Source organism: Oenanthe melanoleuca, chromosome 5 (assembly GCF_029582105.1).
Source record: "Oenanthe melanoleuca isolate GR-GAL-2019-014 chromosome 5, OMel1.0, whole genome shotgun sequence".
Lineage (NCBI taxonomy): Eukaryota > Metazoa > Chordata > Aves > Passeriformes > Muscicapidae > Oenanthe > Oenanthe melanoleuca.
Window position 1 is genome coordinate 970,380 of NC_079339.1, and position 119,675 is coordinate 1,090,054.

Consider the following 119,675-nt stretch of genomic DNA (forward strand, 5'->3'; position numbering starts at 1 on the left):
ACTGTGTACCCTCCGTCCCAGGCAGCCCCTCCAGCCATCTCCACCGCTGGCCTTTTTGCCCACGCCGAACAGAAGCGATGCTGTGAGCAGCTCCGGCGTGGAGTGACGGCGCTGGGAGGCGATGCAGCATCAATGGCAGGGGCACGGTGCCAGCAGCACAGCCGCGCCCCGAGCCAGGGCCGGCCGAGGCTCGGAGGGTGACACGGCACCGAGCCGCACGCACAGGCCGGGGGGGACGCGGCGCTGCAGAGGAGCCCAGAGGAGCCGAGCCTGCGGGCGGCAGGGTGGTCACACACCGCCGCTGTCCAGCCCCGAGCCCGGCACGGCAGGAAGGAGACGAGGCCCGGGCCAGGCTGAGGCAGCGCCGCCATGACCTTCACACCTCGCCGCGTGACGTCACGGCCGCGGCTGACGTCACGCGGCGGTGACGCAGAGGTTCGGGCGAGCCCCGGCAGCGGGGCGGGGAGCGGGCGGGGCGGCGGCGCGGCAAGCGCGGGCGAGGCTGAGGGCGAGGCTGAGGGCGAGGCCGAGCCCTCGCCTCCACCCCGGGCACACCCGCCTCGAACCCTCGCCGACCCCGCCGCCACATCCGGGTCCCGGCGGCGCCCCCTCGCCGCCCCTCAGCCCCGCCCCCGGGCGGGGGGCGGGCCCGGGCCCCGCAGCCGCGCTCCCGATTGGCCGGCGCCGCGGGGCCGCGCGGGGATTCGCCGGCGCTCGGGGGGGCGGGCGTTGCCCGCTCGGCGGGCGCCCATTGGGCGAGGCGGGCGCGGAGCCGCGCTCCCGTTGGCGGGCTGGCGCGTCCGGTGCGGGGCCGGGGGAGGGTGCCATTGGCTGGAAAGTAGGTTAGTGGTGCGCCGTCGGGTGGCAAGCCAGGCGGAAAGTAGGTCAGGGACGGGGGCTGCCTGCGCCGGGCGTGCGGCGCTGCCGGGGGGCCGCGACCCCCGCCCGCCCTCCCTTCGGCCGGGCGCGGCGCGGCCAGGGGCGCGCGGAGCCGCGGTGAGCGCCAGGGGCGGCGGGCGGGGGGCGCTGAGGGGCCGGGGGGGGAGCGCGGCCCCGGCGGAGCCGCCGCCCCCGGGGGCCGCGGGAGCCCCGGGAGGGGCCGGGGGGCGGCGGAGGAGGGGGGCCCGGGCCGGGAGATGGCGGCGGTGCGGGACCCCCCGGCGGCGGTGTCGGGGGGGGGCCCGGAGCGGTGTGGCGGCAGCGGGGGGACGGGGCTGGCAGGCGGGCAGAGCCGGGCCGGGGTCCCGCGGAGGGCACGGCGCGCTGTGTGGGTGTCCCCGGGGACGGGGAGGCTCGGGCGGCTCTCCCACAGCGGGGTCTCCTGCGGCCGGGGAGGCCCCGGTGCCGGCGGGAGGCCGGCGGTGCCCGGGGATTCCCCGGGTGTGCGGCCGTGGCCGGTGCCACCTGCGGGCAGGTGCCAGCCCCGCCGGGCGAGCATCCCGGCCGTGCTTCCCTGGGGATCCCCTAATCCCCAGCAGCTGTCCCTGTGTCCTGTCGGACACCTCGGTGTGCCTTTGCTATTCCTGTTATCGGGCAAGGAAGGTTTTCCTCCGGCGGCACGACGGGAACAGCGAGGTTTCAAGGTGTTCACCGATCGGGAATGCCAAGGTGGCTTCCCGATTTTGCGCTTGAGGAGGCAAGGGAATCACTTTGCATTTTTAATTGCTGAGGTTTCTGTTACTCCAGTGCCTCGATTCTAGCAGTTTTGGGAAGATTTTCGTACTCGGAAAAACAGCGGTGAAGGAACAAGTGGGTGTGTTTTCTTGCCTTGGAAGCAAATATGCCTGCTGGAATTTTGAAGTATTTCCTTAGTATGTGAGGTAGAAAGGGTCAGCTGTGGAGAATGATCTAATCTCTTTTCAAAATTTAGTCTTTTAAGTAGATTTTTTTTTTTTTTTTAAATTTTGGAGCTTCAACATTCAAAATACTGCATTTCTTTTTTTAACGTGCTCATATTAAATGTGTATCCTTTCTTTTTAAATGTGAGTGACTGGCAATACACAGGCTGCAGCTAAGTCTGTAAGGGAAAAAAGAGTTTTTGTTCCAACTTTTAATTCTGAATAACTGTCTCTGTAAACAGTCTTGCAGAAGGCTGAGGTTAAACTCTGCCCTCTTCAGAAAGTATGTTTTGTATCCTCCAGGAATATGCAAATGTAAATAACTCTTTGAAGCATCAGGAACTACAGACCTCTCTCTGGTTACTCTAAACCACAGCTGCTTATTAAGGAGAAAGGCTTTACTCCTCCTGGCTTCTGGGGGTTTGTGCTTCTCATGACCATTCGTGGGTTTTTAATCCCTGCTTGTAGAAATTGAGTGTGTAAAATAATCCACAGCCACAGCATTTCATTGGGGTTTTATACTATTTTCTCCCATATTCTCTTCCACACTGTGCATTCCCATTGACTCTGTGGTGTGCAGGGCTGTGAATGATCGAGCTCTAAAAGAAGTTCCTTAGGAGAGCAGACCCACAGAAAAAGTGAAGAAAACTGCTTGGTTTGTGTTTTAGGAAATTCAGGTGGCTGGAGCTGGGATTCCACAGAGCCAGAGCTGGAATTAGGGCCTGCTGCCACATCCCTGACACCACGTGCTCAGAGAGACCTGCTGTGTTGGGGGACCCTTCCTAGAGATGTTTGTAGGGTGACTTTAAAGGAGATTTCTTTTTCTCCTTCAGATACCTGCTCTCAAGGAGTCTTCTGGGCAGCCAGGAATGAAAACAGAGAGCGTTCATTGGATTTATTTGGTGGAGCTTAAGAGTTTGCAGACAGTTCTTTGATGCTGTGCAAGGCTGATGGCAGAGCTGAGATCTATGAGAGGTGAGGAAGGCAGGTTTTCCAAGGGAATTGATATCAAGGATAGTGGAAATACTGGGAGACATGCAGGTTATTTAGTTTATATGAGTACAGAAGTACTGTTTTCATGGTCAAATATAATATTTTAAGCTGTTTTCAGCATGGGGCCCCTTGCCTGTGGTGTTATACTTTGACAAGATCTACAGGAAAACCTGAAGAAATGCATTGTTGTTAAGTGAAACAAAGTAAATTTGGTGTATTTTCTGTTTCAGTTCTGTAACCTGCATGTTTTTCATTCTTAACCTTTACCATCACTTTTGTCCATAGTTCTGTTTCTAAAAAAAGGGCAGAAAAGTAGTAAAAGGCAGCTGCCTGTATCAAGTGTTAGGAAGTTCTCTGAAGTTAGTTGTCTTCAATAAAAGCTGTATAAAGGCATATCATATGCAAATGACTGCAAAGAGAAGCCCAAAATAAATACATATTTTTAATCTTGTATAGCTTTTTGGTTCTCACTAAGTTTACAGAATGCAATATTTAAGCTTTCTCTATTTACTTTGATACATTAAACATGTTTTGAAACTTTAATTTTTGGCTGTCATCATATTTTGAGAGCTTCAGCCTGAAGTAATTGATTTTGGTAAATGCAGTAGCTGACTAGATGATGCTGGCTGGAACTCAGTTACCAGCTATTGCAATGTGGTTATTGAGAGTTCTGCTTGATCAACCCACAGAAGTTACAGTCTGTGTTTTGGAGGTGCTTGAAGATGCAAATGAGGTGGTTGATGGCAAAGAGCTTTCAGTGTGGTTCTTTCATAGATTTGGGCAGTAGGTTGATGATGGGTAGAGCAAAGCAAGGGAGTGCTGTGCCTGTGAGGGATATGTATCTGTATGGATGTGATGGTCTTGCACAGAAGTAGGAAAGATCAAATCCAGACTGATGCTCAGCTGTTACATAGTTGAAACTCAAGATATTGAAGCAGAAAAATGATGCATTTAAAAAATCAGAAGGCTTTTCTCCCTAAGAGTTGGTGTATTGAGTTATTTAGGAAGCCTATTTAAGTGTTGAGGATTTTTTTTGTGTGAGGAAGAAATCTCAGTTGTGATTATCCAGTTGGTTTTATTTGTATTTAATGACTCTGAACATTGTCAGATAACCTGTGATGTGTATTAAATTGAGCTGCACATTGAATGGGATGGGTATTGAGGTAACTCACAGCCATTAACTGCATATTACACCTGCCTTTTTTACCTCAATTTGTTGGAAAAATGCAGTAAGGCTACTTATCCAAGGCCCAGACTTCATCTCCTTGGAAACCTGATCTTTCACCAGATGTTGAGAAATGTAATTTCTTTTTTAATCCATTCTGCAGAAGAATGCAGATCAAAACAGCATCTTCAGGCTTTGTTAGTCTGGAATATCCATTACCTAAAAAAACAGTCTGACATTTCAGTCTTTGCCCCAAAGAAGACTGATAGTTTATGTTGTTTGGTATTATTTCAGATTTATTGTAGCTGATGCTCAAGTTCCTGGTTTGTAGCTTAATTTGATTCAAGTACTGGCTGATATTGGGTTCTTCATGTATGAAGTACAGGATTGTTTGAGGACCCATGCCTGCAAGGATTTCTCTTTCTTCTCTCCCTGTTCAGGTCACACTTTCTACTTTGCAGTGCAAAAGGATATTTCTTAGGCAGCACACTGAGAATTTGTAACCTTTTCAGTCTGCTGCCATTTGAGAAGCTGTTATTCAATGTCTGCTGTGTCAGATGCACTTCTGGGTCAGCTGCTGATGTCAGAGCAGCTTGTGGCCCTGTGCTGGAGTTGTGCTGGACTTTACTAGGTTGGCCTTGTGCAGGAATGGTGCCAGAAGGCTGCTTGGAGAGCAGGAGGTCTCCTTGGCAGCAGTTTGGAGGGGAGAACTAACAAGCCACCTTTCCTGGGGCACAAGGTGTTGTGTTCTCTGCTGACTGCAAGGGGCCCATTCATGGCCCAAGCAGCTGAGGCTGATGGTTGTAGTTTTTGGGGTGATTTTTGGCTGGATTTTCCTTGCACAGGAAGTTTAGTGGCACCTGGGAAGGGCAGCACACACATGGTTAAATCCTTCACAGTTCTTCCCTGTGTGGCTGGGGTGGAAATCCATCTTCTCATGAGCAGTTGCTGTAGCAATGGGAAGGATGTTTGGTGATTCCTAAGCACCATGTCTCTGAAATCTTTCCTAGGAAGGCATTTTATGGCAATTCCTAGGTGCTCATTCAGTTGCAGCCTTCTGCCTTAATTCCCTTCTGTGTCAGCTAAAAATTAAGTGAATGGAATCCATGTGTTTTAAAGATTGGATGTATTCTTGATACAGGACTGCTCAGAAAGCTAAAGTTCTTATTATCCATTTGGGATTGATGTAGGTTTTGAAGGGTGAATGAAATAAGACTGCCAGAGAACTCAGAAACTATTATTATTATTATTACAGATCTCAAGTTCTTTTTATCCTGGAAATGTCATTAAAGTGCTTTGCTTTTTACAATTTGCCTTACCAAAATGTACAAAATCAAAAAGACTGGTAGAAATTAAGTATTGCTGTACTGCAGAATATTTATCAGGTGAAGTGAGAAGGAAAAGTTACTTCCTAGAAAAAACAGAAGAAAATAAAGCTAATAAACTTTTATTTTAACTTTTCTCTATCTTTTTTTTTTTTAATAAGAATGTTTTTTTCTGTCTTTAAAGCTGTTATTTTATACTTTCCTTGAACTGGTTTGGTTGGGTTTTCTTTTCCTTAACTTGTTATGAATGGATTTCTTTGTCTGTGGGTTCTTCTTGGAGTGTTACGAAATTTAGGACTTCTGTTCCAATTTGAAGCAAAATGATCTATTAAAATATCAAAACTTTCATCCTTTATGTTGTGCATATGCATCATAGTTGTTGAGAGTGGCAGAAAATTTGCTTTGGTTTGAGTTCTACTGATACTATTTTTTCTCTTTCACTCAAGGACCTCTGATAATTGTATTTTAAATCTCCTTGCATTTTGGGCTTTGTGCTTCACTTTGGCTACTGGCTTATTAGTTTTCATATAACCTTGGAAAATAATATTTATTTTGCATATAGACTTGAATGGCCTGGTCATTTTTCAGGGAGAGAATCTATGCTCTAGGATAGATTGCAAAAAAATCATGTTTGTTTTGGAGGTTTATGTTTTTTTAACCTTGTCTTGACCATGATGAGGTTTCCAGTTTGAAGTTCTAGAATTGTTGACTAAGAAACAAGAGGCCCATTTATTCCTCTGTTCAAAGCTTTCCCAATGTGCTTTGTTGCCAAGGGATTTCATGTAATCTTGGCATTTGCATTTGCAAATTGGTTTGTTATTGATGAAATCAATTCAGTGAGCTAATGGAAAAAGTCAGTATCAACACTGTGCTCTCAACATACTGAAGAATATTTTTATGTTATAGTCAGGATATGGCTCAAATTCAGAAATCCAGAAATTTACATGTGTTTATGAAGGCTCTGATACCTGGAATAGCTTTTTTCCTTATCAATTTGATAAAGCCCCAGAATATTAGGCAAATTTGCTGCTCTAGAATACCATTTTACTGTTGTTTTACTCTATACCAAATTTACTATGGCTTGGAAATTTCTATTACAAATAGTGATGTTTTCCTCCTGCTCTCATAGAGTTTCTTCTTTCTTTTCTAATTTAAAATTTATTGTCACTGCGATGACCAAACCAGCCTCTGAATATTGTAGTTTATTTTGAAAACCTGTCAAGTCAGGTTCAGTGACTTCTTAGAGGGACTTGTCACTTAAAACATTAGAATTGCTGGAAGTGTGCTGTAATTAAAGAACAATCTGTTCAAAATGTTGGTAAATGCTTTCTATGCAGTTTGGGTCCAAATTCTAGAAATACTTGAAGTTATTTGTATCTGAGAAATACAAGGCCAGCAACTGGATATTCCTATTTTAAATAGAAAGATCTAAGAGTTTATGCTAGTTTGGGTTCATGTGGGATTTTCTGTTTCACTCCTGTTAGAAATTTTAGGATGTTTATGTAATTTTTCTCTTTCTGAGACATGTGCAACTTGGTCAGCTTGTCTGTCCAGGAAACAGTCTGAAGAAAGATGGGCATTTCCCTATTACAGCATTTAAAAATCTAGTTCAGTCTGTTTAAGATATCCCAGCTGGCAATAATGAGATCTCAATTACTGTACTTGGCATTATTTGTTGAATGAGGTAATTCCTGTCCTCATTTATCTGCCTTGACCATGAGGCTCTTCCATAGCAAATGCCTGCTTTATTTTCTTAGCTGGAGTGGCTCTTCATTTGTCTTACTCTAATGCTTTTGTCATTATCAAGAATAAGATGACGAGGGGAAAAAAAGGCCCATCAGGGGAAAAGATTACTGCAGTCAGCTATTGGAGAAACTGTTTCTCTATTCCCATTCCTGGTGGAGATTATCAACTCACCATTTTAGAGCAAATTTTAACAGTTGGATACAGCTGATGCCATTGTGCAACTTTTCTGTGAGTGTTCCTCCCAAGAATTCTGGTCTGACTGATGGATTTTTTGAGGAGCACGTGGGAAACCTGCCACTGTTCAGGGCAGGATCATCAGGGCTCTGATGATCAAAAAATCCTGGTTGGGTTTACAATGACACAGGAGTCCTTTGCATCATCTGTGGACAGCTGGATGAGTTTGGACAGCAGTTTTGATGCTATTTGAACTGGGTTGCCATGGACAGTGCAGCCTCCATCAGTTCTCCAACCCCTTCCTGGCTGAGAATTTCCATCCACATCTCCTGTCCCTCTGCTCCCTGCTGGCATTTGTGTTTGGGCAAAGATCCAGCCCTGGGGAATCTGCTGGGTCTCAAAGCTGAGTGTTTGACCCAGAAGAATGATTTGAGATTGCTGATGCCGTACAACTTGTGGCTTCATAAACATTTCTGTTTTTGTGGCTTAGGAAACAGCTCAAAGTGGGTATTCCTGAAGGAGAGGTGGGAGAGGCTGGAAGTGTGAAGAGTGCTGTTTGAAATGTGTTACACTGCAGCCTTCATGTGGAAGAAGAGGCTTTGTGACAGAGTATTTTTGGATTAAGCTGTGTTGGGTCATTTCTTTCATAAATCTACGTAAAAATTTGATTAAAAAATCTGCTTTGGCACTGAAACCCAGAAAAAAAGGCAGCTTTTTACTTTCATCTATACATCCGAGCTTTTATGGTGCCGTTTTTGAAGGATTCTCTTTTATAACAAGGAAGAGTCAGTCAGGCAGACCTCTGCCTCTTTTCCCTTTCCCCTTGCTGGCCTGTGTGCCTCTGGGTTTCTAGATGAACAAATATAGAAGTGTTTCAGATACCCAAATCTCTCAGGAGCCCATTCACCACCATCACCTGACTTTGCCAGAGCTGAACACTTACGTGTCCAAGTTGTTGTCAAACTGATAATTTATGTAAAACTGGCAGAGACCCAGCCATGCCTCCAGTTAAACATGCCAGGAAGTCTGGAGGAAATTGAATATAGGAAAGAGACTGAGGGGAAGAAGATTTTTTCCCCAAGACAATACATGGTTTGAACTCCATTAATTGTTCACACCTCTGTCTTTGAGGAGGGGACATGTCTGTTTAAAAAAAAAATAAAAAAATATATTGAATTGCTGTTTAAGAATGATTCTCAAACTTTGCTTAGATTTCATCTTGCTGCCAGTTGGTTTAAATATTCTGTTTTCAAGAAGCAAAGCTTTCTAAAACCCACCCAGGCTTCCATTTAGAGAAATATTGGCACTGTAGTTTGTTTTTGATGTTCTTATCAAATAGCTGTTCAGGAGAATTGTGTTCATAAAAAACTTTCTAAGACTGTAATGTGTCCTTATCAAAGAGATTTACTAAGAAATTTGAGCTTTATTTGGAGTATAAATGGAACATAAGACAAAGTTTAACTCAGCAGATAACAGGAGAATCCATGCCTTCTACTTAAGGTGAATTTTTTTCCTAGAGCATAAGAACACTAATAAAGACCAAGTAGTTGCACATCTTGGGAAGAAGCAGAACCAAAAAATCTTCCATGTAGCAAAAAGGGGAGCAAATTGGTATCTTATTACAGACCCAAGTAGTGTTGTAGCATACTGGTGATCATTATTCAACATTTTAAGATTTTTAAAGTTCCTTTAAGTGCTTAAATTAGGATTGCAGAGCTCTTGCTGCTTTTTAGACAAAATGAACGTGCCTTTTAGAACAGGATTTGCTCAGGCAAGCGCTCAAGCCTCCATGGATTCATTCACTTGTGTAATCTACTTTCTGTGGCACACATTTCATTTCATGCATACTTCTTTTTTGAAACAAATATTTGGTTGCTCATCCCACTTGTCCTCTAGTTTTAGGATATTTCTGTGGTTTGCTAGTTTCCTGTAGCCCCAAACACACTGGGATGATGGTGTCTCTTGACAAACCTGGAAAAGTACTGGTTTCTGTTATTTATCAATGAAACCTATTTCTTCCATTTTTCTGTTTAATTTTGTTCGGTGACTTTGGGAAACCTGGTAACTGGAGTCTTAGCTGGCCTCTGACTTTATTTACAGACACTGAAGAATTCACCCTGTGTGTTTTCTGTCCTTCAGTCTCAGCTCTGTGAGCTCTTTGTTTGCTGGTTTGTGCGCGCGTTTCGTGGCGGTGACGATGCTTTGGAGCAATGCTGTGTTGGCAGCCAGGTCACAGAATAATGTTGGTGCAGGTTCTCAGGTTTGCCTGGAGGAGTGGCTGGCAAGTGGATTTCAAAGACTTTCAGGAAGCAGCAAAAGAAACTTCCCTGCCCTTCCAACTCCTGGAAGAATCTTGATGCACTAGCTTAAAGGAGAAGCATTAGGGATAAGTACAGCTAACTTTGGTTGCCCTTTCCAGTAAACCTCGTTGTATTTTGCAGTGAAGGGTTAGCTTTTCACCTCCAAATACAAGCCAGCATATATCCCCTTTAACTCCTCCCTATGACAGAATTTGGCCAAGTCTTTGTTTGGCAGCAGCGGGTGAGTTTGTCCTCAGTCATTGCTCACGGTGTACTTCTGTAATTTCCACACATCCTTCCAGAAGTGTACTCATCCCAATCATTTCCACATGTGGGTTTGTCCTGGTTTTCCACCCTTCAAAGGGCTGGTCACTTAGTTTTCCTGGTGGCTCCTTGTGTTGATATTCTACTTTTATCTTCATAGTTTGCACATTCCCACTGCTCAGGCATTGGTCATCTCAATGCAGTTAGGATTTGGTGGTTCCATGTGCCATCCCAACACTGAGCAATGTTTATTAAACCTAGCTGGAGTAACATTCATCCAGGTTCTTTCTTGACTGTGCTGTTGTGGATGGGAGATGGATTTCACTTGAATGTTGATGAAACAGCCTTCTGGAAAAGGAGCAGATTTATCCAAAGCAGCAGCAGCAGCTCACAAACAAAATAAATACATTTCAGAGTGTTTCTTGAATCTTCTGTGACCCTGGGGACTTTGTAGGGTTACTTGTGCTGTAATCTCCCTTTGAGAGTTGACCTGTGTGTTCCCACATTCAGGTGTGTGTTTGCAAGGGAAGTTAAATGAACACTCACTGGTGAGCTCATCGTCTCTCTCCTCCATTGTACAGTGCTGGTATATGATTTCTGAATCACCTTACTGTCATCTACTCAGACTTTTGGCTTTTTTAAAAACTACTCTTTACAGGATTAGGTTGAGTCTATTTTGGATCTCTGAACAGTTCCCTGTGGGGTTAGTTAAGCACTGGTGCTGTGTGGGAGTACCCAGCTGAATGCTAGAGCCAGGAGGTTAAAAGCTCTTGCAGTTAGAAAGGGTTAAAAGGTTAGATTTTCATCTTGTCAACTAATGAAATGGTGTGAATTCTGTCACCTGAATCTCCCAAAGAGGAGTGTGTGCTGCACTGTAAAAATCCACTTAGTCCTGTATTAAATAAACTATTGAACTGATTCATAGTCACTGTGTGTGAGCTGAGCAAGGATTAGTCAGTAGTGTTGATTCTGGCAATTTCCACTTGGCTTGCTTGAGAAATACATGTGCCCTTTCTAACTAGCAGCCAAGTCCTGTTTCTGTATGTCACACTTCCAAGAGGAAGTGGCTGAGGGTGGAAGGACTTTATTGACTGGCAGTTCCCAGGGCAACATTAGAGAGGTGCACAAAACAATCTGTGCCTTGGTAAACAAGGATATCAAGCTGGTCTCAAAGGTAGGTTGATCTGTGTAGGATGTTGATTATGTCATGACTTTAATACTTTCCTGGCCTTGATAAAGCATGAATAGAAAACTGAAAGGAATGAACTGTTTAGCAAACATAAATTGAGAGTGTCAGATGAAAGGAACACAGCCAAACTTACTTAAAGGAGGAAACAGCAATTCACTGGATTAATCCTTCTGTCAATGAGCTGATAACATTATCTGGTAGGTGAAACTGAAATGAGGGTTAATAGCAGATGGGTGCCTTAGTGAAATTCAGGCTAGAAAAGTTGGAAGTTAGCAACCAGAAGAACTAAGCTTTGGAACAGAAAAGGTGGGAGGCAGGTGAGGGATTCTTACAACACATCAATTCTTCCAGGATATCTTTGTAAAGTAAACTTTGACCTGAATTACAGCATTATCAGTGTGCCTTATAAAACAGTCGATGAGGTTACCTCCAGTTGCAGCAGAGAGAGCAGGACACATGATTGTACAAGGGAACAGATATGAATGAATGTGGTATCAGTGTTGAGATAAAACTTGCCTGCTTATCTGTACTCTGTGTTTGAGCAGAAGGAAGTGCAAGGACATACAGCTTTTACCAGGCTGGGAAGGACAGGGAGGGCCAGAGAGTCTTGGAGCAGAGAGAAGGGGACTACAGAGACTCTTGCAGCAAAACAAGTCAAAAGGTTAAAAATACTTCAGGGGCTTCTCATGTTGTTATGCTCTAAAGCATACATAAAATGTAATACCCATGAGTTTTGTTCAGCAAAATTAAAATTAAAACTTTGGTCAGTGATCTTAATAATTAAATGGGTCAAAATATAACATTTCTTTATTTTGGAATAAGAATATCAAGTTTTAATACCAGTGATTTGCTATAAGGTGAAAATTTCAAGCACTGGTAGGGAAGGATAAGAAAGTGGGACAGAAACCTGAGGAGCTGATATTCATATTTAGGAAAGCAAAGATGGAGTGATTTAACAAGAAGATGATGAAAGTGCCTTTACATTTGTCAGCTAAGTTACTTAGGGTAAATATTTTGTGTTTAGTCAGTTACTTCAGAATTTAGAGAATATAAATTTAAGCTTGTACCTTTAGGGACAACAGATAAATTCAATGCATGTGGAAAAGGAGACAGAACCTTTCAAGAGAGCTGAAGGGACTTTAACAGATAAAAAAGCATTTCAGTTGAAAACCAGATGAGGGACTGAGGAAAACACACATACAAAAAGTGTGTTTCTCTATTAAAGTCAGGGCACAATGGTGCATGAGACTGAAGTGAACATTTCTGAAAAGCAGGACTCTAAAAAAAGCCAGAACTCTGTGTCTATTGTGTAGTACACGATCCTCTGAAATAATGTGATTCTTTTCTGCTCTAAGCACATTTATCTGGTTGGGTTTTTCCTTGTGTGTAATCAAAGGTCAAAGGTTGGGCTTGGAGTTCTTGGAGTTCTTTTCCAACCTTAATGATTCTGTGATCAGTAACAGTTTGCCTCTTTTAGTGTCTCTTTGGCCTCTGGAAAAGAGAATTGAGAGCTGTACTTAATGATAGGGAAAATCTGGAGAGATCTGAGGTGAGTGGGGCAGTGTGTGCGGACTGCAGTGCTTGGCAAGGTGAGGTTTGGGCCTGCCATGCTGGTGTTTGTTTTGGGTGGTTTGTGCCTGCTGGCTTTTATGGGGTTCCTTGCTCTGTTTCTGGGTACTGCAGAGGAGTTCAGCTGTTCAAACTGGATTTGGAATTCCACTTGTGAAAGCAGACACTGAGCATATAAACCTGGCTTCCCATGTAAGACTGGTTTCTTTCTGATAAGTGGAGCTTTACAAACTGCTTTGCTAAACTCTGATGTTACTGATTCAGTTCAGATGTTCCACCTGGTGCTCAGTGCTGGTAGGGTGATAATTGCAGGTGAGTTAACTTCAAACAGAGTTGACCTGGAAAGGTTTTTTAAGGACATTGTATATTTCACACTTTCCCTTCTATATCATACTTGTAAATAGAAGTTTCTGTGAATACATAGAAATGGCGATAAAGTTCTTTTACACATAAGAGATGAAGGCAAGAGAGCCCATTGTGTGCCATAAAGAAGACCCAGGTGCTGCAGAGTCTCCAGCAGGGCTGTGAGTTGCTCCTGATGAAGAGTAGGATTAGGGCCCATAGTTATTTTCAGCCTAGGGACTCACAGGCCACATGTGGTGGTAACTCTCAGCAGAATCCCTTTCCATGAGCTGCTCCTGCCTCTCTGTGCAAGCCACATGAGCTTCTAGGCCTCCTGTTCCCTGGCAGAGGGTTTCCACAGCCTTCCACCTCATGGGAGGTGTTGTGAGCCTTCCAGCCAAACTTGCTTTGATGTCCCCATGACATTGGATGGGTTTGTAGATCTTGGTCCTGCCAGTTTTCTAAGCTGAAGAGGACCAGTTTGTTTCATTGTTCCTTAAGCAGAATTCATTGCCTCTATTGTTCTACTCAGTGAAAGTAGAAAGTTTTCCATTTTCTAATAAATGTAATAGCTGTGGATTTGTTGGATGATGTCCAAGCCATCCTCTGTTCAGGAACTGTAAATTATTATGAGCATTTGTAAGTGGTAACTAAGGGACTGCATTATTAATATTTGGCACTTGCAGAAATAAAATAATCTAAACCTACTTAAGCTTTTTTGAGGAGGAATTTGAACTGTCTAGTGATCCTTCCTAGGTCCACTGGGATCAGACTGCGTGGGTCATGGAATGTTCTCTTTTAGAATTAAAACAATGGGTTGGAGAAACTTCTGCTTGCAACTGGTAGTCAGATGTCCCTTTGCTCTGTGTTGCATCCCTTCTTGATTAGGAGGGGAAGGAGGTTGTGTGGATGGGTCTCTGAGTCAAGGACAGGAAATAATTTTTTAAAAAATCATGCATGCAGCATTCAGTTTTATGAAGAGTCCTTTTTTGGAGTGGGTGGCTGTGGTTTGTTGTGTTGGGTTTTTTTCTGAACAGGTTTTCTTCCTCAGTTGCCCATGTTTGGTCTCACCAGGACTTTTTATCTCTTGGGGTTTTTTTTAATGTGTGTTTCTATTACACTCTGTTCTTCCCCACTTGCTTTTCCATTATTTTTAATTTTTGTAGTGGTCGAGATGTCTGCATAGCAGTAAGGATTCCATTAAGTGAGCTGCTGGTATTCCCTGATCATTCCTCTGCCTTTATAAAGGCTGGCATGGTTTGGGAACATGAGTCTTTGTTCCAAATTCAGCAGCAATTTTAAAACTTCTTCAGTTTCAGTTGTAATGTAAAAGTACACATTCAAACTTGACTGCTGTTAAATTAGAAATCACAGGTTTAAAAGCCTGTCTGGAAAATGCAAGTCTGTGGCTTGTATTCAGCTGTATCTCTGGCTGCTGAATGTCACAGGTTTGGAAATTTGGTGGTTCTCAACATCAGTGTGAATGTACAGAGGCACAAAAAAGGAATATGATCAGCCATTTCTCTACAGGGCTGTCCTATTGCTGTAGGCCTTTCTCAAGAAAATAAAAGCTTGTACTCCCACTGCAGCAGTGACTGCAGAGTGGATGGAAATACTCCTCTACTGTGTCTGTACATTCATAACTTGTCATTCACAGAAGAGCAGAGAAAATGTCACACTGCAGATGTGCATCAGTGGAAAGGTTTCAGCACACCTTGTCTTGCTCAAACCAAGGAGGGATTTCCATGTTGGAAGCAAGTCCTGTGGGAGTGCTGAAAATATCTTGAAAGTGCAGGAAGGCTGTAACAGGGATATTTTAACTGCTTGCTGTAGTTGGATGGGACATTTCTTCCCATCCCCTTCTCTGCCACATCTCTCCCTGCTTTGAGCTGATTCTGGGTATCTTCTGACCTTTCAGATTTCTGTCTCCCCAGAAGGCAATAACTTCTCTCAAGTTATTGTTCAGCCTGATGAATTCAACACACTGTACAGGCAGGCTCTGGGGACTTGATAAAAGTCTCTGCTGGAGTACTGGAAGGGAAATGTGGGGAAGAGTGGCAAGTGAAGGAAGTAAAGCCATCCCTTTGGCACTAAGGTGTTCTGTCAGCTCTTCTGTGAAACTTTGCTGTGAGATTTTCAACAGTATCTTGTGCTTATCCTGAGACAGACAAATACAGCTTTCTCCAAGCCATAATTCTGATGGTTTTTCACTAAATTATCACTTGATTTGCTCTACCAAGTCTTACTTTGAATGCTGTAATTACAAAGCCTCAAAACCAAAACTATTCAAAATGCTGGCTTTAGTGAGGTTCACATTGTAGAGTGTTTGAGGCTCACCTTAACATATGTCACATTGCACAGAAATCCCAGTTTATCCAAGGAAGAGAGAAGGAAGCATAAAAAGTAGCTAGTGCTGCACTAGAAGCCAAGAGCATTCACTTAAGTGTTGAGTGTATGGTGCAATGAGACATCTAACTTTCCCTTTAATGGCCTGCTGAAGGACTTTGGGCTGTCACTGCCCTGCCATCCCTTGCCTGGCTCTGTAGCAGCCCTTAGCACTGCTTTGGCTGGACAGGGAGTTGTCACTACAGCAATTCTGCTCCTAATGTGCTGTGTCAATATTAGAGCTGGCCCGGGGGCCTTGGGAGCTTGCCCTACTTCTCAGTGTTCTCTGTGGCTGTGCTTGCACTGCTTTGTGTGGCTCTCTTGGAAGGGCAGAGTGTGGGATAATGCCCCAGTGTGAGCTGCCATGGCTCAGAAAGGCAGCCCTTCTCAGCAGCAAATCCCTCCTTTAAAAACCTGCATTTTGGCCATGGGTGGTGGAGTTACTCTGAAGCATTGACCCAGACTGAAAATGACTGAAAATGTCTTTTTTTGATGTGTGTTTCTTTAGGTGTTTTCCATAAAACAATTTAGCAAGGGCTGAATTGTTGCAGTGTCAGGGTTTTACTAGTTAAATTTGGATTTACCTGGCAAATAGTGTGACTTGAGCTTATTTATGTCAGTGTTTGTTGTTGCTCCACCAGCAGAGGGACTCCAGGTGCACATGGAGGTTGTTTGCAGGTGCATGTGGGGAGAGGTTTTCTGAAAACTAGGAGTCTGTCAATTTTAGAGTTGTAAATTTCTGTTTCCACACAAACTTTAATGTATACAGTAGCTATGCCATCATTGTAAATTATCTGGATTTTTTTTTTTTTTTTTTTTACCTGATTCCTACTTGTACACTTAACCAAAAAGCTGTGATGCCCTCTTATCCAAAAAAGCACTGGTAGTGCAGGGGAGCAAAAATTGAGCCTCTAAGATAGTCTGAAAGAAGAAATAGGGATGTTCACATGGATGTGATGCATTTGTGTTTGACAGCTGATTTTGTGTGATGTAAAAAGAGCTTGTAAGAAACCAGTGGGGAAAAAATGAGCCTGTTAAGGATATGTGAGCTGGAGGAGCCAGAGTGAGGAATACCCCAGCTTGGTTCCAGGCAGGGTAAGAGTTTCTTCCTTTTCCCAGGGCTTACTTTGGGATGGAAGGCAAAGTGACAGCCCTGTTGGCTTTGCTTTGTCAGGCTGGCAGAGTGCTGAGAGCAGGGGTGACTTCTTCCAGCCAGAGATGAAATCCAGCAGGACCAGAGGGAATATGCAAAAACTGGAAATGAAAGTATCAGCTATAAATAGAACCACCTGCCTTTGCTCCTTCTGGTGATATTTTTACCCTCTTGTTCCAATGCTTTGTTCCCTGAAGATATGAAGTATTTAGCTGCAGTTTGGCAATAGATCTCTGAATGAAAGGTCTTGCACATGCCAAATGTGTTTGGGTTTGTTGTAGCAATAATATGACTGGGAAACAGCTCTGTGCATTATCTCTGAAAGTATTTGGACTAGGTGGTTCAACTCTAAAGAAACAAGGATTTTCATCTTAATAGATGCACTTCAGGGGCTAAAAGAAATGAGTAGTGGTTCAGCCTATTCAGCTGAAAAATGGCTAACTTCCCACAATGCATAAACTTTAAAAGTCAAGTGAGAAAATATTACTTGGGTGGTATTATTTGTGCCATGGCTTGAATGTATTGTCTGGTTTGGATGCCTACAATGCAGCAGTAAGAGGAGGGAAGAAAATGAGGCCCTGACAAAAGCCCAGAAGGACTTGGTGGCTGGAAGCTGGAGTAACTAATGGAGTACTAAGATAGTGCTGTGCCAGTGAGAGGAGTGACTGGAGTTAAAGCTTGTGCTCACTTGAAGTGTTAAAGACAAGAGATCCTGTTACAAGAGGTATTAAAGTACAAGCAGTAGTTCTGAGCTTGAGGAAGAAGCCCTGGAAGGGGTTCCATGGTGTGCCAAGATCACAGGGTAAAATTCTGCTTTTGACATAAATGAGGAAGTGTTTTGCTAGACTGCAGTTTCATTTAAAAGACACATTTCTTTGAACTTCCGAGAGGATTTTGCCTCCCTGCCACTAAAAGACAACTTTTGAGATTATGAACTACAGGAAGAATATTTGCTGGGTTGTGAGGATCCACGAGCTTCACTGAGCTGCAGTAAGGAAATTAAATTTACCCAGATCATATCACAGTCAAAATAATACTTGCAGGGTACAGTTGGACTTTATCATCTCTAGATTAAAAGATGTGCATTTACCAACATGAAACTTAATTGTTCTGTTTGGCTAATTGAAGTCTTTAAGTCCTGTATCTAAAACATCTGTCTGCTGTAAACTGGTGCTCATATTTAGGATCTGGATGAGCTCTTGAAATAAAAAGCTGCACCTTTGGACTGCAAGTGCAGAAAGGAGGCATTTCCAGCTGTGAGTTAGAGGCACTGATTGTAAATTCCCACTGCACATTTGTATGACATGGGGAGTGAGTTGAGTAGCTTACCTACTTGTTATCTTGTGTGCTTCTCCTGCTCCAGAAACGTCACTCCAGGTTGTGTACAGTCCTCTTACAGAGAAATTTCTAATCTCCTATAAAGTCTGGCTTTGAAGTCAACTCTACAGTGCCTCTTCTGTTGTTGACAGTTCAGAAGTAATGTGTACAACTTGGGAGACTTCACAGAGCCGCTGCCTCCTCAGCTGAGAAGGTTTTTGTTGTTTTGTGGGTTTGGGTGTGTGCTTCTGATCAAAGCATGCTGGAAGTACATGAGCTGTTAAAGAATTGACTCTGATTAGGTTTTTTCCTTGAAGCCTGTTAATGTTGGATAATTGATTTACCTGCATGGTAGGAGGGATTTTCCTGTCTTTCACACACCCTGCTCTGCCTCCCACCCTCTCCAAATCCCTTGGCTGGTTTCGGGTTGGGGAGCAAGGACTGCATTCAGTGGTTGTGAACAGTATGTACCTCACATAGAGGCTGGACCTGGCCTGGAAACCCAGAGTTTAGATGGTACTAATTGAGGGAGTAGATTTCTTTTGTTGTGCCTGGGCTTGTTTCTTTTAACTCTGTCATTACTAAAAGAACAATAGATTTTGATGTCAAGTGAGTAGATTGAAATAACTGGCCCAAAGGACTCAAAAGCTTCTGTTGTCTGCTCATTCTCCCTAGTCATGAAAATACAATACCTTGTTTCTTCTCACACATACATAAAATCTTCTGAAGGATGGGAATAAATTAATATTAAATATCACATCTCCTAACACGGATTTTGTGAACCTACTTTGCCAACATTTAACATTAGTGGACCTTATTTGTAATGTTACTTTGTTCCATAATTTATATTACAGAAATTCTGGGGTGCTGTGCTGAACAACATTTCTGAAGCATTGTTTTAAAATGTGTTGGCTTGGATGTCTTGGATTTAAATAATTAAAGCACTTCTGACATTGGGCTCAGTCCTTTTCCTACAAGCAGCTGGATTTGTCAGGATGACTGCTTTTCATTCCATTTTATGGAATAATAGCTGTATCCCTTTCCAGTGAAATCAGTTTGGATGTTTTGGAACAGCAGGACCTGTTGAAATCCAAAGGAGTGTGCTGATTGAGAGTGGATCTTTCATTGATAGCTAGAGCTGGGTGTAATTCTTAGTGTAACTTTTTTTACTCTTTGTAGGAGATCAGCTGTTAGCTCACAGATGTTGTGTGGCAGCTACACTTTTTTGGTAAAACTCCTTAATGTCTCCCTGTTGACATTTGAGGTGAAATATGAACGTGTGTTCCTAGAATATCCGTGGTGATCTCAGTGTGTCTGTGAAATGTCACTCTGTAAAATAAGGCACCCAGCAGCACACAGAGTTTGCAGAGCTCTGAGGCAGAATTCAGTGGTTGCTGCTCTCAGTGGAGACACCTGAAGTGCTGGTTCAGTCTCATTCTGTGTGCTGGGGCTGAGTTCAGCAATTCCTGCAGCATTGGGAGTTATACCCACTGTATGGGCATATATATGCCATATATACAGTATGTGAGGACCAGTACTTGGTTCCAGTGGCCCTGTAGAGAGGCTACAGTTTGTTTCATGTGTAGAGGTGTCATAAATCCCTTCCAGCCTGGCCTTCCTTTGTTTTCCCTGTGGAAGCAGTTTCTTGGAACCTGAGGAGTGCATGTGCTGGCAGATTGATTATTGAAGCAGGCCAAATTCCTTTGGTAACAGCAGCGTGTTAGTACTGATTTCCAAGAGTGTGCATCACCACCTTTTCACAAGGGCTTGATTAGTTCCCTTGTGATGTTTCCTTTTGATGGCTGCCCAGAATGAGATATGCAAACAGGGCAGCATAAGCTCACTTCAAAGAATGAGTGCTCAAAGAGTCTAATCTTGGCTGACGAGAAGCTTATACTAGATCAAGCTTTCAGTAATGGTTGCAAACTAGCAAGCTTTGTTGAAACACTCTTGCAGCTGGGATTCAGTGGGTAGGTAGAGAGGCAGACACTCCTGAGATGTGAGGGGAAATGGAATCTCCTGTGGCTGATATGTGGGTGCTGGTTCTGATGGTGTCTCCAGAGGCTGTTCTGTAGAATTGTAAGCTAGACCTTGAGCTCTGTCACTACAGGTATATCCCAATCCCCTCCTGTTAAAGAGGGAAATACTTCATCCATAGCACAGCTGGCCTAAACAGGTTTGATTCCTGGGAGTGACATGGGTTGGCTTTGGTTTTGATCCATTTTCCCTTTTCTGCTTTGAAGGTTATCCATACTTCTATCCATAAATCCTTCTTGTGTGACTACACCATCTTGAAACACACATTTATCTGCTTCACTGAGAGAAGAGCATGAGCTAGGATTTTTGGAGGTTGTTTAATTCTACTGGGTTCTCTTTCCAGAACCAGCCTGTCTTCCTTTCCTTCCATGCTGTCTGAAACTTTATACTTAGAGCTGCAGACAAATGCAAACCTGGGGGGCATCTCTGAGACACCATGAATGTGATAGCAAGCAGGGGGATTGCTACAGACCAGAGAAAAGGGTCACCAAAAGTCTTATAAAGAACCTTCAGAAGTCAGCAAAGGGAAATGTCAAGTACCTGGAAAGGAAAAGCCCAATGTCTCAGTGCAGATTAGGGACTGAACAGCTTGAAAAGAGCTTGGCAGAAAAGATATTGATGGTTCAAGAAAGAGCCTCCTGGATTGTGTCAGGAGTTGTGCTGCCAGCAGGCTGAGGGAAGTGATCCTTCCCATTTTCTGAGTGCTGCTGAGACACTTCTGGGTTCTGGGTCTAGTTTTGAGCTTCCCCATGCAAGTGACTCTTGATTTTGAGGCAGAGACAGAGAAGAAAGACAACAAGAAGTCCTTTGTTAAAGTAGCTGGAACTAAAGATTGCATGTGCTTTCCCTCATAAAGGGGACCAAGATCCCTCTTGATCTTCAGGTCTCAGTGTTCTGTGATAAAATTTATTGTTCTGTGTCTCCATCACTGCTGTGAGAGTCTGGAGAGCTGTGATGAGGTGATGCCATGATGTGACTTGCTCTGCCTTTTCTCAGAGACCCTACTGATGAACAGGTGTTTTTGGTGTGGGACTGTACCTGGACAGATTGATCTACTGAGAAACTGCACATGGAGTTTTTCTTCTGTTTATTGGAGACTTTCTCCCTTCCATGCCAAAATTGTTTGTCTTGTGGCTTTGTGGCTGGTTAAAATTCATGGGCTGCTTCCCTCCAGCCTGCTGCTTTTTCCTTAGGAAAGCTGTTGGAAGAGAGGGTCTCTTGGGCAGCTGAGGGCTGTGCCTCTGCCTTCCCCCTGCCCTGTTATGAGGAGCTGCAGCTGTATGGTCAGGGTCCAAACATGAGCAGCTGATGTCTGGAGGAGTTCCAAACCTCAGATGTGAATCACAGGCTGCCAGGGGCTGGTGGACATGCTGAGGACTCTGGTAAAAGGGTGACCTCAACAGACAAACCAGGGTGAAATCCCTTCTTTGCACCAGAGAGTGTGGTGAGATGCATCTGCATGTGAGAGCAAGCCACAGGGCTTTTTGTCTTCTAGGAGTGCTGAGTATTTGCAAATGGTGTTAGGGAGCCATTAAAACCAAACACTACCAATATATTGGGAAGGTAGGAGGTATTCTGACTTAAGTATTCCTTAAGTGCTGAGGGCAAAGGAAGCTATCCTCCTTTACTTCAAAGATCTTTCTGTGATTCCTATGGAGTATTCCATAATAAAGGTTCTGTGATTCCTATGGAGTATTCCATAATAAAGGTTCTGATGTAGGAGCTGCTGCTTATGATGCCCTAAGTTTTAGCTTTCATATTTTCCAGATTCTGTACTGCATTAGTACATAACTCTGAACTTCATATAAAGTATTAGCAAATTCTCTTCAGTCAGACAAAACAATCCTTTTCCAGCCCCAGAACCAAGGACACCACTGCAGCTTCAGCCCCAAAAAGTGCAACCAGCAGGGAATTGAGGAGAGAATCTAGGAGGATGGGACTGCAGACCCTGGAGCTGGAATTAGACAATTAACCCCAATGTGGAAATTGACTAAAACTTATAAATCAGTGTGAAAATTTGTGACTGGTTGTCCATCTTGGATGTAGCCCTGGCCAGGCTCTTGCACTGCTCAAGGTGAATCCTTTGAAGGTTTTTAATAAATCTCTACTTTATTCCTTTAACTATCCAGCCTCTGTTCCAGGTAAGCCTCTTTGGGCATCAGTTACTTGCAGCACTGAGCCCATGGATGCTGCCCTGCATCTTGAAATCATCCCAGGGATACTTGGAGTCCTTGTGCTGCTGAGCTGGAACCTCCATCACCGAGGGGAAGTGTGTCAGGAGCCTCCAGCAGCAGCACTCTGCTGCTAGGGGAGATAAATAACCTCTTTTTCTGTTCTGCACCAGCTTGTGCTGTGACACAGCTCCAGCAGTAGAATACTGCTGTGAAGGGAAGTAGATGATTTCCTTTCTGGAGCTGTTTTTGGTTCAGTCATTACCCATAGGGACAGTGAGTATCTTTTCAATGACTTCTTCAGGAAACCACACCAGGGTTTTCCTCTCTCATTGCGAAATTGTGCTTTTGAGACACGAGGCACTCGTGATTCATGAAGTTATGAATTGCATTTCTTTCAGCATAAATCTGTTGGACAGGGCTGCCTCTTGCCTGGGGGGAGCCAGAGCTGATGGGGCTGTGTAAAGAGGTCCTGACTCTGGGTGGATGCTTGGCTCCTGGAGCTGACCTACTTTAGCAGTGGCCTTGATTTGCTCAGAGGTGTTTGTGTACTCGTGATCAGCTTTGCTGCATGATTAAGCTGGTCACGTGGCATCTCACTTTTTTTTTTTCCCTAAGGGGTGAACAGTAAGATTTCTTTTTGCTGTCTCATTAGCCTTGTTTCAGGGGATCAGAGAAGGATGGAGTGCAAGGAAGGGGAATCCCAAGGAGGTAGTCCCACACAGGCTGCAGAGACAAACTGTCATGGATACAGTGACAAAATATCATTTGATTCTCCTCTGCAGGAGAATTCAATCAGGAAATAGACTCCCTAGCATTTTTTTCAAGTAGGTCCTTAGAGTACTTTGGCATCAGGTTTGGTGTCATAAATGGAAGACTTGAACTTTGCTTATATGTATGGGTAACTTTTGTGTTCTTCCTCAGAGAGAGTTTTTTTTTTAGTCATTGAACATCCAGCAGATGGAGGCTGGAAAGACAGAAAATATTCAATTTCCTAGAATTTTAAGAAAGCCTTGTGAAAAGACATTTCTCTGAACTGTTCACTATTTAGTGGGGCATGCTGATTTTTGCTCTGATCATTGAGTTGACATCTTCTTAACTTTAAAACTCATTTCAAGAGACATGCATGGTTCTTAACTCCTGTAATGCTAAAATGTAGGACTCTGATTGTTAGGACTGAATGAGCATTTGGGACATGGTAGAAAGAGGGCTGACTGAAAAATAAATTGAGACTTCTGCTCCTTATGTATTTTTTTCTGCTTAAAATAGCTGCTTTGAAACTATCAAATATAAACAGGTATAAAATAGCACAGCTGGATGGATACTTGATTTCAAGATTTTTTTTTCTATAAAACTGATATGAAATATGTTTTCTGAGATGAACAACAATTTATTTTTTGCATTAGTGCATGGTGGCTTGTGCAGAGTGCTGGTTCTGAAGCTAAAATGCTGACAGTTGCAGGCATTCTTAAAGGGGGAGGACTGTAGCAAACTTACAAACCCCTTTTTCCTCCACCCCCTTTTTTCTTTGTTCATTCCAGCTCAACCTCATCCACCACAGTAACACCATCTAGTCTGTCACTGTTGGGCTGCTGGGGTGAGAGAGACAAAGCAGACAGCTGGGAAAAGGCTGGCACAGGGAGACAGAGCCTGACCTACAAATAACTGTGGTCAGATTCAATGGCATTTCATCATTTGACTTAAATTTGTACTGATTTAGCTTTGGCCAGTTCTGCTGCCAGCTAAATGTGCCTCTACCAGTGCTTCCACACTTTCTCAAAAGTGGAAAAGAGCTTGGTTGGGTTATTTGTTCTTTGGTGAAGGACCACAGAAGAGTTGGATGAGATGGACAATGGGCCCTCAGCAACAGTGCCAGGACCAGGAAGGACCAGGAAGTTAGATAATTTAAGCTTGTGAAATTCTGAATTTGCTATTCTGGCAGAGCTGAAGAAAATAATAACAAGCAACTTTAGATTTTTTTTTTTTTGGCTAATAACTCATGGCATGTTCACATACATGCTTCAGCAGAATTTGTTATGGTGTGATCATGTTGACAGGATGTTTGGCTTGTAAACTTCAGGGAGCTGCTTGTTCTATGTACTTGGGAGGTTCTGCTGCTGTCACAGGTTGGGAAAGGCAGCCAGGATGCTCACAGGTGCATCAGCCAGAGAACTGTGTGTCCAATAGACTTTGGAAGTTTGCTTGCGGGAGGAAAATGTAGAAGAGTTTTTAAATCTTCCATAGTAAGTTTTGCTGAAAAACTTGTTTTGTGGCAGCAGTTTGGAAGGGAAGAGCATCCACATGTTTGTAGTGTGGTTGGGAGACACATTTGAGTGCTTGAGTTGTAGTATGGGATGTGGATTTTGTGTATGTCTTGAAGCCTGCAGAATAAAACCATGTTTAACCCCTGTCCTTCCAAGATGCCAACTGGAGTGGAAAACTGAACAGTAAGCCAAGCCCAAACATAGGACCACCCTTGGAGTCAGTCAGGAGCAAAGGGTGAGCCTGTCCTTTGCTCTGTGACAGCAATTTCACCCATTCTGGCAGCATCTGACAGCAGATTGCTCATGATTGTCATGATGTGACCACTGTGAGCAGAGGGGGTTTGTGCAAAGACCACAGGATGGTTAAAAAGGCCCAAAAGGAGGTGGTGCCAGAGATTCCTTCTGGCAAAAGTTTGGTCCTTTGGAGATGCACATATCCACATCTAACCCTTTGGATGGATGGATAAAGCTTCTGCACTTTGTAAGGAAATGAATATTTGATGCCTGAGTTGGGAACATCTGTTGCTTTTGGAAACTGTGACTAAAACAATTGTTTTTAAGGTGTTTTTTAAGCTTGCTGGTTTTCCTCCCATTCAGGTTTTTGAAAGTATTTGACCAACAGAACATGAGGCATGGAAGAGTTGTAAGGTTATCAGCTGCTTTGGGCTGAGCATCATCATCTTTGCCCAAGTGGATTTAGGCTTCCAAGGCAGGCCTTCAGGTAAAAACTCTTCTCTTTCACACTTCTCACAGGAACTTCTCACAGGGTTTCTCCCAACAGTGTAATTGTTTGCAGTCTAGAGGATTAAATAGTGAAGATTTGAATTATTTGCAGTCTAGAGGATTAAAAAGCCAATTAGATTAATTTGTACCTTTAACTAGACTTCTTAGACCACCATTGGGTTATAATATCTTTATTTGTGGAGTCTGCTGTTGAGAGATGTTTATTTCTGTGGAAATGTTCTGAATTCAGTGGAAATCAAACCTCAAAAGTTTGTGAATTCTAATGTGATCTTCAAATGGAGAAACACTAAAACAAGTGTTCCCTGTCAGAAATATTCCTGTTAGGTAGAAGCAATTGGCTGGCCAGGTAACATGAGTAAACCTGGTTTAGTTCAAGATCATTCTGACAAATTTAAAAACAATTGTGTTACATAATGTGTTTTGAGAGTGGTCATGGTAACTGGAAAAGGAGAAATAAATTACCTGTTATTTTTACAGCAAGAGGAAAGAATAGAAACTGACTGCTGAAGTTTTTTAAGAGTGCTAAGTTTGAGAACTTTTTTGGTTAAAAATATGTAAGTGTCTGCTTATATTAATGCAGTGTTGTTTTGGTTGGGGGGTTGTTTTTTATTTCTTCCCTAATGTTAGACAGTCCAATGGCAGACCAAAGGATGGACATATCTTCTACAATTAGTGACTTTATGTCACCAGACCCTGCTGACTTGATCTCCAGTTCCCTTAGCACTTCAGGAATGGACTGTAATAGGAAAAGAAAGGGAAGCTCAACTGATTATCAGTAAGTTGGATTTCTCTTGATTTAGCACTGCTAAAAGGAGGTGGCAACACAAAAATACAGTAGGGAAGAATATAGAAATATTTATAACAGTTTTTAAATAACCTGTTCTTTACAATATGCTTTAAAGGTTTTAATAAAAGAAGAAAGCTACTATGCACTAAGAGGCAAGTTCATTATTTAATAATAATAATGATAATAAAAATAAAGCTGCCATCTCAATGCAGCCAGAATTGAGGGATATCACATGGGGTAAGGCTGAGGAGAAAAACTTCTGGGTGGTGTGGGAGTGGAATTAGTGTTGATGAAAGGTACAGTGTGAAGGTTGATTATATTGACTGTTTACATAGGAAACACAATTTCTAACCAACAGAAGGGGAAGATAAATTTATTGAAAAGTGGAAGCAAAACTAGAAGTAGTTCCTTTTCTTCACCTATTTTTTGCCTATTTAGTCACTTCCTATCAGTGTGCTGCCCCTTTGCCTGGTGAAGCTGTTTTGGTCTCCCATTTGAATATGAATCTGTGTAGTCTCTGGATTGAGGTATTAGAGCTCTCTTTCTTTTAACCAGCTGGTTTAATCTTGTAGTGGTTCTCAACTGTAGAAGGAAATCCCACCAACTCTGCTTTAGAGCAGTGAAGGGCACAGCAGAGTTTGCCAGACTCCCAGACCTGTAATGTCTCCTGCACTAGGAGCACCAAGAGCAGCCTGCTTAACTGCAAGTGCCTGTGCAAGCCTCCTCTGCATTGTAACTTCACAAAGTGTGGCTGCAGGGGAGCTTGTGAGTGGCCACATCCATTATTCATCCAGCCACAGAGTCCATTTTTATGTAACTTAGCACAGGTTTTATTGCTGGGAGCCTTTGGATTGTTGGCAGCTGTTTTTACCAGGAGGGGCAGAATTTTTAATTCATGCTGAACATCACAATTAAGAATTAGATTCTTTGTAGGATAACTTATGCATGAAACTTTACCTCCCTGGGCTGCCTTTAGTCTCCCTGAAAAGCACATGTGTCCCTCTAGTTAAATTGACTACAAAATTGAGTGAACAGCCTCAATCCTACCAACTTCCTCTTCTCTAGAAAGGTTTTCTCCATTTTTATTTCTCTGGCTAGGAAGCATCACTCAAGTCCTCTATTCCAAAACACAGCATGTTCTTGTAAGGTATAATTCTGCCCTTTAGATGTTGTGTGCATTTTTTAAAATGTGTGGAAACTGTTTCCTTGAATCCTTAGTAAAATAAGTTTACTTATTTTGTGGTCATATATTACATACCACTACTTACTGTGTAGTCATACCACAGTTCATTTTGTGTTGCAAAGCAAATGGTGGCTACTAAGTGTTCCTCTTGGAAAGCAGAACTTAAGGTGACTGCCTTGAATCCCTCCTTAGATGTGTATGTGTTGGAAAATGTTCAGAAATGCTACTGTTCAACTTCTGCTACCTGTTAATGATTTTATTGCATAAATTATCCAAGTGCCAGTGAAGCCAAGGAACAAGGGAGGCAGAAGCAGTGTTTTAGGGTGCTCCTTTGTTCACCTCTTGACTGGAAACAAGAGGAGTCATCAGCTGCACTTTCAGCTCTCCACAACAGCTTTTCTAGTTCTTTTTGCTGCAACCCCTCCAGGAAAATTCCTGCCCAGCTTCTTGCTGTCACTTCAGCAAGGGCTGGTCCAATGCTGTTGTCCAAGACTCCATGCACAGGACTATGAACAGGAAATTTCTTTTCTTGGGAGTAATGTTTTTAATTGAAATATTACATGATAAGAAAACAAACTGCTACCCTGATGCATTAGTAACTTACCTTGTACCTCTTCTAGATCTTGCTTTCTGGGGGTTTTTACTCATAAACATCCCAGAGCTAAAGGTAAATTACAATGTAAAGCTAAATTAAATGTAAATTACAATGGCTGATAAATTGTGAGCATCAGGAGTCAGTGGCTAAGACAGTAACTCAGGTGTGCAGATCAGGAGATGAAGAAAACATTTAGCATTATTATTATTATTTTGTTTAAAAACTGATCACAAAGATAATTGATCTAAGAATGCAGTGAATAATACATGAAGGGCTGCCATGTTTGTTTTTAGGAGGGCTTGTGTCCAGTGTTGAACAGGAATGACTAGGATATTATTGGCTGAGATGAGAAGACATTTTCATAAGGCTCTTATAAAACACAGCCTCTTATGGTAAAGCTCAGTGGTATTTCAGGTCACTTTGCAGTCCTGAAGTGATGCCAGCAGTTAGTTTGCATATAGAAATTGTGTTTAATTTCCTCATGATACAATAAAGTCTGTATAATGTTCAGCTTGGGACTTGAGACTAAAGCAAAATGTACATCTGTCCTGCTGGGCAAGAATCAAAAACTCAGAAACTTGGGATACTTTATTTTTATTTTTATGTTTTATTTCTGGCCTTAGAGTCCTCTGAAATCCCATTTAACTAACCACAAGGACAACATGCATAAAGCACAGATCTTTCCTTTCTGAAGATGAAACAATATCTCAATGATTTGCATAACATAATTTAGGTTAGTTATTTTATTAGTTTTTCATGTTAAGTGTAATGAACTATGCTCTCTTATTCTTAAAAAGCAGAATTATTCTTTCAGAAAGTAGATTAATTTGAACAAGCTTGTTTCTTTAGAAAATGCTCACTGCTATTGTCCTGTTTTCATTGTGCTTTTCATTTCAAATAGAATATGAATTAGCTTGAGAATTTCAGCAGAAAATGTAAGACATTGTTCTTATTTCCTATATATGGTGTACTTTATTTTTCTTTCTTTTCAGGCTCGATGGCTTTCCTTTTGAGTAAGTATACATATTTTAGTAATTGGTTTCACTTGAAAAAAGATGCCCAGTGGTTTTTCCCTTTTGCTTCCATAGACTTTAAATTTTCAGGTAGAAATTAAACCAGAATGAGCAGGCATAGGAATGTCCACATAAGCACAGTTGTACAGATTTACATAAATAAAAACATTCTCTTCCTAATTATTTTATCTAAAATATATGTGTAGTCATGGGCATTTAGCTTTTTTTACCAAGTACAGCTGTGAACACTTAGACTCTCCTGCTTAGCTGTGCACTTGTGGCTACAATATTAAATGCAATAAGGGGGATTATTTCTATTCTTCATGCCTCTCTCCTTATTTCTTTTCTTCATGGTGAAACAAAAGCACACCATATATCTACACTGAAAGTTGTTATTTCCAGTGTGCTTGATTAATTTCACACAGACTTTTATTCTCTCCATGCACTTGGCCATCTCCAGTGGTGTGTTAATTTAGGTTATTACCATTTTGTACCCCAAAATCAATTACTGTAAGGCAAACTGAGCTATGGAACATACAGACATCTGCACAAAGTTGTTTTTTTTTCCCCTTCCTCTAGTTAACTGAAAAACATTTTTGTAACAGATGATATCTTTGAACTGCAGCATGTTTTGCTGTCAAACACATCAAACTGTGCCATTTAGTGAGTTCTGAAGGAGACACTACTAATTTAAGAAAATGTTTTAATGTTACAAAAACCACACAGCTTCCTTAGTCCTTCCAGGTTGTTGTTTTTATGCTCCTTTTTCTGTATTTATGATTTAGATATGGCAGGAATACTTGATTCTGACTTTATGGTAGTTGGATAACAGACTGCCAGTCCTGCTGAATTTGTGATGTGTTGCTTTGTTCTGTTTCTGCAGGGAAGGTATGGATACAGATAAAGATGACCAACATGGAAGGTACTGTTGATACAGTCACTGAAATCTCAGTTCCACAGTTCTGACACAGGATCCTGACTGTGGATGCCTGTTCTCAGTGTCACTGTGCTCCCAAATTGTTGTTTTGCTGGGATGAAGGAATAATCTAAACCATCTTAGTTTAAATAACATAGAACAGACAAGCTAGAACACCCCCATGTCTGAGGCACAATGTTATATATTTGATATTTGCTGTAGAAAGGTTAAATAAACATTCAAATTAAAAAAAAAAACTGATCTTAATGAGGATTAGTAGGATGTGAGATGCAGTAAAAGAGTTGGGTTGAGTGCTTTCAGTGCTGTAACTTTTTGATGTTATTTTTCAACAGATTGGAGTATGCAGACCAACAAGGCAGGATAAAAAATGCAAGGTAATGTTCTAAACAAATATATTTTAAATAATTGTCTCTTGTGTTTTGCCATCTATGAATTATTTGTGTATGTTTCTTCTGAAAAGAACTTTTTCTAGCTTGGACCTTCCTTTAGTTTTCCATATCTTTGCAATGTTCACATTTTTCATTAAGTTTGCATGAGTGAAACAACTAATTTGGTGAGTAACTTGGTTTTAGTCACTTCATTGCTGTTGAAATGGAAGCCAGATATGTTTCTGGTAATGTTATATTCTTCATCTTCTTTCAGACTTGATAGTGGGTTGTGAAAGTGTTAGCAGTGAATCTTAATATGGGAAATTATTAACTTTACCAACATTGGTGTGTTTTCTGGCAAACCAGAAGCTTGTGCTGCAACCTTTCCTGTTGCTTATAACAATTCTTCACCCAGATAAATTAACATCAAATGTCTGAAGGATGTCTGCTGTCCTTTCCACAAGGATGGCAGGGTAGCTTACTTACCTTCAGGAGCTTTTGGACATTGTTCCACGTGCTTCACACTGCCCTGCTCTGTGTGTGGGTCACTAATTTGACTCTCCTCTGCCTTTATGAAGGGAATAGAATGAGAAGAATGACTCCTTAATAAATAGCTGCCTCATTTGTTGGCAGTTTTGGGGTTTTGGCATTATAAGATGATGTCATTGTAATGCTGGGTTTTATCTTAGGCTTGGAATGAGAGAATTGATTGGTAAGTTCCTAATTGTGTGTGCAGGGAGGCTCACAGTCAGACTGAGAAGAGGTGCAGGGACAAGATGAACAGTTTCATTGTTCCATGTGTTACACACTGTGTGTGTATGTGCAGGGAGGCTCATAGTCAGACTGAGAAGAGGCGCAGGGACAAGATGAACAGTTTCACTGTTTCCCTGTGTCTCACCCTGCCCTGTACTCTCTCTCTCTGCAGGGAGGCTCACAGTCAGACTGAGAAGAGGCACAGGGACAAGATGAACAGTTTCACTGTTTCCCATGTCTCACCCTGCCCTGTACTCTCTCTCTCTCTGCAGGGAGGCTCACAGTCAGATCGAGAAGAGGCGCAGGGACAAGATGAACAGTTTCACTGTTTCCCTGTGTCTCACCCTGCCCTGTACTCTCTCTCTCTCTCTCTCTGCAGGGAGGCTCACAGTCAGATCGAGAAGAGGCACAGGCACAAGATGAACAGTTTCACTGTTTCCCATGTCTCACCCTGCCCTGTACTCTCTCTCTCTCTGCAGGGAGGCTCACAGTCAGATCGAGAAGAGGCACAGGCACAAGATGAACAGTTTCACTGTTTCCCATGTCTCACCCTGCCCTGTACTCTCTCTCTCTGCAGGGAGGCTCACAGTCAGATCGAGAAGAGGCGCAGGGACAAGATGAACAGTTTCATAGACGAGCTGGCCTCGCTGGTGCCCACGTGCAATGCCATGTCCCGCAAGCTGGACAAGCTCACTGTGCTCAGGATGGCTGTCCAGCACATGAAAACACTTCGTGGTGAGTTGGCTGTGATGCCTTAAGTTTCAGCTTTTGTATTTTCCAGGTTCTGCACTGCATTGGTGTGTGACTCTGAACTTTATAGAAAGTGTTAGTAAGTTCTCCTCACAGCTCAGTCACACAAAACAATCCTTTTCCAGCTCCAGAAACAAGGAGCAGCTTCAGGCCCAAAAGTGCAAACAGCAGGGAATTGAGGAGAGATCTGTTGAACCTGGAGCTGGAATTGGGCAATGAACCCCAACATGGAAATGGACCAAAACTTATAACAGTGTGAAACTTGTGTCTCAGGGTCCATCTTGGGTGTAGCCACAGCCAGGCTCTTGTACTGCCCAAGGTGAATTCTAGGAAGGGTTTTTAATAAATCCCTCTTTATTCCTTTACCTGTGTCCAGCCTCTATTCCAGGTCAGGCTCTTTAGGTATCACTTGGGGTGCAGGGGCATTCCAAGTGTCATTTCCCCAAAGCCACCCTTTTTCTCTCCCCATTTTTTTTTTTTTTTTTTGCCAAAAAGGAGTAATTTCATTCATTTTGGGAGGACTTCTCCCCTTTTCTTAGCATCTGATTCTCAGTGTTCATTCACAACTTACTAGTTCATGGTCCAGTAAATACCCTGATGTTACTGGGGGAACTTGGGGATGAGAAAAGAATAATTTTCCATCATGTGACCTATTGATCACTGCTGCCAGATTCCACAGCACCAAGGCAGCTGGGGAGAGGGAACAAAGGGCTGAAGGGCAGTGCACAGTTAATTCTGGTGCAGTACTGAGCCCTGCTCTAAGCAGGCAATGCACCAAGTTGTTGGATAGAGAGGCTACATTTTAGGTATGATATTCCCACAGGACTTCTGAGGTTTTGTGTTTGTACCTTTAGCTCTGTGTGAAAGAATAGAGATTGCTTTGAAAACTGAATTTTGGTCTTTTTGACCAGTTCCTGTTGCAAGCACTTGAAGGGAAACATGCAGGTTTGGAAGAGTTGAGGTTGTGAGAAATTGCTGTGTGTTCCTAAAGCTTCAAATGAGTGAATCAATGCTTAGGTACAATTGGTGCTGATGTTTAAAGCTTTAAGCCTTCAAGAAATGAACCACTGAGGAAAAAAAAGGAATGTAGCTAATGGTAAGAAAGACCCTGGTGATTGTTCTCATTTCTAGGAGAGCATTCAGTCATATTTAACCTCGTGGTTTTGAAAGGCTTAACTTTCCTGCCACTGTCACTTGAAAAGGTTAATATTTCATAACACTTCAGTGGTTACTAATTTGACTCTCCTCTGCCTTTATGAAGGGAATAGAATGAGAAGAATGACTCCTTAATAAATAGCTGCCTCATTTGCTGCCAGTTTTGGGGTTTTGGCATTGTAAGATGATGTCATTGTAATGCTGGGTTTTATCTTAGGCTTGGAATGAGAGAATTGATTTGTGAATTCCTAAGTATCACTTCTTTACATGAACTTGTCATATTTTACTGAGTTATAAGGAGAAGAAATAGTTTTAATGCTTTTATTCTTTAATATCTTATTTTTGTAGTTTCTAATTCTGAGACTAGGCCATAAATCAAGGACAAGCTTTGGGTTCAAAAATATGTCAAGGAATACTTTTATATCTCAGAGACATTTAATTTGCATTTCTACCTAATGCAGTACTTATGTCTTAGCAAAAAAAAGCTTCATCCTTTAAGTTAATACCAAAAAAAGTTCATTTTAAAGAACTCCTGCAATGAACAGCAGTCAAGAAGGAGCCAAAGGAGAATTGCTCATTAAGTGTGTAATGGTGGTGATATGGGAATTGTTTGTTTGTTTTCTTTAGGTGCTACAAACCCATATACAGAAGCAAACTACAAGCCTGCTTTTCTATCAGATGATGAATTAAAACATCTTATTCTCAGGGTATGTTCCAACTTTTAATTAAGTGATATTAATATCTGTGACTGTAGCTCTCCCAGAGCACACCAGCAGTATTTTTCTGCCTTGTATCTCAGCTTAAAAATGTTTTGATTATGGAGGAGAATTAAGAAATCTGGAGACTGCTTCACAAAGTCAGTGAGTTTAATGAGGACTAGCATTTCTTAATTTAAGCAGAAGGATTGAAGAGGGCAATTTAGATGGAGCTATCAGAATCTTCAGTTATTACCTGTATAAACCAAATCACACATTGTTTTCTTGCAGACTTGCTGCCCTGGGTTACCTTGCCATAATTTTCAGTGTACAATGATACCATGAACACCTTTTTATTGAGGTCACTGATGTAACATGACTTAGCATGTTCAGCTGCCTGCTGTTACACTGATTTTATCATGTGGAGAGCTTATCTCATTAGTCACTGGCTAAGCTCTTCTAGTGGCTGTGTAATTGTTGAAGCCCTGCAGTGTCCAGATGCAGAATTTAATTTCTGCAGCATTGTGACTCTGAAGATACATAGCTGGGGCCTATTCCTGCATGCTTGTGTGTGACTGAAAGGCAGTACTTTGCAAATAGTTGCCTCCAGGAACAGAAATACATATCCAGGTTATGGTTGGTTTCTAAAAGAGGAGCTTTTTTAAGTACAGTTAAAATAAGATTTTAATTTGAAGGCATTATTAAACATAATCATAATATTATTGGACAAGACATGGGTTCTTTCTTCTCATAAAAGTTATTTTACATTCTGGGCACAATGCCCAGAATGATGCCAAAAATGTTTGTAGATGCAAAAAACCCCCTTCATTGTAATTTCACATTTTTCCTGTTGACTCAATTACCTCTAAATGTTAAGACAGCTCTCCTAGTGTAGAAATTCTACTGCACACAAAGTGTTTTTAAAGGTTATAACAATGCAATGAGGATGTATAACTTGGGATTTGACTTTTCCCCTCCCCCCCTCAATTAGGCAGCAGATGGATTTCTTTTTGTTGTGGGCTGTGACAGAGGGAAGATACTGTTTGTTTCAGAATCTGTCTTCAAGATCCTCAACTACAGTCAGGTATTTTTTTCCATTTTAAGTACATCAGGTCTTAAAAGATTTGAGAGCTTTTTGATGGTTGTGCTTTTTTTCTGAGGGGTAGGTATGAGAGGAGTCTGTCCTGAAAGCTGAGAGGTCTTGCAAAGAGAGAGCTTTTTCTCTCCCATGTCATTAGAGAAGATTGTTTTCTGGTTTCCATTCAAAGCAAGGAGGGGAAAAGGAACAAAATTTAATTCACTAATTGATGCATTCTGCTCAAGGATTTACCCTCAGGCTTGCAGAAGCATTACCTAATTGGGAGTGTAAGCAAATACTGAAACATTAGTCTGGGCTTCCTCAAGTAGCTTCACATGGATTTTCCAACTTAGTTTTCTTTCTATCTGTTCTGATTTTGCTTGCATGCTTACTGATGGAAACTGGAAAGCAGATATACCAAAGCCAGATTTTTCATATATGCTCAACATAAGGTTTTACTTGGAACATACATTGTGTAAATAATCTTCATTTTTTCTGTCATCTGCACTCCTCATCAAATTTAAAACCTGTATTAACTTCAAAAATCTTTCTTGGCCAGCCTTTAGTTAGGTATATACTAAATACCTATTCATATATAAATAATGGAAGAGAACATTTGCAGTTAGGATTTTTTTCATTCAAATGTGTGGTAGAAGAAATAAGACTGAGTAGAAACCAGAATATTTGGTGGAGGGGAGTTGATCATGCCAGTTCTGCAAAACTCTTACTGAAAAAAAGATTACAGAAGTTACTGTGTAAGGTAGTCATAACTTCCATACACAGACAAAAACCTTCCATCAAATCACAGAATCATAAAATAGTTTGTTTGGAAGGAACTCTTTAAAGGTCATCCAGTCCAAACCCCCTGCAGTGGGGCTGGGTCTGGATGTTTGATATTCCTTGGTTACACCTGTGTGTGAAAGCATTGTTCATACTGGATGCTAAAATGAAAAAAATACACTGAGCCATTATTTTACTTTTTGACTGAATGTTCAATCTCTACAGAATGATTTGATTGGTCAAAGTTTATTTGATTATCTCCATCCTAAAGACATTGCCAAAGTGAAGGAGCAGCTCTCCTCTTCTGACACCGCGCCACGAGAGAGACTCATAGATGCAAAAAGTGAGTGCTACCACCTTTGGGGAAAATATCATCTGGGGCTCTGCCTTGTGCCTGAAGTGGGGGATGCCATCTGGGTTGTCTCATGCCAAGGAAGTTGTAGCTTAAAGACAGGAAGAAACAAAAAAAAAAAAAAAAGTGAAACAGGTACAACAGGAAGCTGTTGGGTTTGGCAAGCATTGTGGCACAGAGGCATTGCTGGAACTGGCTTCACCTGTGAGGTGTCCTCTCTCTTCCAGGCATCAAAGCTTGAACTTTCTCCATTAGAACAAAGGAAGCATTTGTTCTAATCCCTCATTCTAAATGGTCAGAATACACTCAGTGTTATCTTGGTAATCCTTAGCTGTCAGCCAAGATAGAGGATTCATTTTATTTATCTGCTTACTTATTGCTTACTGCCATCAATGACCCAGCTTTTCTCTCAGGTTTTTAACTTTGGAATCATTTTCTGCCATGTCTCTTAGCTCTGCTCCACTCTGGTATTTTAAAGTAGTTCTGTATCTCTGCTGCTCTGGGGCTGAGTGGGTGTTTAATTCCCTCTCATAACAGGAGTTAAGTGGAAGGTGGTCTCTTACAACTGCAGATTTCCAGGTTATTAAGTTCTCATGCTTGTCAGGAGCAGGAATCTCCTGGATCTCAGCTCACAGAAGCCACCAGCTCAACTTCAGGACATGAAGCTGAGAGAGATCATTTGAGGGCAGGGAGCCTGGAGCCTTCAGCACAATCAGCTGAAGTTTTTTCTGGCTCCTGGTTTCATCAGTTGTCAAGCATGAATATCCAGTGCTGCCTCCTGGTTTTTTGGTTTTTTTTGTTTTTTTTTTCTCTTTGTATGCCTCTGACAAAGTTAGGGCAAAAATAAATACTATGAATTACAGTCTTCCCATCTGCTATGATAGACGGATTGGTAGAATTTCAAGAGCTCATACTGGTGAAGAGTATGAGGATGTGTGCACGTATTTATTTTTGTCTTGGCATGAGTAACTCAGCACAGCTTGTACTCACACCACGGTGCAGCAGCTTGGAGGCCATGTGGCACAGGGCAGCCTGACCTCCTGCAGATCACCTCACTCCAGTGCAATTGTAAGGGAGACACTTCCCACTAAAATGCTGGAATTGCTGTCTTCCTCCTGATGTTAAAGCACCACAAGGCCTGAGAAGTTTTGTTCATGTTGACAGCTGCTTGGTTTTACATGTCCCCATGCAGACATGGTTGGAGTGCATGGCAGGCTGTGGGATTTAAATCCTCCATCAGCCCTTGGATCACTGGCCTTGCTGATACCTGTGCTCCTGATGCATGCCATGGAAGCATTCCTTGTTTTCCTGGAGCCCTGGAAGGGAAACACACCAGAGGATAGATGTGTTTTGGTTGGTTTTCCCCCAGAAAAGAATCCCCTGTGAGAATATGAGAAAGGTCAGGATTTATTGTTAGGGCATGTCTGTGTGCACTTACTTCTGCAAGGCAAGAGAGACTTCTGAGACATAACTGGAGCTCTTGGGGATTTGCAGTTCCTGTGTGAGTCCCTGCTACCTTTTTTCCTCCTTCTGTCCCTGGAGTGTCATTGGGGCTCTCCTGCTCTATGTGCACACGTGTTTTCTGGGAGGGTGTTGTGATAGAAAAGTGCCAGTCTGAAGGGTGTGGAGCCTCCTGAGTGACTGTGTATGGAATTGTGCTCTGGCTGTGGAAATATTTTTAATCACTTCAGAGGAGCTGCAGTGTTTATCACAGGCCCTGTGTGGATTTATCCAATCCCTTGCTGCTCTTGGCGCTCAGCACCCGGTGCTCTGGAGCTCTAACAGCACAAAGCAGGGTCAGAACCTCCCACACATCAGCACCTCAAACCCAGGAGGGGTGAAGCACTGTGGGGTGGGGTTTGTGGGGCAGTTCCCTGTGCCATTCCCCTGAGCCTCCCTGGTGTTTGCACAGCTGGGCTCCCTGTCAAGACGGACATCACGCCCGGGCCCTCGCGCCTCTGCTCCGGAGCGCGCCGCTCCTTCTTCTGCAGGATGAAGTGCAACAGGCCCTCTGTCAAAGTAGAGGACAAGGATTTCCCTTCAACCTGCTCAAAGAAGAAAGGTAACCATCATGCTTTTATTACCTAGGCTCTCAGGATTTATTTCTATACTGCTCGTTTGCAGTGGTTAAATTTTGTATGTTTATTGATGTTATTAAGATTCTGAGCTATGTCTAAGTCTGTTACTTCTTCAAACTCCCGCTTGCCCCATCTAGTATCTCTTACACACCTCTATTAGCATTTAAAGCCAAATTCTCTGCTCTGTTTTCTTGAAACTTTCAGGCAGTTTGTGCCAGCAGTTCTGAGGGGTTGTTGCATCATCTTCACACATGGGTCAGATTTCAGTTTAAAACATGGTCAAGGCATTCAGTCTTGACCACCTGGACAGTGTCTCCAGTAAAGGGGAGTTGTTCCTTGTTCTCTGCTCCATTTGCCCAGTGATGTGTGGATGGATATCCATCTTAAAATAAGTGTAATTCTAAGTTCATCTGTGGGTTTGGTACGTTCTGAGTGCTGGAAACATATTATTTCTACACCTGGAATATGTGCTGGTAGCATTAGCAGTGTTGGTAGTATTTTCTCCTCTGCAGGCTATTATTCTGGGCATGTTGGAATATATATTTAGCCCAAATGTGAAGGTTTCTTCTTTAAGTTTTGTGAATAACACATTTGGTGTTAGTTAAAGTGTAAATGCAAACAGCAAGAGAACAGAGGCAATTTTGGTGTATTCTTTGGCTGTGGCAGCTGCCCCCACTCCCCATGAGGTTCAGGCTCAGCTTCAGCCTTGCATCCTGCTTTTGTGCTCACTGTATGTTCTGCCAAACATGGGTTTTGTAGGAGCCTCAGGTCAAGATGAAAGAGGCATTTTATTTATTAATCTACTAATTTCTTCATACATTCCTTTGGGTTATTGGCTTCCTTTGAAATAATAAAATGTGATGCAATTTCTGCTCAAAATTACCAAGAGCAACCTTGGTCTGAGCTGTGTGATGTTTCAGCATAAACAGTGGTTTTGCCAAGATAAATTGTTTATTGGATTATCTGAGATTAGCTGCATTACAGCAGGAGTGCTGAAAAACCCTTTAGAATCACAGAGTCATTAAGGCTGGAGAAGGTTTCCAAGGGCATTGAGTCCCAGCCTTTGACCAAACATCCCCCTGTCAACCAGACTGTGGCACCGGTGCTGTGTCACTTGTTGAGCATCTTCAGGGATGGGGACTTCAGCACCTCCCTGGGCAGCCCCTTCCAGTGCTGGACAATCCTTTCAGTGAGGAAATTACTCCTGATGTGCAGCTTGAGGCTGTGTCCTCTCATCCTGTCACTGTTTCCTGGGAGAAGAGGCTGATTCTCCCTGGCTCCCTCCTCCTGTCAGACTGTTCTAGAGAATGGTGAGCTCTCTCCTGAGCCTCCTTTAGTCCAGGCTCCTTTAGTCCAGGCTCTCCTTCACAGAATCACAGACTGGATTGGAAGAGACCTTTAAGATCAGAGTCCAATCCAGCCCTAACACCTCAACTAGACCATGGCACTGAGTGCCACATCCAGGGTTTTTTTAAACACATCCCTGGGCAGACAATTCCAGTACTTTATCACCCTTTCAGTGAAAAACTTATTCCTAATATCCAAGCTAATTTTCCCTTGGCACAGCTTAAGACTTGTCCTCTCATTCTGTCAGTGCTGCCTAGAGAAAGAATCCAACCCCCAACTGACCACAACCACCTTTCAGGGAGTTGTAGAGAGTGAGAAGGTCACCCCTGAGTCTCCTTTTCTCCAGGGTAAACAACCCCAGCTCCCTCAGCTTCATGGGTCTTGTTCCAAGCCCCTTACCAGCCTTAGTGAAGAATATCCCAAATTTCCTGGCTCTCCACTCCTGTCAGGCAGCTCTGGAGAGTGATGGGGTCTCCATAGTGAAGAATATCCCAAATTTCCTGGCTCCCCCTTCCTGCAGTGCTGTTCTAGAGGGAGATGGGGTCTTCATAGTGAAGAATATCCCAAATTTCCTGGCTCCCTTCTTGTGTCAGGCAGTTCTAGAGAGTGATGTGATCTCCTTAGTGAAGAGTATCCCAAATTTCCTGCTCCCCTCTCCTGTCAGGCAGCTCTGGAGAGTGATGGGGTCTCCTTAGTGAAGAGAATCCCAAATTTCCTGGCTCCCTTCTTGTGTCAGGCAGTTCTACAGAGTGATGTGATCTCCTTAGTGAAGAGTATCCCAAATTTCCTGGCTCCCCTCTCCTGTCAGGCAGCTCTAGAGAGTGATGGGATCTCCATAGTGAAGAATATCCCAAATTTCCTGGCTCCCCACTCCTGTCAGGCAGCTCTAGAGAGTGATGGGGTCTCCTTAGTGAAGAATATCCCAGATTTCCTGCACAAGAGAGGAGGTGCATTCTGAGCAGAGCTGAGTTTTTGTTCTCCAGAGCTGTATCCACGACCTAACCGCTTTCTTGCGTTTTGTTACTTTGTTTTCTCTGTCTGGTTTCCACAGCAGACCGCAAAAGCTTTTGCACTATCCATAGCACGGGCTACTTAAAGAGCTGGCCTCCCACGAAGATGGGGCTGGATGAGGACAACGAGCCGGACAACGAGGGCTGCAACCTGAGCTGCCTGGTGGCCATCGGGAGGCTGCACCCGCACGTGGTGCCGCAGCCGGCCAACGGCGAGATCCGCGTCAAGCCCACCGAGTACGTGTCCCGCCACGCCATCGACGGCAAGTTCGTCTTCGTGGACCAGAGGTGGGAGCTCCCCTGCTGGCAGAGCACACAGCCCACCTGCTGGGCTCTGGCATCCTCATTCCTTTGTGTTTCTATGGATTTGTACACGTACAGCAGGGTGGGAATGCTGCAGCTGCTGTTTCCTTCCGTCGCGGTTGGGATGGATGGGGTTTGGCAGGAAGGGCTCACAGATATGTGGGTTTAACAGAAAGGTCTTTGAATGTAGAATCTGAAGGAATAGAAATGATAGCAAGTTTTGATAAAAGAAAAGAATTGCTGAGCCAATCTTACTGGATAGCTAAGAAGGCAAAGGCTGTATTAGTTAGCAAAGGCTTTTATGGCTCAGAGCAAAGGATAAACCCACCTCAGCAAAAGATGTTTTTACCAAACAAAAGGATTCCACAGGCAAGCAAGAAAGCCAATGTTGCAAGGAAAAGAAAGATCTCAGAATTTTCCACTGCAAGAAAACTGGAAAATAACTTCTAGCTTAGACTGTAACCTACTGACTTTTGGTGATTGGAGAATAGTAACATGAATATGGTAATGATAGTAGCTAGGTTACACTGTAGGTAATAGTAAAGGTATTGATTGGTTGTTTTGTGCTAGGATGCTCAGCAAAGAAAAGTATAGAATGCATTGTAACCAGAACTAGACAAGCCTACAGCTGAGCTTAACTGTAGGCCAGGCTCTGTCACCCATGACCTGTGAATTGCTGTATCCTCTGGATACAATAAACAGCATTTTAAATAATAAATAAATTGCTGTATTATCTGGACATAATAAACAGCATCTTGAGAGCCAACTGGAGTCCTGCACCCTCTACACGTCACAATCATCAGTCTCAGAACCAAGCAAGGGAGATGGAAACAGCTTCAGCTGCCAGCACAGTGTAGTGGTTTTGGTTCACCAGTTTGAATTTTTTTGGCTGTGAGGTAGGATTAGAAGGAAGGCAAAGCAGGCTTAACTTTAAATGACACAAAGAGAAACTTTATTACTAGAAACTATGAGAAAAAAAATAACTTGGAAAAAAAACTTCAGACCACTTTTCCTTCCCCTATATACTTCTTTTCTTTCACACTGAAAACATACAGAAAGCACCTCAGTCAGTTTACCATTTTTAAAATAGTCTTTCACCAATTTACTTGGAAGAGGAGACTTCCCTCTTCAGTTTATGGAGATTTCTCCACAAGAAAAAGTTTTCTCGTGGCTCCAATGTCACAGTGATCAGCAGCCTGGGAGAATAGAATTCTGATCACTATGTAAAAACCCTTTTCTCAACTCAGTTTTCCCATACCCATTATTGAGGACCATATCAACTTATGAGGCACACTTTAAGGATTATAACAGTTTAAAAAAAAGCAAACAAAGTTCTCTTTGTCACAAAGTCTTTTAACAACTTTCTAGCCAATAACATAATATTAAAAGCTGGCAAGTGTTTGTTCAGGCCAATTAATAAAGCTACATGTGCATCTTGCTTTGAACAATGCTTGCTTGGAATAGCTTAAAACAATGGATAAACTTCATTATTAAGCTTACATATTTCTACTCTCTTGCTTAAATATTTTCCTGAGGTCTGTCTCTACACAGCTCACAGCTCTATTGTTTCTTGTGCTTGCATCTTTAGCATTCTTGCATTTCTCCATCCTGAGATTTGCTTTCACACAGTTTTCTGAGAGTTCTATACCTTTTCTATGTCCTGCACTTACTCTTTACAATTTTTAAAAGTTTAAAGCAATTTTCTTTATATACTTTCTCATTACATTGGTTAAGTGCATATTCAAACATATTCAAACATTTCTGGGAGTTTACATGTTCTGGGAATTCTTCTGCTTGGTTTTTAACATTTGGCTTGTCTTCAAGCCATCCTGTAGTTGAAATCAATATATTTTATTTCTTCTTGAGGCTCTGTTCTGTTTGATTGACACTTCCTGATAACTACAGAGTCAGTAATAATTTTTTTTATTGGTGTCCTGGTTTTATTCAATGCTACCTTATTCACATAGTATATTCTACAAGTACATTAAAAATCACCATTAACTATTTCACAAAACTGAGTTATTCTTACCATTGCCAATTAGTTAGAAAAGCATTAACTACTTCTGCAACAGTTAATACACAGCACATAGTCTTTATTTCAGTATTTTGCAAGAGCCTAAACTAAAATATATTTATCACACTAAAATACATGAACTACACTGGGCCAGGGTGTTGGCCACAAAAGTTGACAAATTATATCAAAAGCAGTTAAAAGTGATTACAAATCATACTATATCAAAATAATTTGCAGAAGTCTATATATACTAGCAAAAGCCAATAACTACATAGTTATTTTTACACCCCTAACAGCTTCCTCCACAGGTCACTGTTCAGCACTGCCTTGTGGCCAGCTTTTCTTGCAGCAGTGTAGATACCACTGGGAAAAGTGAAATTGCTGCCCCTTTTTAGCTTTTTTTACTGCAAGCTGGGTTGGCTTTTGAGGTGGAGCTCAAAGCTTTTACTACACATTTATTCAACATGACTGATTAAATTTTAAAAAATCCCCCTTAGACTTCCAAAAAACATGGCAGAATAACACCAGGATCATTTCTGCCAATTCATTAGGGGTGTTATGTATGTGTGTAATCTTCAGAAGAAGATATTTTGAAACTGGACCCAAATTGGTCCCTCTGTTACTTGAAACCTTTTGCAAACAGCACACAGTTAGAGGCTGGGTTAGCTTTGCTAGCATGTGCACTTACATAACTGTTTAGTGGGACACATTTTGCTGGGTTAATGCTTCTGCCTGTGCCCCTTTGTGTCTGAGAGAAGGAAAGCTTTTCCTGAGGGTTATCTCTGGGAAATGCTTTGAGAACTTGTTCCCATGTGGTATCTGCTTTCAAACATCAATTTACTATCTAAGGGCTAATTCTTTCCTTTTCCAAAAGAAATGGAATTGAATTTTCTTCAGCAGCAGGCACATATGACCTGATTCTTCCTTGCAAATGAATCATGGGGGGAGAAGCAGGAGGTTGAAGGATGGTAATGGAGAGGTTGTGCTGGGTTGCTTGGTTCCCTTCCTTCTCCAGAGGGATTGGGGCTGTTCCAGTTTCCCTGTGGCTTTGGCTCAGCTGCTTGAGACACAGAAAAGCCCAAACTCCCAACTCTGACAGAACCTGCCTGCTGGAATTGCTTCCAGGGGAGACTGAGCTGATCTGTGGTGCCCTTTGAGAGGAACTAGAGGATAATCATGGGAGGAAGTGCAGTACAGAGAATATATATTTATTTTTTTATGTTACCTATCTGTTTTGGGGGGGTTGGGTTTGTGGGTTTTGGTTAGGCTGGGTGTTTCTGGCTTTAATTTGATAGAAAGCTTTTGAAAATACCAACTCCTTAGTGCTGGGAGCTGAGGGAGCATTCCTAGCTTTCTGTTGCTCAGAAAATACCATTCTGTCTTGTTCATAGACAAGTTTTATTTTCAAAACATCAGACAGATTCCCCTGATGTGTAGTTTTGAGGCATTTCTAGAATAATGAGGCTCAGAAAATACTGACCCATTAGATTTAAACACATATGGTTTTGTTGAATTGCTTTCCAGCTGTTCTTTACAGTCCCTGGGATGTCTGTGCTACTTCAAAAGGCTCTTTGAAAGGGAATTTATTTAGAAGAAAGCCTCATCTGTAGCCTGAAGTTGACATCCAGTGATCTCCTGGAGAATATTTAGGCACCTGTAAATCTTGAAAACAATTTATTTCCAAGTCAGGTTGTTTTATTCATATAGACTTGCACTGTTCATTTATCATCTGTCCAGGGAAGAAACTTTTCCTAAACTCCCTGTGAGCCTTTCTGTCCTCATGGACTGCAGGGTCCCTGGAGAAGCACAGCTATGGATTAGGTTCTGGATTGCCAATTAGCCAGGGAACTGCTGAACAACTCACTGCTGCAATGGCAGCCACACCAAGCAGAGTTTTCAAGAGAATAATCTCTCCTCTTATTTGTTCAGTACTTTGAATTGGTCTGCAGGGTGAATTTGAGGGTAAAATTCCCTGCATGGAAATCCTACAGATTTTGTGCTTCAGCTTTATTCTGTCTGTTCTTATCCATAATTATTAATATGTACTAATTTCTACATTTTATGATGTTTAATTTGGGCTTTTTTGAGGGTTTGTTCCTTATTGCCCTTCATGTTTTATTTGCATTGGAGAAGTATGGAATTGTGACACTTATTTCAGTTTCTTCAAGGAACTGTCACTTATCCCTCAGTAATTTTCTTCTAAGAGATGTACAAAATCCAAGTTGAGTTTGGTGAGGTGCTGTTCTGAGTTCTCCAAACCTTTGATGTCTGTTTTGCAGTGGCACTTCATGCAGAAAGCTTCGTGTTATCCTGTGGCTGCTACAAGGCAGCTTTTTTCAGGCTTAAATTCCCCAAATTGCAGCAAATCTTCAAAGCTGTTTAGCATGTCTTACATCCCCTCTGGTGGGTCAGATGTAATACCTGAGGGCTCTGGGTGTTAAGTACTTTTTTAATTACCTGAGAATTAAAAACAGTATTCTTAAGGAATTTTTTTAACTTTCTAAGCTGGAAATTCCTTTCTGCATTACTTGAGCTGTACCCAGCCTCGGTGTGAGCTTTAGGAATCTCTGACTAATACTTCAACTTGAAAAGATTGATTTCTTTTTTTTTTTTTTCTTTATCTTCTTCCTCTCCCACCTTTCCCCAGGGCAACAGCCATCCTGGCATACTTACCCCAGGAACTTCTAGGTACTTCATGTTATGAATATTTTCATCAAGATGATATAGCACATCTTGCAGAATGTCACAGGCAAGGTAAGGTTATTAATAATTCAGGGAAGAAATTTTGTTCTGAATATCAGGAGCAGCTGTTGTGTTTTAAGGAAACCAAACAGACTTGCAAAGATTTGGGTGTTGCTGTTTGCAAGTGGTTTAGTCAAGAGCATTGTGCTGCATGTGCCAAACACTGATTAGCTTGGACTTGCATGGGTTTGTTGGGAATATTTGAGATTCAGTATGGATGAGGGAGGAATAGCATTTTTCTTGAGGGATGTGGGGAGGAATTAACTGGGTTTTCCCTGTCAGGGGCTCTATTTATGTATGTAGGTATGTATACATGACTTGCTTTCTGCCTGTCTTCAGTTTTGCAGACAAGAGAAAAAATTACAACTAACTGCTACAAGTTTAAAATAAAAGATGGCTCTTTCATTACGTTGAGGAGTCGCTGGTTCAGTTTCATGAACCCTTGGACCAAAGAAGTAGAATACATTGTCTCCACAAACACAGTTGTTTGGTAAGTGCTTTTCCCTCAGCAAGTGCCTGGGAATTCCCATTGCTTTGCCCTTTTTGACCTAAATATGTGCACACCCTTTGTAAGATAAAAGGTGTCTTCTCCAGGTAACAGCATGAGGAGAGGGGGTTTAGTTTAACAATTGCAGTGATTTAATTTGCAGAAAATAGAAATACTGTCTTTCTTTGGGAAAAGCTGGGATTTGGGTTTGTAGGAGCTTAGGGACGTGCATTTCTTTGCTTCAGCAGATATTTCCCCCCCTTTTTCTGTCTCTGGAGGTGACTTCTCAGCAGAATAATTGCAGTAGAGGAGTTCTGTGCTGAGGGAGGCTGTTGGGGTCCTGCAGTGCTTTGAGGTGGAACAGGGTGGCTGATTTCTCTTGTTTACCCAGCCCTGGTGTCAGTCACAGGGGTGACACACACACTGCTGGAACTCTGCCTGCATGGCTTGGGTTTTAATCACTGGTAGTGTTTTCTACCTGTCAGCTTTTCTCTCACTGGTTTTTCTGACCCTTGCCCTCCACAGCACCACAGTCCTGGAGAGTGGGGACGGGGCCTTTCCCCAGCTGGCAGCATCCCCACACAGCATGGACAGCGTGCTCCAGGCTGGAGAAGGTAACCCTGTCTGTGCTCAGGGAGGCCCTGGGGGCAGCTCATCCCCCTGCACACATCTGCTGCCCTTCTGCACCCAGACTGCTTCCTACCCTCAGGAAAATAAGGTTTAGCTTTGGCTCTGAGCCACACCTGCTGAGGGTTGCTGTTGGTGAATGTGCATTTCCACAAGCAGGCAATTATCCATTCTGGATAAGCAGTGCTGAGGCCTCTCCTGCCCTCTGTGTGGGCTTTTCTCTGCTTGCAGTATGTCAGGCTTCTTCCTGACAGCCTCCCAAGTGCTGTGCAAGTGTGAAATCACATTGCAGGAGCAGCTCCTAGCTGGTCAGACCTCCCTTCTCTCCCCACTTTTAGATTCCTGAATTACCTGCAGGGGCTTTATCTGCAGGCATCAGGTTATCCCATATTGAATGGAACATGCACTGGCAAGTTCCCCACAAAAAGCAGAGAAGAAATGTGTTTGGAGAAGAGCCTGCTTGGGCACAGAGTGGGGCAGGTCTGACAAGGCCATTCTGCACCAGCTCTGGACAAGAGGTAGCACCAGGTGCTGAATTCTGGAAGAGAACTGCCAGGTTCTAAAAGAGTTGGGGTCTGTTCTGTCCCTGCTGGCACAGAGGGATGTCTGAGACCCAGCACAGCTCAGTGCAAGCCAGAGCTTTTCATCCATTTGAAGGCACTCACCAGTTGGTGGGGCTGTCCATGAATCCAGTTCAGAAGGTCCTGCAGCTGCTCAGAGCCTAAACACAATTTCACTGTGGAGAAGGTTTGTAAACTTTTCTTCTGACCTTAAAATTTCTGCTCATTTCAGGTGGCCCCAAAAGGACCCATCCCACTGTGCCTGGAATTCCAGGTGGAACAAGAGCTGGGGCAGGTAAAATAGGGAGGATGATTGCTGAAGAAATCATGGAGATTCACAGGTGAGAGAAAATGGTGTGAAGTTGTTTTATTACTGTTCTTTAGGAGCAGTTAAATTTCCTTAACTTCTTCTGAAAGAACAATTTATTCAAGCTGCATAAGGAATGATCCAACTGTATTTCTCAGACAGCTCCAGATTCCTGTTCAGCAGTCAGCCCCCACAGGGAAAATATGAGGTTACAGTTTGCTCTTGCAAGAGGCTGATAGTGGCATTTTTTTCTGCAGTGGTGATGATGATGGCCTGTTTACCAGAATCAGGAGTTTAAAAGAGCAGCTACCTACAAACAAATCCATTCCAGACTGTTCCTTTCCCAGTGACTTGAGGCTGTGAGTGGCACAACCTCCAAATGCCAAAGCTATTGAGTGTGTGCCAAAACAGCCATGTTTGTTTTCATGCAGTCCATTCACTCAGATGCTTTTGGAGCTGTTAGATGTGCATGATGAGCTTGTGCAGCTCCCCTGCAGCTCTTGGAGCAAGGACACAATGCTGGCAGTGAGGATGTGGGGCTGGGTCAGGCACAGGGTCACCAAGGCACTCTGGGGATCCACAGCTGCTTCTCTGTTCTCACCTGTGACAGCAGCTGCTTTCAGTGGCTGCCACTTCATTCCTGATGGCTAAAAATCCCTGTTCCTCACAGATTTCCTCTTGGGAGCTGTGTTCCCCTTCCTGTAGAAGGGGTCTGACCCAGCAGGTGTTGGTGGTAGCAATTTAAGCAGACTGAGCTGCACTCCAGAAACACATTCAGTCTGTTTCCCAGTTTTGTTCCTGCTACAGGCAGGAGACTCCCTCCATCCTCACTTCAGGCAGCAGCAGACCTATCCCTAAGGCCTCATTCCTCTCTGTAGGAATAGGAAAAAGGGGAAAAAGAAGAAAAACATGGCTGAGCCAATACTTTGGAGCATAACCATCCCTTTTAGTAGCTGTCAAGCATTTAATTAGCCCAAGTGAGTGTAGTAGTGCAGTTCCCACCCGTGTTTGCATGTCAGTTCGGACCCTGGGTTAGTTCCAGTCCTTTTTCAGCAGCTGTTACTATTTTCCAAAGCTGCCTTCTGTTCAGCTTCCCCAGGGGAGCTCTGCCAAGGAGAAGATTCCCATTTCCATTGCTTTTCTCTGTAACTACCCCTCCTCCCTTCAGTCTGGAGATTTGTTGGTTCTACAGTCAATACATTATTCATTATTAACAATGTTTGATCAGGCTGTGGAAAATGGAAGTGAACAATGCAGCTTTGAGCAGTTAAAAACAATCCAGTGTCCAGTGGGCTTCTGCAGCAGGGACTCACTGGAGGAGGCTGGGTTTCTGTGAGTGAGGCAGCTGGAACTCAGCTGGTGGAAATTGAGTGGAATACTCAAAAATGAAGCTTTCCTTAGCAGCCAGGACCTTTTCCTTCTGACTCTGTGAAGGCTGTTCAGGATAAAAACAGGGAAGAGGCAAAGCTTGCAGCCCAAGCAGGCTGGATTTACACAGCTGGTCTGGCTGCTGTGAGAATGGGAGATTACAAAAACGAAGCTCATGCTTTTAGCATTTTAAATGAAGTCAGCATTTAAAACTCCCAAGTCCTCTGAGTGGCTTGTAAATCCCTGCCCTGTTTTGTGCATGTTTTAGGATAAGAGGATCATCACCTTCCAGCTGTGGCTCCAGTCCCCTGAACATCACCAGCACGCCCCCGCCCGACACATCCTCGCCAGGAGGGAAGAAGGTGAGAGGAGCTTCCCCCGGGCTGGGGGCAGCCAGGCAGGGGGTTGTGCTCAGGGAGCAGCTCCTGGCTGGAAAGGGAGAGAGCCAGAGCCCTGCCCTGCCCTGCTCACAGCCCCTGAAGGGCAGAGCAGCAGGTCCCAACCACCAGCAGCGTTTGACACTCCCCCTGCCCTTCAGGTTGTATTTTTTCAGCAGAGCTGCAGGGAGCAGCTCTCCTCATCAGTCTCCACCCTGCAGAAACTCTCTGCCACCCCGTGCTGGTGAAGGCTGGGAGTGCTGGCACTGGAGTAGTGGCTGAATCCCAGCAGTGTTCCCGTGCTGCTGGAGCACAAAGCAGGACAATTCTGTGCTTGCCTGGGCACGGGCAGGTTATTTTTAAGTCAACACTGTGCACCTGCCTTGCTCTGAGATTGCTTGAGTAGCACTCAGGTGCCATTACCAGCACTGAGCCACCTGAACTCTTGTCCTGGCTGCTTCCAGCAATCTCTAAATGCCCGTGGAAGTTTTATCCAAAGCAAGAACAACATTTGTCCAGATCCTTGTGCACTGCTTCAGGCTTACTTAACCTTTCTTTCTCAGAAATGATGACTTGCTTGTAAGAGTTGCTTGTACTGGAACAGACAGTAAATATTTCTGTCTATTCTCAGCTCTCTTTGTTCCTGAAATAAAACTCCAAGTTGGAACAGAGTTACAATTCTAGTGATAGTTGTTCTTTCTTCTTCTGCCCTGCAGTATTCAACATGATAATACAGAACAGGGGCTGCTGGCATGGCATAAAGGAAAATTCAGGTGCAGGGTTGGGTGTTTTCAGCATCCTCTTGGTATTTATCCTTATTTAAAAGATTGTTTGTTATGAACCACAGGGTTATTTTGGGAAGTCCATCTACCCTATATTAAAAATTCCAGTGTAGGACACTTTAAGACTTGATGCACCATTTCATGCTGCTTTAGAGCCTCTGTTTTTGTCTTTCAAGATCTTGAATGGTGGCACTCCAGACATTTCTTCAGCTGGGCTGCTGTCGGGACAAATCCAGGATAATTCTGGGTACCCCTATTCCGACAGCTCCTCTATCCTGGGTAAGTGAAGTCCCACCTGAACACCCTCACTCCCAGCTGGACACTGCAGATGGTTGGTTTTAGCAGAACTTGCTTTTTGCAGCTGAGGCACAAAGCCCAGAGAGGCACCTGGCAGCCTGTTTTGTAAACTTACCTGTAAGAGCCTTGAGGGATGGCAGCTCCAGGGGCTCTTTAAAATGCTGTTTATTGTATCCTAATGATGCAGCAGTTCACAGGCTCTGGGTGACAGGAGCCCAGCCCACAGCCTGACAGCCACAGCTGTGGGTTCATCTGAAAGTTTCTTCTAGTTCTGCTTACAATGCATTATACACTTTTCATAACAGAGCATCTTAAAACTTGACAACCAATCATCACCTTTACTATTACCTGTAGCCTATCATAACCACTAACATTATCATATTCATGTCAGTATATTCCAGTCACAAAAGTCAGTATGTTACAGTTTAAGCTAGTTGTTTTTCAGTTTTTTTGCAGTGGAAAATTCTAAGATCTTTTCTCTACTTGCACCATTGGCATTTTTGTTTGTCTGTAAAAATCCTTTTGCTTGGTAAAAACATCTTTTGTTTAAGGTAGAGCAAAGGATAAATCTAAGTCAGAAAAGCCCCTTCCAACTTAGTTGCTCTTTGCCTTCTTATTTACCCAGTAAAACTCGCTCAGCAAGTTTTGATATAGAATTGCTATCATTTCTATACCTTCTTCAGATTCTCTCTGTTGTACATACATGTCTGTGAGACCTTCCTGTAACTCCTTATCCTTCCCAGCACTTAGCTTTGCCTAAGGAAAGGGAAGCCTCTGTTCCCTCGCTGAGTGAGTGTGCAGTAGCTCAGGTGTGTGTGCAGTGTGGCACTGCAGCCTGGCTGAGCTGAGCTGTGCTCCCCCTGCAGGGGAGAACTCCCACATCGGCATGGACATGATCGACACGGAGCAGGGCTCCAGCAGCCCCAGCAATGACGAGGCAGCCATGGCAGTCATCATGAGCCTGCTGGAGGCCGACGCGGGGCTGGGCGGCCCCGTGGACTTCAGCGACCTGCCCTGGCCCTTGTAAATCCAAGTGCATTTACTGGTGCAGCCTGTGAAACTCGTGGGACTGAGAGGCTTTTATGTGGGAACTTCATAAAAGCTGTGTCAGAACGCAACTCATCCTCCCATGTGTAACTTCAGACAAAGTGGAATAACCTGCTACAGTGTTCTGTGTTGATTTGGTTAGCTGTGTATAGCTTGCAATACTTGTATATTTTGGATTCTGTTGTTTGAAATTTTTTTTTTAAATCACTGTGCAACTCACTGGCATCAGTGGTAGCTTTTATATGCAAATGACCATTTCAGATGTATGGTGTGTTTTTACACTGCAAAACAGTCCCCATGTGGATATTTCTTATACTAATTGTACCATAAAGCTGTTTATTCTTTCTTGTAAGAATCCTTTACTATAAATATTGTTAAAGTGTAATGTATTAGACAGTTAAATATTTTTAAAATAAATGTTTCCCTTGTTCTAAGATGGAGCATTTACTTTGATAAATAAATTTGATAAAACCCTGCTGAAGGTGCATGCTAGAAGCACTTGGTATTTATCATTTCTTTAGCCCTGGGGGAAAAGGGAGGAAAGCCAGTGCCTTACCCACACTTACACGACTTTGGCATGACAGCAAATTCCCAGAGAAGCTGTTGTTGCTCACTCCTAGATCCAGGTTTATCCTGGGAAAAGCACAACAGGCAGGTGCATTGAAATAGGCTGATTATCTTGAATACATACTTGTTTTTCACTTAATATTAACCATCCTTCCCCTGAGGAAAGAAAAGCGACAACTCGCAAAATTCGTAACTCACAGCTAATTCAAGCCCATTAAAATAATGGAAACTTTATTTGCATGAAAAACTTGTTTACAATCATTAATAAATGAAGAATGAACCATTTGCATTTTCCTATTTCGTGACACTTATGAAAAATGTATTAAATAAATATTTGTGAACAGCTTAAGGTAAGGCAAAATTTAGGATAAAGCCCCTGTCCGTTGTTCACAATTTTTGAACATGGCTCACGCTGCAAACGAGTGAAAAAATTCACTAAAGAACTCGAACAAGATGTTACATGGGTCATTGAATCACATCCTCAATCCAAAAACCCAGGAGTAAATAGTTTTGTGCTCAACCATATACAATAACTTTAAAAGGGTCAATCTATTCAGAGCAAAACTATGTACAGTTAATACCTTTGATAGAAGCACTTTGTTAGTATTGTGCAATACATTTATAAAAAATGGCTTCAAATTCCACTTCTCAACCATTTGTAAAGTGCTACTATCAATTCCCACTCAGCTTCCGGGGCCGTGGAGCGGGGCCAGGCCAGCTCAGGAGTCACCAACGTCACACACCTACTGGCAAACACAGACACGAACGTCAGCGAGCCCAGCCCGGAGCCGCGCTCTCCCGGAGGCCCCTGCGGCATCCTCGGGAGCGGGACACAGAGAGGAGGTGGCACTGCAGGGGCAGGGGCTGAGAGCAGCCTCCCAGGGAGCATGCTGGAGCGGGGCGCCGTCACAGCGGGGGGTTCTGGCCCTCGGCCTCGGGCTCGCTGCTGCCGGGGGCCGGGTGCATGGGCAGGATGTCCAGCTCGTCCACCTGCGGCGTGGGGTGCAGCGCCACCAGCTGGTCCTGCGGGATGTCGGCCGCCGCCGCCGCCAGGTTGGTGATGGATTTGCTCTTCACGCACTGGAAGTCCACGTGCCGGCTCTTGCCCTCCTCCTTCTCCCACGACATGCGGATGAACGGCCGCTGCACGTAGTTATAGATCACCTCGGGCCGCCCGCCCGGCCGCTTCTTCACCTTCTCCTTGTACGTGGGGTACCCTGCAAGGGCAGGAGCACAGTCAGCAGGGCTTGTACACAGCACAGCCCCAGGAGCACTGAGTGTGCACAGCACAGCCCCAGGAGCACTGAGTGTGCACAGCACAGCTCCATCAGCAGTGACTGTGCACAGCACAGCCCCAGGAGCACTGAGTGTGCACAGCACAGCCCCAGGAGCACCGACTGTACACAGCACAGCTCCATCAGCAGTGACTGTACACAGCACAGCTCCATCAGCAGTGCCAGTGCAGATGGTTTTGCTGTGTTGGGTCACCTCTCCCCCCTGCCCCACAATAATGTCCATTTTACATTGCTACAGGGTCACAGTTCAGTGCCACAGCTGCTCCTTGACAAACCAAAAAGTGCCATCAGAAATAATCTGGTTTTAGTCAGCATTACAGGCAGAGCCAGTTCTTGTTTAGCTAAAAGGCTCCCACCTTGTTCAGCTGAAATCAGTTATTTTGGAGCTCACCAGTTACAAGCATTTGCTTTTTCTTGGCAAATTACAAATGTAACTATGACAACTTGGTGAGTGAATGATAGAAATCCTGCTAATTATAAAGGCTGGATTCTAAAATATCTGGGTCAACAATCAGAAGAAATATGTAATGCAAAGAAACCCAGTTCTTACATTCACGATAAAAATCAGATTACTCAGTGAGATTTTACAGAGCAGCCTCCTAACTTATATGATGTTTATTTCAGATCAGGGTTTCTTTGCACTTCACTGATCCACTGGATAGTTTTGTACTTCCTGAAAGAAAATGTTTGCCTGCCACTTAACGTGACATTTTTCATTTCACACCCTGGAAAGGATACCAGGCCAAGAACACAAGATCCAAACTGTTACTCCAGACAAAGCACAGAGATTTTGTGTGGAAACCAGAAGGCAAAGGGCATGAGATGCAAGTCATGCAGGCAGCAGGAAGCACCTAAGCTGTGTGCACAGAGCCCAGCAGCCAGACACAACGTGCACACCAGTCTGGAGCCCATCATCAGCTTTTCTGTTGACTGCTGGTACCAACCATTCCCCCTCTGGCCCTTCTGTCACCCAGCCCCAGCAGGAAAGACAACACCAACCTTGCTTTTCCAGCCACAGAGAGAACCATCAACCACAAGGACCCTGCAGAAACTCTCCCAAAGAGGCAGAGCACAAGCACTGCTTCCCTTACCTTCGATGCCCAGCCGGATCTTCTTGAGCCCCCTTTCCTTCAGAACTGATTTGGCCACGTCTCTGTTTTCAATGTATTTGAAGAATCTATACAACTTTGTGCTGTAAATAACTAAAAACACATTTTAATGAGAAAAAAAATCCCTGTATTCAAATATTAACCTTCTAGCCTTAAAACACAAAAGTTTATCTTTTCCACTGTTTTGCTTTACTCCAGTATTTTTATTTCAGAAGAGGGGGAGAAACTCAAGAACTCAGAGAAAAGGAGTTGAAGATAACTGGGGAAGGGATTGGGTGCACATCTTGCAGGGAAGTACAGTCCATTTACAGGTGCTTAAACTCATCATCCACACAACTGCAATACTTCAAAAATATTAACTCTTGCTTTCTTTCTCAAAAAAAACTCTAGTTGTTCTCCCACAGCTAACTTGACTCCTACGCATTTCTCTCCTCAAGCTCTTTCTGAAGAAGTATTTTCTTCCCCCTCACTGGCTGACAATACCTCAATAATAAAAATTAGCTTCTCCTTTAATTACATTTGAACATAACAAGCAACATATGCATCTGTGAAACAAAATATTAAGCAGAACTACCCAAACTAAGAGGTTTATTTCTGTACAACAACTTTAAATCAGCATGTTCACTTGCTACCTCCACCACAGTGTGGCTTGATGGGAAGAATGAGGATAAACTTACTTTGTGAATACTCCTCTCCCATTTGGGGGGGATACTCTTCATCCCAGTCAACAACATCATCATCTGTCAGCACAACGATGTGGCACTCCCTCTCCCCACTTTGAGCACTGGCTACCATTAATGGCAGAATCATTTCTTCCAGGTAAAACTCAAACTGCTTGCGAGCACCATCATTTGACAACTCGTGCATGAGAGCACCTAGAAGAAAATTTTAAGCATAGGCACATTTGAGAGCTTGGTAAAGAGATGAAGGCAGCAATAAGAAAGAGAAGATCTGTGTATCTTGTAGCATTACTGCAGACAGGTGTAAAGACACTTAGTCTGTGAGCTTATGTAAGTCCAGGCCTTGTTTGAATATTTACCAGCCTGCCCTGCAGATATTAACAAGGTGTTGGGCAGAGGAGGGACTTTGAGACCTCCTTTATGTTTTACTGCTGCTAAACATTAGGTAATTGTGCAAGGCTGCTCTTGGTTTTCCTAAAAGAAACATCATTTAAGCCAGTTGCTGGGAGAGCAGAGCACACAACCCACATTTCATAAGCAGGAGCTTAAAGCCAAAGCTCCTCAAAGCCCTCAGGGCAGGAGCTGCTAAATCCCTGCAAGGACAGAGAGCTGGGGCGTGTGGCAGGGTGGGTGGCCTGCTGGGGAAGGCACTGGGGTCCTGTGCAGCATTCCCAGCAGGAATGCCAGGGGCTGGCCCTGCCCTGCACACACAGAGCACAGCAGCCAGAGGCACAGGCCAAGGCCCAGGGGTGAAGGAGCTGGAGAGAACAGCACGTGATGGGAACCCTGGAGCAGCCCATTCCACCAGCAAAGCTGTGCTACTGCCAGCAGGGAGACAGCCTCCTTCTCCTAGGCAAGGAGCTGAAAAATTATCTGCAAAAAAGGTACCACTGAACGTTACTGTATCTGTACTGAAAATGCAATCACAGAGCTAAGTATCCCACAGGGTGGCCACAGCACGGAATCAGATGCTGAAATATCAGACATTACTTTTCAAAGAACATAAATCCATTGGTTTTAGGGCTTTATTACATAAGAGATAAAAAGAGATGGATTTTATTCATGTAGTGCCAGCCATCTTCTTTATCTCAATAAAGGACACGATTTAGAATTAACACACACGCACTTAAGTCAATTTGTATCATTCAAGTTATTTTAATAAACTCTGTACTTACTCAGATCTCTGCATTTTATAGTACTATACTCAAAGGAGATACAGAGATAGTCACATGCTTCTCTCAGCTCAGGAATAGATATCCCATCAGGACAGCGTATCACCCCAGTCTTGTAGTAATCCTGCAGGATGCACCAAGAAAAAACACAATGCACAACATCCACCAACAGAAACATTTCACCATGTCATTCATGATACCTTCTCCACAAAGAAAGCCCCCAATGTTAAACTTTATGGATCTTCCTGTCCTCAAATTTATCCCTTTTCAGAGATGCATTCAGAGTAGTGAGTTCTGGTTAAAATTATTATTTAAGTGACAATTATTAATACTGATAATTTTGCTGTCTTTTATCTATATTTCACTGGGCTTTTCCCATTCCAAGGCTGCTGACAAAGCAGTCCAGCAGCTCTGCTTTCTTGTGTGGGTATTAAATAAGGGGCCATTTCCATCTCAGACTGAAGTGTGCTTTACTCCTGTTAGCTGGAGGAAGTTCACTTCCAGTATTCTGCATTATCTAACTGCAGCTCTAAAAGGGTGGAATACATCTGAATTTGGTGAACTAAATGCAAAGGAAAAGGTGGACTGATTGCTGGCAGCAGTCATTTTTGGTTTCTTTCATGTGTATTTTCTCTCTCCCTGACTGGCACATGTTCATGTCCATGAAAATGGGGTTCATATCAAGCATTTTCCCCCCTCTACTAAACAATATAAAGAGCAATATTTATGCCATCCACAAAATCTAGATATGCAAGCTGGGTTAAACCAAGAAGTTTTACTTCTGAACAGTGCTTGCCCTAACAGTATTTGCCCCTAAGAACTCACCAGAATAGCACGAAACACAGTGGAGCCAATTCCTTCAGCAACTTCATACTCTCCTTTCTCATTGGGTCGTGTAAAGTTGTGTTCTCTGCCTGATCCAAACATCCTGCTCAAGAATTAAAGGAACTTGGGTTAGAATTCCTTACTACGGTTTTCTTGTTTGCAAATAGGAAAAATAAAATGCAAGAAATTGTACAGAAAGTGCAGGGGAGAAGCAGTGCATTCTGTTCAGCTGGGATTATGTTTTTCACTTCATGATCTGCCGTGTCTTTTCTGACCACTCTTTGAGAAATAATATTTAGAAAAAGGCAGTCTCACAGGATACAGGCTTAAGGCAAATGATACATTCTTATTATAGTTACTTTTACCTCCCAAGCTGCTCCTGCTCAGTGTCCTGCAGCCTGACATTGAGGGAAAGTGGGTTTATAAATAACCCGGTGTTAGAGCACTATTTCCGTATCTCTATTAACCGACTTTTCAATTAGCAGAAGATAAAATAAGCTTGTTCCTTGAACCAATCCCAAAGGGAGAATAACTCAGCATCACACATGCACAAAAAATCCATTGCATTAGGCAGCACCATTTACTCTGAAACTGGGCATGGAAAAGGAAAATATTTCATTGCTTTATTTCAGCTGATATGCTTCCAGTCTGCCTGGATATTTACATGTATGCATGGACTGTATAATATACAAGTGCTTTAAATCAATTATTTAATTCTATTGATTCCTACTTCCATTTATTTCCTTGACAGCTTAGACAGAGAAGCATTTCTTGCCTTCTCAGTGACTCACCCCACTTTTCACAAAATAGAGATCCGAGGTACTATTTATCCCACACTGAGGTGATTTAAACATAGCAGAAATTGTTTAATCACATTTATTATCTGTGCTGTGGCACAGAGATTTATATAGGTGTATTTTAAATATGATTACATCCTTGTGTGCTGAGAAATAGCTCTTTTTTAATGAAAAACTCAAATCAAAAATGACACAGACAAGCCTTTCTTTTCTTTCTTGATGCAAGATTTTAAGTGCTGCCCTCTGAATCTGGATAAGGCAAAACCAAACAGAATTTGAGCAAGTCAAGTATTAAATCTTTTCCCACCAAGCAAACATGTTAAATATGTTGCTCATTATAGTTTCTACAGAAAACATTACACACATATTGCAGCTTGCATTCAAATGTTGATCATTTAGAGCATTCAGCCTCTCTGCTGAGTGGCTCAGGGCTGTTATAGTGATTATTTGACATTTCAGAAGATAAATGGGCTGAGCTTGAACATTGCCATGGTAGGCCCACAAAGCAAATTCCTTCAAGGTTTTCCTCCTTGCTGTCTGAAAGGGACTGCTTACGTTCACTATGCCACTTTGTTTATGAAGCACTTAGCTTTAAAAACGAGGAAGAATGAGGCAGACTGAAGACAGAAGCAATGCCCAGGAACACAGAAAGAAATGGGAACACTATGAAATGGTAATTTATTTATCAGCTGTCTTCTCTGGGTAAGAGACATCTCTTGGCTTCCCTGCCAAAACCAGAGAACTTGCATTTGATTTTTACTTAAAGACATTTGCAAACTGGTAATATTAAACAGTAGCAAGATCAGCTGCAGCAACGTGAGTCCAACAGCTATTTAAACAGTTTAAATACCCACAATGGATTTATAGCTTTCTATAACAGCTGGGGACTAAGGAAAAAAACCCAAACCAAACAAGATACAAACCTGCCCAACATTGTGTTAGGCTGTGCAGTGAAGATGGAGGGATCCACAACAAATCTGGTGTTGTCCACGATGAGCGTTACTCGCTCGGAGGTTCTGACGTTCCGAGCTCCCTCTTTGCCATTTTCATACACAAACACCATTTCCCCACCAGCCTTGCAGCTGCCATCTGAGCTGGACTGGCTGCTGTTCCTGCTGCTGGTGCCCATGCTGACAACTGAACCATTGGGGGATGTCTTCTGGGGCCGGGGGCTGCTGGGCCGGGATGAACTGTGATCCTTCTCGCGGTCTTCAGCGGCGATGACGCCGAAGGAGAAAAAACAGAAAATTAATTTAGAGATCTACCTGAGTTCTACACAGTTTGTGTCCTTCCAGACACAAAGCACAACAATTTGAGAAGTTAAGTACAAATTATCTTGGCTAAATCTATTCTGGTTAAAGAAACCTTCAAAAACAACTGCCCATTTATGAGATTCTGAAGTCTGCATCACCTAAACATCAAATCCACCTCACCTTCCTAAAAATTCTTTACAAAGAAAAATTACTACTCTAGTACTGAGAAAGGAACTCAACATAATACAGAAGCTATTGCATCACAGTTGGTGCTACAGCTCAAAGAAACAAACCATGTTTTGTCACTTTAAAAAAATCCCTATTTCCTCTATTTCCAAATACAGTAAAGGGGAAGTATTCGGTCAATTATCTTTGAAAAAATTAGATTGTGCTTGTGATTTGAACTAAATAAGAGCATCATGCAGGAATAGACACTGCAGACTGAAAAAGAAGTTGCAGCCTATTCAGGAAGGGTATTCCCAGTCCAGGGCACATGCAAGAAATCTGTATATTGTGCCACCAACGAGTAACACTTTTTGTTGTATTCCTTGAACAAAACAGTACTCAAATTTAGAGAACTTTAATCCTGAAATGCAGAGATCTGCACACACCAGAGTGATACTGTCTTGTTGGTGAAGTGACATTCCTGATGCACGGAGTGAGCTGAGATTCTGCTCGTTCGTGGGACGAGTCACGAGATCTGTCGCTGGATCTGCGCCTGTCCCTCGACCTCTCGTGTCCACCGCTCGCACCGTGGAGACTCATTTTGCTGTAGTCTATTCCTTTAGCAACACGGGATGAGGTGCTGGGAACAGAAATAAGAGACATGTTCAGCAGTTTGAAATTTCAGAGGCACTACACACCTAAATTTTCAAGGCATTCACACTCCACAGACATGTTGTTCCACGATTAGGATTATCCAGCTCCGTTTGCTTTGTTGTACTCACGTTTGTATTTAAAAACAATTAATTACTTGGAACATTAAACAGACAGCAGGAATTACCTGTTAGCTGCTGTGTGATTTACAGAGACAGCACCTGATCAGCTGAGCCTGCCTGTGAAGATGCATTCACACAAATCTCTTCAAGAATGGGTAGGTCAAACACAAATCAGCATTTTATTTTGATTCTTACTGTTATATTAAATGTTCTGATCAAAGAATGAAATTAGAGGTTAGGGGTCATTTTTTTCCCAAGGCAACCTGTTTTGGCAAAACCTTCTCAGACCACAGGCTGACTTTGCACTTTTCCTGCAACTTGGCTACTTTTGCAAAGGGCAGTCTCAAATGAGGGGATCTATCAAGACACACCAGCCAAAAGTTTGTTTCTGCACATTCTGTTTGGAATTTTCACTTATTCTTAAAAAGAACAATAGTAAGCCATCACAACCCAGGCAGCAAGTATGAACTATACTATCAAAGCCACAACTTAGCAGACTGTCAGTAACAAGTAGGATATTTGTTCCAAATTTAATGTAATGGTTTAAGATGTTTTAGACTGTGATTAAGTTACATTACTCAATTTAAGATATCAATTACATTTTGCAATTATTAAATCAACCAACAAAACTAGTCACTTTTGAGATCCACAACTCTCAGAAACTATCTAAAAATTAAAAATCAACTTGCAATAGCTATTGTTGAATTCACCAAAAATCCTTGTATCTTCTCATTATACTCTTTTAAAGAGACAAATTTATGTCTGGACAGCAGAGACATGTCTGTGTCCTTGCACTCCACTGGAATTCCTAAAGCAGCTGTTTATCTTTCAAGTGTGAGACAACAGTCCTTATCTATAGGTTTAACTGAAGAAATTCTCAAAGCCTCAGGTAGTGGATAACCCAAACAGAAACCTGCACAGCTACAAGATCTGACAGACAAAGCAGAGTGCTGATTTCCCAGAGGAACCCCAATGCCCCATTTGCTGGCAGCCTGCAGATCCCATAACTCCTACCAGGAGACCTGAAACCATGACTGCAGGGATGCTGTAGAACACACAGAGGTAACAATGATGGCCTGGCTAAGACAAGCACAACAAATACAAAAGCATTCACTGGACAAGTAGGTTGAGCAGTGTCCTCTTTTTAGGTTGCTTATAAGTAGGGACAGAAAAAAAAAAAAAAAAAAAAAAAAAATCAAGGCTTTCCATTAGCATGAGAGGTTGCAGTTTCAGGTTTCAGTGATTGACAGGAAGAGGAGCTTAAGTGAGAACACAAAGGCCGTGACAGATGAGTGCTCAGCACAAGGCAAGGAGTCAGAAATGTGCCTCTCACTAAGGCACAGAGCTTCTCCCCACCCTGCCTGAATGAGGGCAGGATCTCCTGTCCACAAAGCACGAGTTTGGTGCAGAGGGAATCTACTGCAATCCTCTTTCCTGCCAAGCTTGAAATATGCTGCAGCAAGAAATGCATCTTTGGGATGTGGAGTCAGCCAAAGGTCTATTGAACAAGAGAGAAGAACTGCAAACCTTGCTTCTGGCTGAAAACACTCAGATTTACAGTCCAAGAATAATGATCCCAGCACTTCCATTAAAAGGAAATTTCCTCAGGACTTCCAATGCAGTTCTGAAGGTATTAAGATTTATAACATTTCAGCATGGCTAACATATCTCCTTGCTTGTTTTACCTCTCTATTTACCTCTCTATTTCACTTTGTTTTCAAAGTGAAATGTGCAAAAGTTTGCAAGAGTGAGATCTGCAAACCTCAAAAAAAAAAAAACCCTAAACAAAACAACAATTTAGGAAAAACCTCTGCACCTTTCCTTTGAGACAGATACATACATACAAAATATAACCATTTTAAAAGATAAAAACCACACCTATAAATTATTAGAAACATGGATTACAGTCTCAAATTCAAGACCAAAGTCTAGCCCCAGTTTAAACACAACAATATTCATTACTACTACAGCTAAACTTCCAAAAAATGGTGATTTTTTTTTTTGTTGTTTGTTTTTTAAAGAAGTTCTGTATCTCATCCATGCATTTATATTTGCATGCTCTGGTATAATCAAGGGTGCCTCAAAAAGGGGTGTGTATGTGTGGAGTACTCAAACACCTACATAGCAATCTGGTGACAAAACATCTCTAAATCCCAATAAAGCCTCATGTGATCAGGCCTCTGTTGAAGCACAGCTTTGATCCTAGACCTGATAGCATTTCCAGCCATGCTGTGAGAAAACAGAGTTTTGCAGGTGTCACATTTTATAGTATCAAAATGCATGACTCACTGTTTCTCAGGCACTAAAGAGCTCTATTTGCTTTAAATAAGGGAAACACACTAGAAAATGAAACTGAACCACTGTAATGGGATGCAGGCTTATCACACATTTTGGCAGAGCAAACACGAATTCCCCTTTAATAGAGAAGGCAATTAAAATGTGATTCTTAATCCAGAGAAGCATCTAAAGCCACATTAGCCTCCAAGCAGTGATTCAGAGTTCCCAGTGAAGCAGGGCAAACCCTGGTGAATAATCTCTTTGCAGGAGCTGATAAGAACAGGTGCTACAGGAAGCCACACTGACTCAGCTGGCACCACGCTTCCTCCTGAGCCTGCCCCAAGGAAGGGCCATGGCAGGCACAGCTTACCTCCAAGTGGCAACTGGGGCTACTTCTGCTTTGGTGCCAGCAGCCAGCAAGCCTGGAGGAGAGGGGCAGTGCTCAGGGATGAGCTATCCTGCTCCTGCTGCCAGCCACAGCCATCCTGCAGAGCCTGGGCCATCAGTTCAGCTCAGCTCAACACTGCGAGACGCAGAGGCTGCCAGCTGGAGGAGGACACCATCCCTGAATAGTAAATCAACTGCTTCTGAAACAGACAGATCACTAAATAATTTCAAAGGGCTGTTCAAACTGCAGCTGGCCACAGCAGTCATTTGCTTGCTCCTATGTTGCACTTTCTTCCTTTAATGCACAGATTAATGCTAACTGTGAGACCGATGCATCATCTATGAGCCACAAGATGCAAGCCAAAATTGTAATATTTTTGAGAATTCAAGCAGTTTGACATGAGAAAGCACTGGCTGAATCATGAATCTTCATTCATCTTAGTAACAGCCATCTAAAATGTCAATCTTAAACCTCATCACCATTGAGTCACAGTTCACAAAAACTAGTTTTTGAGCTGTTGGATGTGTACCAACACAAATTCAAGGTTCCATGTGTTCAATAGCATGAGCACATAAATGCTACCCCTTCAATACAACTTGGCTCTACAATGAACAAGAACACTAACATGACTTTAAATCTGAACTAAGGGAAAATACAGAGGTGGAGCTCAGCCTGTCAGAAGAGACAGGCATTGGCTTTACCCTGCAATACCTGACTAGGAAAGTTGTGTCCCTGAGCTGCTCTATTGGTACTCTGAAAAAGGAGCTCATTTGTGGCCAGTGCATATGAAAGATCTGTGACTTTTATTTTCCTGTAAAGAGGCTTTAGAAGAAGTTGAAAGTATTCAAAGAAAAAGGAAGACAGAACTACCATGTAATTTTGACTTATTTGATAGAAGGGCTTGGTCACATCCTGTTTTTCCTCTCTAACAAAGCCAGTGGGGCCAGCAGGTTGTTTCTGCAGGGAATGCACAAAGCCTCCACTGCACACCAGCAATATGAGGGACTAAGTACAAACTGGCCTCAGTGAGGAAGGCAAGACAAACTGGCATTCCCTGGGGAGCTCCACAGCCCTGTTGGTGCAGCTTCCTACCAATCTACACCAGGACTGACCAAAGCAGAGCTGCCCCATTTGAAGAACAGGCAAACAGGAACTCCTGTGGCCCACAGGAGCACTATACAGACAGACACACCAGCAGGACTCCTCCAACAGCAGTGACACACTGCAAGCTCCAGGTGCCACCATCCATGGCTGCCAAGCTGCATACACCCAAAATCTCAGCCACAGCACCTGTGGAGCCAGCACAGAGCCTTGCTTCAAACCTCCAAGGAAGAGAGCTGAAGCTCACCCTGAAAAGAAGTATTTGCAAAGTCAGCTTTCAATGGATCCCTCAGCTGTTGACCACCAGCTGCACTCAGGCTGTGGATAAGGCACAGCACCAGCCCATAAACAGAATTTCCTCCAGTGTGCTGAATGACATATTGCATTTAATATAAAAGGGTAAGAGAGGAAAAAGAACAAAGAAAACACCATTTTAAGCCCTCATCCCTTCATTCACTAAAGCTGGAAAACACTCCATATATGTAAGACCACCTAGTACCCAAAAGTTTATAAAAGGGAAGAACATCTTGCTTTATCAATTACTTTCCTACAGGGAAAAAAAGATACACCCTCCCCCAGATAAACAAACTCAAACCAAAACAAACCAAACAACCTCATGAATATTCATGTATTTTGGCAATATTCACAAATTCAATACTCATTTTTCCCTGGCTCCAAAGGAACATTGGAACATGTGAACTACACTCATTCAAGAACTTAAGTCAGCTATAGAAATTATTTTCCCCCTCAGACAGGGATCAAGGAAGCTCTGGCTTTGTAAGGGAATGAGGCATTTTCTTTAAAAGCAGTTGCCTCATGAAGAAAACCAAATAAGCTCAAGGTTTTATTTAAGCAAATCTATTTAATATGATGTGAAGGAGGGAAAAAAAGTACCATCAAAATGGCAACTTGTCATACTGGTAATGCTTCCTATTTTTGTAGTTAAGGGAAGAGCTGTTTTTAAAAAATGTAAATGCTCTTCAATTTAATGATGCTTTGGAGTCATCTGTGGAAGGAGAGCTTCAGTTTGTCTTTATACATAACAACAGATTGCTTTGAATATATTACTAATTATTACAAGAAGTCATTAGACCGAATTAATCCTACTGCCAAAACAATTAGCATGTATTCCAACATAAAAACTCCATGTGCATCCTACTGAATACTGCCAATAAATACACTTGTTTTATAAAACCAGTTCTTGTCTACACAGAATTATGGTGCTTAACCAATATACTTATTACTCCCAAACTCACCCTGAAACCTTCATAAATTAAAAGGACGCAGCAGTGGAAAATGAACCAAGATTTTTAACCCTTTTTTCCCCCTATCATTTAGAACTTGTATTAACTCTCCTTAACATATAAACTCAGATGCACCCTGTGCTAGGGTGATAACCATAATCAACACTTGTAGAGCCAGGCTGCAGAGCTTTATCTGTGCACTAAGTTACAGCTGCCGTGCTCGAGGCTTTAGGAGAAATCCCTTCTGCTCATCCTGCCAGGACTTACACAACGACAGCGCTTGTGTCCCTCTTCCTCCCCCTCAGCCTGCTCTTTGTCAGCAGACATTTCAATTGACCTGCACACAAAGGACACTACTCTGCCTTTTCCTCGTTCTGCCCCTGAATAATGCCCACACATTATTCCCCTTAACAAATACTCACCTTCCTCTCGTGTCTATCAGGGAGGAAACACAGAAGCACGGGAACAATTTCGGTATCAGAGCACAAAGGAATTCTGTTCCTTCCAAAAAGGCAGCTTTGAAAGCCAGATCAGCATCCTTTGGCATCACTTGTTAAGTTGAGCATATTTGATATTTCCATCGCTTCCTCAGTAGCTCAGGGCACCGCCGGCGAGCCGCACTTTTCCCTCCATCACCTTCCGCGGCAGGATGCGCGGAGAGCGGCTCGCAGAGCGCGCTGGATGCCGAGTGTCTGGGGTTTCTGTGCCTCAGCCATGACGTGTGACCCCGCACTGCCGCGGGCCCGCAGCCATTGGGCACGGCCGGGCAGGGCAGGGCACGGCAGGGCAGGGCAGGGCCAGCCCCGGCTGCCGCAGCTATTCCGGTCCCGGGCTCCGCGCACGCACGGCCGGGAAGTGTTCCCGCAGCTTCCTCAGCCCCGCCACCGCCGCCGGGAAATGTTCCCGCAGCTTCACCCGACACACGCACACCGCCGGGAAATGTTCCCGCAGCTTCACCCGACACACGCACACCGCCGGGAAATGTTCCCGCAGCTTCACCCGACACACGCACACCGCCGGGAAATGTTCCCGCAGCTTCACCCGACACACGCACACCGCCGGGAAATGTTCCCGCAGCTTCACCCGACACACGCACACCGCCGGGAAATGTTCCCGCAGCTTCACCCGACACACGCACACCGCCAGGAAAAGGTTCCTGCCACTTCCCTTGGCACGGCTCTCCTGGGCAGGGATCAGCCCCAGCACACGCACACCCCGGGAAATGTTCCCGAACTCCTTCCCCCCGCTCGGCTCTCCCGAGCAGCGATCAGACCCGACACGCAAATCCACGCACTTCCAGGGACGCTGTTTGTTCCCGTAAAGTCTGCCCGGATTAATATTTAAAATGAATTCATCTGACACTGAGTTCATAAGCAGGTACAGCAAGGCAGCACAACCTCTATTTTTTAACTACAAGCACCCCTTTTCCAGCAAGCTTAAGCTAGGGAAAATGTACTATTCTTTGTAATAACTTAAACATCAGTAGTAGATAATTACATTAATCAGTACATTTACTGGTCAGAAACCACTGTGCATCAATAAGTCATCGAGGCCAGCCCACCACATACTAAAAGCAGCAAAGCAAATCAAATTAATTTGCAAGTCAGTAAAATTTTCCAAAGATTTTTTGGTGGGAGGATAACTATGAGACAGCTTTCTTTAAATGATTCTTTTTAGAATGTCTGCAGGCTGCTCTAAGGAGTCACAAAACACTGGAGGAATAGCTTAAAAGTAAGTCCTACAGTAAATAACAATCAAGATGTCGTAAGGTGGAAATTAAAACATGATGCAAGCTGAAGAAACAAGGAGGATTGTTCAGCAAATGACTGCTGTGATAAAGAGGGAAGTCAGTAGGAAAAACAAGAGACTTGTGATTAGAAAGGCAGGAGAACATCAGCATTCCAGGCTCAAGAGTCAGCTCTCCACACATGGAAGGAAGATTTCTGCTCATACAATTTCAATTACCCGAACCAGTGAATTTTCTCCTGGTTTTAGGGTCTTGTGATGGTTCACACAAGCACCCTCCCCATGCCCCAGGGGAAGAATTACCATCAGCCTTGTGAGCCTTTTCTTCCCTTCAATATAAGCCAAGGAAGACACTGCTAGAAGAAGCTGCATGAAATGCATCCTGGAAAAACCTCTTTCAGGAATTTTTTGCCTCTAATGGAACAGTCCCCCAGCAGCAAGAGAAAGTATCCTGGTTCCCTGTATGTGGGCTCTTCTCCACAGCAGAATTAGGATGTGTTTTCTTCTTCACTCCTACATCAGGTAGAAAGAGCATGCCATGGATGGATTGGCTCCCAAACCCCACAAAACCACCCCTCAGGACAGGACGTGCACCCATCAAAACCTTACAAAGACAGTCCAGAAGCCACACTTGACTTGGGGCTCCATGAAAAGGAGCCCTCAAAAAGAATTCTCACTGCTTAATTTGGGGGCTGCCACAGGATCTTCCTTCAGCTCAAAGCAGAAACTCTGTCAACACTTTCCACCCTCAAAATTCTTTAATATTCACATAATTCTGGTCTTCAGTGGGTTCTCTCAACCATGAGTAATGTAGTTAGTAATGCAGTTCCATTTCAGGAAAGGATCTCATGAGTGGAGTGTTCACTTGCCAAAGGGATTTCTTAAAGCAGCAAGGACTTAACATTTAGGAGAAAACACATTCACACCTTATGACTTCTACCAAGCTACCCAAACACAAGACCTTCATAAAAAACACTGGTTGCCTTTATCTATATACCAATTTCTGCTCCATTTTCAACATGGATGTTAAATAAAAATCAAACTAAGAAACTCAGAGCAATATTATCCTCCATAGAACTGGAAAGGATCTCAATTTATTAAAAAACAGCTTCAGAAGTTCAAATTCAAAAGAGCTGGGACCAAACACAAATTCTATGGAGCCATTACAGTTTCCATTCTCAGAGATTAAAGGTACAAACAATGAAAAGTTGTCCATAAAAAATTCTAGCTCTGAGCACAATCACCTCTAAAGTGCTTTGTGTCCTAATTAAATGTGCCCAAGTCCACCACAAATATAATCTGATAACATTTGGGAAAGGCAATTTGGGTGCTGAAGAAGTTCAGGATTTAGGGCGTGCTTTTGCCCTGGAAGTTGCTAAGTTCCCCTTCTCAGCAGTGTCAATAAGCTGTCATTGCAGACATCAAGGATGTCAAAAAGGAAATAAAAACCAGTCCCCACAACTCCTAAGATCACTCACTAGACATTGGGTACCTTACAAAAGATTAACAGACTGGTGTTTTTGCAAGTCATCACTGAGTGCAGCCCATTTTTCTGGATTCCACCTCGGTTTCTCCTGAGGGCTTTCCATCCTGAAGCCTACAAAGCCCAGATGAGGAGATTTTGATCAGCCAGTGCCAGGCTGCAATTAGGAGCAGGCATGTTTGCAGTGAACTGAAAGCAAGTGATGCACAGTATGACCTGAGCCCATGGCAAATCAGACCTCATTGTTTTCATGCCATACCTCGTGCAGGCCTGCCCCATGCTGCAAAATGTTCAACTGGGAAATCAGAGGAAGAGAAATAAAACCTGTCCCACAGTGGAAAACACATTCCACATTCTGATATCCTTCCACAGATGAAAAAGGGACTCTTCTGGGGATGCTTCATGTACTTCACAAAATGCTGAGACACGTGGCATTCCATTCACAGCCCATAAATGCATCCTCCAAGCAGGCAAAATAATATTATTGGGGGGGTTAAAATCCCAGCATTTAGAATTTGCTAAATAATAACAATAACTTCTTCTATGGACAAGATTTAAAAAGCAATTAAAGATTTTCAAAGATCCAAGAACCATGGCAACAGAAGCAAAGCTGAGTCACACATTTTGTTCATAAATGCAGTAGTGCCCACAAGACTTTGGATGTATTAATATCTAAATAGAAAGAACAAATAAGAAACTGTCAAAAGGGACTGAAACAGATGCAGATTTAGAAAATTAGATCCAGGACAAATCTTAAGGAAGAGGCAAATTTAAGCCAAAGCTTTTTCACCAACTCTAGAAAAAGCACTCAGTGCAAGAGAATTAGAACTAAAGTCTTCCAACAACACCAAAAACTCCAACACTACAGATAAATTACATGTGGGAAATCAATAACTGATGAAAAAAATGAATAAAAAATACAGGACAGCAACACCTAATAATGAAAATATGAATTCAGAGACTATTTATTTAAACCTTCACCACTGTTAACTCAACATATGGTTCCTGAACATTTTCTTCCATGTTATTCAGGTACTTAAATAAAAAGCATCTGGAAGAATTTTCTGTAATAGCTTAGACAAACAAGACTATTTGTATGATTATTTAGTCATCTTCAACACCATATAAATTCACCCTGACAGGCTCTGCAGATTCATACCAGGGATCATATGCATCATATTTTTAGTCCTTATTTTCCACATCTCTCCCATCTGAGTTTTCCATTCCATTGCCCACCTCAGAACAAGTAAGAAACAGGAGGAGAGAAAACAACAGTACAGCTTGGCAGGTTGATAAAAGTGGACACTCACCAAACTAGAAAGGATATAATGCTGACCTGTACAAAGATTCAATCCATTCCCCTTTGGACAGTTCTGTCCCATGTCCTCAGCCCCAAACAGACCTGTGGCTTTCCTTGCTGCCACACAAGCCCTACACACAGGGCTGCTCACAGCCCTAGATTATGGTTTCTATGAGTCAAGCAAATTATCTAAGCTATTTTAAGAATGTTAAGACTGGAGGATTAAGAACTCCAAAGCACCAAGAAGTGACAAGCTAAGCATCTATCTCCTATATTACTCCCTTGTTGAGATTATTTATTACAAAGCTCTCATTTCACCATTATGTTTTCCAAACCAGAAGTATTCTCCTCTTGATGTTAACAAGGTATCATCAAGATAATATACTCATATTTTGAGTAAGACAAACAAGACTGGAGTACTCAAACCTTTTAACATAATAGTTCTAGTTATATTATTACAACAACTGCTTCCAAATGCATTTCCCCCCCTCACACTGTATTTGTCACATAGACTTTCACTTGTCTGGAGAAGTCAGAAACTATAGCAATATGTCTGTATTCAGCCACACAAAATACAATTATTTTGTTCGGGCTTTTGAATAAAGTACAACATTTCCCAATAATTAAATTCTCTGAAGTAATCAAATATCTCAAAGGAATAACGTAACAAAATATTTATCCTTATTTATCCCCTATTCTATTACATCAAACTATTATTTAGATTCTCATTATCAAAGATTTCCAAAAACACTTTATTCAAGGAAAAAAAATAAAGTGATCAGATGTTAGCTTAAGTACTATATCCCTAGCACACATGTTAGTTTCCATAAAAATGTTGTTCAGCACTGGAAACAAATTGTGTTTTGCCAGAAACATGTCCAATAGCTGCAACTATCTTTGAGGCATGGATTTCCTACCTTGTGATGTGTGACCCTTGAATCCAGATTGCACTAAATTATCAACAGCAGCTTTTCTAAAAACAACAGGCCATGGGTGTCCTTGAGTTAACTCCTATCTGCACCAAATAAACTTTGCAGAAAGCTGCACGGCTTTTTATTGAAACATTTCCCCAAAATAGATAATCCAGCCCAGACATGTGTCCTGTTCCTCTGGGCTGGACTGACCCAGCTGCAGCCTCTTCCAGCTACCACACTTTATTTCAAACTTGCCTGCTGCCTACAACTTGTCACCAGAATTTCTGTGACTGACCAAGCAGCCACTCTTTAACCTTTGGGTTTTCTCTGTCTCAGAAGATACTCAGTAGCTCCTGTACCTTCAGGAAAGATGTTGATCAGAGGCAATTCTGAGCTGCTGACACCAGACTTGCAGTAACTCCCCTGCCCACCCAAGAGCCCTTCCGACCACATGATGCTGCAGGAGACTCTCCCTGCTGTGGCAGTGCCATGTCCCTGAGAGGTGACAAAGCAGGCCCGTGTCCTTGGCAGGTGACAGAGCAGGCCCTTGTCCTCGGCTCCCTGCTGTTAAACCTCAGCTGGTCACACGGAGAGCACCCGGTATCTGCGGTGTCAGACCGCAGGTGCCAACGAGCCCTTTTCAGCTCCTAACAGCCCCATCAGGGCTCGGCCGTACCAGAGCAGTTTCAGGTTTCATTGCAGATCCCCGGTGACGGGAGGTTCAGAGCTGAACGCCTGGACTGGGCTCAGTCGGGGGATTAAAGCACTGCCCAGCCTCACAAAGCCCTGTCCTACCCACACTGAAATCCCAAACACGGAGCAGCAGCAGCAGCCGAGTAACAACATCAGCTGCACAAAGCCACACCCCACAAACCCACCGCGAGCAGCAGCGCCAGCCGCCCTCCTCGGGTCTCCCTCAACCACCCCAGCACAGCCCTCTAATTACACGGGGCTCCCCGTCAGCCTTTTAATTACTGCTGCATTCTCCTGTCCTGCCCTCTTGGATTTCTCACAATCGTTCAAGAATTAATGGCAGGAAAATAACCCGCGGTATTAATTGCCTACAGAGCACTTTGGACAACATTTGAGTCCAGTTTATCTGCATCTATACAACTAAAATGTGAAATGAGTTGCTGGTATTGAAGAGCTCCTTAGCTCCTTTCCCATCATCTTGCCAACAGGAAAGCTTGAATAACTAACAGTTTCAGATCGTTAAGAGAGATGTTTCAGTTATATTTAGCACTTCTAAAAGGGCAAAGTACTTGAAAGATACACACTTATTTGGATACTTAAATATCTTTCCAGCAATATGTTTCTTCTTATACGTTTGCAAGGTGACTAAGTGCTTTGCTTAGTTCGTTTTTGAACACTGTACACTGGAAAAACACTAATTTATGTCATCATTTTGTCAAATCAAGAAGCATTTTAAAAAACATTCTTACTGTGAGGGATGCAAGCAAAAGCAAGATATGACACACAGCTTAACAAAGAAAGTGCCACAAAGAATGATACTGGCATGCAAGCAACTATTAGATCTCACCATGGACAAGCTGCACATATTTTAGGGATGTAACTCAAAGCAAGTACCCCCAAAAAATTCATATATTTAATCACTCAACCCGTGTTTTGATATGCACACAAGGCATTTAGGGTTTGGGGGGGTTTTTTTGGTTTTTATTTTGGTTTTTTTTTAGAAAAAGGACTAAAATGCAACCCATGGCAAAACAAATCTAAGCACAGATTAGGGAAGCTGACAAATCAGGTCAGAAAACACCTTTTAAAATAATTAAGAAGCGTTCCTGGTAAGAAGAATTACAACGTTTATGACAGGACTTGCCACAACCAGATACAGTAGCCTTTAGGATGGACTTTCAGTGTAGTTTTTGAGATGCAATAGATGGGACACAGCACCTACCTTGAATGTTTACAAAGTTTACGAGGTCTATTATGCAATTTCCGATCCCAATTCTCTGGATCACTGGAGTTACTGTCATAAGGATGAGGCCGTCCTGCCATTCCACTGCCAGCTTCCTCACACTACTGCTCTGAAAAGCACACATGCAGCACTCACAACCTACATTAAGAGAGCAGTGTTTACCTTTAGGTAATGCCACACAGGAAAAAAAAAAGTCAGACATGCAGAATTTAGTGTTGTTAGGTTTTGATTTTTTAAATGCAGATTACAGAAAATTAGGATACACTGAAGCAGAAATTGCACAACAATAATATTTCATACATTTTGCTGATACCTGCACTAAAAAGAGTATTTTGTCACAAAAAACATCGTTCTATAAATGCTGGCAGGCAACTTCAATTTTGCAACAATTAAATTCACTGTGTCCAAACAGAAAAGTCACTGGTTATAAAACACAAGACAAACACATCATGATTTTCTTTCAAATGTATAAAGTTAATTCAAAGGAGGATCCCACATGGAGAACACAGACCAACAGTTTTATGATTTCAATGGCTGACCAAGAGGAAAACAATTAACATTTACAGCTGAGTCCTCACTCCAAAATGGAACCAACAGCAATCCTTAGAAACACTCAATAGGGTCCAGTTTCACTGACTTTTGCAGAAAAGTCACAAAAAGGTAATAAAAATAGATACAATTACTACCCTTCCTTAAGAGGGGTCTGATGTTATGTTCACATCCCTTTAGAATTCTCTCAAAGACCAAACCACCCTGTAACTGTCAGCAGAGACAGCCAACCTCCAAAGACTGCTCTTCAACCTCTAATTGACACTTGTGGCAACAGAGTTGGATAATTCACAATGACCTGGTTGCAAAAATGATAAAGCAGCCACAAGTGAGCAGCTGATCACAGCACATGTGGAAAAAAAATGAATTACAGATAGATAAGCCTTCCAAGTATTTGGAAGTCTACTAAGTTTCTTTACAATTTTAAGCTACATATTGTAGAAAAATTGTCTCTCTGCCTCAACTCACTGTTAATACACTTGTATTACATTCAAGGAAACTTATCCTACATGGAAGTGAGTCCCAAAGCAATTGAGACATCTTTAAAACAAAGTTACTCCTCAAATAAACTGTCCTTTAAGTAATGGAAAACGGAATAGCTCTCCTGGCAAATTTAGATTCTCCTGGCTAAATTTAGACCCAAAAGTTTTTATTACAGGGGAAGAAGAGAACCAGCTTCTTTAAAAAATGTTGGTTGCATCCAAGTTTTGCCTTCATGTTCAGTTTTACCCAAGCAAACAGGTTTAATACAAAGTATACAGTCTCCACCACAGGGTTGGGTCTTTTTCCTGTTATAGTTTCTATAATTAAATGCAGTTTGATTGGAAGACTCCAATGGTCAGGTGTCCATATAGAGTCAGGAAAAGGAAAAAAGCATTTTATTTAAAATGACAGGAAATACTCAACTTTCTCATGAAAAAAAAAATAAATTAAAAAAGTCCTGATAAGCATTTCATTGTGTTTTACCTAGAAAGTGAGGTTAGCAAAGCACAGTCAGTGTGTGAGGATATTACAGAGAAAAGGCTGTAGGATCTACACACATTTATCAGAAGAAACAGGGAGAAAACTACAACCTGTGTCAGAACAGAAAAAGCATTATTAAGGAGACAAGGGGAAGGAGGGCTGGTTTCTAGTTCCAGGAGCAGTGGTTCCCAACTGAAGTGCAACACACGAGTACTATAAGAATGAAGACACTTAGTATCCTGAGTGGAAACAAATTGTGCTCATTAGATTGAGTGTCTCCAGGCAGGTTACAGCGAGCCTGGCTCCTCACGGCAGCAGCAGTGTGCGGAACACAGAGCCAGAGCAGCAATGTCCCAGGGACACTGCAGTCCCACTGTGCCATCACCCAGCTCCACTCTGGCCTTTGCCAAAGCAGCTCAAGGCTCACGGAGCACCACATGGTTCTCTGCAAGCTTTTGCTTCTTTCCACAAACCCTCTCTTGCCTTTAAAGCTGTCTAAGAGCTTTAGAGACACCTCACTCTCTCAGGTACACACCAAGGCAGGTGCCTAAGGACAAAGAGGCATCCAGCACCCAGTTCTGGTTCTTTGCACAGAGGCCAATATTTGAATTTAGCTTTTATACTCTAAAGATGTGCAAAAGGAGCTGTTTTTATGAGAACTGCAGCTGAAAGGTCGATTTAAAACCACTTCCTTAAATTGTCTCACACCCTCTGCTTTCTCCCCATCTTTCTTATAAAGAAAATGCAGCAGGAAGATGCAAACACACTTCAAGGAAAACACCTGTTCAGAGTAGGATCAGCTCCTCCATGTGCTTTGCTCTGCAGTTCCACACTCAAACCCTTACAAACAACAGATGCCACAGAAGGACAGAAACAAACAAATGGAACTGCTTCTCATGAAGAACAGCATTCCCTTCTCCCAGCTCCCAGGGAACCCCAGCAGTGTCACTGATGAAGTGCCAGGCTGGCACCCAACTCACAACCAGGGCACAGCTATGAAAAGGGAAACAATCCCAAGTGCCCAAAGCTACATCTTGTGAAACTTCTTGTTTAGTTCCAAGCATGTCACGCTTCCCTCCATCCTCCACTCCACAGCATCTCAACAATTAACACTACTCTACAAAACAATTTGCTCTAATGCAGCCAATTTTTTTTCTCCTTGACCACTGCTGGTAGTGCTTTTGTGCACATTATAGACAAATGTACTTCTCAATTTTGTTTTAAGTTTTAACACCTTTTAAGACTATAAAAAAGGAACTCTTTTGTTTTGCTCTGCTGAAAACAGTTTCTTTTTTCATTAGGAAATGCTGCATAAACTCTGAAGTAACTAACCAGTCATCCTGATTAATTTTTAAACAATTCTGCAAAGCCACTTTTTCCTGCAGCAAATAAGAACTTTTCAGCTGTGGTTTGTTTTTTGGGGCTTTTTTTTTTTTGCATGGATTCACACTGCAGGCAATAAACAAAGCATATTATGAGGAACATTCTGACCTTGTGTACAAGATAAAAAACAAAAACCAAAGTACTTGGCCCCAAATACTATTCTAAGCCTTCCATGAAAACAAGGAACCACATCTGAAATGCTGGTGAAGAGGCACTGGGAGCACATGAAACAAAGAATCAAATCCAAATACCCTCAGCAGATCACACAACACTGATGTATTGGCCAAAGTGGTTAACATTACAATTAGCTAATTAGTGATTCTCCAGGTGTAAAGAATGATTTCATACCCTTCTGCAGAATACAAGTACTCCAGAGAGTCATCACTGGGAATAATAGGAAATCAGGAAGCAGACTTTAACTTTCAAAGCTTTCAGCATAGCCAGCCAGAACACTTCAGATTTGCTAACATCAACTTGAAGCCAGAATCATCACTAATTTATGAAAGTTGTAGGCTACTGAAATACAAGGCAATTGTAAAGACCCAGTGGGTTTGAGAAGTTAAAAGTCAATGTGGTAGAACCACCCCAGACGTTGCAAAATACAGTCATTAATGTGCTTACAGCACTACTTAAAGAGCTCATGAAAGGATGTATCATACACCAATTTGTGATAGATGTTGAACAGATTATTTTAAATAATAATTAAAGCACATTCACATTGTGCCATGACAAAATAGAATGCACAAAGGTTGCCGAGCAGATCAAGCAAGACTCAGACAACATCAGATGCTGGACAGAAGTGCATATGCACTTTTGTGAAATGCAGGATGTGCATTTTTCAAGGCACTGTAGGCCAGCAGGGGGTAGAAAATGCTCTCTGGAAATCTTTCAGGAAAGAAGTAAAGCTAATCAAAACCAACATCAATGTATTTCCAGCCAGTCGCACTGTAATAGCTGACAATATCTGTAGGCTGCAAAAATCTGGAGTCTCACTAAAAAAGATGATTACTGTACCCTGCAATTTTGAGGCAGAGGGCCAAGATGTCTTCTGGCCACCAGTTCATCAGGTAGAACAAAGATCTGATGGCTCCTGCTGTCAGTACTGAGGACAACATTCAAATAACTAACAGGTAATACTTGAGACACTGCTCAGCTCCGAGCTTTGGTCAGAAGCATTTCCAAAAGCAGGACAGGTTTCAGAAGTTCCTCTGCTCTAGCCTGCTCCCTCAGCACTGGAAAGGTAAACCAGGATAATCAGGAATCTCCAAGGACAAAACCTGGCATCAGTTGTGACAAAAACTCCAAGACTTGGATTAAATATTTAGACTTTCTGTAAGGGGTGACAGTCTGCTGTTCACTGCTTCTAGTCATCAAAGCACAAAAGCAGCAACAACAAAAAGGAACTTTCAAGTCAGATTCTCTGGGAATGCAAGCACGGTGACATTACATCCTAATTAAGAAATGCAGTTCAAAGGACACATGCTCATAATGCAAACACCACATACCATGGAAATCCATACCTGTCAAGTGAGTTTCTTGCAAACTAGTGCAGACATCAGTCACAATTCAGCCACATAAAATAGCTTTATAAATGATCATCACTGAAATATTATCAAACTGACAGTGATTAAAGCACAGCTCAGAGACATCCTTTGCAATATAGGCTCAACATTAACATAGCAGGTCAGGATTGAAGCTCCTCTTAATGAGCAAGGGGGAAGAGAAAAAAGGAAAAAAAAAAAAGCTGAGCAGTCACAGGAAGCTGATGGTATTCCTATCTATAGCAGCACAAACAACAGATACCCAGTGACTATTCTGCAAACTTTAACTTTGTAACTCCTGAAGGGAACACGATGATTAAACAGCTATTTCACACTGGAAGCCTAAAAAGCAAGAGGCAGATGACTGCCAGCTCCCCCTCTACAGTAGGGCTCACTGTGGGAGATCTGCCTGCAAAAAAGCCTGTAAAAAGCCCGCTGAAGAGCAACTTCTCCCTCCAAAAGCAGAACTGTGGCTCTGAGTGCAGGAACAGGGAGCAGAACCCAACTCCTTGCTGCTGAGAGCAAACAGAGAGCAGGCAGGCATGGGGCTCCATCCCACTTGGCACCAGAGATGAGAGAAAGGACACCAGAGCAGCACCACAGCTCCTGAAGGAACAAGCAAGGTCTGTGCTCATGGCTGTACCCAGCAGTGACAACACATCTCAGGGAGCAAGAAAATTCACACACACAGTTTTTCCCACCTGAAATGAAGTCTAAATTAGCTTTCATATACATTTTAAAGAGATACATACTTGATAACCAACTGCACCAGGCCAAGATTTAAGGAATGTTGCTAAAGGAAAGCTGTGCTGAAAGGAACTGGCACAGAATGAGGCTCTGATTTTTGTGTATGAATACAGGACAAAGCAGCCCCAGCCTGAAGCACACAAGCTGCAAAAACACACAGTTTATAACAAAGTGACAGAAAACCCAACAGTGATGACATCTGTTACTAATTTAACACACAATGTCATCCACACATCAGCTGTTCACCACTTTCAAATGCAATTGTGCCTAAAAGGAAAAGTGGGCTTCAAGAAGGAATTTAGTGTGGGATATGAAAGCTGCTTTAGCTTGTTGTCTTTCTTAACCCCCAGGTTCCCTGACATTAAGACACAAACGTGCTGAAAACACTTCCCAGAGCAGCCCCAAACAGCACCATCTGCACAGAGGGCAACAATGAGCACAGGCAGGATGCACGGTGAGGTTTGGAGACAGAAATGGTACAAATCCAAGGGCAACACTCAAAGGCTTTTGGCAATCTAGGTCTTAATAGAAAACGAAAGTAAAACCTCTGATGTTTTGCAAGACTCAGTCCAAGACATGCTGACAGATCTGACAAACACAGTGCAACAGTCTTCCTTAACTACAGGGCAACGGATAAAAAAAGGGAAAGAAAAAAATCATCCACTTCCTTTTGACTGTACTTGTGTTCAAGCTACAGGAATTCCAGGTATCTCACACCAGATGATGCAGAGACACGTGTTTCAGCTCAGAAAAAAAAAAAAAAAGATAACAAATGTGTCCACCAGTTTATGGACTCTGAACAGCATGAGGTTCATAATTTGAATTGTTTCTCTGGCAAACCCAGGAGGGAAAGACAGCATCTTCCAGGGAAAGGATCAACAAAGCTGAAGCAACAACCGAGCTAAGTCATCTTTAAATGAATCACCAGAGGTGATTCGTGAAGAATACAGGCAAAAAGAAGTAAGGAGAACAGTGTCAACAGTCAAAAGGCTACTGAGAAGACAGATTTTAAGCATGTATTCGAATTTGTAAGAGGCAGCCAACAATAAAGAACAAAAAGACACAAGGCTTAACCACTCCTTTGGACAAAGAAGCCAGATGAGAGACAGCAACAAACCTGGGAGAGGTCTATGATGGAGCTCGATCCAAATTCTGAAAGAAAAGGGTTCTAAAGTGACACACTGGGTGGGACCAGAGATAAAGAGGAAAAAGATGCAGACACAGTAGCTACAGAAGAAGTGAACGTAAAGAAAAAAACTAATGACAGGCGACTGCGGCAAGCAATTGCACTATGACAGATCTATGATATGTTTATGATATAAACAGTTGATATTTTCTACAAATAAAATATGGTTACGTCGAATACAGATTACAAAGACACTGAAATCGCTTGAGTGGGTAAATGCTATGGAATGAGACGACGGCTGTCAGGCAGTCCCGAGCAACACCACGGGCTCTGCACAGGCCTCCGGGCGCCTGCAGGTGCTCCCAACAAACAATGCAGGATGAAAAGCAGGAATTTAAGCCGTGCCCACGACACGGACCTGCCGGGGCACGGCGGCAGGCCGCTCTGCGGGGCTCTGTGGGTGAGGGAACCGGGGAGCTCCCGGAGCCTCCCCCTCAGGAGACACTGCCAACCCACCTGGACACGCTCCGCCGCCACCTGCTCCGCGCGACCCCGCGGGGGGATCTCCGGGGACCCCTTCCGATGCCAAAGGCTCTGCAGCAGGGCCGGCGGGAGCCCCGACACGCCGGGCTGAAGGTGCCACAGACCCGCCGGCCGCCCCCGGCCGCCCGCACTCACCGGCTCCGGCGCGGCCGCCTCCCGCCGCCGCTCCGCCAGGCCCGGCACTGCCGCCAGCTCTCGCGAGAGCCGCCCCCGCGCCGCGGAGGAGGCGGCGGCAGCGCCCGCATCTCGCGAGACTTGGCGGGGCGGGGCGGGGCGGGACGCCGTTGCCAGGGAGCTCGCTGAGGGCGTGGGGTGGGGCGGGGGGTAAGCTGCAGCCCGTGAATGAAAAACCCAGCGGAAAAATACCGCGGGGAGTGAAGTGAATTAATAAAAGAGACACCGCAACAAGTCAGGTAGAAACGAGATAAACCCCCCTCGCAACCCTCCGCAGAGAGTGGGGGCGGCCGGTCTGAGGGGCCGGGGCGGTGCTGGAGAGCGAGCGCCGCCCGATGGCCGTGGAGAACGGCGGGGCGGGGGAGCCGGGATCTCCCCTCAGGAGCCGGGATCTCCTCTGGGGAACCGGGATCTCCCCTCAGGAGCCGGGATCTCCTCTGGGGAACCGGAATCTCCCCTCAGGAATCGGGATCTCCCCTCAGGAGCCGGGATCTCCCCTCAGGAGCCGGGATCTCCTCTGGGTAACCGGGATCTCCCCTCAGGAGCCGGGATCTCCTCTGTGGAGCCGGTATTTCCCCTCAGGAGCCGGGATCTCCTCTGGGGAACCGGAATCTCCCCTCAGGAGCCGGGATCTCCGCTCAGGAGCCGGGACCTCCTCTGGGGAACCGGGATCTCCCCTCAGGGAGCCGGGATCTCCCATCAGGAGCCGGGATCTCCCCTGTGGAGCCGGGACCTCCTCTGGGGAACCGGGATCTCCCCTCAGGAGCCGGGATCTCCTCTGAGGAACCAGGATCTCTCTGGGGAACCGGGATCTCCCCTCAAGGAGCCGGGATCTCCCATCAGGAGCCGGGATCTCCTCTGGGGAACCGGAATCTCTGCTCAGCAGCTGGGATGTCCCCTCAGGAATCGGGATCTCCCCTCAGGAGCCGGGATCTCCCCTCAGGAGCCGTGATCTCCTCTGGGGAATCGGAATCTCCGCTCAGGAGCCGGGATGTCCTCTGGGGAATCGGAATCTCCGCTCAGGAGCTGGGATGTCCCCTCAGGAGCTGGGATCCCTCCCAAGAAGTTGGGATCTCCCCTGTGGAGCCGGGATCTCTTCTGTGAAACCGGGAGGTCCCTTGTACAGCCGGGCTCGCCCTGTGTAGCCGGGATCTCTCTGAAAAGCCGGCATCTCCTCTGTGGAACCTAGATCTCCTTGAGGAGCTGGGATCCCTCCTGAGAATCTGGGATCTCCTTTGTGGAGCCGGGATCTCTGTGGAACTGGCATCTTTCCCCAGGAGCCGTGATCTCCCTTGTAGAGCCGGGCTCTCCCTGAAAAGCCAGGATCACTTCTGTGGAACCGGCATCTCCCCTAAAGAGCAGCACTGAGGGTATAATAGCTGCCATATAACACAGTTTATATCTAGCTGAGCTGAGTGTCTCTGCTATCTCGACCTTCGTCCTCAAACTGATTCCTGATTTAAATTGCAATTCTGTGTTTGTACAGCCCTATGGGAAACACAGAGTCTGTGCAATCTGCAGTGTGTTTAGGAATAGAATTAGCAGACGTGGCTGTCTTTCCATAATATAACAGCAGAACTATCCTGTCTGCATTTTAGGGGACACTGAAGTGTCACAAGTGGCACTAAACCCTTCACACTCCTCGTGGGACAGAGGAAAAACAACCCAATACTGAGCCCCGGATCAATTCAGATCTAAAGAGAACATTTCTCTTTTTTTTTAAATATTCTCTGATGCAGCATTATTAAATACAAGCAGGGTTTGAATTCCATACCAGGTGAAAGGATTGTAGAGCTCCTTATGCATACTGGGGACAGGAGGGGAAGAGGGGGCAAGAGAGTGAGGACTTGTGCCTTTGCTAGATCCAAATGCCCCATAAGGGATGGCAGCTCTGCTGTTAAATTAATTCTCTTTGCCATCATTTAACAATGGCCAGAGAGACAAACCACACAGTTCTAGAAAGGCAGCAGCAGAACAATGAGGGGCAAGCAGCTGGCACAAAAAGCTGTCAGAATGTGCAAACAAGGCAAGGATTCAGATGCCACATGTGAGCCAAGCAGCACCAAACACTGGCATTTACAGCAGGTGAGATCAGGAGCATCTTAGAAAGCCAAATCAGTCAAATAGCCACAAGAGGTTTTACCTACAGATCTCACAATCTGTCCTGTTTCTGTTTGGCTTCTTGTGGTTTCGGCTTTGCTGAATTTTCATCACCTTGTTGTTTTTTTTTTTGAATGTGCTACTGTTTAGCTTCCCATGAGGATCAATATAGATACTGGTGCTTTTTGTTTCAATGAGTCACCAGTGAGAGACATGATTGATTTTGACTGAGAATTCTAAAAAAACCAGGTGTGTACAGTCAAGATACATCTGCACAGGACAGGCCTTCGAGGACACAGCTCCTGGCAAAAAAGCCTTTTGTCAGATTATAAGGCAAGATAATCCTTCCCTCTCCTCGACCCCAGTGAGGCCCCATCTGGCCTGGATATTTGATATACTTTTATCTGATATACCTCTTTTATTTCTTTTCTGACTGCTGTTGTTGCAATTTATTATGAAGAGATTTATTGCCATATATTAGCGTTTCAGTGGCCCTATAATTTCTCACCATCCTCTTTCTGCTCCCCTCAATCTGTGAAAGAGAGATGACCAAAATTGCACATTTGTCCAGCTGAAGATGAATCTTTGCATTTTTTGGTATTAAAATGTTTTTGATAACATCCTCTGCCCCTTTTGCTGAAGATTTTGCTGCTACACTGATCAGAGGTTTAAGCTGAAAAGTGATAACAAATCTACTTTCTAGATAATTAGTAAGTAATTATGTTAATATTGCATCTTATTTTTAATGGGCATTACCTAGCACTAATTAATCTGCCACTGTGCTGTCTTTAGTCCTGAAAAGACATACTGTAAGTGTACAGGAAATTTAAATATTTGTGTAATCATCATTCATCTATTGCATAGCTGAGGATTAGGAGGGATTGTTGTTTGGAGAATAGAATTTTTGTTTAGATCAAAATGAAACAGATTATGATTTTGGTACTTGAAGATTATACAGTTTATGTGTGTGTCATTATTGTAAGGGGACATAAATAAGTTTTTGCTAGGCAAACACCTATTGTTTAACCACCATTATGCAGGAATAATGAAAGGAAAAATAAAAATTACTTTTGTACTTACTTCGCTGTCATAAAATTAAATGGCTTAATAATCTTACCCCAAATGCTAAATTATATCCAAACAGTCACAGGCCAGTCAGTTCTTATGCTTTAAAATAATGTCCAAGAGCTTTTGGTCCACTTTATTAGTAATATATAAGTGAGATATAGGTACAAAAATGCAATTTTATTTATTGAAGTTAGCACAGATGCCTGATTAAAGAATAAATAGAAAGTGCACCTTAAGGCCTCGATCCTACAACCAGACAGGTGGCACAGAACCCTTGTGCCATCTGCTCCCAGCATCAGGGCCTTTGCATTGCTACAAGGATCTCTAGTCACAAACACACCCCTAGCCCCCAGCAGGTTCCATTTATATTTGTAGATATTTGTATATTTATTTGTAGGGAGTCAAGAGGGGTTTGCAAGGCTCCCCAAGGCGTGCCAGACATCAAACAAACAAATAAGAGCCAGCATGGGAACATCCAGGCAGCCACTTGGGCTTGCAGCAGCATTATCTGGGTTTGAGCTCTGCCAGGGGAAATTTGGAGGCAACCACCAGTATTCCTACTTGGAAAACCTTCTTATTCATCAGAAACTACTGAGGCTCCTGAGCACATGCATGCATAGTGATTTTGTATTTGCTGCTTTTTAAAATCATTGCCAAAGTTGATTTTTCCCTGTAATTCTTTCTGAGTCTTGCTAGGAGTTTGAATGTATTCCAGCTAATGGTTCCTCTCCCAGATTGATTTCTGCATGTTAATGGTTCTCATTCTGGAGGTCTGGAAAACTGAGATCCCAATTCTACCATAAATTGCATATGGAAATGAGTAATTTTATTCATGAGAGCCACTGTTCTCTCAAAAAAAAAAATTACACATGAGGCCTAGCACAACATGCAGAAGTTCAGAGACTGTAAAAGAGGGACAAAAAGCAAATATCACAAGATTTTTGTTTCAGTTGTAATTGTCTGGTATGGAATAATTTCCCAGTTCTGTAGTTAGGGCCATGCTTACATTTGTGCAACCATCTCTGCTCCCACTGTTTCTGCACTTAATTATAGGATTTCATCTTTTGGAGGAGGGGAAGGCAATCAAACCCTCACTTCATTTCTGTATTTTGCAAAATTCTTCAGAATTTGTTTTAATTTTAGCCCTTTGTACTTTAATCTTAAGCTTTGTCTTCCTCTTCTATTTCTTTTCTGTTTGCACTCTTTAATCCTAGATTATTATTGTGCAGCTTTTGCAGTGTAATTAATGTTAATTTGATTTTAGGCCTTCTTTTGAAAACAGTTGTGGGTTTAATTTATGTATTTCCATTAGTACAAAGTTAAACAAAGTTTAACCCTAGGCCCTGTTCTGGAGACAGGCTCCCCTGCATTTATTCCTTTCTGGTTAACAGTACAAGCAGGCCTAGTGATTACACAGAAAGAGTTGTAGAACTGGTCTTAAATGGTTTTCCACCTTTCTTACTGGTTTGGGTTTCTTTTTCCTGTGTTGCTAGCAATCTATAAGATACATCAGGCAAAAGGAACCCAGTGGTGGTCCTGGTTAGACTGTAAATACATTTTATTATTTGGTTGTGAAATGTCTCACTGAGAGGGGCCTTGAAGAGAGCCTTTAATCCTTATGCAGCTGGAATAAATAGGAATGAAATGCCCTAGTTGATCAATGCTACACAGACAGGTGCTCACGTGGACAGACAGCGCTCCGGCTCTCTCACTACGGCTTTGTTTTGAAGAGAACATCCATGTAGGCCTTGTCCAGCTGCAGGGATTTCTTGGGGTGCTCGGGGAGCAGCCTGCGGCCCAGCAGCACGTCGTCCTTGCCGCGGGGCCTCTGGGCGCGGGCATCCTCCAGGGCGCTGTGCACGTCCTGCAGCTTCATCTGCAGCCAGTCCTGCCTCTCCACCGCGTGCCGGTGCTCGCCCAGGTTGTGCATCAGCTGCATCTCGCTCACCGACCTCTTCCTGCTGCAAAGCAAAGGGAAAACAGCCCATGGGGCCCTGCTGCCGCTCCAGACCTGGGCTCAAAGGTCCAGGTTTGGGAGCTTCTACAGGGAATCACAACGCAGAGCTGTAGAAGCGGCCTGGCTGATTTGTAATGGCATCTGGAGAAGAGAGGGAGGGTGAGCGGTGATTCGTGTTTGGTGATGGATGTATCAGTGTGTTGGGCTGATGTGGCCAGAAATGTGGATTCTATCACCATCTGCTGAAACTGGGTGGGCAGTGATTCCTTATCTCCGTGGCACATACTATCTGCTAATGGGCCATCTTTAAGACTAGGTGGGGCAATCGTCTTTATCTTTTCCACAACCCATCCTCCCTCCAGGAGATATCTCCTGTTAATGGCCATTGAGTCCCACTGTATGACTGATACAATTACATCATCCGTTGCGAGATGATCCAGCCAGGGGGAGGAGCCAAGCCTTTCCTACTTAGATAAAAAACTCAGATTTTGATCAGCAAGTTATCTTCTTTCCACTGGATTCCAGAGGAAAGCCAGACTTTTCCACATCATCCCTGGACCTTCAAAGGATAACTGCACCTTTTACAGGAGCACTGCTCCAGCTGAACCACATCTGCCACTGCAGTAGGATGCAGCCACCATTTTATGGGACTGCTGCCAATACCCTGACTGGTGTCAGCTTGGATTCTGACTCTGTCAGTGTTTTGGGATTGTTCTTTGTAATATTGCATTTCTATTTTAATTTTTATAGTAAATAACTATTATTCCTAATTCTCTTTGCCTGAGAGCCCCTTAATTTCAAAATTATAATAATATTTTGGAGGATTATATCTCCCCATTTCAAAGAGAAGCTTCTGCCTTTATTGGCAGACACCTGTCCTTCAAACCAGGACAATCAGTGAGAAGGCATCCAAAGTGGGAAGTAGTGTGGTTTTGTGACAATAATGTCCCCATAATTTCGTTCAGCTATTGTATAGGAGCTTAGGGCTTATACAATATTAAGTGATCAATGAAACAATGGCATTTTTTCAGTAGTAGTTTTCTGTGATCACCAGAGCTAAGGAAGCATGATTCCCTGTGGAGCTGTGTCTCAGCTGGTGGATGTCAGTGTCCAAGTGTGAGTTACAGCTAGATTCTCACAGTGCAAAGCATGGGCACCTGTGTAGACCCCCAAGACATGGAGCTTATCCCATCTGAATAATAAGAGAATAATTTCATTATTTTTATCCCTCTACTCAGCTGCCTATTTTAAAAAAACATATATACACTCAGAGTGTCTAGGACCTCTATAGCTACTTCTAGAGGACAGAGCTTGGCCAAAGGGTGCAAAAGCAGGGACAGAACTCTCACACACATGCACAGACAAACCACCACGTTGTCACGAGCAGCAAAAGTCATCCAGTGTGAGATAATGCACTTACACCATCGGTCTTCCATCAGAGGTTGTAAAAAGGCACATGGCACATAAAATGATTGCAGCCCAGGCCAGGTTTCTTATAGAAGTCATTTTGTCTACAAAGGTAGAAATGAACACATGTAAAGTCTGTATTTCAAGGTATTTCTGTTCCTTCCAAACAAATTTAAATTAGAAAAAAAAGTTGAAAAACATCAGATAACAGTTTTCAATTTTTTTTTTTTTTTTTTTAAACAGGTTAGAGCAAGAAATGCAAATGAAGGATTTACTTCTAATACTAATTTTGTGAGCAACTCATTACTTCCTGGGCAGCTCCCTGAATTTTGGTCAGCTTTAGCTGCCCTGCATCATTATCATCATCATCATCATCATCATCTGGGTACCTCTTGTATAATTGGGTGAAAAGTACCACGTTCTTCCAATATTATTATTAATGTCTTCACCATCATCAATATGACTTTGTATCCTTCAAGTCCAGTGAAATACTTGTAAATAGCTATTCAAATGAAAAATTTTATGGAATAAAACTTTTTCTATTTCTCTATTTCTTTTGCATATTCTTTAGAATGAAGAGGCTGACACTTTCTCTGACAATTGTTCATAGATATGCCAGTCCCTGTTGAGTTACAGAAGAGAAATCAGAATTAAGCCCCTAATTTTTTCAGGGATAATCCTGCATTTCCTGTATGAATTCCCCTCTGATTTTTACATCATCAGCAGAACTGCCATTTGAAATATATTTCAAAAATTTACCATTGATGATGCTACAACAGGCAGAAATGACACAGTTCCAATATCAGTTTTTAGTCTGGATTTTCAGTATTGGCAGGCAGAAAATGCATCTTTTTGTTACCACTTAAGAAATTTGATACAGAGTAACTGAAACCTAAGGGATATAAAACTCCACAATGCCATTTTTTGCAAGAGTTTCTCTGCAGCTTTGCTGTAGGTCAGAAAAACATTTAGAACAAGGTCTCTGACATGACAGTATCAGTGAGGTCCTGGCAGTCCATCTAACCCAGGATTATAAATTCAGAATTTGAATTTGCTTCAAGATACTTCTCATTCACTGTCTTAGACTTTTTCATTTCACAGATTTAGTTCAGATAACAGAACAGTTTGATCTTACTAACATTCACTTATATTTAAAGATAGTCTGAAAAGAAACTAGCACAAAAATGGGTAAAGAATCAATGATAAAATATTCTAATGTCTTCCAGAGAATTTGGAAAAAAGTAGAGTATACTTACCAGATAGAATGTTAAAGAGATTTCTGTCTTGGGTATGTCAGCAGATGACTGTCTCTTGATGTCAAGTGTATTTAAAGACCACTGAATTGGTTTAGTGGACCCCTTAAATGTAACTTCAAAACAGAGCTTCTAAGTAACTTGGAAGCCCTTTTATTGTCTCAGTTGATGTCACTGTCACACACACCCTCCTGACCCTCATGTACCCACCCTCAGATGCTTTCGTTGATTTGACATTTCATTTACAGGGTGAAGAGGCCTCAACAGAAAGAAAGTCCTAGGAAGCTGTGAGAAAGTTTGGCTTTTAAATTCAGGATTGTGCTGAAGATAATGTGAGCTCTGGAGCTGTTGGAAAGGTTTGCAAAGAGCTTTGGGTTGTTAAATGCAGGCAGGTAAAACTTAAATGAGACAAATTTATAGACACTACCACAAAGAAGAAACAACAGATAGAAAAATTAAGCATTATCTCTTCAATTGAAAGGCATCTGATGATATTTTGTAGGCATAAGACTGTGCACATAAATACAAAGGCAAAGTATGGATGAAAAAATCTGCAGGTTCTTAGGAATTCTTTGTGCCTACAAATGAGACCTGACCTATAGAAGACAATTCTTGCTCCTCTTGGGACAAGAAGAGGGAAAACACAGTGGATTCTGAGTTTCCATATTCTGAAAACAGCAGGCTAAGAATGAGCCAGGGCAGGAATCAATGGGTACAAGTGAAGAGAACAGTCAGAACAATACCATTAAATATTCCAGGTACCTGCCAGACAAAGACAACTGATTCAGAGGCTGGCTGCAAACTCTTGGTGTAGATATTGCATACTGACATTTCTTCTCCTTTGGAAGATGAGAAATGGAGCACAATAATATTTAGTAGATTCTGTCTGACTATTTATCCACAGCAGCCAGCTTTCTAAAGTTAGATCTAAGCTTGAGTAGGGTGTCCTCTTCTACCTTCACCTAAAGTCACAGAATGCTATATGGGAATGAGAAAATACAATAATATATCTCAAAAGTTAATTACAGGAAAGGCTTCTCCATGCCAGGAGGCATTGCAGATACCAACCAGGCTGGGCATGGAACTTCTGGGGGTGAGGGAGAGGCCTGAAAAACCAAAGGTGCTGGAACCACAGTGTGGGAGGGAAGAGCTGACCACAGCCTTTTCCTCTGACAAGAGCTTTTCTCCATCAGCCAGCAACCTACCCTTCCCTGACCTTCCCTTATAGATTGTGCAGATACCTGAGCCAATTGGGCATGAAGAAATCAGCGTTGCTTTGTTTGTAGCTGCTGTGCCACTGACGTTGAATTTATGCCATTGGATGTAATCAGACCCCAGGGCTGAAAACAAGGGGAAAGTGATGAGACAGGTAGGTGAACAACAACCATATAGCAAAAATCCTGAATTATTTTTAAACTTTTTTTGCATATTCTATTCATTTTGTCAAGGGAAAGTATTATACTACATCTTGAAATTTAACCCATCCTGAGGTACATCACTGGAATATGGTTAGAGTACTCAAAACTTTCTAGAATTGTACTTTTTAGTAGCTAAAGCACATTTTCAAAAATTAATGATATCATCTGGTATATTCATATTCCTACAGAATTCTTCATTCTCCAGATTTAAGGCTTCAGTGCTGCAGTCAGATTCCTGCAGTGCTATTTCCGACAGCAGGCTTTTCCCACATTGCTTGTTCCAGGGGGTAGTTCCAGATAAAATGCTTTCTAACTGCAGCTCTGGCTTAAAGAATATTAGTAGGTCATTGAGCAAGGGAACAAAGTAATTGATGACACACTGGATGATTGGTGAGGCAACTTTCTAAATGTGTCCAAGGAATGTTTCTGTCTTGACACAATGAAGAGCCGAAGTGACAGTCAGTAAACTCTTTAGAACTTCATTTGATTGACAAGATTTGTGGCTTTTCAAATGCCTTAGCAGAAGTAATTTATGTAAGCAATGTTGGGTGTCTTCAGGTTGGTTTTGGGTTCAGATGAAGCTTCAACCCCATGTTTTTTGTCCAACTGGATAAAAAACAGCACAAGGATTTCTCAAAAGGTCAGTCATCACAGTTCTAGTTCTTGTCCAGTCTGCTTCATAGTTTGGTTTTAGCAGCCACTGGCAATTTGCATTTGGACATAATTTCTTACCAGCATATCTTTTCTCCAGTTACATAAACTATTTCACTTGAGAATCACAGTATTCCCAAATTTCCCTGTCTTCTTTCTGAAGGAAGTATGTACTGATGATGCTTTTTTCTAGGCTATGAACATTCAGACAAAGATGGATTGAATTCAAGCATCACTGAGAGAAAGGTGAGAGAGAGAACAGAAGCTGGTAGATTCTAGTCCCCCTCACCTGACTTCAAGTTCACTTGTTTACCTGTGGAGATGGACTGAACACTGTCATGGTAATTGTGATCCAGAATATTTCTAGAGTTAGATAATTAAATGGAGCACATGCAATGGATGAACACTTCCTTTTGCCCTCAGGGTATCTCAGCCATGTCCAGTTTATCAGAGAATTCCTGGCCCTGTTGACCTCTGATGGGCATGGCAGGCTTTGCTGATGGGAACAGGAATGCAGGAGTGCTTGCTCCCTGCATGCCACCCTGGACAGCGGCTGCCTAGAATGTCACAGAGCATTACATGGCTCTTTTGAAGACCAGATGGAGCCTCCTGCTTACCTCATCTCTCTCTCATGAGAAGAATCTGAAGCTGGGTGAAACAGCCCAGAGCATCCTGGAGGAATGCTAAAATGGCTGTCAAGGGAAGTTATGAAGGAGAGCTACCTCTGGGTCCCTACATATTTCATCACTAACAGAAATGCTGGCTACAAAAGCCATAGTTAGTCTCAACAAGTACACATTGGCATATTTTTAAAGTTCTGTCAGTGAATTGTACGCTAAACATGTAAGCATTTATAGAATACTTATATAGTGAGTGAAAGTCTGGGTTTTCATTTGGATTTTATTTTACAGTCAGTAATTAATAAATATTAGCCCTCATGACACTGAAACACCATGCTGTCAATGCTCTGCTGAATTCAATGCTATAATGACCAATACAGTACTTTATGACCTTTTCCAGTAGACAGGAAGCTGGTCCAGTACTCAAAACTGCTGTTGGATCATTGGATTTTAGGAGGGCTACTGAGGGCTCATATTCTTTAGTGCCATCCCTGAAATCACCATGACATCCCTGACAAGCCACACAAGGACACCAGTTCCTGGAGCACAAGTAATCCCAGAGAGAAATGCATCTAATATTGAAACAGGGACGAGTCTAAAATCATTCCCATTCCATGGCCAGTCCCAAGCATAAAACTAACATTTAAAAAGCATTTAGGACTTCTACTAAAAAAGGTTTGAATAGTTAAATATTAGGAGCAGCAGATAGCTGCAAGTGTCAGGTTTGACCTACCAAAACCATTGTAAGAATGATTGTGCCAGCTCTGCATAAAAGAACCATGAACACTTGGGATGATAGAGGAATAAACAGGGAAGGACTGCAGGTTTTATGCAGGTAGCCACGTATTTTTCTATCCTTTCTCCTGAAAAGATAGCTCAGGTTCATATTCCCATATTTTTTGCAGCCACTGCAGATGAACAGATAGCACCCAAGCAAGCAATCTGGATCCTGATGAAATCTCATGGGAATGATGAGTGCAATTTGCAAAAGCAGGATGGCATTTCAGACCTTTTCTGCAATCCAGTGACTATCCTGGAAAAATCTTAGTCCCCAGTCTGCTGAAAAATTCATAAATGTACAGAGTGGGCATAAATCATCATTTGAGTTTTGAAAGAAAATACCTTGCTATGTGCTATGAAAATATGCAAGGAGATGCAGGCCCTCTAATAATGGTGATGCTAAGAATGAAAAATACGTTGTACTAAATACAAAGCTTTTCATTATTTGAGCTATAAATTACAACAAATAAAATGCTTTCTGTTACATATTAAGGACTTTGTCCCAGAAATAAACCTCTTTAAATGAAAACTTCTAGGTAGATACTTATCAAAGATTAACTCCACTGATAAATATTTTGAATTGAAGTTTCTTCACGAAAATCCTTAATGTATTTTTTTCATACATTTATATTATTTGCTAGAGGGATAACACTTTTTCTGTATTTTCCTTGCTTTATTTAATACAGTCTTTTCACTAAATTATTGGCAAGACTATTAATATTTGCCAAAATCAAATTCTGGAACTAATAATTTTCTTCATTTTAAATTCATTCATATTATTTTAATTATATATATATATATATATATATATATATATATATATATATATATATATATATATATATAATCTTTCTGTGATGAGCAGAAATTTTCTCTAAAGTAATTTTTTTCCTAGCATCTCCTGAAATATTAGTTCTAACATGAAAATTTAATAGTAATTCTCACAATCTAGTCCACCAAGAAGTATAGTACCTTATATGAATGCTATACAGACTATCTCAATTTAAAATTTTTAATTTTTAACTGTTTTACCTTTGCTTAGCTTCCACTGAAATCTATTTATAGGCTGTGTCTCCTTTCATATGACATTCAAGCTCTTCATCTTAATTTTCCCTGCTTTTTACAAAAGGCCTAGATCACCACTTGTATGCACTGCGCATTGTCCCTTTAATCTCTGCAGTTTGGACAAGGTAAAAAATCAAAATTTGCTTAGCTTTCACTGGGCATGAGTGACAAATTAAATTGATGGATAATTGAGGACCTAACCCTGTATTTCTGCTCTCATTTTCTGTTTTTCTTTTTTCTGGGTAAACCTCTGTGAGGAGCAGAGGTTTTACCATTACCCAGATTACTTTCCTCCTGTTGTCCCTCTGCCCTCTACTCACTGCCCACTAAACAAATGGCTCATTCTCAACATTTAAGAAACAGTTAAGAAATTAATAGCAATTACTGTATTTTTATCTAAAAAGCAGAATCCATAAGAAGTAGTCCAAGCCTACACAATCCTTCTATAAACTGTTCCTTCTCTTCCTGTAAGTTGTACAATTTTGTATGACTTTGTATGAGCACAGATTGTAGTTTTTCATTAATTCTGCACTATTTTCACCCTATAGCAGTAACAAGGGGCTTCACAGTTTTGCAGTGATCCTACAAATACATCTTAGAAACAGAATAATGTAGGAAGGATCCTAAGCCATCTTCCCTAGCAGCCTTGTGAAATTACAGAGCAGAATAATTTAGGCAATTGCTGCATTAGTTTTCCCAAGATTGGTGACCCTTTTACTCTTTCCTACATCAAGAAAAACACACAAGGAATCTTTGCATAAAACAAATGACCCCAAAACCCAAGGCATGGCCAGAAGCTGATAGAAAATAGGGCATACTAACATGCCAACAGATGCTGAGGTGGGAATGCATCCTGGACCTCTGAATCTCTTAGGATCTGAGAGATCTGTAGACATTTGTGATGTGTGAATGCACCTGGGGCACACAGAGAAGGTGTCTTGAGATGAATGCTGCTCTGTGCTGGCCTCTGTGCTGTAACTGCAGGAACAGGCTCTATAAATAGCCCAACCCAGTTACCTTTTTCAGAACTTCGGGGATGGCTAATCCCCAAAATAGCTGAATTACATAACTCTGTTCTCTAAACATCCTCATTCACTCTGCAAATCGGGTTCTTTGCACGCCACTTTAAAATTAGTGCATCCCTCTGGTTTACACTCAGCACTTGCTGCAGCAGCTGTTGGGTTGACACCAACTCAAAAGCAGCAAATGCTAATTTTCAGTATCCAAGGATCTGGGCCTTGGCTGCAGATATTTATGAAAGAATATTTAAAAAGAACAGCAGATCTGAAATATCAGACACTGCAGCTGGGTAGGGTCAAAAAGGCATTATTTGTATGCACTAGGCTGGATGCATATGGTTGAGTTATATGAGGAGGAGCAAATATTCAAACAGAATAGTGCACATTTGCAAGGCTGGCCTTGAATTTAAGGTTGTATGAGAAGCCAGAGAAGTGTTGTTTCCTCTGGAAACCATTAGTATTTAGCATTTATTTAAAAGAAAGATTTCATTTCTGGAGCACTGAAAGCTTTCCTTAAAGGAGCCACTGGACCAAGAGTATGCTGATTGAAAAAGCTCTTCTTGGATCAAAATCTAACTCTCTCAAATTCTTAGGGCCTTCTAAAATGGAGCTGTGTCTTGGAAGTACTTGCAAAGAGAATACTCCATGAGTCCTTAATGCTTGCAATATATTTCTGCCAGTTTCTGCCTCCTCAAGCTGAGCAATCACTGTGGCCCAGCACCCAGATTAATGTAAGGAGAGGACAGTGCATTGCAATGGACAGATCTGTGGACATGCTCAATTATGACCTCATCACATTGAGGACATACTTAGAGAACAGAATCCTTCTGGAAAGGGTGCCCTACTGCTGTGTTATCACTAATGCCACACCAGCTCTCTTGCTCATGGTAATTCTCATCAAACAAAACCAGCAAAAGCTCTGTGCACAAATCTCAGAGCTGAAATCCACCTGCAATAACAGGAAGTATCACCCAAGGGTCCCTGCATCACCCCTGTGAGTGGAGATACCTTTCCATGGTTGTGGAGACCAAAAGCTGACCTGGTTTGGTGTGAGAAGGGGCATTGCAGCCATGGGGCTGCCAGCCTATTGCTGCTCTGTTATGTCATGTGTACCAGCTTTTGGCACAAGGGATCTGACACCTGCCAGAGGCACAGATTTCCCACTCTGCCAGGGCTGCAACATTATCTTGTCTTCCCCTGCAAAAAACATTTGCAGGTTGGATTTTTAAGCTTCTTGTGTGTTACTAGCTTTTCATTTTATGTGTGTCTATGTTTTGTGTTCTCCAGACACACTTATTTGCTTTCCATCAGCCTCACTATTTTATCCATCTCTGTTGAGGTTTTCTCTGGGATTTTTATTCCTAGTTTATAATCAGCCCTATGGCACACTACACACCATATTTCTGAAGAAATATTAATAGATACTGTTCTGCTTAGTTTATAACTCTGTTCTTTTGAGGCATGATGTAAAGGCTCTTTGCAAAACTATGAGCACTGATTGGGATGACTGTCATTTTTGGGATTTCTGGAGAGTCTCACTCTGACAGCTGTTAATTCTGGTGCCAATCCCACCTCCATGTAATAAAATACTTCTCTGTACTAGCTCACTGCACAAATATGATAAATACTTTGTCACAGGCATTTACTTACACCCTTGTCCTCCCATGATGGTGAGACACAGGTGTTAGCTCAGCTTCTGTGCCTGCATTGTAAATAGCATTAGACTAACTAGGTGATGATATCACATCAATATTTTGCATTTCCACAGAAATAGCTCACTTATTTTATTTTATTTTATTTTATTTTATTTTATTTTATTTTATTTTATTTTATTTTATTTTATTTTATTTTATTTTATTTTATTTTATTTTATTTTATTTTATTTTATTTTATTTTTTTATACAGACCATGAAAAATTGCAAAGGGCATTTTAAGTTTATCAGTATTCAGAAGAGACCACAGTCCATGTAACATCTTTAAAAGAAGAGGCTTTCAACTATCTCCTGTTTCACAAAAACACTTAAATACTCAGATGTCCTTTAGCACAAGTGCCTGCTCAAAGCAGGGTCGACCATTAATTCAGACCCAGCATGCTTTATTCAGCTGGCTCTTGAAAATCTGCAAAGAAAAAAAATCCTGGAAGCTCTCTGGGCAATCTGTTTAATTACCTTGGGGGGAAACACTTTTTCCCTTAGTCAGAATCTCCCATACTTCAAGCAGCAGTGCTCTTTCTTTCCAGTCCTTGCCCAGCCATAACTAGTGCAAGGTTAACATCTTGCACCAGTCCAGCCCAAGCTGTGATTTTACAGGAACACTGAGGATGTTTGACCTGCAGTTTCTGGGCTCATCCTTCTTGAAGCAAAGGGAAAAAACATGTGAAAGATATGTAAACAACTCAGATCACAGTTTCTACCCTGTCTCTGAAACAATTGTTGGGGTTTTTTTGTTTTTTTTTTTTTTAAAGGACTAGGCTGAGGTAGTTACACAACAGCTTCAAATGAAAAATAAAAAGCAAGGGGTAAAATAAAACAAATATCATGTTTAAAGATATATAGAGTGAAGTGGATTGAAAAGAATAAAGTTTTAGCTGTACAAAGGAAACTGAACTAGGCACATCAAATGCCACTTAATTTTAAGCCAGGTGATGCAGTAACTAGGAAAAGAAACAAGTTATGTCAGGTAGGTAGAGGATCTTCAGAATTTAGTTTTGTTCACACTAAGCAAAACATTGTATGGAACTAGCCTCTGCTCCAGGGGACAGTGAGCAGGTTGTGTCAGTCTTTGAAAAAGGCTCTTCAAAGTGATCTGGTGTATTATACAGCACTAAGATTTATTTAGGTACATTGCTTGCCTGAATAATTAAAATGGAAACCACTGCAAGAATAACCAACATAAACAAAGAAGTTCCTGCCTCACTCATCTCTCAGAATTATTTGAACATTCTAAAAAGTGGTAGGTAGAGAAGATGGATCTTGAGTATGACCTGGTTTAGAAACTTCTGTATTCCTAAGAATATCACTTGTCAAGAGATATCATCTACTGACACATGAGTTGCCCACAAGAATTTTTCCCCCTCACTTTCTGTTTTCATCAGAAGAAGAACCCAGACATGGAAAAAATATTTATGTGAAAGTATTTATGTGAAGAACACTTGTGCATTTAAATAACTTTTCCATCAAAGTGTTTTGCCTCATTTATAATTTGTGTCATACATTGCTTTGGTTGTAAGTTGGCTTTGGCAAGTTTCAGAGAAAATTATTGCAGCTCAAGGGTTTCAGCAAGCACTGGCAAAACATTAAAATACAGAAGGTTTTGAAAATGTAATGCACTTGCAGCATCTCAACAACAAGTGTTCCATTATAATTAAAACAATTCCATTAGTCATGAATATTTGCAATCAAGGGCGGATCTGCTGAGGTGGAGGTATCACAAAGGTCATTTTTTGCCTAACATGCACTTTTCTTGCCTCATCTTATCATTACATCTGTACATCCAATTGATTTCTCCAGATATCCGGCTCAGAACCAGAAAAACAAAGCAAAAGTACAAAAGCTTATGCGGGAGCAGGTGTAGTTTGAATTTATCACACCAGATCACACACACAGCAAGGAGAAGCAGCCCTTTATAATGCTTCTCTCTTTGCTCAGGGCATGAAATGTTGAATAATTAAGTTTGCTGATCCAAAACAGCTGTGACAACACTTCCAAGGGTTCAGTGGCAGTGGCTGCCTTCAGTGTAAATTCAATGGACCAGATTTTCCTGGGTGGTTCTTGAGAACAGACTGCCAGGGTGTTGGGGCTTTTTATTGGTACAGTCTCAAAAGCACAGACTCTTGTGTGAGTTCCTCTGACAGCACTGCTCCCACAGGCCAAACCTTCTTGCTGGGAAATGTTCTCTGTGCTGTGCTCTCCAAAGGAGAATCTGCAGATTAAATTCCCCATCTCCCAGCTTTCTGTTTTGAGAGGCAAGCAGGCATTCCCCAGCAGACAGTTCTTTCAATGTTGTGGAGGCAGAGATGCACAGCAGGAAGCTCAGCCTTGGCAAAGGAAGTTTTTTATTCAATCCTGATATCTGACATGAGTGTATTGACAACATCAACAGACTCACATTTTGTTCAAAACCACACAAGTTTAAATTTAAATAGAAGTCTGTAAATTGTGTCCCTGAAGACATTTTAGGGAGGGAGGCCATGGGTTTCTAAGAGACTTCTTCTAACTTTTATAGGGATAAGTTCTGGAACTTAGGGTTTAGTTGATGTTTGGCCTGGGGGCCTTCTTTTCTATGGTTGTTTCTTTTGATGACATCCACAATAAAAGATATAAGAGTCCCATGTACTACCAGCAAGGATAGGGGTTTATTTGCTGGGGAAATAAGAAAGAATGGTAAGAATCTTGATGGGAAATTGCTTATCAGCTTTACATGGATATCCTTCAATTCTTGAATATCTTAGAAAGATATTTTTTCTATTACTGCTGCCCTCTCCTGGGCTTGGGGGACAAGCAGGTGCACAATGCATGGGTTTGCTTCTGCTACTGAAACTAATATTATATTAATAGTAATATTGGATTCTTTAATTGTGCCACTGAGAAGGAAATCTCTCACATTTGAGAAGAATGCAGATAGCCAGAAACCCTCTTCCTAAAGAAAAAAACCTGACCAATTTGCTATTCAAATAATACAGAATGTAGAATTGTAGAATTATAGAATCATAATATGGATGGTGTTGGAGGGCACTTTTAATAGTCTTTAATGCAGGAGCCCAGCCAAGGACAGTGACATTTTCCACTAGACCAGGTTGCTCAAAGCCCCACCCAACCTGGCCCTGAGCACTTCCAGGGATGGGGCAGCACCAGCACCTCTGAGCAATCTGTGCCAGTGCCTCACCACCCTCACAGGAAAGAATTTCTTCCTAATATCCAATTTACCCTGCCCCTTTCCAGTTTGAAGCCATCCCCCCTTGTCCTGTGAACAGTCTTCCTCCATCTTTCTTGCAGGCTCCCTTCAGGTACAGCAAGGAGATCACTCCAAAGCCTTCTCTTCTCCAGACTGGGCAATTTCAATTCTCTCAGGAGAGATGCTCCATCTCTCTGATCCCCTTGGTGCCTCTCCCTGGCTCCAGCAGGTCCATGTCCCTGCAGTGCTGGGACCCTGAGCTGGATGCATCTCTGCAGGTGGGGTCAGCAGAGCAGGATCACCTCACTCAGCTGCCCACGCTGCTCCTGGTGCAGCCCAGGTGTGACAGAACCCTCCCACAGTCACCGTGAGAACAAAGAGAAACTGGGCCAAGTTCACCCTGCAGTCATCCTGCTGAAGTCAATGAACTGTGGTTGCACAAAGGCTGGGTCTGGACTGTGCTGGAGCTCATTTCTTGTTCAATTGAAGGGCTGACAGGTGAACTCCTACAGATTTAGAAAGAATACTTCAGGATGTTCCCACTTCCTGTTGACTTCTCGTCCCAGCTAGGTCACTACCACAAACATTGAACTGCATGAATTTGGCATATGTATGTTTCTAATCAATTACAAAGGCTGACAGATTCCTGGACAGAAAAAAATAACAGAAACTGGGCCTGTATGAAAAAAAATGCAAATATTTGAGAGAAATCAGATGCAAGAAGCAAGATGCAATGGTAGTGATTCACACAGTGCCTTTCTTACACAATAGCACTTACATCAGTATTCTGATGCAGAAAGGAAGTCTTAACCTCAGAAATCAGTTATCTCCAAAGATCTGCTCAGTCTGAAAACAGACTGTGCCAAACTGTTCCTAATTCAGAACTGTCACATGGCTTTTGTGAAATACAACTTTTAATACTTTTAAAGTATGCAATTAACAGGCTTTTGAAAATGTTTTTCCTCCACTTTCTTGGGACTTGAGCTACATAATTTGATCCAATGTGGGAGACTTGAGAGCCACTGATCTAAAGTAATTTTCCCACTTTTTTCTTAGTTCCTCCTTAGTTCCAGTAAAAAAACCATCCCCTGAAACCCAAGGCATGCAGAAAACAAATACCCTGACAGTTTTTTGTTTCCCAATGAGAGTAAAATTTTAGTTGCATATCTATGCTGGTTTGGGCTGGGGTAGAGTTAATTTTCTGTGCAGTGGCTGGTGTGGGGCTGTGTTTGGATTTGTGCTGAACAAGGGGTTGATAACACAGAGATGTTTTTGTTGTTGCTGAGCAGGGCTTGCACAGAGCCAAGGCTTTTTGTAAAGCCAGGCTGGTGAGGGAGCTGGGGGAGGGTGGGAGGGGACACAGCCAGGACAGGTGACCCCAGCTGACCAAAGGGAGATTCCAGACCATGGCATGTCATGGTCAGTGGGGGGAAGAAGGAGGAAAAGGAATGATGGTGTTTGTCCTTCCCAAGTGACCATTACCTGTGATTACCTGCCTGCCCTTGGGAAGCAGGGAATTAATTCCTTGTTTTGCTATGATTGTCTGCAGAGCTTTTGCTTTCTCCATGAAATTGTCCTTATCTCAGCCCATGAGTTTTGTAGCTTTTACCCTTCTGATTTTCCCTCCAGATCCCACTGCTGTGGGAGTGGAAAGGAGCTATGTGGGGCCAGGGTAAACCAGGACAAACTTTTATATTGATTTCCCTGTGGAGAGCCACACATATCCTCAAGGATATAATCTGATCCTTAGAAAATCATAGAATGTCCTGGGTTGGAAGGGACCTTAAGGATCATTTATTTCCATCCTGTCTGCCAAGGGCAGGGACACCTTCCACTGGAGCAGGCTGCTCAGAGCTCCATCCAGCTGGCCTTGAACATTTCTAGGGAGATGGGGCAGCACCAGCTTCCCTGGGCAACCTGTGCCAGGGCCACACCACCCTCACAGGAAGGAATTTCTTTGTAGTATCTAATCTAAACCTACTCTCTTTCAGTCTGAAGCCATTCCCTTTGTTCTATCACTACAAGCTCTTAAATAGCCCCTTCCAATCTGTCTTGTAGGCTCCCCTCAGGCATGGAAGTCCTTGGTTTCAATGATCTTCTGGTATAATCAGACCTGAAATTATCCCTCAAACCTAGAGTTATCCTTCAAGTAAATTTCAACTGCCATCCCAGAAAAGGCTTAAATCTCCTTCAACATTCAAAGGTAATTGTATTCTCTGCTAGAATTACAAGGAGTGGGCACAAGTGCATTTTGTCACATTTTGTCAGGTGACATTTGTTCTTAGCACAAGAGGTTAAATGCAGTTGAGCCACATGTTGAGCTCCATCTTCAATCCTCTGCAGGTGCTGTGTGCAAGTCACACGATTTCCAGGCATAAAACCTAAAAGAAAAAAAAATCCATGACCACTTAGATCTTATCCTCCTTAGCAAACACTTAGGAAGCTCTAGAAGTACAAAGTACAAGAAGTATTTTAATAATCAAATTAAAACCTTTCCTACTTTAGGATTACTGCATTAATTTGTGATGGCATAAAAGGAGAGACTGACATCCCAGAGAATGGAAACAAGACTCTCAATAACTCATCCCCCTGGTTTAGAGGAATCTTCATAACCACTGAGAATTGCTGGATCTGGATCAGTGTGAATACACTGAATGTATAAAGCAGACTGTAATGCCATAAAATGTATATCTAAGGCATCCCTGCACAGCTAGGTGAAGCTGCAAAAGCAATTAAAGCTTAATTAAATAATCTAGCTACTTAACAAAAGAAGCTGAAATGACCCTTTCTCTGGGCTGGATAGGTGTAGGTAATTGGCTAATGACAAATCTCAAATAGCATTGTAATTGTTTGAGAGTGTTTGTTAATTTGGGAATGTTTATTAAAAGTATTTATTGAACATAATTTTGAAAGCCCTAGAATTCTGAAAGAAAGCAGTGACTTAAGGGATTGGTATGGATTTATGTTTCAGTTTGTGTTATTTGCCTCTAGATGGTGCTGTCATGTTGAGATGAAACAATCCTGTCAGCTTTTTATTACAACCCTCAGAATTAATGAATAATAGCTGAACATTTCTCTCAAAGTCAAATTTGTCAACATTTTCAAAAGAGCAAGGAAAAGATCTTGCTGGAATCCCTATGAGTGTGCCATATGGTAGTTTCAGATAACTGATGTCCCCCAGATGGCTTAATGGAGGGATTTTAATTCCAGGAAAATCAGCACTAGAGCCACACAGCACTTCATAAAAAGGTACAAATTCTAGGAAATTTTAAACCATTTGTAAAATAATACCTTTATGGTTAAATAACAGCATTCCAAATGGGTGATCATCCAGCATTACAAACTGGAAAACAAGGGCAAAGGGATTTAGCAGTGAAGTTCAAAGTTTTAAGACCAAACCCCACTGTCCCCTGTGTGGTTTGTGCATATTTCTACTCAACATTCTCCTTCACATGATGCAAGTATTATTCCAGAAACTAGAGGTGGTTTATGTGTCTCAGAGATTTCTCACCCTGCCCCTTGTCTTTGAGCAGGTGTTTGCATCATTTATAAATGATGTGAATTCTTCTGGACCCTTTTCTATTTTCAACAAGCAAGTCACCTTACTCCTGCACATTCCTTTCCAGGTGTCCTCCATCAGTAGGAGGCTCTCTCTGTCCTACCATTTGCTTCCTAATTCCTCTGCCACGTGTAGCTGTGACACACTCAGGAGCATTCTGGTTAACAATGAAACAGAGGAAGGTTTTGGAGGCCAGCACTGTCTGGCTGGTAAGTCTGAAATTTAAATTGACTCGTAGGGTGTGAGTAGTTTTGTCTACTTTTTGAGGTTACTTAATATCCATCCTAAATTTTTTTTGCCCTCCCAGCCCTGTAGAGACAATTACGCAGGGTTCATCTGGTTCCTTTCCTTGCAGGTTTCATCAGGCTCCTTTCCTTCTAGGCTCACCTTAGACTAAGCCCTATTGAGACACACCATTCTTTACTCCTTTGCTTCCTTTCCTTGAGTTTAACTTCTGTTCATACCAGCTGTTCCAGTTCCAGGTAAAATGGAACACCCAATTGCTCACGATGAAGACCAGGATGTGGCTGTCACTGCTCCCACACATAAAGAGTCTATTTGTTCTCAGGCAGCACAAGAGCAGAGTTGCAAATTATACAAAGCTGCCATTTACTGTGCCCTTTACCTTTAACACACAAATGCATTGAACAAAAGCAACAGAGACTCCAGTCTGTGCTAACCCTGGCTAACAAAGAGAAGAAAGCTGAAACTTGGAGATTGCAATGTGAGAGTTTCTAGAAAATACTGGATGAAGTGTTGTTTCCTGACAAACCCAGGCTCAGGAGCTGCTCTTCTTACTCAGCATGACACTGCTGCTGAATAAAGCTGTACAGAGAGAATGCTCAAGAATATTTGTTCTCTGTGGCTCTAGGATTGAATTTTTTTCCTGCATGACCTGACATTAGGAATAATTTAACTTCTGCTCTTTAGGATTTGCTCTACTAGCCACTTTTCAAACTGATTGCTTTACAGAAAGCCATGGAATCATCATAGGATAATTCTGATCTGTATCAAGATCATCAAGTTCAGCCTCTGGACTTTTGCCTGCAATAATTCAAAACACTAAACCATCTCAACATAGTAGAATTGTAAAAGCATTCCCAGCAAAGCCCCAGACAAAGTTCTGGTGCAAGAAAAACTGTATGCTTCTTACAAATATAAAAGATATCTCCTTAAGTCAACACACAAAATCTTTTTCATCTTTCATAATTCAAACATGTCAGGAATCAGTGCACACAGAATTGTGAGAATCCATGCTCCAATATTGGTATTCAATAGTGACTTTGTTTGAGCAGCTACTACAATGAATTCTTTGAAAATAAAAATCATATGGAAGGTACAAGTCTATTGAAACCTTTCCATTCCTCATACAGTCTTATCTGTAAAATTACAGATACAATAAAATAAGAAGTATTTTTTATAAAACTTCATTAGGAATAAGGGGAACAGATTAGATATATTTTAAACAGGAATGTCTTTAGTATGCAATGTACTGCATAATAGAAATTTTATTAATCTTTCAGAAATGGCTCAATAGCTGTCCCTGCATGTAAAACTGAGGTGGCATGTTGCCTGGAAAGGCTGACCTGGAACAGAGATTATGCAGAGCAAAAGGGATAAAACAGGCATTTATTGAAAGGATATACTTTGGGCAGTGCAAGAGCCTGGCCAGGGCTACACCCAAATCAAACCCAAGGTGGATCCCAGCCATGAGTTTTACACTTTTATAAGTTTTGGTTCATCTACACATTGGGGTCAATTATCCAACCACAGCCCCAGGCCATGAAGTCTCAGCCTCTGGCTTGTCCCCTTTCCCTCATCATTGTTTCTGCTTTTTGGGTACCAGTTGCCCTTGATTCTCCAGCTGGGAAGGAATTGTTTTGTCACTACCAACACCTGACATGAAGTGTCAGAGTTACACACTAAGCAGCAGAGATTCTGAAAAATACAAAAGCTAAAACCCAAGGCATCAGCAGATGCCACTCATATGCAGACAGTGTGCAGAGGGAGAAAGGGAGCAGAGGTGAGAGGTCAGGAGAAGGCTGGCTGTGCAGCTGCCCTTGCCCTCTATCCAAACTGGCAGGTTCTGAGCTGCAATCCCTTCCCTGCCTGTGGCAAAGGTGTGAAGCAAGCACAGCTCACACACAGCACGCAGGGGCAGAGGGAGATTCATCACTTGGGGGTTTGGGTTGCAGCAAACACGGGGGCTGTGCACCTCTGCCCCACATGGACACAGAATTAATGAGCAAACCTCAGCTGGAGCTGCTCCTGCAGCTGCTTGCCTTGAGGGATCACATTGTGCAAAACCTGCACCTTTCTCTGGGTCAGGGCACTGTGGTTGGTGTTGCCAGGGGCACCTTCTGGGGCTCACTGCTCTTAGGCTAACGAGGTGGTTTGAAGGCAGTGGGAACAAAGGAGCTGAGGCCTGTAAACCATGTCAAGAGTTGTATGAACATGCTTTATGACATGCATAGTCATTTTCTGAGTCAGCTTTGTGAATTGAAAGCTGTTTCTTTCCTCCTTTCTAAGAATGAGCTTCATCCCTGAGAAGAATAGTCTTGGTTTAGCATGACTCACATGAATATTCTTGTATCCATTCCAGTGGATTCTATTTTCTAGGCTCAGTGCATAGTACAGAGCATCATTTATTGTCATTAACACTGAGTTTTTCATCAGTAACAATCCCACACATACACTTTGCTCTGCTTGTTGGTAGCTCATCATGAATATGACATGATATCCCTTATATGGATGGCTTTATTAAGTATACAAATTGGATGGAGCAACATGAATTAAAGCAAACTGACATTTCAGCTACTTTTCTGCTCTCTGGACAAAACTTGCCCAGCACTGTCACTGTTTGCTGGGAGACAGTAAATGTTTTCAAAAAGAGTGACCTTTCAGACTGAGGCAAACAAAAAATACATGTCTTGTGTGAGAGAGTACAAGGTCAGTTTTGATTCCATAGAACAGAACCAAATCAAATGCCCCACTATCCCTGCAAAACAGCCCTTAAACTACTACATTTCTTGAATAAGTATGCTACACATATTTCTTTCTTTAAAATGCAACCTCTCTCCAAGGCTCTAGGACTTTCAGCTGCAGCCTTTCCATGTTCTCAGCTTTTCAGGGTTTATGGCTATATTTGCTGAAGTCTTTAGATAAGCCTAATGCTATAATATTTTTATATGTATGTAGGACAGAGTCAGGTTCAGTTTGGCTTAGAAAGAAGAGCAGCAACTGTGGGTTTAGCAGCCTGAATGTTATTCTTCCCAGGCTGCCTAGCCTTCAGCTGTGAAATTTTCTGTACCTTGGCTTCACTACCAGTAAAACTGAAATATGAACCTCATGCTGTTGAGTCCAAGGAACCAAATATATTAGAAAGGAGAACCATTTGCAAGCAGGTATGTGCTGGCCACTGGAATGAAGTGCACTTTCCTCAACCTGTGATCCTGTTCAGCCTTGAGGAGTCCAGCCCATTTCTGCAATGTGAGCAAACCAGCACACTCAGAAAAGGAATTTCATGCTTTTTCACTTGTCTCCTGGTGAGTGCTCACTCTTTACTCTCTAATGAGCTGTGGGATTGCACATAAACACAAACACACACTCAGCTGTGCCTGTTTGTATCAGCCAGTGCCACAGCACAGCAGAAGGGGATCTGTGGAGGAAAACACTTCATCCTGAGCCTGACTTCACTTTGTGTGTCTTGGGAACCTGAAAGTCACATGCCATCATCCTGCAAGTTATGAAATTATGTCTGCAGCTCTTCATAAGAGAATGGGCTTGCAGACATCAGAAAGCAGAGCTGAGTGCCAGCACACTGTAAGCAAATCTTGGTGAAGTTCCAAATGTGCAGTTGGCTCTTGGGTTTCCTTCAGTTTAGACTCTGCAACATGGCTTTGGATGTGGCATATAGGATCCTTTCTGACTCAGTTTTGATATTTATCTTTTTCTTCCTGGCAGAAGTAGTCAGCTTACTCTTATTTTCTAACATTTTGTGCCTGCCAGGAAAACAAGGATCTGAGTCCTCTCTAGCATTGTCACTTCTTCCCTCACAGAAGGGCTTAAACATTCTGTGAACCAAAAAATTCCTTATCCTCATAGAGCAATTTGAAATATCTAAAAAAAAGCAAGTTCCAGCAACTTTGTGGGCTCTGATATTGTTTAGAGCTTCCTGTATCAGTTGTTCTCCCCAGAGCACTCTGTGGCAAAGTTACATTTGTACACCTTCCTTCTGTACCTGGCAACACTAAGAATTTCTCTCCAAGTTTTCTTCCTCACACCTACAAGCAACTTCTTTGACTTTCCCTCAGTGTATTTCCCTCTGTATTTCCCACAGTGGACTGTGCTGATTCCATCACACAACCATCAGCAAGAAAATACATTCTGACCCATGACACTTTCCAAAATCTCCATGGATTTTATCAGCTATTTCATTGAGCTTTTTCTTTTGTTTGTTAAGAAGTACTAAAGAAATGTTTTCCTTCTAGAGGACTCCAGTATGCAGTGATGAATTTTCTTCTGTGCTTTGTGAGACATTTCTATCAACAAAATTACTGGTTTTTCCCAAGATTATCTCTTTAATATTTATCAAAGTGTGCCAAGTAGCAACTTTCTGAGGCATCTGTCACACTCAGAGAGCAGGATTCTCTGTTTCAAGGCAGTTGTGCTTTATTTAACATTAGCAGCCATCTGGAGTATTCCAACAATAAATTTACACTTTCAAATCAAATTATCACTGTCACAATCAGCTTCAAAACACAGCATTTTCATTTCACACAGGTGAGCCATCACTGTCAAAGTTTTAAAAGAAGCCATCAGAGTAAATAAGATCCAGATGGGAGTTTTCTAAACACAAATTTTAACAAACGGGGGGGAATCAGTATAAATGCTTCTTTAGTGTGTTTTAAAATGTCAGTGGGGGAAATTGAAAATTTTATTACTTGAAAGATAACTCTTCAGCTTTCAGCTGGGATTATATAACTTTGAACTGTACCCTAAAACATGTCTTCCATCACTGCCTAGGCAGTAGAAAGAGAGGGTAAAAAGTACAGACCTTGAATCCCAGAAGCACCAATCAGAAAGGGTTCAGGACACTGCAAATGAATTGGGTTCATAAACAATACAGTATTGTGGAGAAAGCTCTGCAATAATCAGCCTGCAGTATGTAAGACTCTATGAAACTCAGACAGAGCTCTGCAATAGCATAACATCCCAGATCAACTGAGGAGAGCAGCTCAGGACAGGACAGAGGATGCTGGTGGGTGTGGTGAGACTATTCCAGAGACTGGAGTAAATGAAGTTGTGAGGGCTGATCATTTGGGTAACCTGGTAAACATTGCCAAGTGAGGCTGACTCACAGCTACAGGGCAAGGCTGCACTAATCAAACCCAGCAGTTTAACAGTATAAAACCTCCTAATGCACCAGGACTAACTAAAAGGGTTATTCCAGCTTGGCTCAGCAAAGCTGTCCTAAAATGAGTGCCCTGTGACAGGATAAACCTTGCAGAACTTCAAAACCAAATGCATTTGATGAAGAAATCAGGTGGCCCCAAATATAAATTATAAGCAAGATTAACCTGTGCCAAAAATAACATAAAATCAACAAGCAGCAGCACCTTTGACTGGGTGGCAACACAGAGCACTCGTGAAGAAATCCTGTCATGGCTGGGATAAAGAGCAGCTGCAAGCTGTCCCAAAAGGAGATTAAAGAGCTCCATGAAAGGGAAGATGGGTAAAACTATATGTTGCATATGATAGGTGAAAGCCAAAATGATAAAAAGCCCTAACCAACACACAAACATTTTTCAGCCTGACAAAGCTGGAGTCATCTAACAGAAACTCAAAGTCTTTTGCATTAGAGTAGGGTTAAAAAGATGGTTTCACATGTTTAAATAAGAGAAGAAGAATAAACACAGGTTTTCTCTTTATATCTTTGTACAATCTTGAGTACACGAGACTAGAAAAATACTTTCATAACTGTTCTGGACAACAAAATTAGTCAAAGAATTTAGAAAGAACTGACATATGGGAATGAAAATGTTAAAAAAACAGATGAGGGAAAAGCCAAGGAGACTATTTCAGAAGTCTTTAAGATGTGCACTGTGGTGGAGCTCAGAGTTCCTGCCCACTGACTGCACAGGCAGAGAAGCTAATGAGTGCTGCAGTGTCACATCTGTGCTTGTGAGCCCAAAGGCATTCCCAACCATCAATCTGCACATGCATGGGAATACTGGGGACCAGCCAAACCCTCTGCAGGTCCAGCAGTTTGATCACTGGGGAAAGCCTAGCACTGTTTCTTAGCTCCAGTGTAACTAAACTCTTGTTGCCTGGTAGTTTTTTCCTAGATTTTGTCATACTGAAGAGAAAATGTGATTTTGCCCACAGCACAGGCTTTTGGGACTACAACTCTTAATTGTTTCTGCTGCAGCAAGTGTTTTTTCCAGACTTCCAGGGGAAAAAGGTGCTGCTTTGAGCTAAAAGGTGTGAGGAGAGATAATTAGGCCAGCATCCCTTGGAAGGTCCCTGGCTGTGTGAGCTATCAGATAGCCCAGCCAGCTGCAGGACCAGGGACCAGAGTCACTGTCACTGCTCCTCATGGCACTGCACTCAAACTAATTAGCTGGGCAATGACAGACAGGGCTCTTGCAGCTTGCCAGGTGCTCTAGAACATATTGCAGCTTCAGCTGAGTGTCTGTGCTCTGCTCTGCCCTGCCCTGGAGCCTGCCTGGGGCTCTCTGTGAGCTGCCTGCCTGGGGTGCACCTGGGGACTGAGCAGGCACCCCCAGGGACAGGGACAGGGACAGGGACAGGGACAGGGACAGGGACAGGCTCTGAGAGGGAGGGCAAGAAGAGCACAATGCTGCCTGAGCCTCAGACTGCAGGCACAGCTCCATTTTGTGACATTCCTAAGGGGAAGAAGCAGACATTGCTCTGCCTGTGGCTCCCCACACAGCTGGCTGATGCTCTCCTTACTCTGACAACCGTTTCATCCTGGCAAAAAAAAAAAAAAAAAAAAAAAAAAAAAAAGCCACCAGATCAGTGCTGCTGCCTTGCTTTGAGAAATGTCTGCATCTTTTATGTTCCATCAGTGATGTTACAGGCAGAGGCATTTCATGCTATACCATGAAACTTAAGAGATCACAAACCCTGAAGTGCCTTTACTGCCACTCCCCTGATTTCTGCCTGGTGTCATCACTGACAGCCAGAGCTGTGTTGCTCTATCTTGACACAGATTTTTCTCTATTTTTCTGAGCTTTCTTGTTTTGTAAGGCTTGGATTGAGTATTCCTATCAATACCCCTGTAATGTGTTTTGTCCTAAATGAGTGCTGCCTGCTCTTACCTGCAGTGTAACACAGGGCTTAGAAAGCCCAGAGCTCACTGTGGTGTGGTTGTGCAGGAGCCTGTGCTCCCAGGAGCTCAGCAGAACTCACCACCTACACACCGAGGCAAAGAACAAAACAAGACACTGTGCTTGCAGTGTGTCTAGTCAATTCCAAAACAACTACAGCTCCTTTATCATGCTTTAACATTTGCAGAAACAATAGATGGGAGCAGTGTAAACCAGAGTAGCAGAATCAGGGAGGTTTGCAGCTAAGGAAAACATTTTTTTTTAAGGTGGTCAAGCTTTGGGGTCACCTCTGCTTTCAATGGAGGGTCAGACCACATGAGGTCCCTTCCAACTAAATTTTTTTCTGTGATTTTAAAAGATTCCAAGAGATTGTAGCACCCAGTTTAATAAGACAAAGAGAAGAAATAAGAGTGGGACAAGGAGGAAATGAAAGAAAACCTTCAGCCTTTTTAAGATGATATGGAAACTTGATTTATTTCACATTCTATCTACAAAACAGAATGCTGCCCTTCAGGTAAAGTTAGAGAATCCAAGTGCTACAGCTTTCATTTCCATGAAACACCAAGAAATATGAAGATGTTTAACTAATGGAAATAGTTAAGCTAAATGCAGCTGATGTCATGTCACAGTAACTGGGATTTGACAGAAAAAACTCAAGTAAAAAATAATATTTTATGCCATAATAGTTTTGGGAAAAAAAATATCCTGAGTTAAGCAGCGATAAAGAAAAAAGAAAAAAAAATTAAATTCCAGTATGGCCAAAGACCAGAGATCCTGACCCACTGTTGAATAGAGCAGCTATTAAAGTGTCTCACAGAAGAAAAGCCCAGTTTGATTTCTTCTCCTTGGGAGCCTCCAAGCTCACCAAATCGATGTGAATAAGGTTTCCAAAAGTGTTGCCTTTCAGGCGTCTGGCTGCCTCAGCTCCTGATTGCAAACCCTGGCTCCCTAAGCAATGCATTCAACTTTAATGCCACTGCTGGGTCCTGCCAAGAACAGAGATAAATGTAATTGACACCCCGAAGAGCAGAAAGGTGCTTCTCTCCTTAGGAGAGTGGCATTGGCTTTCTCCCCGAGGGGAATCCTAGTTAGAAGGAGAGAAGTGTTTTCTAATCCGCATTCTGTCTCTCACCCACATCTCTGCTCTGAAGAATTTATTCTGTAGAGCCAAACAGTGAAGTAAGAGGTTGCAGAAGGTTGGCACTCCGGGTGGATGGCAGCCTGCTGTCAAGGTCACTCCCATGGACAATGGGACAAAGAATTAGCGCTAAAGCCACTCATCACCCCGACTGAGGACTGAAATCAGGTCTGTCAACACCCCTGCTGGTGCCTTAATCACCAGATTACTGGATATTTAGGCTGCTCCAAAATGAGATCACAGCTCAGGGTTACTGCTGAGTCCTGTTGGAGCAAGGACTATTGCATTTAGTCTGGTATTTTTGAGTGGGGCATCTTTGGTAATATCCATTGAATTAGTGCTTAAACAGCGAGCCTGACACACTCAGGCTGCAGCAGACAACCTCTACTTGTTCTTCATGGGCAAACCAAGCTTTTTCTCAACTCCAGCACACAGAGTCTGCTGGGTTTATTGTGCTTTTTCCAGCAGTGAAAGCACCTTAGTTTTGACCCTTCTGGGAAGTGCCACAGCTACCTTGGGTTTGTTACAGCGTTTGGGATTTCTGAACACCCTGCTGTCTGCTTAGAACTGAATGCTGGGACCAGAAACACCTGACAGATGTCCAAACTGTCCTTAAATTCTGCCCCAAAAGGCTCTATCCTCGGGAGCCTGAATTACTCTGCCTTAGCTGTCAAGCCCCATTGGAGGTTGCAACAGTATTGCAGTGATATTACAGCTGCAATTAGATCACAGACTGCAAATTCAAGTGTCTTAAAAAAATAATTCCATGGCAGTGTTACAACAGTGCAGAGTTTAAAGTTACTGTGTGGCCAAGGATATTATTTTCTGTTCTAATAGGGATAATGCTAAGGTGAATTTCAGCAGCACTCTAACAGTGGCTCAGCTGAGTGTAACCTATCTGAACAAAGCAATTTTCAGTGTTGGAATTCATATAGTTCATTGGTTGATGAGATATTAATCTTATCAGGGTGCTTCAACATCAGAGCATCTTGCAACCATGTCTCATAAACAGAGCACATTGCTCAACCTTTGCAAATCTGCTCATTGATATTAGTGAAGATAATGACTGCCAAATGAGCCAATATTTTCTTTTCTCAATGCTGCCCTAAGCGTGGCCAATAGCAGATGCTTATGGCAGCAGGGTGTAAGACTCAAAGGCAGGGTGTTGCTCTCCTTGATATTCAGCTTCTGTCTTCCAGTGCTTCTTACACATCATCAGTAAATAATCTGGAAGCTGCAAATAGCACCAAGGTTGATGGCTCTAAATCAATGTCAAATATTTGTCAGAACTGCAGTAGCATCTTAAACCATGTGTGGTCCCTGCTCTGTACAACCAGTGGTATAAAGTAAAATACAGACAGAAGGATATGCCACAGATGAGTTAATCACAGATACTAATCCTGTTTGTGGGCCTTCACTATCCTGTTTTGCTCTTGCTGACTTGTGAATCTCTTTAAGAAAACAAGTTACTTTGAAAAAGTTCCACAGTTTCTGAGCATGGTCTTTCTCCTACTGCACAAGTATTTTACTAATTTTAAATTTCAAATCACATCCCAGGTTATATCACCCAATGGCTCACATGCAATTTTAGTTGATAAATAAAGTTTAAAAAAACCAATCTCAGAATGAGTCCTGGGATTATGCCTAGGAGCCAGAAAGTAAGCACACTCCAGACTGATCCTTTCTTCTTTGTGCTGCTGTATCTGCTGCAGATTTTTAGGGACAGTTTCCAGGCTCTGGCCAGAGATGCTGGCAGACTAACCCCTTCACAGGAGCAATAGGAATCACTTCAGCACAACATTTGCTTTATCATGATTTAGTTTCCTGAGGTAGGATTTGCATTTTTCCATACTTCAACATGTGTTACAACCAGGTATCTCCAGCAGGGATCTTGTTCTCTTTCACCCTTGAAGCTGTAATGTGCCATGAGTCTGAGGCTGTTTCTGACAGGCTCTTTGTGCTGTCGCAGCCTGGAAACCTTGATGAAGAATAACAAAACTTTTTTCTGTGGATAGCTACATCAGTTGAGTGTTGACAGTGCAGCTATGAGAGAAGATGCATTTTTTCCTCATCGGCTCAAGGATTCACACTTAAAATAAAAAAAAAACCCAGCTTACATTATTCCCCATTTTTATTTCTCCATCTCCATAGTCCAAAAAGTCAAAGCGCATCACAAATTGATTCAAGAGTCAAGTGCCATTTTTATAACTCCATCTGCTGTTGATGGCCAGTCTTCAGCTCTTCCTCATCCACCTACACATCTTTGTGTTTGAAATCCTTCCCTGCCCTACTTTCTGTAGCCTTTCCCTCACTCTTTCTTAAATTACTTTTCTATCTTGGCTCTTTATCCAGCTGCTTTTGCCATGTTGAGCTATCTTTCCAATTCCATAAAACAAAAAACCACAGACAACTCTGCAAGAGATTTGTCTTCAGCTTTCTCCTCACCACAACACAGGATCAGCAGCTCCTTGTATCCCCTGAGTAAAACCAAACTGAGTGTAACACTTTTTGAAATAACTCTAGGGTGGAAAGCACGGGGCAATTAGAAACAGCAATTAGTTCAGGGCTGTGGAGAAATAATGTAGGGTCTCTCTTAGCTATCCCAGCAGGCAGGGTTTGCACAGGCAGTAGCATTGCATAGCAAACTGGTGGCCAGCAGTCACAGCACACCTTGTGTGCACTCAAAGGCCTCACCCAGTCTGTCCCTGAACAAGCAGGAGTTTCTCCTCACTCACTTTTCATTCAATGCAGGCTATAAAAAATGAGTGAGCCCCATTCTCTACTCTCTTTCTCCTTTGCTGGTGTCTCTTAGATTCTGGACTGCCCTGCTACAGGCACCCACAGGAGGCTGTGGTGTCCCAGACACAGTCTCTGGGGTCACTGTGCTGGCCTGGCACAAAGGTAGTTTATCACTGTGACAGGGATCATCAAATAACTCTGACCCAGTTCTTCCAGGACTGCTGCCCACCCTTGGGAGCATGGTCCCAGTGGGCATGGAGAGCCCAGGCAGCAGAGCAGTGCCCTGCTCTCACTTCTGCATCTTCCTGTGGTGAAGAGGAATCACCCCTGATTGCTTCAGGCTGCTGATCTGCCCCTGCCACACCGAGTTGCAGTGAATATAATGCAACATTACCAAAAGGGTAAATGGTACAATCACCACCGACAAACTGCTAACTTTTGAAACAGCAACTATGTCTGAAGAAGGGATTATTTTATGAATAAAAGCATGAAATGGCTTCCTTTGAACAGAGCAAACTTGAGAAATACATTAATAAGTCTGAACCTACAAAATGAGACAGCTCAAGAGAAATTCTTTGGAGAAAACACCACTGAGGCAAGATGTTCTGCTTATTTGACAGTATATTATCAAACAGTTTAATAAAACAACAGGAAAAGTTATGAAGCAATCATGGTAAGCAGTAACAAACTTGTAAAGTTTATGTGGTTTTAGCCAGAGGGAGAAATTATCACCTTTGTTTTTGCGAGCCAGATGTGATTGTGTGTCATCAGTGCCTGAGGACAAATCATGCAGTTTATGCAAGAAAAGGGTGACTGGAACAGAAATAGAAGGGACAACTGACCATGAGTCCAAAAGTATCAGAACTTTGGGTGTATAATATAGTTATTAAACAAAAGAAAGAAACAGATTCCAACATTTTATATGGAAAACTAAGAAGTAGAATAAAGAGGCAAAGTGAAGCATGAGTTGACATAAAATGTAATGTTAATATTGGATATATGATAATGAAAATTCACTGATAAAGTGAAGAAACACTATTAACACAAATAATTAATGACTACCAATTAGAAATAGTACTAAAAGACCCTATAGCCTATAGCCTAGACTGCTAGAAATAAGAAGAAATTTTATTTATACACAAATGTGTAGTTTTGAGCTTGGGAACAAATAGCTCCACTATATGCTAGAACCTCAGTTTGACATGACAGAAGAGGAACCCAAAATATACTCTTCAAAATCACACTTTTTAAGAACTGCTGACATGAGGAAGTTATGCAAAAACAAATATGAGCCCAAATTACCATCAAGAGATCTGATTTTGGTATAGGTATGAAAATATTTTTTCCATGAAGGATCTCAGTGAAACTTTACCTGGAATATTGTATAAAATTACAATTTTAATCTGAAAAACATGCAAAGGCAGGAATGGATAAGAAAGAGATTCTCTACACAAGAGAAAACTTGCAGATGATGGTTCTGCTAGTCCTGTAAATTGAAAGCTGAAATGGGATAAGATTGCTCTCTACAAATGTGCCCCTGCAGGAGTGGTTTGTTGGCTAAAAAGGCAAGTGCTGGCACAGAAACAAAGGTGTGTATTGGCAAACACATCCAGACTGAGCACTGAGGGACAATTAGAAGGTGCTTAGAGGAAGCAAAGCACAGCTGTGTTCAAAATCACTATTTCACAAAAGGGTTTCTGTGAGCCCGTGCCTGGGACAGCTGAGCACCAGGAGCCCCTTCAGCTCCCTTTAATCCTCTGCTCCCCACAGGGATACCTGTCTTAGAATCCTCTTCAGCAAGTCTGCTGTTTCTAACTGAGCAACAACTTTCATACCTTCAATACCTTTGAAGGTTTTTTTCAAGAAGTCTATCCTGTACAAAAAATTGTTTTTAGAAACTACTTTAGGTTAGTCATATGACCCCATTTTTAAACAAAGTGATGAGCCAAGCCTCATATGATCAAGTTATAACTAAACCTCCATCATTCCTCTGAAGGATCCCTTCCCCCTCCAGCATTCCTGATGGATGTCAGCCTTTCCTAGCAACAGTTTCTATCACCCACACATTTATCAATATACTCAGTGCACTAAACTATAATTAAGTGCATTGATATGCCAAAAGGCAATGAAAAAGAAGAGAGGAGTTATCAAACATGAATATCATTAATACTAAGCTGGCAGGGCTTGGTACAGTGGCCAGTACAGTTAAGAGGCATTTAAATTAGTTTTTTCAAAAGAAGAAGTATGAAATGGAGTTTCATATTCAGATCTCATGGCTGGTACTTCTGCTGCTTTTAAGTGACGTGGCAAGGAGGCAAAAGTAGAAATAATGTTTGTGTTTAGTCATGCAGGAAAAGATAACTATCAGCCAACAGGAAACTGGTGAAGTTCAACAAAGGAAATGCAAAGCCCTGCACTGGGGAGGAAAACCCCAATGCACCAGTACAGGCTGGGGAAAAAATGGGTGGAAAGCAGCTTTGTGGGAAAGGCCCTGGGGATGCAGGCAGCCAGCACACTGGCCATGAGCTGTGTGATAAATACCTGCTCAGGGGAAAGCAGAGATTCTTTTCTCAGTGATAGGATAGGAGGCTACAAAGAGAAGTAGGGAATTTCTGCTTGAACAAATGACAAAACCTTGTTTTTATTATTGCAAAGGGGTCCAGCACTGGCACAGGCTGCCCAGACTGGGTGTAGAGTGTCTGTCCTTGGATGCTCAATGCCCAGCTGGACACAGCCCTCATCAACCTGCTTTGGGCAGGGAGGCAATCTGCAGAGGTCCATCCCATTCTGTGATTCAGGAATCTGTACTGTATACACATCATAATCCCAACAGCTGCTCCCAAACCCCAAAGAACTCCACATTACAATGGAAAACACAGAAAAGGTAGCAGAACACATTCAATTGCAAACAACGTGTTTGTTACCCATCCTCTGTGTACACTGATCTCTAATAAGCAGTTTATTCAGGGTTGAATTTAAAACCCACTTAGACCACTAAAAAATATCCTCAATCATTGAATTCATTAGCAAAACACAAAAGAGGCACTTGGCAAAAAACTGTATTGACTCTTTGGAGACTAAAATCACAAATCTCCTCTCACAAGGTATCCAAAGATATCATTAAATGCACTAACTAACTTTAATCTCCAGCTGAAAATAAGTTCCTGATTTTTTCCTAAACTGGTTTAACTAGTTTTGGTCAGACCCTTATCTTTGAAGCACAGTACCACAAATTAGAAAACAAACAAGCCTTAACTGTGTTAGTTACTGCTCATACTGAGGCAGGTCCTGAGCCTCTGTAGGACTGTTTCTTTCTCACTGCATCCTATGCAGCAGTAAGTTTGCAAATTCCAGCCTTATTACTGTGCCTGAGATGCCCTGCAGCTTGAGGACAAGAGCTGTTAATGCTCATTACACCATAAATGCATCCCTTATAAACCCCTTCTTTCATGTGGCTGTTAGCCCCTACCAGCATGAGCACAAATTAAATATTTACAGGAGTCTGAGCTCGCTGAACAGAACCTGCCTGTGCCCTTTCTTCTGGCAGCACAGAAAGTGATATTTCTCTTGTCTAATCTCTTAATTAAATGAGTTGCATTTAGCAAGGAATTGAAGTGAGCATCCCTACAGCCTTTACAAAGGGCTAGACCACAACAAACACCTGCCTTGGTTTATGCAAAACACTTCATGGGTGTCCACAGGTGACTGAAACAAAGAAACACGGCTGCAGTTTGCACAAAACCAGCTCCATTCCTGAGGTATGCAGTGCTTATATTTGTAAAAAGTGAACTTATGCAGAGGAAACAGAGTTTGCTGTTTCAAACTGTGCTCCTGCAGCACGGCTGTATTTCCTGCTGATGTTTGGTGGCTTGGTGTTTGTCCTCTCGTGTTTCTGCCAGTGGCACCTCTGCCACCCTCCAAAGCAAGAGGATTGGGGACACTCGTCCAGGCAGGGGGTGCAAAATTAAATGTTTCCATGAGCTGGTCAATAAAGGGCTCAAAATTGTCACAATTGTCTGCATTGCTTAGAATTGCAGAGATGTAATGATGCAGTCTGGAAAGCCCTAAAAGGCTCCTGTGAATAAAGTACCTTGCTAGTTTTGCTTAGAGATGTGGATCAATTGAAAAATATGATCCAAATCTCTTTTTTCTCCCCCTGATAATGAGCTTTTAGGTGTTTGTCTCACTCTCATGGGTAACAAGCCAAGATTTTGCCTTTATAATTATAATGCAGTGACAGTGGATTAACTGATCCTCTCAGTATAAATGCTTAATAACAAACAAACAAACAAACAAACAATTAAATAAACAATAATAATAATAACAACCCTAATAATAAAGCAAATCAGATTTTATATTAATTTAAAATTATATTTTATAGTAATTTTATATTAGTTTTATTATTAATAATAAAGCAAAACAGCACTTGCAGTTATTTACCTATAGATTTGCACAACCTTGTGTCATGTTATCTCTGTGCTGGGTATTAGTGTTTCAAACAGGGTTGGTTGCTTTTTTTTTTTTTTTTTTAATAATTTATTCAGTGTTGCCAGACTGGGCCACATTGGCATTGATATCTTCTATTTCCATCAATGAAAAATTCACAATGCTACCATGAATAACCAGTTTGGTAGGTTCTTTGAGAAATAACCATATGTTACTACATTAAAATGCAAATGCATCATGATACAATGCCACTGTGATGTTTTCCTGATGATGAATAATTTAAGAGGGATAATTTAATTGTGGCTTTAAAAGAGTAATCCTGAAAAAAACAGATTTGCTTTATTATTATTAATATTATTATTATTTATTTATTTATTAGTAAGCATTTATACTGAGAGGATCAGTTAATCCACTGTCACTGCATTATAATTTATCATTATTGGACAACAATGCTTAGAGGATATGGTATTTATTAGAGACAAAGTTTAAACCCCCACCATTTTTTAGCTGTTTTTGAAAACCAGACTGGACAAATGACTCTGTTGTTCCCACACTGAAATATTGCTGGGATATTCCCCATGACTTCCCTTTTGTGCCACAGACTCATTTTACTGAGCAACTTCTGAAAAATGTACCTAAATTTAACTGCTGTAGTAATATGAGAAACTTTAATTTGCATATACTGACTAGGGATTTAAAAAAATATTTATTTTTTTCTTAAGAGTTCATGTGTGCTGACTGCAATTCTGTGTCTGTGCTGCCATAGACTCTTCCTTTCTTGGGAATCTGAAATGAAAAATCCCCATCCCACAGTCTGTAGGGCTGCCTGCCACATGTGAGGGTTTCAGTACAACAAAAAAGGAAATCTTGGTGTGTGACAGGGTACAACAAAATGGTAAAACCTTTTTGTGGGAGATTCAGACTCAAATCTTTGTCTGCCTGAATTGGTTTTCCTGTATGGCTGAATGACTGGATGATGTCCCAGCTCCAGTGAGCAGGTGTTTTCCAAGGGACAGTCTGAAAAACTGTCTACTGGACAGTTATGATAAGGAGTTTATAGTTATGTGATTCTGTCAAGGAAGCACCTAGGTAGCAGGTGTAACTACTGTGGAGTGAATAAACCATGGGAACACATGTCTAAAAATAAGTACAAAATGATCATTGAGCTGCCGTGGAGGATCTGAGCAGCGCTCCCATTCTCATGGGTCAGGCACAAACCTTTCTGAAAAACCAGCCCGCCCTTGCACAAGGCAGGACTGTGCTTACAACAATCCCCACATAATCCCTTATTTGTAATCTGGATAGCACAGGTTGCACAAGCTTATATAGGGTGTTTCCCCTATACACCTCTTCTTCTTTTTTTTTTTTTGTTGAGCTGATGCGTGTCCATCTGTGCAATATCCAGTTGTGAAACCGATGGCATACGGTGGCACAGTGGCATCACAGCACCAGGACATCACGTTGTGCTGTTTGGTAACAAACAGTGAGGCAAGCAGAGCGGAGCCTTTTGCACACAAATCCTCTCAAGAGCAATCTGGGGATCTCAAAAGCCGAGCTCAGCGCTTCGGGGGCTGCAGTGGCAGCGTGGGGTTGGGCCTGATGGCCTCAAAGACCTCTGGTTCCACCAGCCCATGATTCCTGCCATTTTGGGCTCAGGTGCTCCAATCCCCACGGTGCTGCTGCTGTAGCCCAGTGGGTCTGGGCTCTGAGGGCTGGGGTTGCTTTTTTCAGAGACTCAGCTGGGTTTGGAACTGTAGGCTTGGAGCTTTGGAGCTGGGTTTGGGACTGCACTGGTTTGGGATGGCAGCATGCAGTGTTTGGGACATGGACACACACGGGGACATGCACAGGGACACACAGGGACACAGGGACACTGTGGGGATGATCGTGGCCCATCGTGGAGCAGCTGCTCTGCTCCTCACAGGCTGTGCAACAGAGGGAGTGGTGTGTGTGTGTGTGATATCTGTGTGTGTGTGTGTGTGTGTGTGTGTGTGATATCTGTGTGTGTGTGTGTGTGTGTGTGTGTGTGTGTGTGATATCTGGGTGTGTGTGTGTGTGTGTTTGTGTGTGAGATATGTGTGTGTGTGTGTGTGATATCTGTGTGTGTGTGTGTGTGTGTTTGTGTGTGATATCTGTGTGTGTGTGTGTGTTTGTGTGTGAGATATCTGTGTGTGTGTGTGTGTGTGTGATATCTGTGTGTGTGTGTGTGTTTGTGTGTGATATCTGTGTGTGTGTGTGTGTGTGTGTGTGTGTGTGTGTGATATCTGTGTGTGTGTGTGTGTGTTTGTGTGTGAGATATCTGTGTGTGTGTGTGTGTGTGTGTGTGATATCTGTGTGTGTGTGTGTGTGTGTGTGTGTGTGTGATATCTGTGTGTGTGTGTGTGTGTGTGTGTTTGTGTGTGAGATATCTGTGTGTGTGTGTGTGTGTGATATCTGTGTGTGTGTGTGTGTGTGTGTGTTTGTGTGTGTGTGATATCTGTGTGTGTGTGTGTGTTTGTGTGTGATATCTGTGTGTGTGTGTGTGTGTGTGTGTGTGTGTGATATCTGTGTGTGTGTGTGTTTGTGTGTGATATCTGTGTGTGTGTGTGTGTGTGGTATCTGTGTGTGTGTGTGTGATATGTGTGTGTATGATATATGTGAGTGTGATATATGTCTGTGTGTGATGTGTGTCTGTATGTGTCTGTCTGTGTAATATGTGTGTGTGATAGATGTGTGTATGTGATATGTGTGTGTATGATATGTATGAGTGTGATATTTGTCTGTGTGTGATGTGTGTCTGTGTGTGTCTGTGCAATATGTGTGTGTGATATGTGTGTATGTGATATGTGTGTGTGCTATGTGTGTGTATGGTATGTGTGAGTGTGATATATGTCTGTGTCTGATGTGTGTCTGTGTAATATGTGTGTGATATCTGTGTCTGTGTGTAATACACGTCAGTATCTGTCTGTGTGTGTCTGTGTAATATTTGTGTGATATCTGTGTCTGTGTGTAATACATGTCAGTATCTGTTTCTGTGTGTCTGTGTAATATGTATGTGATATGTGTGTGTCTGTGTAATACATGTCAGTATCTATATGTGTGTCTGTGTGATATGTGTATGATATGTGTCAGCGTGATATATGTCTGTGTGTGATATGTCTGTGTGTGTCTGTGTAATATGTGTGTGATGTGTGTGTGTCAGTGTGTAATATGTGTCAGTATCTGTGTGTCTGTGTGATGTGTCTGTGTAGTGATATGTGTGTGTATAATATCTGCAGTGACTGTGTGTGCCTGTGTGATATGTGTGATGTGTGTGTGTAATATGTATGTCAGTGTGTCTGTGTGTGTGATGTGTTTGAGTGTCTATGTGTGTGTATCAGTGTCTGTGTGTGATGTGTCCATGTGTGTGATG

The 119,675-nt window shown here is 42.5% G+C and overlaps 4 protein-coding genes across 16 annotated transcripts; 1 reads left to right on the plus strand and 3 right to left on the minus strand.

The window, feature by feature from the left end:
- Positions 1-376: 376 nt before the first annotated feature.
- Positions 377-1,438, minus strand: LOC130253559 (proline-rich protein 2-like). The gene has a single exon (XM_056492244.1). It carries the CDS (start codon positions 1,436-1,438, stop codon positions 377-379), a length of 1,062 nt encoding a protein of 353 aa, XP_056348219.1.
- Positions 841-51,244, plus strand: BMAL1 (basic helix-loop-helix ARNT like 1). 8 transcript variants are annotated; one of them, XM_056491903.1, is made up of 19 exons: positions 852-880; positions 24,830-24,953; positions 25,604-25,751; positions 28,534-28,554; positions 29,438-29,476; positions 29,824-29,865; positions 31,190-31,347; positions 33,145-33,224; positions 34,204-34,296; positions 35,296-35,413; positions 37,335-37,484; positions 39,899-40,145; positions 44,822-44,928; positions 45,256-45,406; positions 45,929-46,017; positions 46,823-46,931; positions 48,534-48,627; positions 49,601-49,703; positions 50,588-51,244. In XM_056491903.1, the coding sequence occupies exons 3-19, from the start codon at positions 25,612-25,614 to the stop codon at positions 50,746-50,748; spliced, it is 1,902 nt and encodes a 633-aa protein (XP_056347878.1). In that variant the 5' UTR covers positions 852-880; positions 24,830-24,953; positions 25,604-25,611; the 3' UTR covers positions 50,749-51,244. The 8 variants fall into 8 exon arrangements, with proteins under 8 accessions (XP_056347884.1, XP_056347878.1, XP_056347876.1 ...); XM_056491901.1 differs by having other exon boundaries at positions 863-996; XM_056491906.1 differs by having other exon boundaries at positions 863-996; positions 39,902-40,145.
- Positions 51,245-51,536: 292 nt separating this feature from the next.
- On the minus strand, positions 51,537-78,862 carry BTBD10 (BTB domain containing 10). Of its 6 annotated transcripts, none has more exons than XM_056491918.1 (9): positions 78,781-78,862; positions 71,773-71,931; positions 59,078-59,271; positions 58,137-58,422; positions 56,417-56,519; positions 55,595-55,715; positions 54,417-54,614; positions 53,722-53,832; positions 51,537-52,552 (listed from the first exon to the last, which is right to left on the minus strand). In XM_056491918.1, the coding sequence occupies exons 2-9, from the start codon at positions 71,871-71,873 to the stop codon at positions 52,242-52,244; spliced, it is 1,425 nt and encodes a 474-aa protein (XP_056347893.1). In that variant the 5' UTR covers positions 71,874-71,931; positions 78,781-78,862; the 3' UTR covers positions 51,537-52,241. The 6 variants fall into 6 exon arrangements, with proteins under 6 accessions (XP_056347893.1, XP_056347892.1, XP_056347891.1 ...); XM_056491917.1 differs by having other exon boundaries at positions 78,619-78,806; XM_056491916.1 differs by lacking the exon at positions 78,781-78,862 and adding an exon at positions 78,094-78,131.
- A 3,793-nt stretch (positions 78,863-82,655) lies between these two features.
- On the minus strand, positions 82,656-85,450 carry PTH (parathyroid hormone). Its single transcript, XM_056491923.1, has 2 exons — positions 85,365-85,450; positions 82,656-83,945 (listed from the first exon to the last, which is right to left on the minus strand). The coding sequence occupies exons 1-2, from the start codon at positions 85,448-85,450 to the stop codon at positions 83,699-83,701; spliced, it is 333 nt and encodes a 110-aa protein (XP_056347898.1). The 3' UTR covers positions 82,656-83,698.
- Positions 85,451-119,675: the final 34,225 nt, after the last annotated feature.

Bases quoted from the DNA above. Each gene is read 5' to 3' on its own strand.
- LOC130253559 (XM_056492244.1), bottom strand. From the start codon at position 1,438: ATGCTCGCCCGGCGGGGCTGGCACCTGCCCGCAGGTGGCACCGGCCAC.
- BMAL1 (XM_056491903.1), top strand. From the start codon at position 25,612: ATGGCAGACCAAAGGATGGACATATCTTCTACAATTAGTGACTTTATG. The intron at 31,348-33,144 runs GTGAGTTGGCTG...TGTTTTCTTTAG, and splicing joins GCACATGAAAACACTTCGTG to GTGCTACAAACCCATATACA. The intron at 49,704-50,587 runs GTAAGTGAAGTC...CTCCCCCTGCAG, and splicing joins CGACAGCTCCTCTATCCTGG to GGGAGAACTCCCACATCGGC.
- BTBD10 (XM_056491915.1), bottom strand. From the start codon at position 64,961: ATGCCAAAGGATGCTGATCTGGCTTTCAAAGCTGCCTTTTTGGAAGGA. The intron at 56,520-58,136 runs GTTTGTATCTTG...ATTCTTGAGCAG, and splicing joins CCTAACACAATGTTGGGCAG to GATGTTTGGATCAGGCAGAG. The intron at 55,716-56,416 runs GTGAGTTCTTAG...TGCATCCTGCAG, and splicing joins CTGTGTTTCGTGCTATTCTG to GATTACTACAAGACTGGGGT.
- PTH (XM_056491923.1), bottom strand. From the start codon at position 85,450: ATGACTTCTATAAGAAACCTGGCCTGGGCTGCAATCATTTTATGTGCC. The intron at 83,946-85,364 runs GTAAGTGCATTA...GCTTTGCAGCAG, and splicing joins TCTGATGGAAGACCGATGGT to GAAGAGGTCGGTGAGCGAGA.